This window comes from Melozone crissalis, unplaced genomic scaffold, assembly GCF_028551555.1.
Source record: "Melozone crissalis strain CALT ecotype California unplaced genomic scaffold, PUWL_Pcris_2 ptg000042l_1, whole genome shotgun sequence".
Classification (NCBI taxonomy): Eukaryota; Metazoa; Chordata; class Aves; order Passeriformes; family Passerellidae; genus Melozone; species Melozone crissalis.
Window position 1 is genome coordinate 17,717,328 of NW_026535820.1, and position 144,179 is coordinate 17,861,506.

At 40.1% G+C, this 144,179-nt stretch overlaps 2 protein-coding genes across 4 annotated transcripts in view; one reads left to right on the top strand and one right to left on the bottom strand.

Moving 5' to 3' along the window:
* Window positions 1–43,951: 43,951 nt before the first annotated feature.
* On the bottom strand, window positions 43,952–115,166 carry MIB1 (MIB E3 ubiquitin protein ligase 1). Of its 3 annotated transcripts, none has more exons than XM_054285057.1 (21): window positions 114,725–115,166; window positions 105,661–105,832; window positions 102,891–103,020; window positions 100,979–101,083; window positions 93,758–93,824; window positions 92,747–92,951; window positions 91,118–91,301; window positions 90,623–90,767; window positions 89,355–89,488; window positions 88,231–88,338; window positions 84,626–84,823; window positions 82,078–82,229; window positions 63,949–64,081; window positions 63,483–63,569; window positions 60,648–60,776; window positions 55,659–55,840; window positions 54,264–54,456; window positions 51,965–52,043; window positions 50,245–50,358; window positions 49,031–49,131; window positions 43,952–44,397 (listed from the first exon to the last, which is right to left on the bottom strand). In XM_054285057.1, the coding sequence occupies exons 1-21, from the start codon at window positions 114,951–114,953 to the stop codon at window positions 44,257–44,259; spliced, it is 2,988 nt and encodes a 995-aa protein (XP_054141032.1). In that variant the 5' UTR covers window positions 114,954–115,166; the 3' UTR covers window positions 43,952–44,256. The 3 variants fall into 3 exon arrangements, with proteins under 3 accessions (XP_054141032.1, XP_054141031.1, XP_054141030.1); XM_054285056.1 differs by having other exon boundaries at window positions 50,272–50,358; window positions 60,615–60,776; XM_054285055.1 differs by having other exon boundaries at window positions 60,615–60,776.
* An 11,483-nt stretch (window positions 115,167–126,649) lies between these two features.
* ABHD3 (abhydrolase domain containing 3, phospholipase) overlaps window positions 126,650–144,179 on the top strand; it is a 24,189-nt gene continuing 6,659 nt past the window's right edge. Inside the window, exons 1-8 of the mRNA XM_054284670.1 lie at window positions 126,650–126,867; window positions 128,410–128,573; window positions 131,214–131,396; window positions 133,101–133,146; window positions 135,973–136,085; window positions 139,510–139,683; window positions 140,320–140,368; window positions 140,453–140,618. Coding sequence (XP_054140645.1) covers window positions 126,721–126,867; window positions 128,410–128,573; window positions 131,214–131,396; window positions 133,101–133,146; window positions 135,973–136,085; window positions 139,510–139,683; window positions 140,320–140,368; window positions 140,453–140,618 — 1,042 coding nt within the window. The 5' untranslated portion in view covers window positions 126,650–126,720. The remainder of the gene's footprint in view (window positions 126,868–128,409; window positions 128,574–131,213; window positions 131,397–133,100; window positions 133,147–135,972; window positions 136,086–139,509; window positions 139,684–140,319; window positions 140,369–140,452; window positions 140,619–144,179) is intronic.

A 144,179-nucleotide genomic window follows, 5' to 3' on the forward strand; every position in this document is an offset into this window, starting at 1 on the left:
AGTTTGGCACCTCGAAAGCATCTTTATCCACTTACTTCAGTACACGTATAATTTTTCCCAGAGCAGACCACCCCCATCCACTTGCTAATGCCTTAGCTTTCCCAGATTGTTGCACTCCCAGATGCTAAACACTAATCACCAAGCAGGGAGGCGTGTGTAACCACCAGGAATAGATCTTTTACATCCCACGTTAGGTCATGACAAATGACTTGCCATTAATGAATTTCATTGGGACTAGCAGGGTGGGGGATGCAGGTGTGGCTTTCAGAAATCCCAGTGGCAGCTGTTCGAGGTGCAGCAGCCACAGAGGCATCAGCAGGAGTGCATGCAATGGTCAGACCTGAGAAGTGACTGTCCAAACCACGGAGATGTGAAGAGATGCAAGAGACAGAGGGGCCTGAGGTCAGCTTAGGCTGGTATTGCTTGAACAAATCCAGGCTGTACAAAAGACTTGATGATTTAGGTACCTTTTTTGCTTTTTCTGCTGTCATTTTTTAATGCCTCTGCATCCAGAACATGTCTTGTCCTTTGATTTTCCACATAGTTAGTTCCCCTTCCCACCCCTGGCCTATTATTTCTCGCTCCTCTGCTAACAAAGTAAACCTCGAGCAGAGGCAGCACCGGTGGGATCATTGCAAATCAGCCCTTCACAAAGTCATTTTGGGGCTGGCCCTGCATGTGCTGAGAGTGGGATGGGCTCACATCCCGGTGCTTTCAGTACCACCATCGATGACACCAGACTCACCTGGCTGGATGTCCTGCAGCTTGTCAGCCCAAGGGGCAGCGGCAGCAGCTTCCCCTTGCGTCTGCACAGAGCTGCTTGTTCCTTCAGTCCCTCCACCCACCCTCACCAAGAAACATCCTCCCTAGCCAGACATCCCATATTACGGCTAAGGCAGAAGGCCACAGGTTTAGTCAGTTTGTGTACAGTTTGCAATTATTCAGCTGTTTTAATGAGAAGAAAGACCTTGAGGCTCGTGATGTCAGAGATAAGAAAGTGTGGAAAGCAGCAGATGTGTGACCTTGCTGCTCTCCTATTGCTTTCTCCTTTGTTGTGTGTGCTGCAGCTCTTCAAGGTTTTAATGCCAGGAAGGGGTGAGGGGAAGGCAGAATGCAGGTTTCACTGTACCTCAAACCCCTGGTTCATGGAGCAACCCCTGGCTTTTAATGCAAGGCACTAGTGACAACCAAAACCCAGCAGCTGCATGCGAGCTGTGGTCTGGTAGGCTGTAGCACCTGGATATTTCTTCTCCTTGGTAAGTTGGGATAGAAATTCTTAGTATCCAGTATTTTCCCAGACAGAGAAGTTTTCCAAAAGAAAAATACCAGTTAATGAACACTGAGAGAACACTTTTTCAGCCAGAACACCATCTCCAAACATACAACCAGGATTGAGTGAAAGATTTCAGTTTGACATGCGTTTATGCCCTTTGGCCTTGCTGGGAGCTGCACTGAGAGAGCTGGAGCCAGCACATAGGCAGAGGTGCCTAAGCCAAACCTCAATGGCCCCAGGGGCACCTGAGTACAAGGTTTGGTGCTAAACTTCTCTGCTCAGGTGCCTTCAGACCTCTGGGATGTACCTGGCTTCTTAAAACATGGCCAAGCTGAGCAGCAAAACGCCTAAACCCCGCAGGTGTCTGTGCCAGGGTGTCCTCCCAGCTGTCTTGCCAGCAGCATCTTCTCTTCTGAGCACTGTCAGGGCACAGGGTTGGTGCTGTGCCTTCAGGTGTACCAGGAAAACTCAACTTCAATACAAAACTGGTCGGATAATGCAGCCCAAGGAGCAGCTGGTGGTGGTTGTTGTCAAAAAGGGGAGAGACACAGAGGGGTAGGTAGAGGAGGCTTGTACCCAGCTCTGCCTGGCATCATCTGTCAGAGCACAAGGGAACACAGACTGTGATGGTAAACCTGGCAGAGAGGATCAGAATTTAAAATCTTTAAAATGAGGATAAATGGGTGAAAGAGACATTGTTTTGACAATTTAGAGAAGGTGCATGACAAAATTCAGCAGAGCGGAGTGCGAGGAACTACAGTCAGGCAGAAATAACCAGGCAGAAATGGCTGGTTAAGAAGTAGTTCTGTGGAAAATACTCTAAATCACACAATTACCAAAACCAAAAACCAAAACAAACAAAGCAAATGTCATGTTGGAAAGAATACCAAGCAGTACTGCCTGTACAAAGAAATGACCCTTTTGTTCAGTGTGGATGAGCTATGCTACTGCTCTTATGGGGTGGCCAGTTTTGTGCAATGCATTTCAGGAAAGATGTTGGCATTTTAGGGACAATCCAGAAGTCTGGGAAATGTGTCCTGCAGAGGAGAGCTGAAAGAACTGGATGGCTTAGGTCAAAAACAAACAGGTGAGGGGGATGCAGTAATAATCCTCAGCTACATAAAACAGCTCAGAGATGAAGAAGGGAAATGTCTGCTCCCCCATTCTTAGTGAACAGGGAGAAGAACCTTTCTAATGGTAAGGGGGACCCTTAAGAATTATATAACACCTTTCACAACACAGTGCATGTATAGTTGGTCTCTTCTTGGGCAGAGACACACTTTTGGAGACCCCTTCCAATCCCTCCATCCATTTCTGTGTTCCAGGCATGGGATCCCTCACTTGCAGGTGGGCAGCCATCCATACATATCCAGCACCAATAAACATCCTCACCACCAGCCTTGAGGCACAGTTCCCTTTGAAATTATTCCACTTGGCACAGAAGGACTGTGGAGCCATTTGTCTGGAGTCGGAGATCACCCTTGCCTCGACCAGTCTGTGCAGGTGTGGCCAGAGTGGTGTGGATTGGAAGAGTTTGTCACAGCTGAGGGTCCCTGCCTGACCAGCCAGCTCTTCCCTGCGGCATCAAAAGGAAAGATAGGCCTATTTGAAGAGTATTTAGAGCATCTGTGTTACCCCTGAAAATACTTCCTGAGGGAATTTCTCTCCCCTCCTCAGCTGTAGAGGTAGCTAAGACGATCAGGAGGCTAGATAAGCAAACTTGGTGCATCAGCTTATATGATCTCTCCCTTCCCCAAAATGTCCTGTTTGCAAAAAGTGGCATTTTTGCATACATTTCAGAAGACATTTAATCACATTGCCATAATTTCTCTATGTAAGATCTGGACCCTTAACTGTGAGGGGGAAACTAAATATTAAAAAATATTAGCTGGACATGATATTTATTTTTCAAATAAATATCAGTTCTTTATTGATTGCAGCTGGAAGTCAACCCGGCAGGCCATTCCCACTTGCAAATACTTGGCCTGACACGTCAGGGAACAACAGCTCCCAGCAAGCTGTGCCAGCCACAGCCCTGGGACAAACAGTGCCTGCTCCCAGAGCTCACCCTGTGCCTGAGAGGGGGCCAGCACCTCGCCCTGAGCCACGGCACTCCCAAAGGGACAAAGCAGAAGAAAAGCAGCAACCCTAAGGCTATGATGCTGGAAGCTGTGCCTGTGCCCATCATTATGTGGCTGCTACATTCTCAAGGCAACTTTTTGGGACAAGATGCCGTGTGAACATCACCTGCAGAAACACGGCGGCCAGAAAATACAAAATTCCAGCTGTACAATGGCTGTCTTCCACTTATCTCCCATAGCTTTCCCAGCAACCCCTCCTTTTATACCTCTGGACATATTTAGAGGCCTGTGTGGGGTGCAGGCAGGGGCAGGGCGGGCTGGGGCAGCCCCACGGAGCAGGTAGGCAGCCCCAGGCCGGCCCCGCCCGCAGCCCCAGCGCACCATTGTTATCCTTATCGGCCTGAGGCACATTTTTTGCTCAAGGTGGCAAAACGCCCAGGACTGCCAGGCTGCCAAGCTTTCACTAAAAATACCCCTCAGACACATTTCAGACCGGGCTCATTGGAGAAAAGAAAGAGCGAGCGTGTTCTGGTTGGAATGGAAATGACGTGGAATGAGGCAGGGGAAGGGAGAAAGGGGAGACAGGGAAAAGGCTGGAGCGCTGCCCACGGCAAGTTAGAGCCAGGCTGAGCCTGAAGGGGGAGTTGGTCATCCCTGGGGGGGCTGAATGACATCACTGGTGTCCCATCCCACTGCAGAAAATGTTTGTCCTTGTCGAGCTTCCTGTGATGCCATGCTCCCTCTTTTCCAGCATGGCAGGAAAAGAGGGAGCACCCACTGGGATGTCCCCAGCAGTGCTCAGAGTAGGCAAGGACATGGCATAAGGGAGAGAGGGACCAGGGTGAGAGGGAAGGAGGCAGCCCAATAGACCAAAAGGAGCCTAGGCAGCCAGGATGAAGGCAGTCTGGTGTGGAAAAGGAGAGAAAGGAAAGAAAAAAGTTGTGTGAGAAGACGGTACAGAGTGTGGGGAAGGGCTAAAAGCAAAGGGTGGGTGGTGGTGGGTGGGTGACAGGAGAAAGGGAGAGGAAAAGATAAAAATTAAAAAGAGTTACAAAGAACAGGGTATGGTAAAGCACTCTTAGCATGAGGATCCTCTGGCCTCATTCTCTGTCAAGCTGTATGCCATTAGCTAGAAGATCCTTGGGCAGATCCCTATTTTGGGAGCCCTGCACAGTGACCAATAGGTCATTGACTTTCCTGGCCTTCAACAAAGCTGGCTTTCATTAAATATAGCTGATTGTGTTCTATCAATATTGCAAATGGAAGGAGCAGTTGCAGAGCAGGGAGCAGTAAGGAAGGGGCTTAGGTTTATGAGAGTCAGGACTGACTAACCCCTTTTGCTTTTCTTCTTTTTTTTTTAACATTTACCTCTGTGTTTAAACTGTATGAGAACTGACAAACCTTCACTAACACAGCCTGTGCTTCTCTCTGACCTTGCAGATAACCATGAACCAAAATGTGCAGCTCCCTAATTGCTGTTCCTGGTGGCGCTTTACAGGCTTGTGCTAAATTTAACGAGGAGGAGGAGGACCTGACTGAGAACCTTTCCAAATGTTTTTTTTTTTTTTTTTCCTGTGGCATGGGGAAGGATTGGAGATGCACGAGGACTGGAATCACTGTGTGCCTCCTGTGGCAGGGAACAAAAGTGCAGGAGATGCAGAAATATCCAGAGGGCACAACCTTACTGTGAGGCATTGATCCAACCAGAGACTGGAGCCTGCATGCACTTTTATCCATATTTATTTGTCCATATGGCCATAACAAACATAATCCCAGGGTTTTTTGTTGCTGGTCACAGCCCCGTGCTTCAGATCCTGCCACACATACCCATGAGGTTCATGTGAGAGTGGAGGACCTGAGGGACAGGGATCCCCTCCTTGGCCAGGGTTTCTTCTGCCCCACCAGCCTGGGGACACCCTGCATAGGGTAAGGACACAAGGCAGCAGCTGGGTCCAAAAGGTCCTCATGTGGCTGCTGGGAGGCTCAGTGCCAGCCAGGATGGCATTCCTGGAGCACAGACATGTCACCCTGGGCCAGCCTCAGGGCCAGGACATGGCACTGACACCCTGTAGCTGCTGAAGGGTATTTTCTTTTTCATTTTTCATTTTTCAAGATGCTTTTCTCTCCCAGTTCTGTCCCTTCTGGCCTGGTATGTTCCACGCTTGTGATATGTCAGAGGAAGCAGATGTTGCCCTGACCACAGAAATTGCCACAGTGTTTAATTTTATTAGTCTCTTGAGAAAAAGACTGTAGGCATCTTTCACAAGCTGCATATGCCAGCCTGAGAGCTGCAGATGACACCAGGCAAAAGCCATCCCTCAGGAGGATCACAGTGTGTCCAAAGAATGACCTTACAACAGGAGACATTAGATCAGCTTGAAATTACCTGCTTATTGAGTTAATGTTGCATTAAAAAAAAAGAGAAGAAAAAAGAAAAAGAAAAAGCAAAAAGAAACAAACATCAAACCCCAAAACAAAAAACCCCAATTTACCAGAAACGCGCAGAACAATATAAAAGTCATAAAGAACAGAATATTCACTGATCAAGTAAAAGGGACTGTAAAATTCAGTGGGTGACTTGGAGCCCTGAGGAGCCCTTCCTGAGCAGGAGCCTGGTTTCATTACTCCTTGTTCCAGCACCCATCTCCCCATGCCTCCTCTCCCTGCCACTGTCTTGTCTAACAGGACTGCAAGTTTCTCAGGCCAGGGACTATTTCTCCGTGGGGTTTTCACATTCCCAGGGCAGTTAAGTTGTCTGGTTGTTTCTCCCACTCCAAGCAGTGGCAGCAGGAGCAGCAACCAAAATCTTTGTACCTCATCAGAACCCAGGCTGGTGAGCCTTTTCCAATCGTGTTGTATTGTTTGGCTTTGGAAAAGAGGAGAAACACATGACTTGTAAGGATATGGGAGATTCTCCCATGGTCCCATTGCATATTCCAGTCAAGTAAAATTAACCTCTTCATGGGAGATGAAGATTCAGTGCAGGCAGGATTACAGTGAGTGTGGTGGATGCAGCAAGGACAAATAGAGAAGAAACAAATCAATTCACAAACAGAGGAAACAAAAAACTGCTGCAGATAATCCAATACAAAAAACAAAAACAAAACAAAAAAAAACTCAAAAAAACAAAAAAAACCCACAAAAAATGTGGGCCAGCTGCAGAGAGCTACCTGAGCTGGAAAAAAAGATGAAACAGCCTATGCAGTACATGAAAGAAGAAAATCCAAAAAGTTTGAAGGATTAGAGAACCACATCCTTCTAGGTGCATACAGCCAGTTGGTAGTGACTGCTAAGTACCACTTACCATGGCAAAGATAGAAGTCAATCTTCTCATTAAATATTTAAATGAAGACAATGTTTTCTAGTGTGTGAGGGGCAAGGGCGTGGAGGACATAGCAAGGGAAATGGCTGTGGATGAGCTGCACATGTGAGAGGAGCATTTAATAATACATGCTTGTGTTGCAAAGGGCCTGTTATCCATTTGTTTTTCCTGAAAGAGCACTCAGCCTTAAAATAGTGTAGGAAGCACCGACTGAGGCAAATGCCCACACTCCTGCAGTGCCAGGAGATGGGCTGTCAGCAGCTAGAGCACCTCCACTGGGTTTGCTCCCAAAGGTTGCTGTGTTAAACCATCCAGTTAAAAACCTAAACTTCTGCCCAGGTGTCCTGGGTGTTTTCCCACCTTCCCTGCCTGCCTGAGCGTGCCTGGGAGTGTGGCTGCCAGCTGGGTGCTGCAGCATGGGGAAAGGAGATCAGCAGGTGGCCCAGGACAGGGATCCCAAGGTGCTGCTGTAACTCATCAAGTATCCGACAGAATATCTGGATTCATGGTCAGCACTTTCCAGAACAAGAAACAGGAGGATGCAGGTCTAAAAGGCCCCACAGGTCTTTCCTGTCCCTAGCCATGTGTGGGTGTGCTGGGATGTGGTACCTGACAGAGCCTATATGAACGTCTGGCTTTATTTCTGCTGGAATCCAGGCAGTGCCTTCAGCCACCTCAGGTGGCAGACAGGGAAACAGCAATATTGGCAGTCTGACCAAAGCTGTGGCACAGCTCTTGACATATGCACATATTCCCTCCTCTCCTTGCCAGCCCTGGCTCCAAAGTCAAGTGCTATGTAAAGCTGAAGAAGGTCTAACTCTAGCACAAGTAGAGGTAGGGAATTTTTGTCCAGAATTAACTGGTTAATAACAACCCTTCCATTTTTTCCTAACTGCTGTGTTCCAGGACACTTGAATTAACAATTCACCGAGCCCGTTCACTTTGAATGACTGCATTGAAATCGGCACAAACTCAAACAGAAGCCCTATAAAAAGCCAGGGCTTTATCGTGTGCTCGGCGGTGGCAGCGAGGAGGCCTGTGGCAAGGAAACAATGCCCGTCTGAGTGGAGCGAGACTTTATCTGCCGGCCATCAGAACAGCCCAGCCGTGTTGTTTTTCCGTCCGTTCCCCGTGGAAGCCAGCCCCGGTGTACAGTACCAGCCTGAGCAGGAGCCCGCGGCCGGCTCCCTCTGTTTGTAGGGCTTGCTGACATAAGGTGGAGTTGAGGTTATTGTGGTGTGGGACGTTTCCTGCCCTGGCCTCTGATAACCGCAAATCCCAGCAGCCTCACAGGCTCCCTTTGTGTGAGCTGTGCACAGCCTTGCACACCGGGGCAGGCGCATCCCGGTGCCCGGGGATGCTCTGTCGCACGCTGATCGCTGCCCTGCAGGGCTGGCTGTAGAAAACCTTTCTGCACCGGGTCCAGATGAACTTTTTACCTCCGGGGGAAAAGGAGGAGGCTGAGGATGGGTCTGTGTGCAGCAGTCGCAGCCATCCAGCACACATTCCTTCACACCACAAGTAAAAGGATTAAATTGACTGCTAAAATCCGGCGTCATTTATACCGGCTGAGGTGTAAATGAAGACCTCGCTAGGAAAACAGCATTAAGTTCACTTTGCGTTGTCCATCTCGGTGCCAGTGTGGGTGGCGAAGGGTGACACCTTCCTGACAGTGTGTGTCCCCTGCCCCAGGAACCGTGTGGTGGTGCCAGCCAATGCATGTGAAGACATGACTCTGTGTGCGGCTCTCACGGGCAGAAAAGAAGTGCAGGGGATGTGTTTTCATAAAGAGGTGATGCAGGAGTAGGTGTGGACAGTCAGTCTGGAGAAGGATGAAGTGTGGGATGCAGGAGAGGGGAGCACAGGCACTGGAAGGGTTGAGCACCAGCTTCCAGGAGGCGGGCAGCACAGAGCTCTGCACCGCTCTGGGAAAGCGATGGAGCAGCAAAGGGGCCATGCACAGCACCGTACAAAACCAAAGGGGGTGGAGCCCCAAAGAGTTTTCCTGAAGCCAGAGCTCCCTTCCAGCCTACCTGCTGCAGGATCACCCCAGGGACCAAGTTGTGCAAGTGCCAAATGCAAGTTGCAGCAGAGAAGTGTAGTTACATCTCTCTAAGTGAATAAAATCCTGCAGGGATGTCCCCTGGTCTCACAGCCTGATAGCCCAGTGCAGCTCACTCACATGTGGCCAGTTAACATACCTCTAAAAACAGACCTGTCACAACTAACATGCTCGGTAGTCACAAACACCTGAAACACTCCAATCACAGAATCACAGAATTGTTAAGGATGGCCACACTGTTCCCAAAGCACCTCAGGATATCACTGGCCCTCCTGGGCACAAGGCACTGCCAGCTCATGGTCAACTTGTCATGCACTGAGACTCCCAGGTCCTCCTCTACAGATCTGCTCTCCAGCAGGTCACCCCCAGCCTGTGTTGGTATTTGGGGTTATTCCTCCCCAGGTGCAGGACCCTGCCCTTGTCCTTGTTGAACCTCATCAGGTTTCTTTCCGCCCAACCCTCCAGCCTACCAAGGAATGGCAGCAGAGCCTTCAGCTGTATCAGCCACTGCCCCCAGTTTTTTATCACCAGCAACCTTGCTGAGGGTACAGTCCAGTCCATAATTATTTATTTTCATCCAGGTAAATAATTATAAACAAGCAATTAACAAGTTGAATAAGACTGGGTCTTGATCCCTGGGGAATGCCACTGACCACAGGCCTCCAGCTTCAGCTCCACTGATCTCAGCCCTCTGGGCTCTGCCATTCAGCCAGGTCTTGATCCACCTCACTGCGCATTCATCCAACCCACATTTCCTGAGCTACCTACAAGGAGGTTCTGGGACACATGTCAAAAGCCTTGCTGAAGCTGAGGTAGACACCATATACTGCTCTCCTCTTATTGTCCCACCCTGTCACACCATCATAGTTGGGATGACCAATCCTCAGAATGATCAAGCATTATTTTCCCTTCACAATTCCATGCTGATTACTCCTGATTAACTTTACTTCTACATGCTTGGTGATGACCTCCAGAATGATCTGTTCTGACACCTTTCCAGGGATGGATCTGAGGCTGACTGTCCAGTAGTTTCATGCATCCTCCTTCTTGCCCTCTTTGAAGATGGGAGTAACACTGGCTTTTCTCTAATCACTGGGCGCCTCCCATGATTTTTCAAGGATGATGGGGAGTGACTTAGCAACCAAATCTCAGGGTGGTGGTAACTGGCATGGTCCAAGCTCATACTTGTGCTAACAATTCAGTTATACAGAACAGCTACATCCTGGACTAATTTAATTTATTGACATAGGTGTGGCCGATGGCTTGGAATCCTCTTTCCCTTTTGATTCTTTGTGTGTGGGCAACAGCCCAGACTGGAGGCTCCCTGAGCTGCCCTGTACTGATGCTTTCTGTGTCCAGAGTCACCAGCCAAAGCACCCAGACCTTCACTCCCACTCACACAGGCTCTGCTGCTGCCCTGGTCCCTCACTGCAGCAGCCATAGGAGGCAAGGTACTGGAAAGATCTGGCAAACTGCTCTGGTGCAAGGCAGAGGGCCAGAGTCCCTCCCATCAGCAGGGCATTGGGACATGCTGAGGGAGGAATTGGGCTCAAAGCCAGTAGAGGGGCAGCACTCACCCTTGAAGAAAGGCAACCCCCTGGTTCCAGGCCTGCTGCTGACACTTGGCAGGGAGGTGTTAGAAGGCATTAGTGTTTTACCTGGGCTCACAGGGAGCCTCAGCAGGCTGTGCCCTGTGGCTAAGCTGTGCTGCTGGGACAAATGGCAGTCTCCCTGAGCACCCCAGAGGGCTCACGAGGTGTCCCTGGTGACATCTGTTATCCCAGAATGGAGAATTCCTTCTCCCCACCCCACCTGGCGAGCAGACCTGCTCTGCATGGAGGGTAAAGCTGCACAACAGCACCCATGAAGAGGAAGACAAAAAAATTTCTGGCTCACTTACTTCAGTACTCTGACTGCTCACTGAAAATCTGGCTTTGGTGTGGGTCTGTGGATGGCAGAGCAAAGAGTGTGGTGGGAAAAATTAATTAAACCAGGGCTTGAGGGTCTTGGTGGCTAGACCTTACTTTGCATGAGGTACAATTCACTTCTTGCCTGCACAAGGAGCCCAGCAGCCCCTGTTACTGCTGGTATGGAGCTGCAAAGGGTGGGATGGTACATTCCTCTCACAGCAAGTCCAACTGATGCGCCCTCCAGCTGGGAAGGACTGAAGACTTTCACTTTTAGACTGTATTTGCTTTACTGCATTCACACCAGCTTGGGAGAAGAGCACTAACACCATCAGCTACCAGTGTCTGCCTCTAGTAATCAAATATCCTGCTCCCTGTGAAGCTCAGACACCAGGCACCCAACACTGCTGCTCCCTGAGGCTGCAAAGCAGGAAGATCCCCCGACTCCTGAGCAAACTCAAGTGAGAAAATAATCTGAATAATGTGTCCTACTCACCTCAATCTACAGCTGCAACGCCTCACGCTCACAGGTTACCCAGCCCTGGTAATCAGAGCAGATCCCATTTAACACAAATGTTAATTTATCAGGTGTTTCATCTCTCTTAAATGTTCATTTCTCTGTTGTTGGATCAGACAACATCCACATCTTTCATTCAGTTTGCTGTTTCCCCACCCTTTGGAATGCTCAGGGCTTTCATTCCTCCCTTCCTCTTTGTCAGCGAAAGAGCTCTCCCAGTCCAGGCACAGCCAGTCATGTCTGAGTCATGTCTGTACCCCTCGTGGGGACAGATTTCTGTGCCCAAGGATGATGCTGCACACATGGCAGGGAGTGTGGTGGCAGAGGCTGAAAAAGGCCTTGGGAAAAGGATGTGGCAAACACACCCAAGGTGGAGCTGCACATAGGTGAGGTCTGTAATGTTAATGGCATAGTGAGTCAGACCTCGGGGACTTCTCTTACTTCCCTTACCTGTCCCCTGAGCCATGTCAGAGCCAAGCTGTGGCATTCCCAAGGCCCTTCCACCAGCCAGAGGGATTCATTGAGTGCTCTGCTTGGAGGAGAGACCCTTTGATCCCCAGCTCAAAGGCAAATTCTTGGTGTTAACACACCAGAAAGGCAATGCCCTCCCCCAGCCGCATTTGGGCTGGAGCTCCAGCTCTGCAAGAGCCCAGCGAGCTCTTCTGACCAGGCGGCTGTGCTGGGCTGCACACCAACCACAGAAGGTACAAACCAGCCACAGAAGGTACAAACCAAGCCTCAGAACAGAGAGGGGAATAAACAGGCAGCACATGGAGGGCTGGGGATGCGCAGGCTGGCACTGGAGCAGATGATCCGCTGGCTGTGCATGGTTTGGCTGGGCTGTGCCAGCGCCAGGGAGCACAGGTTCAATTCTGCTGGAGGGACAGAGTGAGGGAGAAGCCTCGGATTCCATCCCTCTGGAAGGAGTGTGGGTACGATGAGCTGGAGCCAGGGTGACATGTCACTCAAGGCCCAGCACTCCATCCATCTCACTGTGCCAGTCACTGCCGGCAAATTTTCTCGCTGTGAATATTCCACCCGGCTCCCTCAACTCGCCCGGATAATGGCATTTCTGTTCCAGTTGTTTAAACTAACAGCAGCGCAATTCGCAGCCAGCGGCTTCAGCTCTTTGTGCTCATTTGCTCAATCAACATTCGCCCCCTGGTAAGTGACTTTCAGAGAAAAGTGTCACCGGCAGACAATGGGCTGGCAGTCAGCAGCAGCAGCTCTGTGTCTAAATGTTTGCAGACGCTCGGGTAAAATGTCTCAACCCAAATTTATAAGGACAGTGCGTGGGGCGGGAGAGGCAGCGGGGAGACGAGGGTGGCTTTCCTTCATCCCCGCCCCTGCCCTGGGATGGCCGAGGGAAGGCGTCTCCAGGCGGGAATCTAGGCCTCCCGCCCTGCCCGGGCCTGCGCCGGCAGGGAGCCCTTTCCCCGAAGGACGTGGCGCTGCTCCCAGCTCTGCTCCACAGCCGCCTGCCACCAGCAGCTCCCTGGCAGTGCCCCCAAACCCCAGAACTTCGTGAGAAGGGTTCGCCTCCCTTTCTGCGGCTCACGTAAAACATTTATTTCGACAATGAAAGCGATTATTAATTCCACCCGGTGATTTATTTTTCCTAAAAGCCCATTGTTATCCCCTAAATGTGCATGATAACTTGCCATTTGAGATACCAGCAAATGGCTTATAGTCTTGTCTACAAGGAAAAGCCATGTCAGTTTATAAACAGGCTGGGTAAGTGACTCCCTTATGGCAGTGTCCTTATTTTGCTTTGACAGTAAAGCTTGATAGGGCTTGAAGACAAACCATTACTTATGTAAATTGATATGATTTTCTCGTGCAGCTGAGACACCCCCTGGTTTTGATAATGCCATAGAAATCCTATGTATCAGCAGGTCATCTAGAAGTTAGATGACAGGTTCCTTCTCATCCTTCTGATAAGGAAACGGTCCTGAATTGTGAACTTTCCTGAAACTTTTATCAGAGTCTTTTAAACAAATAAGTCTACTTTCTTGCCTTAGGAAAAATAAAAAAGACATTTCTAGCGTTTCCGGCTGCACAGCAAACCTTGACAGACAGATCTTCCAAAGATTCAAAAGCCAGAAAGAGAAAAATGAAGAGTGTCTTGGGTTTTTCTGTCTCTTCAGGCTTACAAAAGTCTCCAGCTCCTCAAGCCAGACCTGACTGCAGCACGTGTGAGTCTCTGGCAGTGCAGTCTGCCAGCCTGCCAGGTGATGCAGATCCAGGTTTTACACAGCTTGACAAAACAGTGTCTGGTTTTTACCACCAGTGTTTCCCACACAGCACATGTTAAAATGAGTGCCAAGGGGCTGTGCTATAAATCACCCCGTGCACCTTCTGCCTGCTCACAGAGACTTTTCCTAGCCCAAGCCCTGTGGCCCTCCAGAGGCCCTCTCTCCATCACACCAGCAGGACCCTGCTCATGCCAGGGATGTCCCTGGCAGATTGATCCCAGCTCCAGGGCCCGGAGCAGCAGCCTTCCAGCGCACATGCATTTGGGGAAGGTAAATACACAACCAAAATATCCAAGCTGCGGGGCGGCGTGACCCTCGGGCGACCCTTAGCCTGACCTAACGCTGGTCACTCTCACCAGAAGATTTGTTTATCTTGGGACCTCGAACCTCCCAACCTGAGAGCACCGGGGTGACTCCCAGCTCCAAGGCCTGCCAGCGCTGGCTGCCAGCCCCCATGAGAGGCAGATTTCATTTTTAGTCCCATCCCCCAGGCTCAGGCCAGGCGAGTGGCCGCGATCGTGCTAGAAAAGGCCTGGCAAGCCAAGCTGGAGTGTGAGCCCCTTCCCCGGCCTGTGGAGCACCTGTGGGCATCCACTCAGGAAACAGCTCCGAGAGGGGCTTTTGCTTTCATCAAACTTTGAGGAAATTTTGCCCAAGGGTTTCCTCTCTTTTGCAGTGCGGACCGGAAAGCAGTCAGGGCAGCAGATGCAAAAGCAGGGGGAGATTTTCTCTCCCCATCAGAGAGCAGAATGCAGGGGGGCAGGGGCGGCAGCGGCACGCATCATTTCGGGAATGTCTGCTATCCCAGAAGTGAGTGGAAACAACCCATCTGAAATATGCAGAGCCATTATCAGGCCAGGGCTTAAATAAACTTTACTGTCCATTCAGTGATCAACCTCCCTGGGAGCCACTGGCTCCATTCATCACTGTCACCTTTTCAAAGTGACTGTGATGACAGTTCATGATCATTAACTAGTAATGGTGTGCTTTGCATTAACAGGAGGGCACATCAAACGGGCAGGCTCGCAGCTCGAAAGTTAACTAAATTATATAATAAACATTCTCCAGCTAACCATGTACAGATGGTGACAAAAGGTGGGACAAAGTGGCAGGCGGGAGAGGAGAAGGAGCACTTTGGTACCTACCGGGTGATTCGCCCCTCGGCTTGCTATTAATTAGAAATAGCACAACGTGGCTCACCAGCCAGAGGGACCAGAGCTGCTTGCTGAAGTTGCAGAAGTTTTTCTGTCAGAAAACTTGCCTTAAGATTTCACAGATCTGCCACGACCATGGGATTTTTTTCTGCATTTTGTCCTTATGTTTTGTTCCTCAAGTGGTATTCATTGCGGGCAAAGCTGAGGCACTCCAGGCACAATTCAGATGGGAAACATTGGAAACGGAAAAGAAGAGGAGGTGAGGAGAGAGATTTCAACTTGTCCTTCATCTCAGAGGGCTGGGATGGCTCGGTACCACTTCCTACTGGCACAGAGCACCAGGCTCCTGTGCAGCCTGGTGCATGCCCAGAGCCAGAAGTGCCCATGCTTGAGTGGGCCCACCAGCCCAGCCAGCTGAGGCAAAACAGTCTTGTTTAGAGAATAGCTTGGGAGCCAAGAACTCCTAGCACAATTCCCAGTACAATCCCTAGCGACTGAAAAACATTTTTTAAAAAATCTGATTTTTTCCATCTATTCACTAGCAAAAAAGGAAAAAAGCCATAAATGTATTTTATTACAATTTATTATATTATACTTGTAACCAGATCATTCACACAGAGAAAAATGGTGTCTAGAGTCAGGTTTTAAAGTCCATAATTCAGCACTTTAAGGAAATGGAAATATATTTTATGTGCGACTTCAGCGGTAGCTGCTGGATGTTCAGAACTTTTGCAAAAGTCCAGCAAAATTCCCCTAAATGCATGGCAGCAAAAGGCTCTTCTGCCACAGAATCCAGAAGCCTCTCTACATAAATGCTTAACTATGCATTTGAAGGGTTTCAGTTTCAGGCACCAATTTTTTAACCATTCGTTTTAATGTTTTAAATTAGTGCAGTCACGATCAGGAAAACATTTGTGTTCTCCATTACTTAGAAATTACAAAAATTTCACCAGTCAGTGACAGTTTGTCTTCCTTCACGTCGTCACACCTCAGCCCCTTCAGCAATCTCTCAGATGATGTACTTTTCCATTATTTACCCTTCTCTCATATCTATGTCTTCACAGAAAAACGTCCCAGAAAAGGTAATGCGGACTGAGCTTTTATCCTAACCTAAACAGACGCTGGAGGGGAGGAGAGGGAAAGAGGGTGGCCTGATTTTTGTAGCTTCTCTCCTAACAGTTCTTCAATCTGCACTCGAAGAGCTGGCATCCCTGCATGAAACATTTTTGGACATGTATTTTCAAAAACAGTCAATTTTTCAATGCTTAAGTTACCGTGGGTTGAAGGGATTGACTTTTCCTCTGCTGATGCACCCACCTGTTTTCAGGCACCACTGGGCAGGGTGGCTCTCCCACTGGTTCACTCTAACTGTGGGGAGTGTTGTTAGAATTGAGGTTTTTCAAAAGAGGCTTTTAAACCTGGGTCGTTCACCATTTGGGAGCATAATTTTGAAAGTGTTTGGCTTCAGCTCTCTGAGGTGCCCAGAGCTCCCACTTGTGTCAGGTCTGTGGGAATTCCACGGGCATAAGGTCACGAGTGCTTCCAAGGATGTGAGAGACCTGCAGTCAGAAGGTCCCCTCCGAGTATCTGAGCAGGTAAATTGCATTTCCGAGCACAATCATCTGCTGTTGCCGCCTCCCCTGTCCCGGAGTTTGCTGGGTTCCTGCAGCAGGACAGCAGCAGCAGAACAAGAGCTCTCCCGGCCCAGAGCATCCCCGCTGCTGACAAAAGGAGGCAGCTCCGATACAGCAGGCTGTGAGCTGCTCTGACCGGGATACAGCCCAGCCTCTGCCCCTGGGTGAGGAGGGTGGGGCAGACACCGCCGGCTGCCGTCTCTGCTGCTTGCCAACAATGTGAATGGGGAGGCGCAGCCGCGGCAGCACATCCCTTCAAGGCTAAGGACGTGAGAGAGGACCTTAACTTCTCCTAGAGCTGCTCTTTTCTCTTTTAAGCTGCAGGACAAGAAGTGCCAGTGTCCAAACTCTAGAAAGCCAGCTTGGACACCCACTGTCATTCACGCCCCCTCTCATGCTCTGCCAGAATCCCAGCTGGGCTCCGCCGCCTGCCCAGCACAGCATTTCTCCTCGGGAATATGTTGGGACACCAGGCGTACAGTGCCCTAGAAGGGAAGAAAGCCTTTCAGAAATCAGATAGAATGAAGAAGCTGCATTATTTTCTCAGGAGATTTATATTTCTTGTGGGATGTTGCTTAACAAATCTTTCTGTCTCTCTTCCTTGGTTCTAAAACAATGTTTCTGACAGAAAAGAAAAGCAGAGAACTACAACTGGTTTGTAATTTGTTCTTTCATGCATGCAGATGTTTCCCAAACATCTGTAAAATACCAATCCGCCCTGGGAACAGAGTGGGTGAGAGAGGCAGCACAGCCGAGGACTTCTGGGTCCTGTTCCTGGTCTCATCTGCTGTCAGCTGTGTCGTGTCACTGGAGTCACCTCGGGATTGCTTCGTGCCTCTCTTGCAAATGAGATGCTTTGTATTTCAGCATCGATGGAGTCTTTCAAGCAGCCCTTGAGGTGATATTGAATGGGAGCTGATGGACTCAGATGTACTCAAAGCAAAAACAAACAAACAAACAAACAAGAGCTAAGCCATTCTCTAATATTAACCATATGCCCCACACAGCAATGACAGAGGTTTTGCACTTACTCCTGAAGGTCTGTGCTGGGCTAAAGCTTACCATATGCCATAGGAATGTTCTGCAAACACCAGTGAGTGGCCATCAAAGCTGAAAATTGAAGTTACTGTACAGTCAGAGGTGGTTAATTGCAGCTTCTGCAGCCTGCTTGCCTAGGTCTACAGAGCATTCAACCTCTTGGTTACCAGGGAAGTCAGCTTTTCTGCTCACACATGACTGACTCATTTTCTACATACCATTCAAAAAAAAAATGCAAACAAAAGTGGTTTTCAAACAGAACATGATTTCTTCTCCAGCATGGCCTCTACAAATCTTTATGAGTTCTACAGTGACTGGTCAGGAAGAGAAGATCAAGATCCATAGCCAAGTGGCTTAGGAAGGAAAGGGAATGGAGTTCTCAGCAGGAAAATCAAACTCTGATTGCCAATAACTATTTTTTCTTATGCTGGAAGGTCTCCACGTATTTTGCAAGCAGTTAACTCCTTTCACACATCTCATGCATCAAGCCCCTGATGTGGGTAAGGGCATATGATAAAGCACATTTTATCCTAAATAAAGAGCAAGAATGGACATCAGGAACACGGATCCACAGGGCCTACATTTAAAGTGACAAGTGGTGACTGCCATTCTTCAAGGACTGTGAAGTCAGGGGGACTAGCAAAGTGGGGCAGGCAAGCACATCAGAAGCATGAATGAGATTGGGATTATCATAGTGTGCGATCCAGCTATGATCAATGGAAAGAAAATAGCTTGGTTTGCCAAGATCACCTGAGTGGAGCTGTGTTCACACTGAGTGATGGGTGATGGGTGTCCATCCCACAGGCATGGCTCAATCTGCAGAGGAAGATGTTCCTCTGCAGGACTGTGTCTCCTCATACACAGAAACTAGATGAAAGAGCATGCTGAGATGAGGAATGACAAGCTAAGACACAATAGGAAAGTGTCCCTGAGGCACATATTGGTCTTCCACTGTCACTGAAAGATATAAACTCACAAACATAAATTATAGAATATATGTGTAAAAAGCACCAGAAATCAGTCTGAGATGGAGGTGAATGCAGAGTGGGAATTAGGACATCCAACAGTATAATTCAACCATTCTCCTACAGTCTTCATTCAAAAGTAGGTGGTGATTCAGGTTCTTAATTTCACCAGAGCCCACTGAAGCACCTCTGCCCCCACCATGTATGCAGCTGAATAGTCTGTTGCAAAATCCCTGCCCTGGTCTCTTAGTAAAGATCTACTCCAGTCCACTGGCTTCTTTTGAAACATCTGCCCACACACACGGTTCCTTCTTTGAAAACAAAAAAATCCTAAAAAGCCAAGGAAACTAAAATTGACAAAGCCATTCTCACCTGGTAGAAGATATGAGAGACATCACTAGTAAAGTGACTTGAGCAGGAAAGCCTGCAAAAGTGATTTTATTAATCCAGACAGACTGGGAAAGACAGGGTGCAGGATTCTGATGCTGAGCTTTGGTCTGAAGGTATGACAAGTATAGGCAGCAAATGAGCAAAGGGGAAAACTGAGCAAACCTTATATATTGAAGAGTCAAAGGAAAGTGTTTCCTGACCTGCTCCATTGCAAATCAGACCCATGCAGCTGAATTCCTACTTCCCACTTTCAGGAAAAGCGCTCCAAACAGAGAAAATGGCAAGCTCAGCTCTGACTAGGAAGCAGGTCTGGTTGAAATTATGAAAGGAGCTAAATTTCCCTTCCCCCACCTCTTCAAGGGCCAGAGATTTGTGTGCAAAATAAGCTGAGTTTTCCCCCATGGTCAAAGACTGGTGTTTTATTTATTTGTGGTCAGTAATGCTGGACTCCTGTCATATTTTGCTGTGGTACTCCATTATTTAATAAAGTCCCAAGGAAACTGGCCAATGCCTTTGCTTGACAGGGACTACTTTCTGACACTGCACCTGGCCAACAAGATCACTTTTTATTGAGAAAGGAGAGGAATTAAAAGTACAACAAGAAATTGGTTTATAGCCTGAAGGAAGGGGAGCTGTCAACCCTGCAGTGGTTTGTGATTTTTTTTTAACACATTAGACCAATACTGCTGCTTATGCCACAGTGCACTTGTGTGTTTAGATCAAGCTGCTTTTAACTCCTTCTAAGCACCACAGGTCTTGGCAATTTCCCCCTGTGACCAAAACCTGAGTCTGCCCAGCCACTGCTTAAGAAAAGCCTTGGGTTTTATCTATTCTGAAAGCCAGGAGTGAGACCTCTCAAACAGCTCTTTATTCCCATGTCCCAGGAAAGGCAGCCGGGCTCCTGCAGTCCCTTGTGCTGATAGCCACCCACCGTAGTCAGATTTGAAAGCCTTTCCTCAAGGCAAGGAACATTACCACTGCTCAGCACCAGCCCAGAGCCTTTGGTACTGCCCTGCAGATCTGAATCCCGGACATGATGAGGCTTTTGGGATGGAGGCTCAATGCAGCAGCACTGTAATACCAAGCCCTGCAACTTTCACTCTGAAGACAGAGTGAAAACAGGGACCTCTCTGCCTCCTCAGTGAGAACATTTTGAGACAGCAGCTACTAGGCCTGGGAAAACAAACCAGGGGAACTAGACAAGAGAAAATTATAAACTGTTGAAGTCCTGGAGTACTTCCAGGTATTCAAGCAGGTAATAGATTTGTTTAAATAAGTGGAAATAGTTTCAAAACGTCAACTTTGCCACATTGTCTGGCTTCTCCTTTCTGGTTCAGCTCCAGTCTGGGAGGTTTGTTCATGCATGAGCTCAGAGAAAAAGTACCTACTGCAGAAATATAGAAAACCTACGGTGTTTCAGCAAGGGGAATTTCAGCTGGCACATGTCTAATGCTTTCATGGTTTCCTGTTGGACAGATAGCTCTGGGGAAACAGTTATGTGACCTACTGCCCAAGGAACTATGCACAGAAATAAATAAGCAAGCTTAGATAAATGTGACACTTGTTCCTCTCTTCCCTGCCAGAGTTCTAAAGGCTGTTGGATTCTTGATAATCCAAACATCTATTTTGGCCAAAACTTTATAGCTAATATCAATTAGGTAGGTGACACAATAGAGCGGTGCCTAATGACTTCCAAAGTCCATCAATATACAACCACATATATATATATATATATATACACTATATATATATCTATATATATCTATATCTATCTATCTATCTATACACAGTACCAATCAATAGGTTCATTAGAAATAAACCATAACAATATTTCATCCAGGATGTAGCACATAAGTCTATTTGCTTCTCACAGGAATGACGGCATTTCAAACCTGTGTGGACAGCCCATTAATCTCCACAAGTGCTACTTTAAGACTTTTTACCTTTTCAATATCCAACATTAATTTGTGGCAAATACCACTATCTGCATCTTTCCAAAGTTTTTCCTTTTTTCTGCAGCCCTGGCTAGAACAATAATAACACACTCATTAAGTACAACTTCTGCCTGAAGATATTTTATAGTACAGCCATTTCTGTAGATGCTGTCCTTGATTCAGAGTTACGGGACAACAAGGCAGACAATGATTATTGGATACTTACAAGAATTGTTGCTGGTATGAAGATGACACAGATGTCCCAATTTTCATTAATGTTCACACACTTCAAGACAATTCCCTTTATTTGTCTAAGTGATCACAAACTGGCTGCCAGATTTAAACCAGTTTGCATTTAGCTCAGCATCTTATGGAACCAAACCTTGGGCAAACCAAATTTCACAAACTGAACTTCAACAAAGCCTGAGAAAAATAGACAACTGCATAAAAGGGAAGAACAAGTGGGAGGGAAGGGGAGAGAGAGAGAGACCCAGAGAAAACAGCATGGCTCACAGCCGGAGCTCAGAGAATCTGCTCCAGTGAAAGCTGATGAAAATCTGATTCAGGTCCCTCCCTTAATCAGACAGAAACTTGTTCCTCCATATGCTCTGTAAAAAAACACTCCTCATGTCAGTAACATGTGGAGACAGCAAATAATTCTCAATTGTGAATGATTCATTGACTTAATAAGCATCTGGCCTAAACATCTGATATATATTTGAAATTCCATCTATTTCCTAAAAAATAGTCCTTTTTTATTTTGAGTGATCAAAACCAAACGATAACGGTAAAAAAGGCAATAGGGTAGTCTTTTTTGGATGCCATTTGTGATCAGGGGAGAAGCTGTTTACCATTGGTGTGGGCCAGATTGGGAGCAATTCCTGGCTAAAACCCTTCAGCTGCTCCTTTCTCAAGCAGAAGAGACTGAGCATGGTGAATCTGGGCAGTGAGGGACCAGTGGTGCTGCTGGGGTCTGCGTCAGGCAGGGCAGGTGATGACAGCATTCCTGTGCAGAGGGCTATCCCAAAGGCAGCTGGTGACTCAGCCTGCCAGGTGCACACCCACTGCAGGAGGACACAGCTCCTGGCTCCAGCTCCAGCCCACACCCTGCACCACTGGTCCCTATCAGTGACTTTTGCCACGCACGGAAACTGGCATCAATTACAGATCAATTTATCACTTTGGAGCTGGATCAAGCACCAGCCCTCTAGGCCACTGTGGCTCCAGCCACACATGAATCAACATTTAATATGGCATTAAAATTCTCTGGTGATTGCTTTTAACTTTTGCGCAGCGTGTACTTAGGGCTGCAGAGCCGGGGTTCTCCTGTGCAGCATTTTGTAGGCTGGTTTGAGCTGCGTGTCCAGAGTGACATTCCTCCTCTTCTGGATGATCCAGAACACCCTCTCCCTGCACCCATTTCCCCTCTCTCTTCTATATACTAACAAAGCAGCCTGAGCACAGGGATGCACAAAACATCCTTCTGTGGTGTGCAGTACAGCCAGGATATGAAGGACCATGACACAAGGGCAACTTGTTATCATTCACTTCTCCAGCATTTTAACTTCTTTTCCTTCCCCGTTTCTGCAGGATTAAGCTTTTCCAACATAACTGGGCTGACTCTGGGTGTCTGGGCTAGATTTAAAGTTCAGCGAGGTTCTTTATTTTCCAGGACACATTCTTCCTTCCTCTCCTTCCATGATTGTTCCCACAGGTTTTAGTTTGTCGTTTTGGGGATTTTTTTTTCTCCCTTTCTGGGTTTGACCTTTGTCCACTTGCTTTTTAAATAAGAGTCTTGAGGGTCTCACAGCAGGTTTCAACACAGTTGTGCTTCCAGTCTGAAAGGGGACTTAGATTGGAATTCTCAGAGCTGGAAGATCAGGCTCAAACACTGCTTGGTCCCCTTACTCCACACAGAGATTTACACTTCCCAACAGGGTGTTCAGGGGCTGCTGCTCTCATTAACTCAAAGAGCCCATTCCTGCCCCTGCTACCACAAGCAAGGATGGCTGCAAGAAATTTAAGGCAGCATACTGAAGCAGGAATACCCTCCTTTGAGGCTTTTCATGAAAACTACATATATGTCTGTGCAATATGTGTGGATAAAATAATATGGAAAGAATATAGAAAGAAAATCCATTGTCCTCCTTCATCCCTTCCCACATCCACCAGAATGAGTCTCTTCTCCACCACTAGGTTAAGAAGTTACCATCTACCAAAATTGAAGACATTTATCCTGAGATGCCTAATACCATTGTATTGGCAGAGAAGACAAGACCTAGGACAATGTTATTTGATCTAAAGCCTCTGCAACTTTTCTGTCTTTCCAGCATGGTTTGCTTGGCTGAGGTCTGTCCCTGCCCTTTCTTTCCTACAGATCCCTCACACTAGGCCAGTATTATAATGAATATTGCTCTCCCTGCTGCTGGCTTGATCATCTGTCTTTGCCAATCTAATAATGCCCATACTGAACACTTACACACTCACCAGGTTTTCGAAGCTGCCCATCTTAGAAGGCTCATCCAGAATCTCACAGCTCAAACTGTGGGAATCTCCTCTTAAACCTGCAGCCTATATTCTTAAATCTACACTCAACTGTTCTCTCTACTATTTTTTACTCACGTAGAACTCATGACTCTTATGACTCTTTATAGCCACTGTCCTTCAGTTCCAGTCCCTCTTCTTTGCACCTTTCCCATTCTGTAGCTTGTGAGTGAAGCTGGTTTGCCCTCTCACAAGACAAAGGTTTCCAGCCTCCTGGTTGATCTGCCAGCCCAGTACTTTTAGCATGGTCTGTTGCTTTTTTCCAGTTCTTCCTACAAAGGCAGCTGCCCAGAGCCATAGACAGCATTTCACACGAGGTCTCTCCTCAGTGCCTGGCTCAGCAGTACAGCTACAATGCTCCCCTCTTCCCTGGAAAGACCTGCACTGGCACTGCATCCAACTTACACTTCCTGTCACTCACTACAGCACCCTGGTTTTCACCTTCTCTGAACCCTCCGGCTCCAGCTCATTGCCAAAATGTTTATTATTTTTCCCTAAATACTATGAGATCTTATCTCCTGCAGCATTAAATTTCACACCTCTTCTGCTATGTGATTATTCCTTTCTCCTTGTGGAAATCTAAATTCCACTCTTTATGTAAAATGCTTCCCAAGTCCAGGTCATCAGCATAATCCTACACTGACACTTGGTGAAAATATTAATGCAACTTAGTAGCCAAATTTAATTTTATGAAACTATGCCAAGAAAACTCCCTTAAATCTATTATATATTTTTAACAGGTAAATCACTTCAATTTGTTGTCTGTTAACCACACATTGAATTCTCAATGGCAATAGTTTGAGTCAGAGTTCAAATAAAAATCATGACTGATAATTTACCATGTGAATTTTTCTTGGCTTTGTGGGACAGAAATGGAGATGAAAAAGCTTTTCCTGTAACTCTTCCATTGGTGTTACTTGGGCTAGCTCTCCCTTCTTAACCAAAGCAAAAGGAATGAGCACACCTAATTCAAGCTAAGTGTGGTAAAAATTCATATTTAAAAAATAATGAAAATTTTAGGTCTTCATGAACTACTGTGATTTAAGTTCCAATTCTCAATTTCCCACAGTCTTTAATTTAATCTGCTGCAGCAACTCTTACTTGGCTAGGTTCTCCTTGGAGCTGGTGTTGCATTAACATTCCTGTCCTGGCATGAGAAGACCTCAGGCCAGCAAAGTCAAACCAAGATTCTCCAAGTGTTCCACAGAACTTTTCTGGCATGTTTGGTCCATGACTGCATCTGCCTCCCTCTCGAAAGAATCCCTTAAATACAAGTGACATGAATTGCTTTGCCAGATGCCTGATACGATTTCTCTCAGGAAAAATGCATGTTGATGTTAATCTCACAAGACATTGGGAGATTATATTTTCTCCAGGGATAAAAAAATAGAAATCATCCTGATTTTCCTCTTCTGTGCTCACATAAATCTGTTACATGGAAGACAGAACTCCATAGGTCTCATCTACCACAATACTTTGTTCAATACTCATTCTGAATCAAATTGCCCTGAATTTGTGACTCTACAGCTATGAAATGTCCATGTTTCCTTCATTTCCAAACTCATCGGTTTGTAGAACCTTAGTGAACAAATACAGCAAGAAAAATACTTATTTCCATCTCTTTGTATCAGACCTTATGCTGGACACTATTATAGAAGAAAAGGGGGAAAAAACCAAACAAAAACCTAAGCGGTGGGAGAGGACAAGAAGCTGCAGCAGCTGAGGACAAAAGTCCAAGGCAGGGCTTATCCAACATGACAACAAGCAATTCTGTCAAACTTATAAAATCTGCATCAATGCCAGACACGACACACAACCTCTCAATCAACTCATTGGCACCACTCCCCCTCCCTGGTAACCCACCACACCACCCTCCCCCGTTTCCAGCTCCCAGTCCCCCATCACAGCAATGTGAGGGACCAAGGTGCTCAGACCCTTCTCCCTTCCAGCTGGTTTTCCATGATGGCCTCATCAGCCAGGAGCAGGCCACTGGAGATGGCACACACATTCCCTGATGCCACTATCCATTAACAAGGACCCAACATGCTTGAAAAGTGAGGAAAACTGGGGTCACTGAACGTCAGCGAGCTCAGCATCCTTTCTTGGGGGTGCCCAGTGCCTTTGAAGATCAGGCCCTCGGGTACTCTCTGTGTGAAGACATGAATAGACCTTTCTCTCTGCCCTCACTGCAGACACTGGCAGCATTGTTAGAGCACAAGCACAACCAAGTCTAAACTGGCTGAAAATTTGGCTGGCCTTTTTGCTTCAGCGTGATCAAATGGCAGCATTGCTCACCGAGTGTGAAGGGCATGAAAGGATTAGCCGCCCTCCCCCAGCAAGCAGGTGAGCTGAAACCCTTTCCAATTCACTACATGTCAGTTTACAAGTAAAACATAAGGTATAAATGCAGCTATTGTTAAGGTGAAGCAGCCATCCTGGCTGGGCAGTTAGATTAGCAATTTACCCTTTGTAAAAGGATTAGCACAGCCCTATTGTTTCAGTGTTTATTTATCAATTTGCATTTTTAAAAGGGGGCATATATCTGATGAGGGCCCACGTTCTCCATGTACCCCTGGCCACACCATTTCCTCCCAACTCCCCATTGACAGAACTTACCAGAGCATTTTATAGACCAGAAATCGAGGAGAAACCAAAACTTTGGCAGTGCTGCTGCTCACACAGCATTTTGTTGGGCCAGCAGGCATCCCTCCATCTTTCAGCTGAGAGCAACTGCTGGGTGCTGCCAGCCACGCAGATCAAACACCAGAACTGGCTTCCCGCTTTTCCTCAGAGACCTGAGCTGAATGCAAAGATATTTACAGCCCATTCACCACAGTTCCTAAGGACATGAAAACCTGTGCCAGGTTCTTCCTTCACACTGATTGCAGGCACCAAAGCAATGAAGCTCCTCCATAGAGGTGATTCCACACTTGTGGTCTTCAAAGCTCCTCAAATAATTCCTATAGCTTCCACTGGGCTCATGAAAGCCTGTTTTTTTACTGACAAGGGTAGTGAAGAAATTACTCGGTCCATTAAGCACAGAGGCTAGCATCAAACATAATTTCTTGGCATCCCAACATCTCCAATGGGCCCTCAACTTCAGTGGTGTTGGGCGCCTACGGAGTCTTCGGGAGCCTTTATTGCTGCAAGGGCTGGTTCGGTCTCCAGGTGCCGCAGGGACTCCTCGCTGGAGTTCAAGCTCAGGGAAGAGGTTTCACAGCGAGCCCTTCGCAGCGGGGAGAGCGGGAACGCTGCTCTCTAACCCAGCCAGCCCCGCCAGGAGCACGGGCTGGCCCTGGCCGTTTAGCAGGCAGCAGCTGCTCGCTCGGATTAGGTAAAAATTCCTTGGTCAGAGGGAACAGGAGTGCTCTGGAAGGTGAGTGAGAGAGTAGAATTTTTAATTAAATGACACCTTTGTGCTCTGGTGCAGCCCCACACTCTGCTTTTCCATGAGACGGCGATTTAGGAAGCTATTCTTTCAGACCATAAAAACAGTTTGGAAGACGAACAAGCATCCAGCTGTGCTAAATTATTTTCCTGCTCCCGCAGGACCCAGCAGCAAGCTACAGCATGTATTTTACAGGCCTATGATTTATTTATATGGACTAACATACAGGTATTGATTTTGACCCACAAACCCCTTCTGTGGCTGGGGGCCTTCACATCCCAAAGCCTTCTCCCAGCCCGGGCTCCACCACCACAGCTGTGCAGGAGCAGGATCCCCATCTGTGAGAGATGGAGAAGAAACCACAGGGTGTTCTCTGGCTTTTTGTTACTCCTTCCTCACATCCATTTCTTTTTCTTTTCCCAAACAATTCTAGTTTGTTGATCAAGCATCTCACACAGGCAATTCATTTTTCCTGGTCATGGGGGAAGTGAGGAGGCTCCAGTGGGAGCTGTTAAGATCTTAAAATATGCTCTGTGCTGCTGGCTTATTGCAGATACTCTGATTCATGGTGGAAAAGAGAGGCCATGAGTGGACTAGATTAAAGACATGAATTTAGGAATCATCAAGGAGCACGTAAGGCAAGCAACAGCTACTCTGCCCAGAGGATCATGTGCATACATAAAATAAAATGAAATTAAATTAAATACACAGAAAAGGAAGGGAGAGAATGTAAGGGACAGACCCTGTCCCACAGGGCTTACAATTTACATTTAGATTACCACAAGAAGCAGCAGCATTGCAGGGAAAGTGGGTGAGGGTTACAACAACAAAACTTGGTGGCTGGCCTGAATTGTAATTTCACTAATTAGAAATAATGAAGTTTCTAGTTAATAAATCAGTCCTATTGACTGATTTGAGGGAGGTACACAAATATCTGTGGGATACACTCTTTGATTGGATTTAGCCATTCTACTCTCTGGGTAAATGGTTTTAAATCATTTGCCTTTGAGGTCTGCTTTGAAGATAAATGAAATGTACCTCAAGAAGAAACAAGCCTATTTCCTAAACTTACATTTGCTGTATGTCCCTGAGTAATGCTGGTGGGCACAAAAGAACAAATCAGGTGATATTGTAAGCAATTGCTCCAGAATGACACATGGAGAGGATTTCTTACTCTTTTTACTCAACTGAGAAAATCAATTACCACATCCTCATGGACAGGGGCTGGCAATCTCCCAGTACATGGAACTGATCTCTCCATAGGAGCTGGATTAACCAGGCTGACTGCTGGTGAGCACTGGGGTGTCCATGAACACTGACCTACATACAGATGCCTCACCTTGAGAGCAAGTCTTCTCAACAGACCTGCAGAGGCCTCAAGTCATCTCTTAGAGTGGACTAGCGTGCCTGTTAGCAATAAATATCTAATCACAGCTCAGCACAGCACCAGCCCAGAGACATCCATCACTCCCCAGGTGCCATGGCTACGGCACAACACACGGCAGCAAGGCCATGGCACCACTGGCACCACCGCCGCCCTTTATCGGCGCCGCACGCTCTGCCGCCCTTCACAAGGCAGCAGCGTGCTCTGGGGAGGGGTGGCACTGGCAAACACCATTATTCATGGCTCTTTTCATAGCAGGGCCCTCTCCTGCTCCTGAGTTACCACAATTCCCGTCTCAGCATGGAAGCAGAGAAGTGACTGTGACTCTGGTACTTCTTGACCCTACTCCAAAGGCTGGTCATAGCAGCCTAAGATCTGTGAAGAAAACTGCTGATGCCAAGAACTGTACTCAAGTGTAGTTTTTGTTCAGCTCAATGTCTAAGGTTGGATAGTACAGGTGAACTACCACAGGCTGAAACAACCCCTGTGTGGATACAATTGAATATATTGGCTCATCCAAACAAGACTAGAAGGGAAAAGCCAATTACTCTGTACTGAGAGCGCTTTCCCCTTCAGCTGGCTAGAAACAGACCAGGGATCTCTTGGTATTGTTAATATTTGAACCACTTTATTTTTTTATACCAAATTATCCTCAGATTTTCAGCCTAATATTCCGTTGTTATGAGCCTTCTGGATTTAAATGAGGAAACAGAAATCAATATACATATGAAGCCAGACAAGCTTTTGGATGGCAACCATGTTCTGGCAATTTAGCGTGTTAGCACACGTGTCTGGGGTGAGACTTCAGCTTCCAAAGGTACCTTTCATTGCCATGCTCCAGATTCCCCTTCCTCACCCTGCCCAAAGTGCTCACTGAGTGAAGGTGGTTTCCTGAACCCAGCGACTGGCTGCAATCACAACACTTTCTACCTTAGCTCCAGGAGCATCAGAAGGCAAATAAATTACTATTTTACACTGCCCACAGTCAACTGTTTGAAGTCAAACAAAGGTTTAACAACACATTCTAATTTCAAGGCAAGCTTCAAAAAATACTGTATTACTGGATGACCACAGAGTATTCCATGGTCAAGGCTAAATGGACATCACTGTACCAGGCAAATATTCTACAGAATACCGTGACTACTGTTTAAAGGCAAACAGATAGAGTGAATTGATAAGGCAGAGGTCAACAAGTGGTTCTGATATAAAACATTTTAAAAAAAAGCAGACCCAGATCATGGTACAGTAACTTTTATTGCAGAGATCAGTAGGCCAGCACAGCTATTCATAAGTACTGTACATACACGAGTGCCTCGTGCTTATGCCAGCCTGCACAGGGCTAAAATGGAAGCATATAACCAATTAGTGTTAATAGGCAAACAATCATTAGAAGTGTTAACAAGTGATGCTGGAGAGGCTGTTTTTCATTTTATTACTGATCTCTAGTAAGTATTATTATCCTCATAGAATAACATTCTATTATGAAATGCACATGCACAGCATTAAAGCCTTTGATAGTCCAATGCTTGCCAGCAGCAGCAAAACTGTAAACAAAGTGAAAGAATCATTTCTGAAATGCCAACAGCCAATTAGTATTCACAAAGTTGGGAGGATGCAGAGAGCCAATATGCTAAAGTGTAAATAACAGGAATGTACTATGACCTGGGGATCTATGGAATAAATTGAGTATTCAGTTTCTTCCCATTTTTTAAAAGAGCCTGAACATACATGCTTAATCTCAATTGATTTGTGCCTGAACTAAGGTCTTGAGTCTGTTACATATTTTCAAATCTTTTTAGCCAACAGATTCCCCTAACATTTTTCTCTTTTATAACAAAGCAAGCAGCTGCAACTAATCATATTTCATTATGGTTTTGTATATGTTTTGTTTTAAAACAAATTTTACTTAACCAACAAAAATGCAACTGAGCAACTTCTTACTGTAGAAATTTTTCTGAAGACTGGCAGAATTGGACATGACATCAGATACAATTAAGACAATGTATTTGTTTTAAATTTTAGCAAGGGGGACATGGGTTGAGGGGAAAAAAAAACCACCCTGAAATGAAGGACAAGACAGACTTAATCTTTGCCTATTTTCTATTACTGTTGACAGACAGATGACTTGAAAATTACAGATGCATTTTATATGACTACCTATTTATTGCAACCATTTCCTCAGCTCTGACATACAACCAGAACAATAAGTGAACAAGGTTTAGATTTCTGTGTTGGAAATATGCAGTCTCCATCCATTAGGAAAAGCCTCAATGGGAACTCAACCTACAACATCCTGTGTCATAACTGAGTAACACCAAGCCCCTCCCAAGCCACCTTCAGCACCAACACCACAGAGCAGGGAAGTGCACACAAGTCACTTTACTGCCCTGCATAGGCTACATTTAGGAAACTTTACTGAACTATTAAATAAGCAATTGTGACAATATAAGATATTAAATACAGATAGAGTAGTGTCAACCAAGCTACTAAATTCAGGCTTTGGGCTTTCCCACAGAAATATTAGGGGCATTCAGGTAAGCACTATTCCTTTCCTTCCAACACAGACCTCTTTATTCTGAAGACACCTAAAATTCAGTGAAGAAATAAAAAAAAAGAAAAACATAACACAGCAAAGTCCTACTGGAGAATAGGGTTTTAATGAACACACAAAGCAACTAGGTGACATCTTTATCAGCCCTCATAAACCTTGATTGAATACACAGTGATAAGGCCTGTTTAAACTGTCATCCTCACGATAACACAGGCAGACAACGCGGGCCTTAGCAACGACCTGTGCGAGGGAGGCCCCTCCCGAAGGGGCCACCCTTCCTTCCCACTGCTGGGCGATGCCTGTGCTCTGAGCAGTGCCCAGCCTGCACGGCTGCCTGGGCTGTGCCATGCTGGGGCTGCCTGGCATGGTACAACCATGCCTTCTCCCAGCAGCTGCTTGGAAGCGCATCTGAAACAGCGCATCTGGCTTTGGGGATGGCCAGTTCTCCGGGGAAGATGGGGGCTTGGAGTCAGAGTGACCTTTAGCACTCAGATCTGCAAACAGCAAGAATTCCATATAAGTGGCTTTAAAGAATTCAAGGAAAGGCTTTTGGGGGTTCTTTGGTGTTTGTTTTTGGCTGTTTTGCTGTTGGGGCTTTTTTAAACCACCATCATCTCTGAGGCACATAGCATTCAGCACTAGGAAGCAAGGCAGCATTTGGGGCCAGCATGGCTGTGGAAGTGGCTAGTGGCATGACTTCTGTCAGAAGATTGGCCTTGGCCATCTAGGATACTTAATTTTTTTTTCTTTTTTAATAAGTATTTCAGACCTTTAAGCATCTCCAAGAAACACCTATTCAAATTGCTAGGTTAGTAACTTAGGATTTAATTGTTGTTCTACAATTATTTCTAACTTTAAAAAAATACAGCATACATTTGAACTTTTATTCTTTCTCCCCAAAATCGTTCTTCCCTCACTGCAATGCTTGTAGTGACACCCACTGGCTGTGGGAGGTGGAGTTGCAGAGAGCACTTATTAAAATACTTCAGTGCACTGACTAGATCACAGAGACAGAACCTCAGAGAAATGTTACCACCCAAAAGCTGGCATTTTGTCAGTTCACTTAGTTATAATTCAATATCTGTATTGAATACAGTCCTTTCCCATTAACAGATTTAATAAGGAAATAATGATCAACAGTTACTAGTTAAGTATAATAAAATACACATTGGTATATAATTACTAGTTAATTAATAACTCCCATTGCTTGGGTGGTGGAAGGTATTAGTTCATTTTATGCCTATTTGCTCTGTGGCAAGATTGAAGTAGCACTAGTACCTGGTTTCAGTTTTTCATCAGGAAAACACCGAACTGAGCTGGTAGACCACAGTGTGACTGGCTGGCAGGGGAGGCATCTTATCTACTCAGGAACTCATTACAGCTGTTGTAGAAGTCTGTGCATACACCAGCAGAAATTTCTCATTTCACACTTAAAAAAGACAGGAAACACAAAACTAAGTGACTCGTGTAAAGACTCACAGAAAACCACGGAAACCAAACGTAACAAATCACAATCTAATGGCTTCAGAGGATAACTTGTTTCTTCAACTGTACTAGAGAAACTTCTTTATATTATATACACATAGGCTCTTAATGTTTAAACAAAATTATCCAAGTTTAAGCTGAAACACAAACAAATCACTCCTGTTACACAAGGTATTTACCAGAAGAAAAGGCTGAGTTTTAATTTAACTACAACATGATGGCTTGGAACGGATCAAGGGAAATTTCAGAAATACTTAGAATAAAAAAATAAGAAAAAAAAGAGACCTATTTTTCGCCTGCTTCATGGCATAAGCCAAGAGCAAATGGCTCCTGGCTGTGAGCACACAAGGTATGTTTGCTGACTTACTCAGATTAAAAATATTTTAGTCACCCTTGTGTTATTTCCCGCGTACACGGCACTAATGTTCTCTCCAGAGAGTCAGAAGCAGAACTATTACATTCATGGAAAACACATTTATACAGGACTTCCCGCAGAGCTGAGAAAAAAAAGTTATCCAATGCCTTCCCAGCCAAACTTCCTCCTGAAGTGAAAAATCCTTCCCTTTGATAAGAAAGCTGTGTCAGACCACATTTCTGTCCCTGACAAAAGAACAGCGCTCCCTTGGCTTGCTCCAGTTCTGGCAGCTGTGCTCAGCAGAACCAGGCTGCTCTTCCCAGCCAGTCACCATGCTTAGCAGAGACACCACTTTATCTTCCCTGAACAATAAAACAAAAATGAACTATGCACAAGCAAGCAGTAACTGTGGGTAACACTGCCCACAGCTCCCAGGCAGGCAGTTCTCTGGGTTAGAAATTCCATCAATAATGTAACACATCATTAAAGACCTCTCTGTCCTCCCCCCTCTCCCTTTTTTTTCCCTTTGCCTGTCCACATTCAAAGCTATCTAAGGAGATGTTCAATGCTGCATATACACAGTTCACAGCAAAACAAGCTAGGCTTGTTAGCTTCCTGTGTTCTTTCCATATCAGGAGGAACCAAATTAATAAAGCACAGGGAAGGACACTTTTCACGCAAACATGGAAAGCTGGTGCCTTACAGACCCTCTTGTTTCTAATTCACTGACAGCCAATCCAGATACACAAGCAAACTTGTTCTAGAGTTTTGGGCTGCAAGTACCAAGCACCACTCAGTGCTCTATCTCCAGGTTCCCTAGGGTACCTACTGAGCTCATCTCAGGCTACCTACCCTTTCAGAAAAGCCAGACGTACCAACTCATGAAAAATATTATGTTTTCATGGATGCAGTGCCCTTCCCTCACTGCTAGCTCCTATGGACACAGCACTGTGCCATGAAGATGTCTTAATCTCTATCTACCCTTCAGACACTGCAGGTCACACAGCATTTAGCACTCTGCAGTGACAGGGAGGAGCTTAACCTAGGATGTGCTAAGCCCTTCCTTATCTTCCCCAGAAAAACCTGCCAGCTCCAGGCCATCTCTATTAATATTCCTATGAGCAGTGCTGGCTAGCTTAGTGTTTAAATACCTGTACCTCGTAAAACAACCACTCTTAGGCCAACAGGTCTAATTTTTGTAGGAAAGGACAGGCCAAACCAAAGAACTCCAGACATAGCAACGATGCTCCCATTGACTTCCTCTCAAAATCAAATGACACATGAAAAAAAAGGCATCTCAACATTTGATAATTGAAGATGGTCAGAAAGAAAAAGATCAGACCAAATGAACATTAAATTCCTTTCCTTGTCCTGGAAAGTTACAGAGGATAACACTAGTTCTCCTATAACTCCACAAGCACACACACACACCCTTGGAAGGATGTTCTGGAGAGAGGTAGTATGATGGTCAGGAATAGCTAGGACAGACATATAGGACATACGTTTGATCTTGGCAAACCCAGATGTCAAGTAGCAGATATGGCACCATTTTTGGCTAAATGAAAATTGGCAAGAGAAATGAAAAACCAGGCACAGTTGCCATCCAGTAGAGGGTGAGAACAAAAAAACCAAAACAAACCAAAGGCCAACCAACCAAAAAAACCAAACTTTCTTCTGAAACACTCTTGCTAGCTAGTTGGTTTTTTTCTTTCCTGAGGACTATTTGACTACGTCCTCAAAGTTGAGAAACTCCTACAAAAGCCCATGAGTAACCTTTCCTGGAGTGCTCAACAACCGCTTGCCAAATCTTGGCATCACTGCTAGATTCAGCACAGCAGATAAAGCCTAAAATTAAATGTCTGGTATCCCAATCTTGTTAATGAAGATATGCTTTTCAAATCTATTTCATTTCCATGCCACTTACCAATAAAGCAATGTCAGCTCAGGATAAGTAGATGCCCAGAGGGCTTGGCCCACTCAACCCTACTTGGCTGCAGCACTTTAAAAGCTTAAGTGGCTCCCAACTTCTGCTTGCTGCAGGGCAAGCACCTCACACAGCTCATTACTGAGCAGTTGATTTGCAGCAGCTCCTTTATGCTGCTGCCTGGGTGCAGACAGCCACAGCACACAGAAAATCCAAGTCAAGATCACTTACTCCTTTACATCCTCAGTGTGTGCCATGGGAAGAAAGCTGTGTTAAGTAAAACATCAAATCCACAACTTTTGCACCAGGGACTGGCTCGTAACTCTCATGCCTTCCTTCTCCATGGGTGAAACAGTTTTCAGTATAATTACAAGATGTATTCCTCCAGGGAGATTTGGTGTGGAGGGACTTATCCAGGGTGGTGGGACATGCAGGACATGCTAGAGTTCCAGCAGGACTCAATGTATCCATGTTACAGGCTCCCCAAAGAGGGTACAGAGGAATTTAAAACTCAGTTTTAGTAAACCACTCTTCTCTCTGTCAAATTTGCATCTGAGTTTCTCAGCTCATAAATGCCACAAGAACTAGGTCTATGACTGCATTTTAGCTTTAGGTTTCCCTATTCCCTTACTCTAGCCCACTTTTCTATCTCAACAAAATAGTATGGTGCTTCCAGGCTCTATGTCCTCTACATGAAGTGGTGGGAGAAGGCAGTTTCAGCAGACAACAATATCAAGATTTCCTCAGGCTTACACAGAATCAGAATCACCTGAACAAAACCCAATATCAATATAAATTACGTGCCTTAAGTGCCATGTGCTATAAATCAGAAAAACAGACAAAAAACTTGAATATGTTGTATGGCTGTACCATAAACAGCTTAACTAGGGCTCTGTGTTAGGAAAAGCCACCTTATCTGGATAGACCTGAAGTGATCTTTATTTTTATCTTTTACAGGTCTCATCACAGAAGAAGAAAAGAGGAAGAATAATAGTATTGTATTTCAAAGCCAACAATCTGTGGCCATTGGGAAATAGATGTTATATAACTGGCATTTAGTTTATATAGCTTTCATACAGAATCTCATGCTACCTTACAACTGTAGAGTATATACACAGTAGGGGTTATAAAGTTTTACTTTATTCAAAGAGATGGAATTATTTTCCTAATTCTTTATGGAGTCAGCAAGAAGTCAAAAACCAGACCCCTTCTCTTTGCAAGCAATCCTGCCTGAACTTCCTCCAGGCCACGTAAGTGCACAAGACACTCTAGATGGAAGCTTTTCTCTTCTAGTTGCTTGTGAGTTTCTTTGAGAAGTAACCCTTAGGCTGCCACCAAAAACCAAATCCAGGATACATTAAGAATGAAAATTACAGGTGGCCTATAGGACAAAAAGACATCACCAAAGCCAAACAACCTTGAAACCCTTACTTGTTTCTGCATTTCCTCATATGGTTGAGATCAGAAGTGGCCCTATCCTTTCCTCAGGGGTAGACAAAAACTTTTTCTTACGCCACCAATGGGGAGAAATAAGGGATGTCAATAAATTACGGTGAAATTATGCCAAGACCAAATTCAGGAATTCCTCCTGCCAGTACAGAAATTCACAGTGGAGTCAGGGACACAAGGACAAGGGTCCTTAAATAAACATAAATGCTTATGCCAACCTCAAGTGTAAAAGAACACAGGAGGACATTCAGAAGGGACACACCAAGAAGGAAGGGACACGGTTCTACTATCAAAAATACAGACAAAGAAAGAATTGAGATGGAGGATTTCAGTAGTGGGGACAGAAGCACTGAGGACATGAAATACAAACCCCACAACAGTTGTGACAGAGAGAATAACAAGAGTTGCAAACATGGAGGTAAGGAAGGCCCCTTGTTAAATTCAACACGCATAAGAACCTGTGCCTGAATGACACTGAGCATCTCAAGATTCCTATTTGTGAAAAATGACTTTGCTACAGGGGATGGAAATTTTTGTTGAAGGAACAGCTCTCTGGTCTGTTCAGCCTCTTGGGAGAAAGATTATGAGTTACTTCAACTTCAAACTTCTGGCCTTCAAGTAACTTGCATACTCAGAAAAGCCTTGAGAAGCTGGACATTCCTTCCACTGAGCAGCCTGATAGGCTTCAAAGCATGTTTAACTGTAAGCTGTGTTACTATAGAGTGGAAAATATTAATCAGCTCTAGCCATCTAGGGAGACTGTGGTTATCATTAAGAATATGTGGGACACTCTTACAAGAATTCTTTTCCCCTGCCTGCTGGACAAGCTCTTTCATATAGTTTATCTGCTCCAACTGCATGCTTTTGAAAAAAAGCTTGACTAAATGAATACTTTCAACTAGAGCTAAAGGCAAACACTCCACTGGAACTTTGCCCTAATCAATAGTAGCAATGTTCATGTCACATGAGAGTCAGAGGATAGAATATGGTGCTTACTGAAGTCAGCAAATAACCTAATTATACTTAGCCTGCTTGAAGAAGGAGACAAGTTAGGTCTGGTCCACCCACATATTAATGCAATCATCATTATCCTTATCCCATGTTTGCTTTCTGCTTATATTGTAATAAAAAGTGGTGCCAAATGGAGGGTGCTACTGACCCCTTGTGGGAGAAATACTCACACATTTTAGGATGCAGACACATCAATGGGGAAATCGGCTCAGAATTAAGTTTGTCTCCTTACCTCTCACGGATTTATTTCTAAGGAAAATTCAGTGAAACAGTGTTAGTTTTGCAAGAGGTCACTATAGTCTCACAAGTGTATTTAAAAAATTTTAGAACTTAGGTTTATTAGCTTCTCTAGGGCAGTCACATAAGCATCAATAAATCCTAACTGTAGTAGATACTGCAATGACTTTCCCACAACTTAAAGCCTTGCATTGTTGAAGACTAAAATTTATACATTGCCAGGTGGCACAGTTCTTGGTTTTTAATATAAACTATTTTAATCCATCATAGCATCACCTCTAAAGACTGCAAAAAACCCCTACCTTACTATCTCCTGGAAAGCAAGGACATACTACTCTGCTGAAAAGGAAACAAACCATTTAAAATCCTGAAATTTTTTTCAGCCAAAACCTTCTTTTAAGTATCAAGAAAAGTTGGGATGATTCATTCTTGAAAGCAAAAGTTTTCCAATGCATGTCATCATCATGAGCAGGGCTGCACAAAGCACAAGAACTTCAACAATTTTATTTCTGACAACTTATATTTCCTTTCCTTATGGTGGAAAACTAAGTCTGAAAAGGAAGGCTAATGTTTTTTTATTCCAATACTACCACTAATCTTTACTCCCTAAAGGAAACAGAGTACATCCATGAAGAACTCTGCGTTTGATTAATGTCAAATCCAAAGGAAATCTCCATGCACTTTAACCACTCCCATCAAAAACAGACTGCACATGGGATATAGCTGGAATAACTTAGAACAGCCAAGTGCACTATACAGAAATTAACTGCATTACACAGCACTTATATTATAAAATTATTATTTATACAGTACAGTAGGAAACAGTCTTCTCAAAATCTAAACCCATCAATACCAAACACTATTAAAACCTGCAGCTTCCACTGCAATCAACAGCAGGGGCTGAAACCCTTGAGACCACAAAGATGAAGTCTTCAACCAATGCCAGCCCTGCTCCCATCACATTCAATGAACACATAAGGAGAAATATGTGAACAGCTCATAAATCCCAAAGCAAAGAACAAGAGGCTACTTCAAATGTATTTCAACCATTTGCATAAATTATTTTAAAATAAAGTTTTTTCAAAAGTATTTGACAACACTTTTTTCATACAGACCTGTCATATAAACCAAGGCTGAAGAAACTTGAAAAATGAAAAGAAACTGAGAAAGAGAGCAACAAACTTTTTATTCTGTCAGTTCCTTTTTCCACCTGTACACTAGGACAAATAAAAACAATAAGCCATATAAGTCTGGTTGGTTTTGTTGCCTTTGATTATATAGGCTTTTTTTTTTTTACAAATGCATCCATTAAATTGAATCCTAAAAGTACAAACCATGATGCAGCATCCGTTGTCTCAGAATATGGAAGTTACTGTATCTGGCAGGAGATGTTTAAATGATCACATTCACGTAGCCAGATCTGTAAAGGCCATTCAATTACAAGTAAACACAGAGTCTAACAAACACTTAACAGCAACTTGGGTCAGTAGAACAGTACTATGAACTGCATATTTACAGAAAAATTTGCACATAATCCAGAGATAATTTTAAATCAACCTTTCTGTTGTTACAACTTAATCCACCCTTCGAACTTCTATGTGCTGCTTTAACAATGTTTGAGTACCTTGGAGATTCAAAGGCACATAGCACTTCTGATGCTTCCACAAACTCATTCTTCAGGAACATATTATAAAAGAAACAGTTTTTTTAAGAACTTTGGACTGCAAAATTTCTCAATAAAGTCTGGTGCTCTTTTAAACATTGTATGCCAACAAGTAACCAAGTTTGCAAATACCTTTTCAGGTATCAAATTTTCAAATTCCATGGTGACATCTAACATCATTACAACTCAGGAGGAAGACATTTGAGCCACCACCCCCTTTCCAATGTTGTGTGCAAAATATCAGTGTTAATTCAGCCCAACTATACTTTTAAATCAAAGCTCTTCAAAAAGTCAGTATACATCTTATATGACAAGTTTTACTAACCATACAGTACATCAGCATTTCCTTTGAAAAGCTTAGACCTTGCTAAGCAGTTTTAAAGTAAGCAATTATATAATGCTATCTGCATACAGAAATACACTACATTCACACAGGCAACCTTAAATTTCTCCAATAAACAGTCATGTCAAAATCTACAGTTTACAGAAAATACAAAGTTAGTTTTAACAAAAGCAAAAATGCTTGTTGTGATTCAGTAAAAACTGTTTCCTAACATGAACAGTTTGCATTCATACAGACACTAAGGCTGGGACAAATTAAGTATTTCTAGAAGCTCAAAATGACACAAAGTTTTCTAACTATGAAATGGCATGCAAACATACTGATTTGTCATTGGTTACTTCTCTCTTGCTTACAGAAGATTTACCAGATCAGAGTAAAGCAGGTACTTTTACATGTTATACAATTACCTCTTCCTCACACTAAAAATGTCACATACAGAAAATTTTCTCAGCTGTCTTTGACACAAAAGCTGCTTCTTTAAATTTGAATATTATGCCCTTCAGATCCTCATGACCAGTGCAACAATTAAACAGCTTTCAGAAAGCTTAACAATATCTAAATTTGCCAATTTTCCTTTACAGAAAATATATACAAGTTTATAAATCCATGGCGAGGGCATTACAACTACATTAACATCAACTCACTAACTGGATTGAAAAGATACTTGCATTCTTGTGAAGACCCTATGGCTGCTGCCCATTCAATAGTTCTATCAAGGCACTGTACAGTCATTAAATCTCTAGTATTCTCCAAGATGTGCTGAAGAATATTGTGAATGTGTTTAAGTTGTTAAAAAGCCCTGAGTCAGAACTTGCGTATTTACCACAGGCTGAGCTATAAAAATGGCACACGCTAAAGCTTCTGCAGACAACAGTTTAGCTTTGTCAACACAAACAAAGTATGAAATGCACAGAAAGACAACAGTATGAATTCCAGGAACTTATGCACAGGTATACAATGTACTTTGTGGCAAATCACACACTGCTATTGTACGCAATTTACACAGTAATTTTCTAAAGTAAAAAAACCTCTGCAATGTATTCAGACATCAAAACTGATGAAGCAAAAGAAAACTGATGCATTCCCCACCCCTTCCCAAAGACAACGAACAGCTAGAGAAGAATTCAGCACTTTGACAGAAAGGAGGTAGCACTGCTAAAGGTTAGACTGTAGTGTTGTTGGGGTTTGGTTTTTTAAAGTGAAAACTTGACCCATGCAGCACAAAGAACAGGATAGGCTCTTCGGTTCACCAGCTGCTACTGGAAGAGTAAAATTAAATTTCTCACAATTAGTTTTGTAGAGGAAGCTCAGATCACTAGCTGAAAGCAGCTTCTTCAAACAATTTAGTGTTTACACTAACTGCAATTAATACTGCTAAAGATAATTACACGTACATAAACCTTCATCTCTAGAAAATATCTACACAATAAGTACTCAATTATTTTTAAAAGACCATTTCAGGTCTTTAAAAGAAGCTAAAATACCAATTATAAGATTATGCTAAAAAGGCACAAGTACTTGTGCAAATCTGCTATATTCTCACCCAGTCCAAGTTAAGAATACCACCTTCTAATCAAACCTCCACATTTAGAAAGGAACTTGTTTGCTATCTCACCAGTCTAGTTTTTATTATCCACTTCAGGAAAAAGGGATTTCTCCAAATCCCAAAGTACAAATACACAGTAATCAAACAAATGGAAAGTAGGCAATAGCAGCCCAGATTTTGAGAATTGCCATATAAGCCTGGGCCACAATAAGTGATGATACAAGTTTTGAGGGGAAAAAAAGTCAAAGGTAGTTATACAAAAGTTAACAATCTACAACTATTTAGTTTATTCTGTAACCTCCTAGGTTGTCTTTGCACTTTAAATCACTGCATAGTGATATGACTGCCTATGTCCCTTAATGAATGCAAAAGAAAGTATTTTACTTAAACATCTGAGCATACCTCACACTGAACAATACATATTTTTAGGTGTCTTGTTACTTGTTTCAAGAAACAAATGGAGATATTTCATTCCATTTAATTTCAAAATTGTTATTAAATGCTGGGGAATAGACATAACAAACCTTACAACCCTTACATTCTACGACTTTACAATAAATAAGGAGATAAATGCCTAACTGATTTTTCTAATTTTCACTTTGCTCAGGTGAAATTTAGACTTTAATCTTTTGCTGAAGACAGAAGTACAGTGATATTTCCTTAACTCTACTACTTGTTATTATCCCCTTTGGCATTCAAGTGAACTTCTCATCCTTAAAATATGTGCTATCCAATTAAACATTCACACTCTGTGCACAGATAACCACAAAATAAAGCAAATGAGCTTACGGGGATCCTCAACAACACTGGCTCACCTTCTACACCTGAATGAAAAGAGAGAGTCTGAATATAAATATTTATTTCCATAAATGATACTGGATTTGCAAGCATTTTTCCTCTTTAAGTTTTTTGAAACACAAACTGTATCGCCATCTCCAGACGTGATACAGCCCTTCCTCCTGTCAATAAAAGACCTATATAAATAAATCAAGCATCTTGGTTAGCTTTCCTAGTTTTTATAATTCAGTTGTTTTTCTTGGCACTAAAATAGTTGTTTTTGTGTGCCACCATCAAACTGACACAGTTCAGTCTCAACTGGCACACAACATTGCTGAATGAGTCCAATCACAAACTCCTATGCAGTCACATCCATCTGCCTTGAGCGCAGTATAGGATACTAAAGCTGCTCCTACAGCAACACCTTCAGTCGTTGTCTCCCTTTCCATAGTTCGGTGATTCAAGCACTGAGGGTGTTAAGCAGTAACTTAGATCTTACATCCAGTTTCCTACCCAGGATGCTTCAGATCTGTTCTAACTCAGCTGAATTATTAAGCTGATGCTAAGTTGGAATACTTTCAAGTAATTCTGGCTTGTTCCAGCAACTAAGAGTCAGGAAAATGTGAACTGCTATACTGAGGTTTCAATTTTGAGTTGTTATCAAGAAGAGATCCACCCTGCATCTGCATAGCCAAGTTTGCAGAGGTTCCCTTAAAGAATGAAGAGGACAAAATATGTCTGCCAGAGACAAAGGAAATCAAGGTACAAATCTGATGGACAACAGGCTGAAACTCAGAATGCATCATCAAATGGCACATCTATTATAGAAGTATTTCCAGGGGGAGCCTGACAAGAAACAGAAGCCTACTACAGAAAGTTCAGCTGTAAAACATGCTACCAAAAACCCCCAAAAAACTAACAAAAAAACCAAACCAAAAACCTTAGTAACATGCATATTGTGCAAATGAAAATTGCAATGAACACTCAGATGCACACAGAGTTCAAGTGGAGATACCCAAAATGCTGAACTGAAAAAAGGTCTTACATCAAAAACTTTCCAAAACCCCTTAAAATTTTGGTATTTTTGAATAGGAATTGAGAAGCTAAAAAAGGGAAGCCTGCTTCATTTGGTCAAGAATACAATTATCTGAGACCAGATGACTACTATTATACAAAATAAACCAGACTACTACAGTGACTCCAGATTGTGACTGTGTCCAATGACAGAACGCTGAAAATAATGAGGAACATTTGGAATGCTGGAGGAAGATTAAAGATGGCTATTGTAAGGCTGTGTATTACACCACTTCATGGTGTTAAAAGCCCCTCTACATACACTTTTCCAATATGTCACTGTACTTGTTTCCTGGAAAACTTTATTCAGTGTTTAAATCTTATTGCTTAAAGGTTTGTCTATCTTTACAGTTTATTACTAACAGTCTTCTGAGACATTTGCCAATATTTGCACAGTTCAGGTATATCAACATCAGTTTCAGAAGACAGATTAATTTATCTGCAAAGACCACAATTACAACATTATCCTTACTTGGATCTTTCCCTGAACTATCCTTTTATCCACATTTTAGACATATGCAATGAGAATTCAATGATAAATTTATCTTAGCTGCAAGTAAGGCACCTAAGTGACTCCAGCACGAATTTCTTTAATGTTCTGCAAGAGCACATCCAAATGAAGACTGCACAATGGCAATGGGCTACATGAACTGTGCACTCAGAAAGCAGTCAAATCACTTAGGAGCAAGCACAGATTCCTTTTAGCTACAAGAGATCCTTAAATCAGTGTATTTTCTACCACTAAAAAGGATGAAAGGATACATTTGTTTTCAAAATGTTAATAGTTTGCAGTCTCTAACAGTAGCATTTTGGAGGTCAGGAGGAACAGCTTTTTATCATATCAGGGACAAGAAACTCCTTCAGCAAAATTCAGCTCAACTAGGCACAGCTCACAAAATTCACTGTTCTGTCAGCAATATCTTCATTTGCAGTATTATTCAGTAATGCTCACAGATAAGTTCTGGTGTTAACACCCCACTTAGATGAATAATCAATATTAAATATTCTCTTTTGCTGTTGACACTGTTTGACTGGAGACAATAAAACTCACTTAAAAAGAAAGGACATTTTGCAAAATCTCTTTTTTCTGAATTCACAGACCCACAATTTCTAAATGGCTCTGCATGTATGTGTTTCTACACAATGGATCAAATTCACTCATCTAAAAGGGGTAACTGACCCACTGTTCAAATGTTCTCCTTTCCACTCAAGCTAAAAGCAATTCCATACAAAGTAAAGTAATTAGCAGAATTATGAAGTTCGCTATTTAAGTTACTTAGCTTGAACCTGTTAGCTCAAAGTGTGGTTTTGGAAACATAATGCTTCTAAGACAGATTTTTCTTGTTATTGTTCCCTACACAACCCATCCTCAGGAACAAAGGGCATGATGAAGTCAGAATTACCCCTACCATTGCATTCTGAGGCATGACTTTATGGGAATAGTATATCTATTATTACTGTGTATATATTTTGTATTGATTTTTCATGACTGTGTATTTCAAGACAGAAATTAATTGTGAATCAGAACTGTCACAGGAAATGTCGACACTCTCCAGAAAGCACAAAGCAAAAAAAAAAAAAAATTCTAAATATTTATGTTTCGTAGTAACTGACAGTATAAAAAAAAATTCCCTTACATCACTTGACATCTGATACATACATGATACACATGAACAAAACCAAAAATAAGATTGTTCCTTTAAACTTTAAGGGGAAGAAGAAGACAGAAACAAACTGAAAAAAAGACTGCCTTAAATTAGCGTTAGGTTTAGATGTTTTTTAAGAGTAAAGCTACAAGCTGACTGTTCAAATACTGTTTCTTTTATTTGGTGTGTTCACAGTCTTTAAACAATTACTATGTAACAAACCTGTGCTACAGTATTAGAAATGTTTTCATCAGAACCCTTTACTACCTTTCAAACTAACAGAGGCTTAAAAGCATCAACATGTCCTTACTCTTTGACAACCTAGTAAAAAAGACCCTGGCCCCTGCTCAGTACAAAAGGATCCTCCGTTCGATGGCCTTGCGGCAAATGGGGCACTCGCTCATCCGGTCTCCGCACAGCTGGCACGTCCCGTGGCCACACAGGAAGATCATGTTCTTCAGCCGGTCCAAACACACGGGACACATCGTCTGCAAAAGATTCGCACAGGTTACCTACTCAGTGGCAGCAGTTATACAGCACTGAGTGTGCAACTGCTGAAATTCAACAACAAATATGTCATCATAAGCATAGCAGATAATTGCCACAGCCAATTGTGGGGGTTTTTTAAAATCCCATTTTTATTCCACATGGACTTAAAATATATGGGCTTTTCCTACTCCATCATGACACAATCACGTAGATTTTTTAAAAATATGATTTCTTTAATTAAGGTAATCCAGTAGTAGGTTGACATATTTTCAATATAATTATGCAGATTTGCAACATTAAAACACTCTTCAGAAACATTCTACTTTATATCATATAATCTTCCAGGGAACAAAACATCAACAGCTTGATGTATGCAATGCCTGGGTAATGATTTACAAATTTCTTCTCAGGCAAGCTAGCCATTCATAAACTTACCTGTAAACACCAAGCACTCAACACCCACAGCAGGAATAAAAATGTTACATAATCAATATGATATGTAAAATTTAGTACTTTGTGGAAGTTATCCAGATTTTCAACCAAAAGAACACCTCAAGTTTCAAATTAAGAACAGTTTAGTAAATCTGTAACCTTCACTCATAACAGCAGCACAGCAAACTTTTAAAATCAGTTTTAATTGCTGAACGTGAAGTGATGGTCAATGCCCAAAGTTCTTCAACAGCAAAATTCGTTTTGCACCAAGCCACTAAGGAACAATGTCCTTCACCTTTTGTCATGTGCAGAAATTAAAGTTTTCATAAGGCATGTTCCTTCACCATAAATATATTGCACCCATATTAGGATTTCATTTATAACAGTTTATCAAATGTTAGTAAATGAATAGATGTTACAAAAGATGAAAATTCTTAAGACCATTCTATAGAACAAATCAAATCTAAGATTCCTCTTATCTGAGACATACTACAAATATCTAACAATTATAAATATTGATCTCATACATAAAATGAAATACTGACAATGCTTGTATTTCAAATACAAATTCATTTTATCACCACCTTGCACCTGTGATTTACTTCTGTATTCATCACTGGGGCTTCACTTCAATTTGTTCATTGCATGAGAGAAAATCCATACCAAGGTACCCTGTTCAGAAAAATCCTAAAGCACATTTTCTATGAAATCATAGATATTACTTCCTAGGGTAGATAGCGTAACTGAAGAACAAAAGAATTCACCAAAATTCTGCTTAAGAGTTTAAATTGGCATGGAACCTGGCCAAATCACTATTTTAATCTTCAGGGTACTAGTATAACGGACTAGCAGGAAAATAAAACTTCCAGGTAAAACCTTAAGCCATTTTATACTTTAAAAAAGCCCTGAAGGGGAATGTGCTCCAGCTTTGCCAGAATTTTCACAATACTGTAACAAAACATTGTCAAACTAAGAATTTACAGAAGACTGTCTGTCAATCAGTCCTGCTCATTTTTGCATTCACATGAAGTCATCACCTTCACATCCTACACATCAATGGGACCTTTAGAGTATTCCTCCTCCAGTAACTCACAGACTTCAGGTATCAGTGAAACAGCTATTTCCAATGCAATGAATACACAGCTGTGTGACACGTGTCTGTAACTTGGCAGCGCTGGCGTGATGATCATTCACAAAGGACTGACAAAGCAAACACTCATCCTATCTTTGGGAAAATCCCCCATGTGTAGCATTTACTGTATGTTTTGGCTAATTATTTGCTTTTGTGTCTAAATATAATATCAGAATTATTGAAGTTACAAGGGTCTGTTTCTCTCCAAATGCTACACCATCATTTAAAAATGAAAGCATCTATTAAGGAACACAATAAAAAAATCAAATCTGTTGAAACATCATTACTTTGAACTGTTTCATTCACTCAAGGACAGAAATCCCCATATTATCATTTTATAGATATGCAGTATTAGAAGATTGCCCTACTTCTCCTGCTTAGTACAGAAGCACAGTATATAAAATATGTTAGCTGTTTAATTTCTTAACATGATGCTATCTTAACACTTAAGTTACTTCACACAGTAGGAGGACTCAGCTGGCAGAATAACAAGCTTCCTCTTTGCTACACAATTCTCTTCTGACAGGCTTTTCTCAATTAGTTCAGCAGTTTCCCAGTGGGGTATAAGCCCAGATAACTGAGTTTTATCCAAATGTGAAGGAGAATTCCTTATTTAACCACCATCTTATACTTGTACAGTGAAAGAAAGTTCACAGCAAGCCTTATGCCCCCTTTGGGCAGCAAAAAATAAGGAGTGAAAAATAAGCACCTGTAACTATTACATTATTTGTTAGAACATCCTCTGCATGAAATCCCATTTTTTATCTGCCTGCAACATTTGACTCCCATCTTTTGAACGAAAACAAATAGTATAAAAAGGCACTATGCCTGTTCTATATGAGAATTACTTCTTCAGGTAAGTACTCTGGGAAAGTGCCCATTGCACCTTAAGTGTAACTGGGTTTGCAACTCAAATTATTTTTCTTTCACTAACAAGGTGTTTTAAACTGCTTGAAGTATGAATTCCTCACTACTAAAAACAGTTTTTACAACAATATACAGGTGCACAGTGACAAAATAAATTTATTTTTTAAGGAAGAAGAAAGTGATGTAAGTATGGTGAAGGAACATACATAAGATATTAGATGGATGATGATGATGATGATTATGTATGAAATGGAGTGAAGGTATTGCAATTACAGTCAAAAGGGTTCACATTCAGGGAATCCCTGACGAATGGTGTGGTCATCAGATGTGGGAGATTCTGTTGACATCAGCATCACTTCTGCTTGGCACCAGAAATAGTTTTAAAAGCTTGCTGCACTAACATATTAGATTATCATTGAAGGTATGAGTTGAAACAAAGGCTTATACCTGCTGAAAGAGAACAAATTAACTTTAAGTAGAAAAATATCAATTGAACACGAAGACTGAACTATTACAGCACAAAACAAAAGAATAGACAATTATTCTGGAATGCTGTGCAAAACTTCAAGCACAAATTTAAAAGATGAGATGATCAATTTTAGTCAAATCTGAGTTGCTACACACAAGTACGATACAACTTGCCCTGTCACAAGACTAAGCACAAAAGACACTGAAAACACAAGTCTCAAGCCAAGAGGCACACAAGGAATAGTCAGAACCATCTCTTTCTAGTCAGAGGCACTGAACAATTCTGGTAGCTGGCTAGCAAAATCCCAAAGGTTAGATAAAATCAGAGAGAATAAAATAGCACCTAAGGAAAACTGACAAAAAACCCCTGAGATCACATCTAATCAAGAAGAAAAACTGTAACAAAGTAGTTTTCTTTTCACGTGCCTATACATAAGAATATCAGCATTGGCAAACAGAACTCTGATCTTCTATAACTCCTAAAGTACCCTGAAAAAACTCATCTGAAGAAAACAGATTACTTGCATTTAATCATGCATCTGGCATCTTGTGCATGCACCATTTCAAATGGCAAAAGAAAAACCTTATTCTTTCCATTCAATGCTAAAAAGTAAAGCAGAAGCTATATAGTGGATGCAAGCCATCAGAGATGACAGTAACATCTGGAGGTTCCAGATAAGACAGACATGCATTTTCAAATTACAATTTTCAATCTTGCATGTTCTTTATAGATAAAAACTACACAGGAAAGAGTTATGAAATTCTGTGACTGGGGTGCTGGCCCAGTCACCATATGACAGGAAAAGCTCCTCACAGACATTCAGTTAAGCATATCAGCTCTCAAATTTAAGGCATTTTGAAACACAGGCCTAAAGCTGGCAATCTAAATGTTCTAGCCCTGGCTTTCATGCACATGAACGGCTGAATCCAACAACTACCAGGACTAGATGTGATGCTGCCATCACTGAAGTATTATGGACTGCTTAAGCCTACTACAGGAAAAGGCAAGCTAGAACACCTCAGTTTCCTGTATCCATGAAAAGTTTCTTCCAGTTGTGTTATACACATGGAAACAAAAAGTCACATTATCAGGTTTCTAAGAGAGTAACCTCATTCAGTAGTCAAATGCTCCAGATCCCTTACTGCTGAAAGATCTGCAAACACTACACCTAATTACAAAGATAAACCTTAACATTTAAATTCCAAATATTTGAATTACATGTATAACATTTTCAAAGTTTTAACCTTGCAGCCACACAGTTTTTTGAAGAGTGTGTTCACTATACCCTTCATAAGACAGATAACTTGTCAGCTATTGTTCCAAGGCAGTTAATGAACAGACAAGTCAACATTAAGGTAGATACAGAATGATGAAGATGATCTACTTTTATCACTGTTCTGTGAAAACAGTTTCTTCTGTATCAACACATCCAGGTCAGCTTAACAGTCAGAGAATGTACTGTCTGGGAAGAGCGTCCTTTTTCAGTCACATCAACACACACGCTCTAATAGATGGATTATCAAACACAGCCACTTGATTTTTTCTTTTAATCCCATACATAAAGGACATACAAGTCACATCCCACAAAAAATATTGGTCTTCCAACTACAGTTCAAGACCTGATGCACTTCAACATGTCATTTTGCTTTAAATAATAAAGGATGCATTGCCTTTTTCAGTCAAGTGGTTCTTGCACTTAATGGGTCTTACAACTTTTATCCAGCACTTTTACCTGTTCCTTGATGTCTTGCAACTGTTGCTGCAGCTTCTGTACATCTGCATTGACATTAGTGTTGTCTTTGTCCTTCTGCAAAACTGGAATGTTTCCACTTGCTGTAGCATTAAAAGAAAATAAAGATATGTGATTATGCAGCAATCTAATGAACCAGGAATAATTATTTCCAGTGTCACAGCTATAATTTTTCAATTATCTGAAAAAAATGTTAGTCAACCATCTTTGATAATCTAATTAAATTCACTACACCCTCACCGCAGCTCAACAAAGAATTTCTTTGAGTTTAGCAGCAATACTTCTTTGACAAGTATTTCCATAATAATGATGCTTGTAGTCCATTAATGTTCTCAGAATTCTTATTTGTCAGCGAAGTTCCTGACATGAATATTTTTTGCATATGTTTAAGGGAAAAAAAAAGCCAAATTCCGTCACACTGAAATGACTTTTTTATCTACAGAGATGATTCTATTTGGTGCTCAAAATTGCACAAGTGTCTTAGAAGCAGTTCATTCAAAATTTGAACAAGCTCAGATTAATAGTCCTCTATTTGACTGATCTGGGAAGCAATGAAAGAAAGAATTGTCAAGTCTTTAATTTCCAGTGAGTACTGAAAATCTGATTTTAATGACTATTCTTATATTTATCTATATCAGAACCTTATAACAAGAATGAACTGATATCCCATTCTCATAAACTCAACAGAAACACAGTGTGCCACATATACACACACAGAGCAAATACAAATAATTCATAGAAATTACTCAAATAAGTCGCAAGAAGTTTAAAAACGAGTCAAAGGAGGAGATGTAAAACTAGACATTCTCTCAGGAAAGTTGCTTGTACCTAAATACAAAATACTCACCATTACTTCAGAGTACCAGAGGTAAAAAAAAAAAAATTTTTGCTTATTTGCACAGTCACAGAAAATCTTCAGCTTTTATTTCTTAGGGCATTCGTAAGTGGCCAAGTCATCACACGTTTTGGATTCTACTCTGAATGCCAGAAGCAACTCTTCAGTGTAATGACTGGTGGTGTTACCACATTTGCTGCTGCTGATGCAGAAAGTAGTGCAAGCAGCAAAGGGATACCTGGGTTAGCACTGTTTTCATTAAACTTTTCTTCAGAAAGGAGAGAAATATTTAGATCATTTGAGAGAACAAGAATAGGTTGGTGGAGGAACAGGAAAGAATATGGGCTCTGGAGTCACTCACAAATATCATCACTGGTATCTTCTGTACCTTTCCCTCCGCAGCACATTATGAAAGGCACTCTTCGCTCAACCACTGCCCGACACTGTACACATTTCTTCATCAAGCTTGCACAATCTGAGGGAACAGAAAAATAAATCAACTCTGAATCTTCCCACTTTGTTTTTCTTTTTTCCTATACATGAGTTTGTTTATTCAGAGTAACTAAACAGCAATGACTTAACAGATGCTTATAACATGAAGAACTACTTGAGTTTATCTCCACATAATTTTCTGCAAATCACACCCAAACAATGTCCTTTTTGGTGCTGAAAGTAAACCTATTCTCTATCTCCTTTTAAGGTATTTCAAGTGAACATGTTCCTCTTTCTTCAGATAGATGTCTAGTCCACAAGAATTTCAGATGTTAAAAGGTAATCACACATTTGAGACCAGAACTTTCAAGAATGTAATGACTATCTGGCTATCTTTTTCTTTAGAACAAAGGATCTCACTAACTGTCCTAATGCTCCAGGGGCAAAGAGTTGCAGCTCTTTACCCTTAAGAGTAAACCTACATATTTTGATATAATCCTAGAAAGGGGGCTGTAATTTTTCTACTAAAGGCAAGTTATTGTCTTATAAATGCTAAAATGTTACTGTGAATCAAGAGAGTGGGTCCTACAAAATACACAAACTTGAAGACTCTCTCATCCTGCTTGAACAAGATGGCCAGAAAAAAATCTGGAAAGAAATAATCTACAACTGTTAAACCTTCTGCTGTCCTTGTTACAGCTTAGACTTGGTGACGTGTACTGCGCTGCTGAAATCCTTCACCACAGTCATCAATCTTTTTGTTGTCTTCTTTCCTGGGAAACGATTCAAAAAAACTTCTCTCATCATCTTTCAACTGCAGACAGTGAAAGAGGCCAGATCAGGCTAACTATAGCCAGTGGTTTGATGTCAGCTGCCTCAGCCAGAACAGAGGAGGAAACCAGACCTCTTCAGCAAGTCCAAGTAAGCAGTTACTCATGGGAACAATTACCTTCCCTCTTGCGTAGATCCTCATCAATAAGGACTGCTATTCTCTAGGGAAATGACCCTTCAACAAAACCCTGAAATGTCTGGAGACAAGGTGATAGCTGCATTCTCATCCACTTCTACTCAAAACCAAAAAATTTCTAGAGCTCACCTACCTATTTTACCATTACACAAGATAAATCAAAATGAACCACAACTGATGTTCTTTGCAAAGATACATGATGTGACTTTTGGGGCAAAATACAGCCCTTGTGCAAATCTGTAGATTAATAATGAAGCATACTAAGTATTTATTGACAATGTATTTTAAAAGACCATTTGCACATCTGAATGCCTTCAAAAAGCTGCAACAAAACAACACAATTAATTCTAATTACTACCAAAGTGTTAATGATATGCAGTAGGCTTCTATTATGTGAGAAAGCCTACTCACAGTTAAATTATTCAGATGACAGAGCACACACTTTCTAAATATTTGAAAATCTCCACTTTGTCCTCCAATTATTACCAGCATGACAAATAATGTCAAAATTCTGACGATCACACCAGACTACCAAAGTAAATTGAACCTGAAATCAGATTACTAATTGTCACTGTTGAGACGGACACATGACATACACACACTTGCTAATGGTTTTAGCAATCTGATTAAAAACATTCTGTCTCACAATTTTCTCCAAAAGAATTTTTGTAGAGTTACTTACTCTCACAGGCACACATATGACCACAAGGCTGGAAGAGCACTGCTGCCTTTTTGTCTGAACATACTACGCATTCTTCAATCTGTAAAGAACAACACACTCGTGAGCAAAGTGCATCTCCTGCTCTCCACATTAATTTGCAAGGCACATGGGCCTCAAGAATCTCCATCTAGTGGGGTTTTTAACACATTCAGCATCTCAAAGTGCATCTTAAGTTATCACATTAACTTCTAAGAACAGGTATTTGCTGGCAATTTTTACACATTCAGTACAATGACAGGCACAGAGAAGCATTTAGAACACCATATTTTTATTTTTCTTTTCTCCTTCTTTATTCCATCAAGGATACTTAAATCAGGGTTGATCAGACTGGAGAAGAGAGTCTCCACAAAGATGTTATTACAGCATTTCTGTACTCAAAGGGGACTTATAAGAAAGATGGGAAAAAACTTTTTTGCTGGGCCTGTTGCAGTAGTACAGGGGGTAATAGTTTTAGACTAAAAGAAAGCCAATTTGGTATAAGAACCAAATTTTTTATGATGAGGGTCATGAAACACTGAAACAGGTTACCCAGAATGGTGGCAGATGATCCAACCCTGGAAACACTGAAGGTCAAGCTGGACAGGGCTCTGAGCAACATGATCTCGTTGAAGATGTTCCAGCTCATCGCACAGTATCAGATGTCAGTCACATTACTGATTTTAAAGGCCCCTTCCAACATTCTATGATCCTATGAAATTTAACTTAAAAAGTACTTTTACAGAAATGTTTTAATATTCTGGGCCAGGCTTTCTCAAGTCCTTTTGTGAGAGAGCTGTATATATCATGGAATCATCAAATGGTTTGGGTTGGAAAGGACCTTATAGATACTCCAGTTCCAACCCCTGCCATGGGCAGGGACATCATCTACTAGACCAGGTTACTCAGGGCCCCATCCAACCTGGCCTTGAACACTGCCAGGGATGGGGCATATGCAGTATGATCATAGACATCACATACAATTCCATTTATACTGGCCTGCACCATCTCTTTCAGTTCATAGAACTGTTGTCCTGATTCATTCATTTCTTGGCCTTGCAGTTTTTATACAGAAAAGTACAAGAGAAGTATTGACCAGATATTCCAATCTCTCAAACTAATTCAGCAAAAGAAATCAAAGGAAGGCTATCTATAAAGCTTAGCTTTCACCTGGGAAAGCTGATTTCCATAGAGTACCTTCTTTAGATCAATGAGTAGGGGCAGAATCCTCATACTCCAAATTACCCAGTGGCAGACCCTTTCACTGACTGTAAAGAAAGTCTTAGAGAAAAGGAGCTCCCACTATGTTAACATTTGGCTTTTGAACATACGCAATGCAGAACAGCAAATAGTATAAGAAGAATAAGAGAATGAGTAGTAAAAACAGTGCAACACTATATTTACAATTCTTATATTTACTCTGAAATGGAGGAAAAAACAACATACTACAGAAGCAGACTAATCAAATATATTTGGAAAAGGCAAAAAAAAAAAAAACCAACCCAAAAAAACCAAACAGTTTGGTTTCCAAAAAAAACCCCAAACAAAGAAAAAAAACCCCAAAGCCAATCTAAAAATCAAACATAAATCCAAATGCAGAACAGGATTTCTTTTTTTTTAGCAGCTAAAAAAAACAGGACAAGACTTGGTGATTACAAGGAATAAAAGAATACTCAAACAGAAAAGCAATGGGGAGGTATCCATATAGTCAAAACTACTTGTGAATAACCATTTGAGAAACCTTGGTCTCGAAAATAGGGCATGACTGATTGATTCTCTGAAGGAAAAAGACAGTGTAATGAAACTCATGTTTCCAAAGAAAAAGAAGGTGAATATTGAAAGTAATTATTAACTACAGAAACAAGCACATATTAACTCAGTTTACAGGCAAATCATCCTTCAAGTAGCCCTAAGGAATAGAAGAACTCAATATTACTGAGGGAAATTATATTTCAGAAGAAGCAGCAATTTATCTTAATATGAAGAAAAGATACCATGGCAGGGGGAAAATAGTCTATTTCAATAAAGCATCCTCAGGTGACTGTATTAGGAACTCTGAGGACCTGAACAATGAAGACATTGTGAGGCAGGGAGAGGTAGGTATGACAGGCAAACAGAAAAGGACAAGATATGATTATGATGCAAAATTAACTATCCAGTGAGACATGTTGGGCATAATACTACATAAAATATGTATATTTCTTTGACTTCTTTTTTACTTTTTTTTTTTTTTTATATTTCCATTATAAAAGTAAGAGAACCAATAAATTTCAGAGGTTTTTACCTTTGTCCTAGACTGAACTTGTTCTTTACAGATGAGGCATTTTTTCACCCGTGGTGAGCACAAGGAACACGTGGCAATGTGGCCACATGGGCCAAACAGAGTGTCTCTCTTCATGTCTGAACACACCATACATTCTTCTAAGGTTTCAGAATCATTGTTGATCATAGATGGACTTCGGGAACCAACCTGGCCACTACAAAGAAACCTGGCAGTCAAACTTTTAATAATTAAAAAAACCCACTCAAATTAAAATGCACATCAACTGGCTGCTTCTATACTCCTATGCACTTGGGCATCAATGTATGATCATACAGTGATTTGAACTGCCTTTTCCCAGAAGTACAGCTGACACTGCAGTGCAAGGTTACACACTCGGATAAGGCATTGTACAGAAACAGGACACACATGTTAGGATATCGTGTTGTGAACGTAAAACGTCGCTTTCTCTCATCCTAAGAGCTTGCTTTACTAACAGAGACGTGCCCTGCGGCGGGCAGCCCCCGAGCCTCGCCCATCCATCCGCACGCCCGGCAGTGCCGGACCCGGGGCCGGAGCTCCGCGCCGCGCTGGCCCGCAGAGGGCGCCCGTGCCCAACTCCCGCCATGGGATGGGGCCGGACACACGGACACGCGCACGGACACGGACTCCGAAAGGAAATAAGAACCTTACTCTTTACCAGGCAACGCCAATAAAAACAGCGCCTCTTTTTCACATTTTAAGAATACAGGGTTTTTTTCCATACGGGAATTAAAGATGAGAATCGTTTGCGGCAATGGGTGGAATGTAACTAGGACAAGGTGAATCCTCGGGTACTGCATGGACCTGGTAACATGGTACTTCACTGAAATTGTGATTCCTAGAGACATCAGACCTACCCCCTTGTTCTCTTTTCACAGAATCATACAGTTGTTCAGATTAACAGGCACTCAGTAGGTGACCTTCTCAAAGCAGCAACAACAGTGAACTCATATCAGTTTATACAAGGCTTTGCCTATTTCAGTCATTAAAAGTTGTATGGACAGAGATTTCACAACTTTCCAGGCCAACCTGTTTGCAATGCTTAGTTATTCTTCCAGGGATTTCCCCCTGACTGCCTAGTGAAGTTCTACCAATTCCTCCCCTGAAGACTGTCACCTTCCCATTCTCACCTTTCCCATACTAATATACATGAAAGCTTGGGTAAGTTTCAAGTAATGTATTTCTGAATAGCATTCAGTGTACCATAAAAACCTAAAGAATTAAAAGTAAAAAAAAATTGCCACGCACAAAAACCTCCACCAAACTCCCAAATTTGTATGTTTTAATTAGCTATTGCTAATTTCAACATTTTAAAAAAATCAGTGAATCTGTGGAAAGCAGACATCTGGAAACAGTGTATTTTATGGATATACAAACCTGACTTTTTCTTTGTGACATTTAGCCAATGCTTTGCAGAGACTTGGATCAGGGCAGAGGTCGAGAGGGGACTGACCCTTCTTGTTACGAATGCCGAGGTCAGCCCCGTTGGCTGCCAGGAAGCAGGCAATAGATGCAGCACTCTTCTTCTCTGCTCCTTGAGTGCCAAGTCCCATAATTAACTGAAAGAAAACAAATATGTAAGCAAGAAAGACTCTCTAAACAGTTAAGAATCATCTGGCTAAAGGAAAGCTACTTGACATGCACACATGCACGTATATACGTAAATGTGTAAGGCAAAGGAAGCATCTCTAGAACTAAAATCAAAACAATTGCTTCATTCTGAGTCAGCTATATTCAGCTTTCTTTTAGAAACTAAAATTCAGCAAGGAATAGTTCTACCGAAGCACTCAATCTCCTGTACACCTATACTCACGTGTGAAGTGGCTGTCCTTCTATGTAAGCACTGTAAAGGGCAAAGTTCCAGTGGGTATATTGAGAACACACTTCAGTATATAGTCAAATTGCTCAGTTCAGACAAAATGCTACCACTGCACTTGGACTGAAATCACAGTTGAGCATAGAAATGAATGCACATCTACTTTTAGTTCAGTCAGAAAAGTACCTGCCCAAGAGAGACTGAAATTCAGTTACTTTCCCAGCCTGGATGGATTAAAACCCACACACTGTCCCTATCTAATCACATAATGCTACTCTGCCCTTTCACAGCTGTTACTGTATCCTTGTGTAACTGCTTCACAGGGTCAGCTAGAAACACTAAGAAGGCTCACTACCACAGACCAGCAAGGAGTGGATTCCCCAAAGCATTCTGGGCTCCCAACACCTTTTTGTATTAAAGCTCAATCAGATGAAGTGCATTAAGTATAATATAGACTCCAGAACTGCTGGCATCACTAAGAGTCCCTCAACAAACTACACTACACTGTATTCAAAGGAAGAGCTTTGGCAAAGCTAGGGCAGCTCCAACTCAAGGAAACCCAGTTGCTCAAGGAAGCATTTTTTAAACCTCAGTCTATATGTTGTTCTTTTTTTAAATTAGAAGTTCTTATATCAATACATGTCACTGAGGCTACAAGACTCTTGAAGGTCTCTTTATGAATTCAGATACTCCTCCTGCATTCTTCCTCGTGATTAGGTAAGAACAGTACAGCTCCAAAGGCTTTATACCAGGAAAATCAGTAAGTTATGGAAACAATTATTATTTTTGTGGTGTTCAGATAACAGAAAATTTTCATTTATCAATTGAGACTGTTTTTCTGCACTTCAATTGCAGAACTGGCTGAAGCAAAGCAGAGATGTGATCCAGCTTCAGTCCTGGTACTTTGGACCGCATTATTAATCCAGCCAAGGCAGCACAACACCCAGTGAAACTGATTTGCTCCAAGGTTGGCAGAGTCATTGTGGAACAGTCATCTACATTAGTCACAAAAACCCTAGGTGCTAAAATGCCTCTGCATGCTGTACAACTTGAAAACACCAGGGCAATGTTGCATCCCAAGACATTTCTCAGGAAGCCTGCAACTTTTCAGGCACAAAGAATGAGAACACCACAAAAGAACCCATGCACAAAATACTCTCCATTTTGTCTCAGTGCCCAGTAAGGCTGCAGTATACCTCTGGAGGGGGCTACCCCTGAAATGCATCAACACAGGCAAACCCAGCCAATGCACCAGTGAGGGAGAAGTCTCAGTGCAATCCACAAAAACTGTACAAATATCATCCAAGTAATTGTACCTTTGAAGCAGTAAACACTTTCCATTAGCTTCTTTCTTTTAAGTTAGGATTTAGGCGGTGGCATCACTTAAAAGCATTTTAAGAGTCAGAAATACACCTTAAAGACACTTGTATATTAAAATAAATAACACAAAATGACCCTGGGAATAATACAGTTGTTTAGGATAAAAAGTACTCTAGGCTAGAACAGTGCATCTGTAATAAGGCAATTCAAATGACTTTTTTGTGGTAGTGGAGACTATACTTCAGAAAATTTCTCCTCCTCCCAGCTGTAGTCACCACAATATGCTGGATGAAAAACTTAAAAATTACTTAAAGAAATGGGGTTCACTGCTCATAGCAGTTGAGCACAGTAATATTTTTCAGAATGGTACCTAAAATGAGTAGGGCTTTGTGTACTATCAAGATTGCTCACTACATGCATGAATGTAAGCATTTAAACAGTCTACCAAAAAATCAGCTGAAGAAACCTGACAAAAATTGTTTCATGTATAACATAAAATATCCTGAGTTGGAAGGAATTCTCAGGATCATTAGGTTCAGCTCCTGCCCCTGCACAGGACAGCCCCAAGAATTGCACCAGGTGCCTGAGATCATTGTCCAAAGGCTTCTTGAACTCCAGCAGGCTTGGTGCTGTGACCGCTTCCCTGGGGAGCCTGCTCCAACGGGCATAATGTTGGCATTCAGAAGGAACTACTAAAAAAAAAATCATTGTTAAAGAATTCATTCAATTTAGTTCCATTTATGAAATAAGTGAATGATAATCAGTAAAAAGTATTGTTTCTTTTAACAGTGGTCAAAGTAAAAAGTAACAAATCATACAATTTCAATGAGTTGCTGTCTAACCAACTTGATCAAGTATGAAAAAACTCTAAAATCCTGCAAGTGAGATTTTTCTTTTCAGTTTATTCAACTGAAACAAAAATAGAAATAATTATTTCTATTAAGTATGTATGTGCTACAAAGAGGCGCCATACAGGCCTCAGTAGGTTGGAATCTCCAAAACAGCAGTGCAAAATTAATTAAAATTTAGCCAAGCAAAAATGAGCTCTAAAAGCTAAATATTTACAGAGATGTGTTGCTATCACATTGCCTAATGAAATCTGACACATTTTGCAACCTTTAAAGGAATTAATGAAGAAAAAAAAATCTCTCAAAACAACCCTCAATTTAAGTCAAAACATTTACAAAAAGAAAACCTTACTGATTCCCAGGCAAAATTATTAATCCTCTTTATCATCTATTATCCATCACCTGTATTTGCAATTCCACACAAAACAAATAACCAATGTGTCCTTGGATAGCTTTAAATGTCCAAATGCCTGCACATATTTTTACAGCTTCAATTCCATCTTTGTTGATACTCAATTTTGGAGAAAAGGCAGCTTAATATTTAGAACTGTTTAATGGTAAAACCTAGTTTATAGAATTTTTACCTTACTGTTATTTAAATAAAGGTAGATAGGTACAGGTATTGTTCTCATTTCCTGTTTTTCACAAAACATTTTCAAGATAATTTGATTTGCTGATCATCTTAAAGCATTTTCAGATATATTTACTCCACCTTTTACATTTCACATAAAATAAAAACAAGCAAGTTTTCGTCTCTTCTCTGCCAGAACTTATCTTCTCCACACCGCTTAAACCTCCCAAATTTGTTAGTTTGGCAAAAATTTTCTCTGCAGCTAAACAAAGTGCAAAGAAATGACCAGTAGTTTGATCATGCTAATAAAGGAGAGGAGGTATTGGTTGATCATGATTTTTTAAAACTTTAAAACATTTTTAGGTGATCAGAGACACAATGATGAGAGAATTTTTTTGTTTCTCATATCTTTTGCCTTATCTTTGTCTTATTACCTCAATAGAAATGTGAAAAAATTACACTTTTGTTTTAAACCAAGAATACTTCTCAAATGAAACTAGAGATAAAACTTTATTATTTAAAATATAAATTCCCCCCTCACAAAGAGAAGTTTAAAAGGTGATGGACAAAAACCCCGCTTCGGTTAAAATCCTCAAAACTCAACGCACAACTCTAGTTTCATTGTGAAAGCCATTAATAAGACTGAGCAGAGAAACCAATTTATGAAATGCCAAATCTGAGAAAAAAAATTCCCTTTCATTCATTTCACAGTTAAACACAAAATATTCTAGACAGCTCTCATAGAGTCCATTTCAGATCACAGAAACAACTGAGCTGTCACTGCTCTTCTTGTCTCATTTAAAAGGACACACACATTTTCTTACACATTAGCCATATTTCAAATCTCTTTCAAGGCTTATTCCAGTGTATTTTAGTGAGATTCAGTAACCAATTTGAAAAAAAAATTGTACAGTGTAATTATTGTTTTGAACAAAGACTTTTCATAAAGTTGGTGTATTTGTTTTTTCTTAATGAAATGCAAAAGCAACAACAAAAAAATTTCTAATTTTAACCCTCAATTAAAATCAGAAAAAACATTATACTAACAACTAACGGTTCGGTAGTTCTGATACACTGATACACTATTATTTTGTGCATCTTTAATATCTAAAGAAAAAAAAAAATGTTTCTTTTTCTCAATCTGAATTGCTCCATAATTTTATTCCTCCTTTGTCAGGTAAACTACAAACTTCACCTCTATATATGGGGTTCACACAGCTTCTTGGGTGTGAGAGTTTCTTTTTTCCAGTAAAACATTTTGACTTTTACAAACTGGAGGCTTTTTGACTATTCCCTTACTACAGCACAATTTCTGAAATGAACTCCGTCAAAAATATACATCTCAATAAACATACTAAATGAAGAATGCCTTGTTCTAACAGAAAATACTTTCAGAAAGTTAGAGAAGCAACTAAGCAACTAAAGTTATAAAGACAAGATGCTGAATCACAGAAAACTATTTCAATCTTATTCTGTACTGTAATACTGTTGAATTCTCTTTCCAAAAATGCTACTTTGATTTTTTGGCAGCCATATATGTTCACTACAGAAGATAAATTCATAGAAATATTTTTGAGCTACATAACCCTCTTTCTTCAAAAAAGGTAATGACTTCATGTGGAAAGCCACATAGAACAATATGATTTCTGCCTACACTGCAGTTTAATGCAGAATGTCTACATAAAGTAATGCTGCCAAAACCCAGTTCAACAGTACAGAAGTAGACCAAGAGACAAATATACAGGGAAAAAAAGAATAAATAAATGTGTTTTATTTACTGTGTTCTTTGATGGCTCCCAAGCAGTATCTACCTTGCCCACATCTTGCATGTCTTGGAGTTGGCGGAGCTGTGACAGGGTGTGGTGTCTCAGGGCTTCATGCAGGGGAGTATCTCCATCTTTATCCTGAATATCCAATTTAGCACCTGCACGAACTAAGAGCTGAAAAGAGAGAGAAACAAATTAAAAAAAACCAAAAAAGCTCCCTTTTTAGAACTAATTTAGTTCTAAAAAAATTTATGGTTTAGGATTCTCTAGGAGGTTCAAAAGGGCTACTCCTATCTTGCTACAATTCACCGTTTAATTAATTTAAATTCATTTTCCTTACCTGGAGCTCAGCCCTCAACCAACACATTTATCTGTCTCAAATATCAAGCTTATTTCAGCAGAAGGCTAATGCTTGCCTGTGCTCTGAATGCTACAAAAGACATAATTTAAGAGGATCCTTTCTACTTCCTTAGACTTTAATTCTTATAAGACAGCCTACAAACAATGTAATTTATTACAGCAATATGTACAATACTTGAGATAGGTATATATTCTTTACTATTCGTTTTCAATTATCTCAAAAATCATCATTTTCACACCATACTAAACTTTACAACTTAATTTACAGTGTCCTCACATTAGCAAAGTAGTTAAGCATGTACTTTGGTTAACCCTAATTCAGGAGAAGACATAAAAACCAATGACACCATTAAAAAGTCTCTCAGAACACTTTGGAAAGTAATGAACTGTAAGACTTGTCTCTAAGCTAATTTTAGACACCCATTCCTATTCACATGACACAAAACAAGCACAAGGCTGCATAGGCCCTCCTATTCCTATGGCCTTTGCATACAGCCCTTCCATAATTCGGTCCACCAGAACTTTCTTAAATACACTGTTGAACAAAACAGAGCAACACATGCTGACAAAAAAATACCAACTGTCCCTAAAAATTAAACTCCATCACTGTCGCCGTTCAGAAGCCTGTAGGCAGCAGCTGAGGTTTTAACTTCAGTTTTTGAGCTTCTGCTACTCTGCAAAATTGGGATTAGCAGTAGAGACAAAAGGCATAATCCATAACCAAGAATATACAAAGAGGGATCTCCCTCTTTGGAACCCACATGCTTGCAAGGAGTTTCAGTTTCTCAGAACCAAAGAACCTCAAACTTCAGAACAGGCTAAAAGGAATTGAAAGCCTAATTTTCAAGGAAGTATCTGCCTGCAATTATTTGCAGCTTACAATTTTCCCCAACCTTCTCTTCCCCAAGTGAAATCAAGAATACCAGCTAATAGCTGACACAGTCTAGTCTCAACTTCTTACACTCTCTAAATGGATTTCCTCTGGACCAATTTCTTTTCTCATATTCATATCTTGCGTCTACCACTAGCTCTTTACTGCTTTGAGTTTCTCCTGGAATCCTTGACTACCACAGATTTTCAGAGTCTTTGCAGAAGTTTAAAAAAAAATGATTAAAAAAAAAAGGCAAACCATTGCCCTTTGTCATGGCAGTAGGACTTTTAAAAGAACCGTGCTACCTTTGACCACTATTCCACAAATGCCTGAGGGTACAAACCCAGCCCTGGAAGCTATCCAATAGGAATTAGTTTTGGAATATGGAGCCAACATGTTCTTTGCATGGCTACATGAGCTATTTTAGGACTTCTTAAAAGTTAATCCAATTCTGAAAAACGGATACTCTACAGGGTCATTCACTTAAACATTCTCAGATATAAGCATGTCAGTGAAACACACATGCTAGTTGTTCTACGTGCCTACCCTCCTCTCATCTGCTACATTAATATTGTATTCCCAGGTACTCTGTAAATTCCAGAAGGGCACAAGAGTTCACCAAACACAGCTGCCAAATAGCTTACAGGATGCAAGTGGCACTGACTCTAGGAAACCATTCTTCTGGTAGCAAGCAGTTCCAGATATAGGGCCATATCACATGTTTCACTGTAACGGGATCACACCCATCAGCCCGCAGAGAGGGAGAACCTTATGGCTAAATAACACTTAACAGAATGCAGGTCTGCCTAGGGGAACAATTCTGTGTAGGCCTGAATAAGAGACAGTTTTCCATACAAGATGACTGCATAAAAAAAAAAAAAATGCATCAAAGGCCAAGGCCAGGTTGATGTATTCACTCTGAGAGCAGTGAGTGCTCTCTCTGAGCCTCAAAATCCCACAGTAGCAAGGCAAACAGTCACACAGGTCCTGTATGACAGTGCACACAGGCCAGAAACAGCAAGCTATGCCAGACTCATCGCACTTCCTGTGCTAGCAACAAAGCTTTGTTAAGTTGAAGCATTCACTTTTGCAATCATGCAAGCAAAAAACCAGGATAGCATTCCTTTCACCAATAGGGCACTACTGTTCACTGCTTATAGGTCTCCCAAGCTAAAAGCATGGAATGTCAAACACTCAGAGACTGAAAAGGAGTTAAGGTCCTAAAAGATGTTTCGTGTTATAATTTGCAAAAGCTATGAGCAAGAACAATTACTCATACAGCAGGAGGCATCAGAAATGCTATTTGAAGATCCCCTTACAGCACCACAAGATTCAGACAAGTAACAGCTGAACATATTCTTCCTTACTAAACAAGAAGGGATGCTGGAATTGGCAACCACAGAGAGGAAACCATAATGTACATGTACAAAAATTTAGCATGCTTCAAGCAGCGTTCATATTGCTGACTGACCTTCTGTGCAAGTTGGCAGGCTTCTGAATGAAACAAAATCCAATCAAACAAACATGCAGTGACTATATGTTGTCAAATAATTTTCTGAACGTTCATGAAGTATTCATACTTTAACAGCCACCATCAGCTTTAGCCAAATGCCATTAACCATATGGCTTACTGCAAATAAGATACTTACCCTAACAATTTGTGTATGCTGTCGTTCAACAGCAAGATGAAGAGCAGTTTGCTGGTTAACATTCTGGATATCCAGGTTAGCATTGCCCTGCAAGATATTCAAAACATTAGAGCTTTATCACCCCAGCAACTCATCCACAGGCAAGGCAGTCCATTAGGACACTGACTATGACCCTGAATACAATTCCTAGTTATGGGATTTGAGAACAAAAGTGATTGAAAACTTCATTTATTCACTGTACAGATGTTGATCTGTTGAATGAAACTAGGTATCCAATTTTTCAGTCCCTCTGCACCATTAGGCCATTGTAACAATCTGAAAGGCAAATCTGACCTTTAGAGCTCAACACGTCCTTCCCTCCTCCACTGCTTCTGCATTGCGACTGCAGGCGTAAAGCAGCCAACTATTTTCACATCAGATGGTTAACCAAAGCATGACATTTAAATCCTCCTGAGAAAAGTCCTACCTGATGCACCAAAAGTTCAGCCACTTCCACATGATTATTAAGAGCTGCCAGATGTAAGGCTGTGTAACCATCATCTTTTTTCTCATCAACAATCCACGGTCGTGGTAACTTGGACAACAACACGCGCATTGCGCTGAAAAACATAAGCAGAGATGGCATAAACACCCCTACAACGTATGCTGAGTGACAACAGTAGAACAACATTAATTCTCAGAGCTATGTACTAGTGGCTAAAATAATTTTAATCTTTTTTCAAACAGAGAGAGTGGGTGAAAAGCTATACCAACAGTTTCAAAGCAGAATAATTTCATGTTCATTTCCCTCTCATTAAAGTACACAAACAAACCATACAATGCCTGGAACAGTGTGAGGATCAGGTTTGTTTTTTAGAAGAATGCCATCTAGCAGTAAAAATTACATTAAAGAAGCATTCAAACAATCTCTGAAATGTAGAGAAAATAATCTTCTCCCTCAAAATCCTTATAGCATCCTTTACTTCAGTATTTAATGACCAAGTTCCACTACATTAGATTTCTTTAAAATCATCACTTTATAAACTGATGCCATGGGCTGTAACAGTTAAAACTCAGTTTCTAGGAGAGAAAATGGAGGAAGATCTCTTAAGCACAGACAAAATAAATGCTGAAACTGTTAAGTGAGAACTAATGGGATATTTTCTTAACATATAATGGTTGACTATAACATACCATGGCAGTGTCTGGGAGTCAGGGAATAGGGTGGGGAAAAGCAACTTGACTACTATAAGTATTAAAGCAGACTAAAATCCATAAAATCCAAAGTTAACCTTCAGTTAAGGGTATTAACAACATAGTGCTAGATAAACAAACTGCTCAATCTTGTATTCACTGAGAAATAAGGTTTTCGTAAGCTTACATGTCTTCACTTAGCTTTTGGAATACATAAGTTACCAAACTTAAACCCCTTATTGTCTTATCTTTATAAACAGCATATGCAGCTCCCTTATGACAGTTCCTTAAAGACAAACACAAAACCAGAAACTGCTACAATCCTGTGCCAAGAAACCTCTTCTGTCATCTGATGTTTCCCTACTGTTGAAGGAACATGATATCTACAGGAGAAACACGGCTTCTGCACAAAATTCAAATTTTTAAAATCCAAGTAATCCTTGCTAATGCAAGTGGAAGCACTAGTCACACAGTGCATTGCAAGGCAGACAATGTATCTAAATTACAGAGTTCTTCAAGAGGTCTGGTATCAAAAATGTGGGATCTCAATAACCCTTAGTAAAAGCCTCATGATTGAACCTCAGCTTTTACTTAAAAATACCCTCATAAGGTATGAATGACTGCCCCATCAAGTACGAACTGAGCTCCCAGTTCATTCCAATCATATGTTTCCTTGAACATCCACACTGAGGTGAAGCAGTATTCATTCCTAAGCTGTCTTTTAGAACAAGCCAATGAGTTCCCTATAAAAAAACCCTAAAAGTTGTGTCTGGGCACAGATCACCCTAATAGGCCTTCCTTGAAAGCAGAGAAGTCTGTGAAGTAACAGTAAGGAAGTGCATTCCTTCCTACTCTCTGCTCAGATGCTCCCATAAAAGACTCTGCTTAACAAGCATCTCCATGCTCTCCTGCTACTGAGTGCACAACATAAACCTCTGGTTTCACACCTATGCTGCAGCTGCCAGAATGGCATATTAAGTGACACGTTTTTGTCCCCAGAATCGGAGTGTCTATAGGAATCCCAACTAACCAACTGCATTTTCAAGCCACAAGGTCATACAAACCCACAGAAAACCACCTGCTACATGAAGCATCCATAGCCAGGCTCTGGATGTTTGTCCTCCTCAGAGTGGACAGAAGCCATTCTCAACCTCTTAGGATTATTTGTTTTCCTGGCAGATTGCTTCTCACTTCCTCACAGTCCAAACCACTTATAACACAGCAATATGAGACAGCAACACTTAACAGACTGTACATGGCTCATTGTGAGCCATTGCTCAGTTTCTATTCATAACACCTTCTACAGCTCTCTCATGTGCTAGGAAGACTAGAATACTTCAGAAAAAAAAACAAACAATGGCAACATCAATTCTTTGGGAGATTCACTTATGCAGGATTTTTCAAAATTAGCGATACAATTTAATAAAACTCAAGTTACCAAAGCTTTATGAAATGTGGCAAAACTAACCAGTATAAAGTTGCACTGATAAACATAGTCTATTTTGTAATGCAAAGATGCCATATCTTCAAATCTTGGCACCATCAGAACTGTGTTTAGCTGCTTTAGGGGAGCATGCCTGGGGCACTATGGTTTGCTTGGTATCTGGGCACGCCACCACACCAGCTCTTCAGAATGCTGGGCTGATTCAAAGCACCCAGTCCCAACAGCACAACAAATGGCTTCCCACAGGGCATCATGTCATGTAAGCTCTTTATCTTCACCTGCCAGGCTCAGTGCTTCTAAAGACTCCATAAAGCTCTTATCTACTGTGGATAGTCTAAAAACACAATAAAAAATTCCTGAAAATTCCCTATGACTGACAGAAGCAATATAACTGTGAGCAATGAGAAAAAGGTGGGGCAACAATAACCTAACAAAACAAAGATACAAAAAAGACCAACAAGAAATTTTTCTTAAAACTGCAACTACAACTTGAGGAACACTGTGGAAGGGCATCAACACCAATTACATCCAGCATGTCTCCAAAGTAGCTCCAGTCACTAAACAACAAACTGTCTTAATCAACTCAATGATATTTTATATCCTTTTTTTTCAGTAAGGAAATAAGAAAATTGCCAATTCTACAGATGAACAAAATTTGAAGTCCATTGACACACTTTATCAGATTTCTCAATATGTAAATATACTTCAGAATACCACTGACATTTCTTTAATACATCTCATCTTTGAAACAAAAATAAGAAACCAACTGACTCAGCATTTTGTGTGCTGTGAAGAAAAATCACTCATCTTAATATGTGAATGCTATCCTTACCAGATCCTCTTTGAAATCTTTAGTTTGCTGTCTTACACCAGAAAAATTTTCATCTGAAGTTTGACTGAAAAATATTTGGAGATATCTTGCTTTCAGAGAAATGAGATGCCTGCTACATTTCTGAATGCTTTTAAGATACATTGGTCTTACTGGAAAAGCAGAAGCACCACCAAAACAAATAGCGTCTGTATGGAATACATTTTTATCTTACTGTTCACAGCAAATCACTGAAGGGTCAGGACCCACTACTCAGTTGTTTCTTTTTATTCAGAAAAAGACTACATCTCTCTTTCAGACCATGCTATATTACAGGACAGCAGGCTAGAAGGACTGTTTCCAGGAATGACACCTTAAAATTGTGCAAGATATTAATATGCTACAATGGTAAATTCAGCTCAGTGGCTGCATCCTCCTCCTCATTAGATGAGAGGTAGTTTCTTTCAATTTTTATAAGATTTTCTAGAGCTCCTGCCAAAATTTTGACAGCTAAGTGGCTACCATTCAAAGCAGCACTCACTGGAACAGGCATACATCATAAAAAGTCAAATTAGAGAATTCATGTTGCCGATTACACATAATTCATGGTTCACTCTCCCCCATGAAGTATTACAGAAGAAGCTGGGTTGTCTTGCTCTGTTTTGAAGACCACAACATAGATGTGAAAACTGGCTTTTATCTTGTATATATTGAACAAACCACAGACTGCTTTCACTGTAGTTGCACTGCAAAGATCAAGAAATAATCTATTAGTAACCCTGATCATGAAAACACCTGAAGAAAACTTTGCAAGCTATCATCTTCAGTGTATTCAACTGTAACAGATTATATGGCTGGCTGAGGAGCTGCAAAGACTACTGATGAAATGCTTAAAACTCTTAATTGAAACACTGAACTTATACCATCACTGTGCTATTATTTTTTATTATTTTTATTATTTTATTATTACTAAAGCATCTCCAATAAAACATTTTCTAATAGGCAAGCTTTGGTATTTGTTGGTCTGCAGTATTTTCAGCTTAGTGGGAAGCTCATAAAAAGATTTTGGGCCTTTTTTTACCTGGATGCCCATTTGCAACTTCTGAACCTTTCTAATGGAACAAGAAGATAAAAACTCCAGTGAGAATTGTTGAGGGAGTTACCTGCAAAGCTTTAATAGGGATAAGTAAACTATTGCTTCTTCTCTAGGTGCTAAACACGTGCTCAGTCAAAAAGGACAGAGAAAGCTCATGTGTGCATAGGGGGCTGAGAGAGAGGTATCTGCTGCTCTCCCAGGTATAGCTGCTGGGGATACACTGCCTTATACTGCCCAATTCATCCCCATAAAATGACAGTCCAGACTCTAATAGTTACAAGTGATTTGGTCAAAGGAACATCCACTAATATGGTGCTACATTTAATTTGAGATGCAGAAGAGTAACAGCAAATGCTGCTGTTGCATGCATCTAGATTTCATCTTGCCACATGAGTAGTACTTTTTTTTTTTTTTCTTCCCAGGTTTTTAGAGAGTCTGGAACCACAGCTTAACATATATAGGACCACAGAATCACTTGGATTAGAAGAGACCTTACAGATCATCTCATTCCAGCCCTTGCCATGGAAATTCAGCAGTATGAACTGTGTATTTGCAATATAAGATATGGCACAGATCTGAACAATACACTAATTAACTTTCAGCCACACAGAGCACTTGTTTCAACACCAGTTACCAACATTAGACATACAAAAAAATTTATTCTTATGATGAAAAGTTAGCATATGGTGTATTATTCATTACCAACCTACATATAAAATGTTGGGTTTTATGCAGTACTTTGCTCACAGAATTCTTGCAGATGCTCATCAGTACTATCTGAGAATGCAACATACAATAGCAGATCTATTTGGAAAATCTACAAGATAAAAGTACTTGTAAACAAGATGAGGCCAACGCCTCATTGTATAAAAAAATTCCAGATTTAGCAGTCTTAACTGCAAAAACATCCTTGCACCCTGTTTTAAAAAAACATGAACAAAAACTAGAGAAGATTCTCTGCCAACAACTGCAATTTGACTGCAGAATTAGGCAAATGAAGAAGGTTGAAGGCTTGTGGGATAGTGGTAAGGTGGATTTGTTTGTTTAGCCTTTCAGAGTTTGTTTGTTAAGGATTTATAGAAACAAATACTTAGGCAGAAAAAATTAGAAAGGCTACTCCACAATCTGCATAAGCACATTTAACTTAAATTGCTACAATCCCACTTTTTTTCCCTGCACTTCAGTTCCTGCATTATGTTGGCTGTACAGCCACATCATTTTCTAGCAACTGAAACAACCTGCCAGACTCCTGATTTGGCAAGTTTGCTTTCAGACAGATCAATGAGATAATCCAACCTACCCTGCAACTTCATGATCACTAGAAGCAATAGGAGTAAGGGAATGACAAAGCCAGAGCTGCAGGGAGGGCAAACCGCCCTTTCCAGAAGCAAAGTCTTAGATCAGCATAAACTTATCAGCAATCCTATCACCAGAGGTTGTAATGATTCACTGCACTTTCTATTACAGATTTTTCTACTTTCATGCCATTCTCCTCCCTCAACTCAGGTTTTCACTGTCTCAGTATGACATGGTTTCATAATGTATTTTACAGTAATCCTGGCTTGAAGTATTCTCCACATAGACACACACCACCTCCACCTCCACATACTCCTCTCCAGACTCCTAACCCTGGCTCAGCTAAACCCATTCACCTGTCTCCTGTTAGAGCCTCCAATAGTTGAAGGAACAATTCAGATTTAAATATAGCTTCCATGGCAAAGTTTTCTTTCAAGACTGAGTAGTCTGACATTTTACAACATAACTGAAGAAAAAACACATTTTACTAAATCCCTTTCTTGTCCTGTTGACTACCACTTCTGCTCAAAAAAAGCTCCCACAAAAAGTGGTCCCAACACAGCATCTGAAAGGTCATCCCTTTCTGCTGGATTATTTCTCATAGGGAAGCCTGCTCACTGTGAAGCCAAAGAAACATTTGTACCAACATAGTGCAAGAAGTAACACAGGAGCAGGACAGCACTATTTTTGGCAACCATAAGATCATAAGTGCACGTCAGCACACAACTTCAAGCCAAATCAGCTCCCTGATCTGATTCACAGCATACTCACTGTGCAGTACAGAGAACCACTGGAAGAATGAAGAAGGAAGTTTCTATCTCTCAGGAACAAGCAACAGGAAGAGATTATTACCTTAGACTGGTACTACTGAGCACATTGTACCTTGAAATGAGAGTTGCAGATAGAATTCCTATCTGACCAATGGTCTAGTTAGTAAAAGTTTAAGAAGGCAGGCTGTTTCCTTCTTTTTGCTTCTCAGATTTTCAAGCATCTCTTGCTTTTGAAAAATCAGTTTCAATATACATGTAAACAAAGAAACAATGAGGTATACACATTTACATGGAATTCACAAGAATATATTGCACAACACTTTGTCTTCAGTGTATAATTATGAAAACAAAGAGAAAAGCAAAAATGTGACTTCAACCAGAAAGCAACAGAAGTCACAGGGTAAGCAGTAACCAAGTACAGGATAAAATCAACACAAAAAGAAGCACCAAGGGAAGTATAAATCCAATATACTGGTCTGCTCAGGACTTCGCAATTCATTCTCTACCCTACCATAGTTAACTTTGTAACTACTAATTACATCAATATTAATTGAATGGTATCTTGATTTAATAAGATTGTTTCATTTTAGATTGACATATTTTCACCTTTTTCATCCTTCTTGCTCCCAAGCAAAGATTTTGTCTGCAAAACACAAAGTCTTGAAGTATTTGGGTTCCCAACTGTTGTATTTAAATGCTAAATTTCAGTTATTCATTTTAAAGAAAACATTGCATATACTCCCCATGAATATGAATATCTCTCTTCATATTTTGAATGTGTAGTTATTAGTCTTGCCATGAGCCAATTTTGTAAACATGAAAGACTAATGCAATGAGCTGTTCCCTTGTTTTTTTTCTTTTCTTCTAAAATGATTCAGTTTTTTTAAAGAACAGTAGCACCTAATTTATACATGCATTTATTTTATTTAGATGCAATTCTATGGATAAGCATTAGGAACAAAATACTATGGCATTATTAAACGTAATGGTATGGAACGATATGAATTTACTAATTAAACTTTTTAAAAATAATTTCTAACTTGATTTGAATATGGAAATGCAGGGCTACAAATGGGCACTGACTTCTTATTTATAAAATAACTGTATGATTTGCAATCGAAAACTTGGACTGAGGCTGCTCAGACCTTGGGTTAATCGACACGTTAGTCCCGGAATTTTTCGGTGATCAAGAAACCAGGTTACACAACCTGCCATGGCAGCGCAGGATATTTATTGTTCTATATCTGCGTGAAGTCCCTGCCTTGTTACTAGCAGGGCTGCCTTTTTTTTTCCCTCTCCCACTCCTCCCCCCCCTCCCGCCCCAAACGTTTCTAAGTATAGTGACAACCTCATCAGGGTTTACTAGTAGCAGCGCAAGCTCAGTGAAAACCTGGGAAATCTAACTGGAAACATGAGAGAGAGCTTTATTTGGCAGTGCTAAAAAAACCTGGGGACAAATGGCTAAGCGGCGGTGGAAGTGCAGGCTGCACAATCAATAGGCAGAGAGCCGGATAGAGGCTCCCTTCGCTGCCGGATCGACAATCGACAGCTGAGAGACTATTTTTTGCAATGGTTGACTAAATATGGTCAGGGAAGAGAGAGGCACAAGAGAGCCTGTTTGCCTGGGAGTGCATGTTTCAAATGCTTAGCTGCCTATAAAGCCGTAACAGTTTTGCTCGTGCCCTCTAAGTGGGAAATACGGTTGGTGACTTCTGTAGTGTGTGTGCGGGAGCCCTGACCTCGCGAGCAGACTTGACCTCTGAAGATGGAAAGTAGCTTCAACACAGACCTGCCTACAGTTAAGCCTGGAAACATAACCTCAAGCAAGAAAAGATGCAGTGCAATATCTAAGGAACTAGAAGAAACCAATATTTGCCGGGGGAGGGGGGAGACGATCGCTATTTTTTTGGTGCCTTTTTCTAATTTTTTTTTTTTGGAAGCAACTCCAACTTTTGGGGGCTTGGTTTTGGTCTTTTGTTGGGTTTTTATTTTTCTTTTTGCCTGTGATTATCTTCATCTGACAGTGGGCTAAGTTCACCTTCCCTTGGCTTCCTAGCATCTGTCCTTGGAGTCTTAACTCTCAGTCCAGCAGACATAAGGTATAATTTCTATACAACATCATCCATATTTTGCATTCAAAAGAAAGGAAGAAGGTGCCAATTAGGCACTCATATTCATGCCTTTTTTTTTCTTTTAAGTTTTATCTATTTAAGGTGGTGAGGTACTGTATGCACCGACATTCGCCCCCCCTTGCCTCCCCCTCCCATGTAACGAAGAGCTGATTCAGCGAATAGAGTGAGAGCACTCAGGATGAGATGGCTGCTGCTGATGTGTCTCTAGGTCATTACCTCTCTTCCAACTGCAAATGCTGCATGATACTAAGCTTACAGGTAACAGAACATCAGGAGACCTGCATTATTCTGCACGTTTAAAGGATGCCTATGACTTTCTGCATGTATATCTTATTTACTAGACTGTTTTTTAAATTGTTTTATTAATCCCTCTACTCTGGGAACAGCTTAATTTTGAGTGTGCTAAAGTACCAAGCATTTGTAGTGTAAAGAGCAGGTTGAAAAAAAACAACTGCTAGTCCAAATTTCATAGCAAAAAAAAAAAGGAAAAAAAAGGAAGAAACCAAAAAAAAACGAAATCCCAACTTGCTTAGTAGGTAGAATTCTTTTTAAAGAATATAAACTAGTAAATTGCAATGCCATTAACTGGTTGTTCATTTCAGTGAGATATATTCTTATCTTCCTATGCACAACTAAAAATGTACAAACTTGAAAAAGACAACCTAATAAACAGTGTGGTAGTGCAATGCTGAGTTCTCAAATAGGTCTCGGCAAAATTTTCAAGGTGCTTTATATCAGACGTACATGAAAACAGCCTACTTAAAAACTAGGATGTGACTGCTGTGATTCTAATGCTGCATTGCTGATTCTCCTTGTACTACTGTGCTAGCTACTGCTACACTCTGATTTGCTCTCTATCAGCTGCACTAGGTTTTTGTCATGAGCTGCAGAAATTCTTACTTCCTCTGCCCTCAGCTTTCCTTACAACTATTACAGTTACTAATTGTTCAGCTAATTTCAAATTCACCTTATAATGCTATACAGACAAAGCTTACTCATTACTGTAACCCAAACCAACTCCTGAAATACAAATTAAGCAACCATAAGCTATATCTTACAGTCCTTCAGAAGTCAAAGCTGTACTGCACATCAAATATTTAACCACTGCTCCAAACCAAGTCGCACAAAATCTTACAAAACAGGGTTAAACTTTGGCTTTGTTTCTATGAGGCTTTTTTGTTTGGTTTGGATTAATTTTTTAGTTAATGATTTTAGCTGTCATAAATATTTCAAGGGTGGACAAGACTTTGACTGAAGCAGGTGAGTGCCAGTTTTAAAAAACGAGAAAAGCTGCTTGCAGAAGTGTTGAATAAGTATTAGCTTTCACATGTGACCTTCGGCCTAACAACCCAAATCCTGTCACAGCAGTTAGAGGTTGTTTTCTTAATTCAATGTCATCATCTTTAGGATAAGCAGGATCACTGGTGACATGTGCTTTTGTGTTTGGGTTGGGCTTTTTGTGGGTTTTTTGTTTGTTTTGCTTTATTTTTTGTTTTGTTTTTTAAATCACTCTGAAATACAGTGTAAATAAGGATAAAGCTGCAAAGAGTTTGCAGAATAATGGATGGGATACAAAAAGCATAGAAGTGGGATTTGGGGTAAGAAAATAAGTTTATAACTGCTATTTTATATCAGCCTATGTTTCCCTTCAGGACACCAGATGCAAACTGTACCCCAACATGAAAATTTGCTAAAAGACCTGGGAGGAAGCTGAAGTTTTTACAGTGGACTACAACTACGAATTCTAAGAAAAGACATTGCAAACCTATCAGCAATTCAACTCTCTACTTAAACACGGTCACTTAGAAGAGAAGAGGCTGCAAAAATATTGAAAAGCACTTCTAACATCAGTGCCATCCCAAAATAATGAACTATGCCCAGCTTTAAGACACTGTGCAGGTAAATTGCATTACAAAGTTCAGTTAGCAGAGTAAGTTTATTTTCTACCATCAGTTTATCAGAACTGTTGTCCTTCCAAAGAACTGTTAGCCAGTTTTACCTAATGACAGCAAGAAAACGCAGCAAAATACTTTTTAGGTTCATCTGGCAGGCAGTCAAGCAACTCTGTGTGTACCTGCTCAGAGCACATACTTCTTTATGTACCCATATGAACATACAATGCTATGGAATGTAAAGAAGTATGTATTTTTGGCAGGCAAGGAACGACCAGTAAGAGGAAACTAAACAGCTGCTGGAAGAAACAGGTTCAAACTCTTGTTTGAATGACATTCATGTGACAAATTGGCTTGCTAAGGGTCAGCTGGTATTGCCAAAATAACTCATACTTGTTAGTAACAAATCACAAAACATTAAATTAAGTGACTATAAAAGTGGGTAGGAAGAATTGTTAACAGCTGATAAACAGAATATTAGTTGCAAACAGAATTCAAAGCAGGGCTGGAAATGAAACCTTGAAATGCACCAATTAAGACTGCAGCATAACTGCAAAATTCATCATTACCAGTACTCCCCACTTCATAGATCTTAAACTAAACTTAAAAGCCTAGTTATCAAAATGCATCTCATAAAAACAAGCCACTGTTACAGCAATCACAGCCTGTTCTGTGTACTTCAGATGGTAGTATTTAAATTTACATCTACCATAGAACATTAAATCTACAGGTTGCAACTGAGACAAGTATTAACAGCTAAGAAATTACAGTGTAATCTACAAAAAATGACAGCCAAAATAATTGAGTATAACTTCTGCAATTTAATAAGACTTAAGTTAACATTTTCTCCAAATCAGCACTTATTATGCTCACTGAGCTCTTCGATACAAAGTGCAGTGTCAGGTTTATGCACAGAAAGTGACAATACAGAGATTTCTAGGCCAGAGTTGCTAGTCAGCGGATTAAAGCTATTGACAGATTCCTAAATGAAAACACAAATGACAACTACAGCCTAAAAGGTAAGGTATCTTAAATACTCTTTTCAAATTAGCTGAATTTATTTTAAATCCAAATTTAAGAAAATTTGCCATAAAAAATATTTTAAGAACTACATGAGAAATAGTTCCACAATAGTTTCAAATTCTAAAAGTGATATTAATTAAAATACACTGATGCATACTATCCCTAGGTAAAGATACTCAACATCAAATTCAGGAACAAGGGGAAAATGCGAGGAAAGAACTCCCCACTCATCAATTCAGCCATTTCTATTCATGACAGCAGCCTTCTAAAAGCAGTTATTAAATAGGATATGTCCATGATAAATACGCACATTTGGCCCAGATTAAAGATTTTAACTGTAGCCCTTTGCTTACTAAAATGTCTGTGAGGAAAAAAACTCCAACCAAAACAAACAAGAAAAATAAACAAAAGCAACACACAATTTTTAGATGGAGAACTAATTTTTAAATACATAATTCTCAAACAGCTAACAATATCCGAGCCTGATATTTTTAACACCTGAGACTACATATTAATATATATATATGCAAGCAGAAATATTACCTTACCTGCTTAAGAAAGCAAAGTTTCAGTACTTTTTTTAAACCTTTTTCTCTTACGAGCAGATATTTTGACACGAAGGCTACAGTATCTTAACATCTAAATTAAAACCTGGTTTATAGTGGGAAACAAATCAAATTGCAGTAGCTTTTCTGAATAAAACAAGGCCACTAAACTCAGTCATGCTCACAGAAGCAGTTTGGTATAACTAGCAGTTTCACTGAGGGGTTAATTGCTAAGCATTTTCCTCTTTTCCTGATGAGTTCCTGCGCTCAGCACCAATTGATTTAGCTTCTTCTATAAAATGGGACAGATTTTTTTAACAGCTTTAATTTATCCAATTACCAAGAGGTTTTTGGTAACAATTTATTATACTGTGTTCTCCCTTGCATAACATTGCAATGTTATTCTGACACAAAATGACAGTTCAGAGTGATACAAAAGTTAAAATTATATGTTGACATTGCTTCCTGCTAGTTCATGTTAGCATATCTCTAAGAATACATACCCAGTCACTCTAAAATGTCACATCCATCACTTAGATCAGCTGTTCAATTTTAACCGAGCACACGTTGAACTTTGGGCATCTGCTGACACAGTTGTAACTCAAACATTTCAACTGTGTGACTGACAGGGATAACAGATGCTGACATTATCAAATGCTACACGGCTTTTTTTCCACAGCCGTTTTTTGTCCCGATATGGCCAGTACATGAAACTGTATTGCCATCCAAAAGCGCACTTGAGCAGCTGTATCTGTAAAACAGTTCCTCTATAACTGGTAAAAATAGAAACTCATTTTATAGCCATCTTGATGCTTAAGTCCAAGTGACACACCTGCTACATTTCTATTAGGATACACAGTGTTGGGGAATATATTAACATAGATCTTCTCACCATCATCAGACTATGCAACAAACACACATCGACTATCCTTGACATACTCATTACTAGAGAAGGGTTTGAACTAAGATTGTCCCCTAATTTCCACTGCAGTCAAAGCTCAGAAAGAATTCTGTATGATATAAAAAAAAAGCTATGTGAGCTCACACAATTTTGTATTAAGGACCTTAGTTGAGAAGAAATGCAACCCCAGATAAATCTTTTAAAGCTGTCTTTTTCTGGCATTAAACATTTTTACATATGTTATCTAGGTAAAAAATATTAAATTTATCCTGCTATATTATATAATCATTCCTAAAAAGTTAATACTAACCAGAGATATAGCAATGGAATTGAAAGCACTTGGCAGTTATATTTGTGCTAACCAACTACAGCATAAAAGCAGCTGCAAAAGGGAACCTGCCAGAAAATGAATGAGGAGAAGGGGGGGAGGAGGGTGACAAGGAAACTGAAATGTTCTTCCCCAGTAAAATTTAACATAAAGAAGTAAGGGAGCTCTATCTATTTCTGATAGAAACTTTAAGACTACAGTTTCTAACCTATTCTAAAATCTGACTACACTAGACAGGACAAAGTTTAAACTGTAACTATGATTTGATTTAAGACTCATCCAAATATCCTCAAGGAAATACACAAGGACAGAACAAATCTGTACAGGCCTTTCCGGTGTACAGCTTTTAATTATACCATCTCCAAATTAGGAAAGAGTTAAAAATTTGCATTGACAAGAGACAAATTGTGTAACACAGAAGAAAGCCACGTGTTCTTTGTGCACTGCTCATGTGTTTTAAAATGTGTTAGTGAATTATAAGCTCCCTGCACTCCAATGCTTTGCTAAAGCTGGTAAAATGGAACCAAATCACCTCTTCAATGGATTTGGTCCCCTTCAACCAGCTGTAGCTATGCATTGATCACTACAGGATTTCTGATGTTGTTAAAACTGCTCATGAAACCTGCTCAGAGCAATTATGTAGTCCTCTCTTCAGTCCAGCTGAACTTCTAGGCAGCCTGAAGATGGAAGGTAACCAGGAGTGTAGCAAATTCTGTATTCCAAAATTTCAAGTTTGTATTTGTAAATAAATAGCTACTGGTGTTTAACATTTTGTCCATATGCAGTAAAAACCATCTCTTACAATATTTATAAAGAAGATAGGTAAGCAGTGAAATAAACACTTCCTAATGATTTATTGTCCCTTGTATTCTTCCTCAAGTCTGGTACCCTTTCTAGCAGAACTTACCAAAAAAGTCCAAAACCCAAAAAGAAACAATCATGAACAGTATTGGCAGGGCAGGTTTACTTTCTGGACATTCCTCTCCCCATTTTTATGTTGTACAAGGAAGGAAATTCCCCAGGGCAGGAACTGTATTTGCCATTTTGTATCTGTCGGGCACATTATTTACTACTTAAAGATAATAAATTTGTTACTGACCTCAACAACTACAGGCTAATCTGCCACCTAATAACAGTCTGCTCATGAAGATTATACTCTTCCTCCAAACCAACTTGAACAAAAGTATTCTTCCAAAGCATTTTCTAACATAATACTTTAATAAGAGGTTTTAAAAACAGACTCTCTTTGCACTTAGAGCTTAACCTACATTTACTGTCAGGAACTGCAAATACAAAAGCAAAAAACCACTTTGACTGGTTTAGAAAATAATTGTACCACTCTCATTTCCTCAGAACTTGTCTCTCTGAGACCTCCATGACAACACAGCCCGTGAGTCCTGCAGACACTTCCTGAAGACACTCATTAACACTACGTAGAAGTGAGAAACCCCACCTCTCAATTAAATTGCTACAGTTAGAAATCTCACTGCCAACCCGTTCAAACCATCTGCAAATCTAAAAAAAAAAATTGAGATCGCCCAAATAATAAGAAAACCATGGGGAAAAGTTACAATTCTATTTTAAACCACAATCTCCTGCTTGCCAGTTTAGGAACATAAAGATGACATACTTCTTGCTATTGGAGAGCAATACCTAAGATCTGTATCTCACTCCAAGACTTTAATTTTTTGATTTAAAGTCCAGCAGAATTTATTGCCCTGAAGAACTAATCATGCACGTGTGTGAAGTCAGGTCAGCTCCAAGAGCAGCCTCTATTTAAGATGCTAGCTGCAGAGTGAATAAAGCTCTCTTCACAAGATACAATGCAAATCTAAAACTAACTGGGGCAACGGATATAAAATACGCCTACACTTCACAGTCATGTCTTCAGCTCAAAATCTGAAGTCACAGGTATGCGAATAGATCAAACACAAGCAAGAGATGATAGCGTGGCAAAAATAACCAATCTGTACAGTATTTTCAAATTTTACTCTCCTTTTTTCTGTCTGAAAAAAATAATCTCATTAACACTGAAGAGGCAAAGTCTGCCAAGCTCTGAGGCTCACAGTACTTTGAAAAAAGTCCAAAATAAATGCACTTTTAATATGACTGACTCAGTTAAAAATCACGAACAAGAAACCATGTATTAAATAAAAGTTTAACTTTCCCATACTTAATTTAAAATTTCTTTTTAGTTCTATCTCCCATGCACAAGTTTAAAGCTACCTACAGCATTAACTAACATTCATTCTACATTTCAATATTATACATCAGCACAAAAACCAAAAGTTCCTTCTGTACCAATTCACAAGGTACAAAGAGAAGCAAAACATGAAAAGGAGAAATATTCTTCTAAGAATAGGATGCTCTCTGAAACACACTGTACCTTGACTTGTGGAAAACACAGCCAAACTGCCATGGAAGATAAAGTGCTGAGAAAATCTCAGCAGTATTTGACATAAATCGCTATCTTTCTTATATTATTTATCCAATATTCAAACATTTAAAATAGAATGTATTTGTTTTCATATGAAAAATTAAAAACTTTGGCATGTTCTTCTCAGCATAACTTGTAGGCTTTGTCTTGGGACATTTATCTCCCTATTATTTATAAAGGTCAGAACTCAAGAAACAAGAAATTTTGCTCTGAAAATGAAATTGGTTCCAAATACCTATTTGACATCAACCAGAAAAAATACTACAGAAATCCACCTCCATTTATTGTGATACTCATGCACTTAACACATATATTTATTTTATTATCCTCAACAAGGATGGTGCATGTGAACTTCATTAATTCTTGCATACATAGCACATTTTTAATTTTTAGAATTATAGCTATGCACACAAATGCCTACACATTTATATATATATTTGAATACGTGTTTAACTTTTATAAAATAATACAGAAATTACATAATATATCTATATATTTGAATATAAGGAGAATTTAATGCATTGTATTAATATAAGGCACCACATCCTGAAGCCACAAAAATTTCAGTTTAGGTGGAGCAGGGAAGCTTAGATGAGGAAAGATAGGTCTCAAAGTAAGGTTTCAAGCAGAACCTATTACATACTGTCTGTGACCCACAGTAGTAATAAGCTAAAGATGAGGGGGTTATTTTTAACAGTGTTTTAAATAGCTTGTGCTTAGTGCATTTAACAGACCAGTAATAGCCGTTGCTGTATATCAGATTAGAAAAACAAAGTGGTAAAAACAAAAACTTTGGTTTCATTCAGAAACAGGCAAGTGGCAGAACTACAAAATCAGCAATGAAACAAAGGAGTATCACTGATGTCTTGAGGAATATAAAACTCAACTCCTAGATGAATGAAAATATTATGACAACTTTTGGCTAGGGGGAGAAATCAAAATAGATTTATTTTGGTTTCATTTTCAATTATTTCTTCCCAGGCTGATGGGTAAAATATCTAATGCTGTGAGCATTAGATATTTTGGATTAAACTACTCCTTCCATGATGGGAGACAAAATTCTTTTTCCACATGCTTGAGCAGTGCTCAGATGGAACTGCAACCAAGAAAGAATATTAAATATCTGTTTTAGATACTAGTGAAACCCCTTGTATGGAGGGAACCCACACAGCATTCAAATCACCAATACTGGAAACATTTTCCAATACTTCCAATGAAAACTTTTGTAAAGGAGGAAGGATTCTGGTTAAAATTGCACTATACTTCACATTCTACCAACCATCAAACTGATACAGTCTGAACTACAACTTGGATCCCTCCATTAAATGAATGGTCTGTCACTGCTAAAATACTCACCCACAGAAAAATCTCCAGCACATGCCTATGAAAAACATTTTTTCCCCCATACACTTTCCCTACATCTCATCTTGAGATTATGGTTACACAAACCAACTACCACAAGAGCTGAGGAAAAGCATTGCAGGGAAAAAAAATAAATATACCCCACCAGGGTAACTGAGACAGGAAACAGTGCTCTGGGCTAATGCTGTTATATAAGTAGGAAGAACTCACTTTAGAGGAAGAAGTTACCAAATTACCAAATGAGACTTGGAAGAATTGTCTTCTGAATGCCAAAAATAAGCTCCCTTCCCTTGGTCCTTGACATGTTCTCATAAAGACCTTTTATGAGTACTGTAGAAAATGGTAAACATTTATTCGTCCTATCAACACTTCCAGCCACTACTTTTACCTCATTAAATTATTCCATTCCACAAACATAGATAATAATTATGTTTACTTTTTAACTATCAATCTTGATAGCTGTGTTCTAAGAGACTAACCTAGATTTTAATCCCATATATTAATAATGGGTGGAATTTATACAAATTTACAGCATTATTTCTCCAACTCCTCTCAACTGAAAAGCCAAATTTTGTAAGGAAACATGCACATTTCTTCTTTTGTGTAAACTATATTAAATACTCCACCCAAGGATAAAGTATTATTGAAGTCTTGTTGGCATGACAGCTTTGAAAAATACTATTTATCCACAGTGTAATAAGGAATCAGCAACACAACTTTTCTTTAAAGTTCTATCTATGAAGGATTTTTCAAGAGCTACCTTAACTGAAAATTGAATATAGACATATAGAATGCAGTAAGCATAAAACAAACTATGCTTTAAAATGAATTTTTTCAGTTGAGCTGCTATATAAAAGCTAAAACACAAAATTCCTTCTAGATATACTGCTATGAAAATATAATTAACTGTTTCAAATACTGACAAATATAATTTAATGCAATAATCCTGAGTGCTTTAGAAGTGTACGGTTTACTTAATAATTATCCACAAGTAAGTATTTCTAAAAACCTCAAATTCCTTTATCAATTCCAATACTCAAGAAGGGAAACAGCAGTATTTACTATTTTTATCCTATATCACGATTTCATCTTCAAGCTCTTACTAACTTATTTATCAAAACTTTTATTGGCAAAATTTTATAGCCATGACAGGAGATTTCTCAGGAATTTGGAGTTATCTGGATACAGGCATTAAACTGAGCAGACTCCTAGCTTCATTCTAGTAAGGGCTTCCAAACATTAGAAAGATAGCTAAGCAACATCAACATTTAAGAAATACATCTACATGCAGATATAAGGACCTTCTGAAAGAATACCATAGTTCTACCCTCACCTGTACTTGTTTTCCTTTTACATACAATAAAAAATAATTAAAAAGAAATCTGTACCTAGGGTTTCCTCTTAGTGCAGCATGATGAAGAGCATTAAACCCATTGTTGTTGGTGATAGTAACATCTGCTCCAGCTTCTAAGAGTACAGCAAGGATATCATCACGCTTTTTACTTATTGCATCATGAAGTGGAGTGTCTCCCTCAGAATCCTAAAACCAGAAACAGTTTATGTCAATTTTTGCATGCATCCACATTAAAAAGATGCTAAAATATCACTAGGAAAACTGACTGCATAAACACAAAACAGCTCTTCCAGACCTGAGTGCTGCTATATTGCACAGTTCAGAGCAAGCTGCCTCTCATCTTGCTCCAGTTTTGCAAATGCTTCAGTGGGAAGCCCCACCCTGAGCTCCACCATTGTACAGACACATTACTGCCAGAACCACGCTTTGTACCCCATAGTGCTGAAGACACTGGGGAAGATAATGACTTCTCTATGCTGCTCATCCAGATGGAGTTGGATGCCCAAATTAAAATTTATAAATAACAGGACAGCAACAAAAACTAATGTGACAGAGGGAAGACTAGACAGGCAAAAGGAGGCATGGAATTTTGAGTAATAAATGCTAAGTTTAGCCAGCAATTAACCATGTAGAAGACAATACCAAAATGACAGTATGAAATTAAAGCATAGACAAATCAAAATAAAATGCAGTCCAGGTACTAAAAGTAGGCATATCTGTTGTTTTAACTGAAGCATATAACTTTCCATGAAGCAAAAGCCAATGTCAGAATGCAATATTAAGCTTTTAACTTGTTTTGGCAAGATTATATTACACAAGGCACATGATAATACTTGACAGCACAATTGAACAAGCAAAGAATTTATACTTGTAGTTTAATGCTTTATTTTTTAAGTATCCCAAATAAGGAAAAAATACTTGTTACTCCTAGAAGCATTTTGTACATTACTTATTCAAGGACTCAAATGGTTGGATTGAAGAGAAATGCCCTAGACTAACAGCGAGAAAACACATCCATTTAAGCTTACTTCCAGCTACATAGGCAAAATCTCCAGATTGATGCTTCCAGTAAAATTGTTGCACCATTTAAGTCAGGAAGTCTCTTGCCACCAACACTGACTCAACTGCAAGCTAACACAGAAACTGAACATTTTAGCAATTCACTAGTACAAAAACAGATCTCTACAGTGAGAATCAAAACCTGCCAAACGAAAAGTGCCAGAATATGGCACTTGAACCAGTGTGAACCAATTTGCCAGAACCAAATCACGTAGCTTTTACTTGGTTTAAATGCTCGTATTTAATTAATATATGTTTACAGAGTGAGTGGCCACAGTAGTAGAGTGCTGGCCAGTTAAATTCCAGTCATGCCTCAGTCTCGCTCCCCTGTGTTTTCATTGACAAAATCAATCACCTACTCACATTTGCACATTGCAGTTCCTCAGCACACATGCTGAATCTGAAAGTTCATTTTTTTCAATAGCCAATTATATTTTCCAGATGCAGCATCCTTGCACCATTCCACTGACTTTTTCAACTGAAACAAAATTCTGTAATTTAGACTTGGGTAAATCCACTTTGGCTACCCATAGTTCCTATGTGAGTTACAATCACCCTTCACTGGTCTCAGCACATGAAGCTCCTTATTATACCTACTGTTCAACAAATACTAAACAGGATCTGGATGGATAGAACAGCTCAATCCCAGCAAGATCAAGACAGTACCTTAAGAGTGACACAGAAGGAGATAAATAAACAATCACTATGCACATTAATTTCAAAAAAGTTTTTGCTCATCTTCTTTTATGTGGATATACAGCCCCAAAAAAATCTGATTATTGACACGGCAAAACAAGGAGGTAATGTCTTGTTACTGAATGTCTTGATTTGCCCAGGCCACTACAGCTTTTTCTGATGCCAATCTCTTCAAACTTAGCCATTCTCATTTGTTTTACTAATCCAGTTCATGCAGCTGCATTCAGCAGTGGGATACCTGCTTATCTGATGGCACATTTCCATTCTACCTGCTAAATAGGACATTGCACTTATGCTACTGCTTCCATCACCTTCATTACAGATGAAATTCCCTATGAAATTATGGTACTTGAGATCCTACACGAGTGCTTTCTAGATAAAAAGATATTTGAAAGTGAATCCGACTAAAGAGTTCTATCAATGATAAGTCTATTTTGGGGAAAAAATAAAAGGTTTCTTTTAACAAAACTTTCCACAGTCTTGTCGGCCTGCTAAACTGTAGCTTGCAGAAGGAGCACAGAGCTGTGGGTTCGATACAGGAGTAATTAATCAGGAAGGAAAGTTAACAATTAGAAATAACTACAGACTGTGAAAATAGCAATTAGTATCAACTATAGAATAAACCAGGTGTCAATCTAGCTGTCAAGAAAACAAACAGGCTGAACAGCATTTTTGTTACAGTTGATCACATGGTGGGGTAGAGGTTGAGACAGAGAACTTTACCATCTCTGTTCCTTTCAATGCCATTTACCATAATTTTTCTATCACCTACTTGCAGTGAATCACACAGTTCAGTAGCTGAAAAGTGACTCTCCATTAAAATTTACCTGGAGACTGGGGTGGCAGCCAAAGTCCAGTAAAGTCTTGACAACTTGCAGATGACCTTTGTTGACAGCAATATGGAGCGGAGTCTGCCTGCGCTTGTTGCGAGCATTGAGATCTGCGCTGCCGCGGTGCAAAACCTCAATCACAGCACCCTCGTCACCAAAGGCTGCATGATGGACAGCCCTGTCTCCATCCTTGTCCTGAAGTGGAAACAATTTGTTGTAATAAGAAAAATGAGACTTCCATGACACCATTAAAATACCCAATTAAATAATTGCTCAAACTGCAGCAATAGAGGATGAAGAATCACTTCATATATAAATACATATGCTCTAAAACATGTGACAATCCACAGCATATATAACTATTGCCCTGAATCTCTGTGTGGTTTGTTCATCAAACTCAAATGGGTTTCATTTGGGTTCCTACTACAAAACAATCACTGTCAAGAAAATATCCAAAACAAAAGAACCAAAAACCCCACAGACTAAATCCAATGACCAAACAGTATTACACTTAATATCCCAGGGTAGTTCTTCCTGTAATCTGGGAAGTGTTACAGATTCCAAACCATAGTGCAAGACACGAGTATTTTCTTGTTCATGTAATTAGGTTAGTATTTATTAGGATTTATTATGTGTCTTGGTTTTCACTTAAAAAAAACTTTTTCCAAAGGAAATTTGTGACTGATGCTGACATTAACTAGAAGTTTTGATTCTGTGTTGATGATTCACAGTGTTAAAACTCTGATTCAGTTTGTTTCAGTTTCACACAAATTGAGAATCAAAATGTGAAAGTCAAATTTGTCAGTTTGGGCAATTTTAACCTTCATAGAAGTTGACTGTACAACATGAAACATTTTAAAATATCAATCAAGTGATTTCAGCATTAATGACAGTATAGAAAAGATAGAAGTAAAATGGAAGTTTACATGATTAAATAACTTCCATAAGCTAGTTTCTAGCTAGGTATTTCTGCACAGTTTAATGTAACCATGCATTTGTAGGATTCAATTTTGAAAACAGAGAAACACTGAAAATTGTAAAATAAAATCATGACTGATCAATGGCTCACTGCCTCTCCTGAGTGAGCTCAGGTTTCTCATCAATTTGCTTCTTCAGCAACATCTTTCTAAGTACTTTTTATTATATATTGCACATTTCTAAAACATTGTAAACCTATGCAAAAATTAGTAGCTCTTAGCACAAACTCTATTTGCACAATGAGACTAGTTACAGCATTTACAATGGTGGAAGAAGACTTATCACCTAATTATCAAATGTATCTTTTTGAAAACATGGATATGGCTTTCAAGATATGGCACTACATAGCAGCTTCTACAGCTTTTTGAAAAGATACTTTGTTTCCTTCCAAGTCAACTCACACTACCAAAATGCCTTCTCAGATTGCAGGATTACTTCTCAGGCTCATCTAACAAGAACCAACAGTCCAAAAAAGCCAAAGTTTGCCCATTTGGAAGGGAAAATGATCAGAAAGGGGACCTACTCTATATTTTTCATCTGGTTATAAGGATCATTATGAGGCAATCTTTATCAAGAGTGTGCCAGTCCTAAACTGCTACAAGACTTGTATTTACAGAGCACTTGGTTTCACAGAGGCATGGTAATTTGTCTCTTCATGTTTGCAGTCTGAAAAGTGCACCAAGATATTTATGGATGAAACCCCGTATAATTATTGACTGTTTTAGTTTTACCATATTTCAATCCTGAGACACAACCGCCTGATTTTATTAAGTCTTAATGTACAGAATTCCTACTTTAATAAGCAGAGGTCCAGTATCATGTGGTCCTTTTTTTAGCTCAGCATCAAAGCGAATCATCTCGGAAACTAAATCCTACCCAATAGCAATAATTCATCTAGAAAAAGCTAGCAGCTAGTAAACCATCTGTCCTTAGGACTTACGTTTACATTTAGATATAAATCTAAATATTAAAAGCACTACATTTCTATCCATGCCAACAGTATAATATAATACTCTTCATATAATAACTGACAACCATTAATGCCTTCAGCCTAGAAGGTTACATATTCTTAATATTCAATATCTACATTGGGTTTTTGAGCTACACCAATAACCAACTGTTCTCTGACTAAACAGAGGCCACTTGTAGAGTACATTAAGACATCAGAGAAAAACAGAGGAGAAAACAATGACGATATTCCCAGAAAATGTAATCATGAATGGATATACTCTGAAGTAATGACTATAAGTGTAAAAATATCCAACTTAGCTACAAAGCAAGGAAAGTAAGGATTTTTATCCATTGCTTCCATGCCTCAGACCATAACAGTGAAGTAAATGGACGACATTTTTGCTCTCTGCTTAATGGGACAGCTCTGCTGACCTTTGCATTTCGTAAACAATTATGTTTATAAACATTATATATACGTATAAAATATTGATAAAACAGCTTACATTTTTAAAGTTTGAAAGATGTAACTACAAATCTAATAGTATTATGAATATTATTACTATTATAATAACCAAGGCAATTATATAATCAAGTGGGAAAACCATCCTCACTTCAGCAACACAGTTATGTGAAGATGGCTTTAAAAGTCAAGTAAAATCCCTGACAATTTTTTTATGCTAGTGTAATGGTGCTTCTATAGCCTGAGCAAACATGAAACTCTTCACAATTCTAGTGCTAGTAGATTACCAGGTGGATTGTCTTCAAACTGTTTAAGTAGTGCTTCTACCTATCTCTTTAACGCTTCTAACCGCCCCTTCAGTCCACCACTTGATTAACATGGCAGCTCTGAACACCAGAGTACAGACAAGAAGCAGTTTAGCCTAATTTTACCAGTATTTGCTTTATACTGCAGTGAAAGCACTACTTCTATCATGAAGTTATTTCACAGAAATCAGACCACAGCAAGTATGTATTGCATCAATTTAAGCCAGCATGAAAGCTTTATAAATTAATGGTGTGTCTGTAAAAATAAAATAATTTTAATTCCAAGAATTACATTGTCTCATTAATGTCTTAATATTCTTTAACTTCTGTATATCAAACACAATATAATGCTAGATGCTCAAGCATGTGAAGTTATTTTTCTGTTATGCAAACAACAACTGGGTGCACAATTAATTTCTCAGCATCCCACTAGTCTTCAGTTTTTATTATTAATAAATCAAATTTGACAGATCCTTCTTGTGCTTCTTGCCTTGTGCAAAACAAGAAATGGTTGCAATATCAGAGTGCATTCTGTGCAAATAATTGAGTAAAAATCAATTCAAAATGCAAATATCAGAGTATGCTGATAGATAATTCTCACGCAGAGTTCCCATTGTATTCTACTGTTGAAATGAAACCAAAGGAAAGAAAGAAGGGCATGGTGGCTTACATAGCTCTATCATGTTAGTTGTTTTATTTCATTTAATAAGAAGTGGTAAGGAATTAGATATTGACCCTTCATAATACTGTTAGTAGGAGTTTCATTTAGTAGGAGTAGGAGTCACAATCACAGTTATAAAAGCAGTTTTTCACTCTGGCATTTAAAAAGAAGGCAAGTTGAGTACAATTGTTATGCATGTAACAAAGTTTAAGAACACACAAAGCATATTTTGAAATTTTTAGGTTACCTCTGCTTCTACATCCACGTTCTGTTTCAGAAGCAACTTCAAAATGTCAACATGGCCGTTCTGGCTTGCAGCTTGCATAGCTGTGTGTCCAGCACATTGCCCATTCACCTGGAATGCCAACACTTGCGGGTGAGTTCCAAGACAAACACACACACCTCTGCAAGGCTGTTCAGCAGGAGAAAACTCAAAGCAACAGCATACATAACAGAATCAAATGAACAATTTTAAGATGCCTTCTTAGCATATATGGATCACCTAGAGCTTCTCTATTTCATTTCTATATTAGCTAGATTGAAGGAAAGAAGAAGAAATGGATTTATAACAAACATTAATGATGCTTGAATTAAAAATATTCATCTTTGGGTGACTCCTGTAAAGGCAAGATTTTTGAGAACAAGTCTCAGATGTATACCTGTCCTCTGCTCTATGGTACAACTTCCTTGCCAAATTTATGGCAACAACAGGAGAGAGTCTGAACAAAAAGCCATGTTTTGTCAAATCTTAAGATAAAAATCAGTGCTCAGAACCGAAGTTCAGACTCTTATCTCCAAGCATTACTACTACTGTAGTGAGGAGGACTGTAACTTTAAAATATGTTCTATAAATGGAATCCTATAATTACTAAGCATTTTATTTTAGACTTTTCAGTATTAGACAAGTCGGTAAAGAAATTTGACAGAGAACAGATTAGATTATCTACCTTGTGAGTTTTAACAAAACAAAACAAAACAAAACAAAACAAACTCACAACAGCAAAAATATCTTGAAAAATCTACCCTCCTTCCTTCTATGCCCCTTGAAAAAAAAAGAATTTGAATATCCTTCAGTAATTGCGAATGTTTGGTTCTCTGCAGCAACCCTGGCAGTCAGAGGCTGAAAAGTATCTTAATTTACGGCAGATAAAAGACTACAAAATCTGTCCAGCAAGAAAGTATGTACAGCTCTGTGTTCACACAGCCCACACACATTTCACAGGACAACAAATGAGAGAAGAGATACTGGAACTAGCCGTATTACTTCTAAGGAAGACACACTACCTACTGGCAAGGAGTATTCAGAAGAGCTGCCCTTCCTTTAGCACTAGAGGCCCCCCAAAGGAGATATTCCCAAAACAGAACACTCACATCCACGTCTGGCCTCTTTAGCAAGTCTTCCACTTTAGCAACGTCTCCATTGGCAGCAGCTTTAACCAATTCTTCATTGAGATCTCCAGACTCTTGGGTTTCAAATAATTTTTTCAATAGCTGGGACAATCTCTCTGTAATTGTTAACCAAACGACAACTAAGATTACAATTCTAATTACACAAGAACAGAAAAAAAACCCAGCTACATTTGTTTTGTTTCTAAGGCCATGTACATAGTAATACACAGACTACCATAAAATAGCAGCTGTAAAATGACTGAGTTTGAAATAAGAGCTGCACCCTAGTACCCTTTAGACAGTGGAGACTGCACATTAGACACTTCAAAACAAAGATGGTTGAACCATAAATAGCTTTTCTCCTGCAAAACACAAAAGGGTGGGACAAGGTAAAACCATGATCTTATGTATTGCTATTACAGACTTTCTAACATTGGGTATAGCCTGTCTTCTGTGATTTGAAACACTAAGTTGTATTGCTCTTCTAGATAGTTTTATGGCCACTGTACTCGGTTCTTTATTGAGAAAACTCATGACATCTATGCCTCCTTAGGAAAAAATCTAGAAAACTATGTAGAAAGTTTTCTTGGCATTAAAGCAAATATGTGAAGAGGAAAGAATAACTAGCTATGACTAAAAAAAGGAAAAATTCTAGTTTCAATTGAAAAGTGCCAACAAAACACAAAACATGCTGGACAGTTTTTCTGCCTTGTTATTATATGAATGACAGCATATTCAACAAAACTGAAGTGTGATTACATAGACACCAAAAAATCCCACTGTAATTAGTCACAGGATGTCTGACTAAATTTTAAGATAGAAATTTTAAGGAAATAAATATCCTGAGTTATAATAAATAACCACCTGCAACAGATCCCTTGCCTGTGCCTGCTAACTTAACCACCTATTAAAAAAGGAGGCTGCTTGTTACTGCCAGTGACACCCTCTGCATGCCTCAGTCCCTATTTCAATCTGACGTCCCTTCCAACTATTTTGAAGTCTTTAGAGTGGACGTCCAAAGACACACCTGCACTGCGACCAAACAGAAGCACCTGATCAATATAACAACATCTCCATATTGACTGCAAGCTTTTTTCCTGTCTTTCTCACATAAAACTTCAATTACTCAACTCCAAGGCTATTATTAATATTTTCATACAAAGAGTGTATAAATACCTATTAACAATTTTTAATTAACACAATTACTTGCCATACATATGGCAATATTACTAGTTATTCTTCAAACTTACCACCAGATGCATTACTTATAGCAGATCCTGCTGATGCCACCTTTGAGACAGCTGCTGGATTATAGGTCCAAGATGTCCCACAAACTTCTACCTTTAAGTCACTGTCTGAATAAATCTGCTGGACCCGACCAACTTTACCTAAAGTCTGAATTAAAGAAAACAACAAATGAAAGTGAAACATTCAGATATCTAAATATTTTATTTTTAATATTATATAAATTTTATGAAGTCCATTGTTTAACAGTACAATCACTACTACTTTTATATAGGTTTCATTAGGTAAGCAGATTGCTGCACCTGATCAACTATTACACTGAGTTTGACCAAAACTTAAAAGAAAATCCCTTTTAGACTGCTGCAGCCTCCAGGTACATTACAATACTGTCCAGGTACAATACAATAAAACACAGGTACATACCAATAATGTACAGGTACATTACTAGAAATACTACACAAGCCTGACCATTCTGTGAATGCAAACACACAGCAACTCACTGGAAGCATTGCCTCAGCCCACTCTCCGTGACCTCTCTGGAGAAGCTTGATTCGCTCCAGGTCATAACACACTTGCACAAGGTCTCCCACTTGGAACTGAGAGGTTCCTCCTTCTGCACCTTGAGCAGCATCTCCACTTCGGACAACGTTGGCCTTGGTAAGAACAGCTGGATTAAATGTCCACCTAAACAAATAAACATTTAAAGAAGATCTTAAACACACAAATTGAAACATATGTTTTAAAATCATCTGTTGTGTAATTTTCTGCTTGTATGCCTACAAACTTTCTGTGACTGGATACTATAGATACTATATTTGCTGTTATCCATTTTTTGTCCATAAACTTGCCTCATTGGTTCATTAATTGTGGCTCATTAATTAATTTCAAGGATAAGCTTCAGAGATATACATTTGTAAAGGCAATTAAGAAATATCCTGCCTATGGGGAAGCAAGCTGATAGCAATGTAAAAGTCCTGAAAGTAGCTATACTGTTACTTTATTTTTACAGGGATAAGAAATAATTGGTTGAAAAGCAGCAGATCCAAGTTGTCTCACAAGGACTGAAGTGTCAGGAAACAACATAAGAAGAACACAGAATTTTGGCCCTTCCCCCCAGGTCAAAAGATGCAACATTAAGTTATAATAATACTTTTCAATTAAATGGATGTCCCAGATATACCTCAATTTTCAATCTAACTATTGTATTGGAAGTTTAAATTGCACTGATTTAGAGGCATTACACTGTTTCGTCAGGGAGGAGACCACAAGACAGAGTAGCTCCTGTCACTGACTCTGCTGACATGACTGCCAGAAGAAAAGCCACTTGCATCCCTTTAGCTGGGAAAACAGCTTTGTTCTGCATTACTTTACAATATTAGCAAACAGTATCCTGAATGAACAGTACACTGTTAATTCTTTCTGAACAAACTGAACAGGTCAAACTCCATATACAACTGAAATGATATTCCATTCACCTGCTACTTTTTAAAGATAAGCCCAATACTTGAGAGCAAGAGAACAGAAAACCATGTGGCCATATTAGATTCAAACCCCGCTGTACAGCTGGCTTTGAGTCTTATTAACATGGACGCAGCTAAGCAAAATTCAAACCTAAATTGCTTGCAGGGAGTAGTTTTGGCTTCCCCAATACCTCCTCTTCTTGGTCTGTATTTACATAAACTAACATTTCTTTGAATAATAAAAGGCTAGATATGGACCATGCCAAGGTGACTCTAGTTTAGACAAGATCCCCCCTGAAGTTTGTCACCTGTCCTTTTAAACTATTTTCCTGAAAACCCACAATGAATTGCTATTACCTTGCCTCTTGAAACCATGCGATAAGATAGTTTTTAATTAAAAAGGAAGCTACTGCTTAAAACACTGCATTTTGCAAATAGGATAGTCTAGAATGTAATTTCTTATTGTGAACATAAATTTTTACAAGTGAGAGGCACAGCAAAATTCCTTTTCCCACTAAAGCATCCTCAAAGTGAATTCCTCATTACACATCTAGAAGGAAATCTTAACATACACAAAAGGAGAAGAGAAAGCTTCTGGCACCAAGTAATCACAATCACTGAAGGCAAGGGAAGTTTCTGAGAAGCAATGATAAAGGCTATAGAACAAACCTGTTGCCACTTGGATATTGTACTACAATGTCATGGTCCTCATCGATGCCACAAACCGTTCCAGTTGTTGTTAAAGTCTCAAACATGCCATCAGTCCATCCTCCATGACCATGCTGCAAAGACTGCACAATTTCCAAGTCAAGGTCAATGTTTACAAGGTCACCTATTTGCAGCCCGCCAGGGTTTCTGTTACCATTTTGCTCACCTGAAAGGGAGTAAGAAAAAAAAAGTTTACACCAGCATACTAATTTTCCAAGCAACTTAAAGAGCAGAATTTAATTTCTGAGACTCATAGAATTAAGGTTGGAAAAAACCTTTGATATTTTCAAGTCCAACCACCAACCAAGCACCACCACCATGTTCACCATTGAACCCTGTTCCAAGTACCCCACCAACATGTTTTCCACACTTCCAGAGATGGTGACTCCACACCAATGTCTCTGCAACCATAGTGGCCAAGAGGTAAAAAAAACTTCGGAACCTCTGGCAACAGAACTGTGTGCTGTGTGCTTCTTGTTGAGTTTTCAAAGCAAATAGCAGTGACACTGGCAAATGCTAAATACTTGCGACAAGTTCCACTACAGACTCTAACTGGGATCTTAAAAGCTATCATGTGGTATTAGACCTCTGGACACATAAAAGCTCTGGTGTCAATAAAACAACAGTGCTTTTGTGCAAGGAGTTAGATTTATTACATCTCTTAGTATTTAAGCCAGTTCTGTAAGAATGAACAGCTATGTTTGGCTTTTTAGAAATACACTGCACAGGACACACAACACAATTTATGACTTAATGAACGCTTAAAAGCTCCCTTGCCATCCCCTTGGCACACTGATACCAAATACTATTTAGAAAAGCATGACAATTTATCATTAGTACATAGAAATGTTACTATTTACACTTCACTAGTTGTTGCATCAGGACAGTACTTTGGGATGACATTTAGAAAAGAAAGGGAAATCCAGAGTGAGTATAATTAATACTAATCAACATGAATTTACTTCAGCTTACCTAACACAGGACAATGGTCTCTGTAGAAAGAGCCTCCTTTTGCATCTTGAACACATTTCAGGTCAGACTACGGAGAGAGATTGAGAAAACTTTAGTCCTCAGTGACCGAGTCTCCAGGTCAGTGAAACTAGAACTGAAATATTTAATTGAGAAAGGCTGAAAATTATGTGCACAAAAAACATGTCCCATGATGCACATAATCTCAAATACTTTCCAATCTATCAGCCTTGACATTCATAAGACTTTAATAACCTTTAAAAATAGAAGAGGCTACAAAGGATGTGAAATTTTTAGTTCAAAGTCAGGAATTAACACAAAGCACCTTTGATTGTTTTATTTAGTTATTTTTCCTTTTAAAAATAATTCTGTGAACACAAGCAAGGAAACATCATTTAATGCCTGCCAGTGCTGCCCACTTTTCCCAACACTTTTTGACAGATCCATGTTTAACTTGGAAGAAAACTTGCCACTCAGACTCTATAAAATGAAAACTTCTTAATTAAGACTATGAGGAAGGGTATTACTTCAAAAAAGCCTACAAAATACTACACAGAGCTAAACATGTTCTTTTTAAAGAGAAAAGTTTTAAAGCTCATCCTTCATAAAACTGTTTCATATTATGAGAAAGAGATGCTTCAAGTGTGGTAACCAACTCCTACTCATAAAGCCAGCGGATTTTCTATAATTCTCCTTTCCTTAATGTGTAATGCTTAATTCCAAATCGCTATTATCTGCCATTGTTCCTTATGAAACAATTCTCACTAAATGAAGGACATTTTGTGTGCAAAATAAGTTGGGAAGGAGATCAGAAACTGCAAAATGTGTCAGAATATTCAATGGCATGGGGGAGGAAGTAGGGGACAGGTGGTGGTAATGATATCATTAACCACAACTAAACATACTTGAACAATTCTTTTACCCCTGCCCGAGATTTACTGACAGACAGTCCTCCTGCAAAAGGATTAAAACGCAAACTCTGAACTCTTCCAAATCATCAAGGCTCTGATGAGCACAATACCACCCTTGGCAACCGGTAAGCAGAAACAATACAAAATTCAGTGTATGTCCTGATCTATGAAGAATGCACCGTCACTTTGGAAAAACGATGAAGACAACCAGAGGAAAACAATGAGCTTTTAGCCGCTCTTCAAATCCCCCGAGGGTGCAGAGAAAGCTCGCTCGGCACAGCAGCAGCAGGCCTGCGGCAGGATGCTGCCACCCGGTGGGCAGGTGCTGGGCTAAGCCCGGCCGCAGACAAAGGGGCTGCACGGCCCATCCCAGATGGCAAAACTTCATTCACTGCCCGGAACCAGGCAGACTGAACGTGCCCGGGAGCACTGCGTCTCACCCACTGAATACAAGCCCTCCGTGTCAGGCACAAGCAGCTGTCTGTGAAGGAGACAAGGAGGAGTGCACATGCAAGAGCTGCTGTCACATTCTTCAGAACACTAAGAATAGAGCGCAGCAGAGTCCAAAGGCTCTCCTCGCTGCCAGGCAAAATCAGGGTGAAAGACTGCTTGTGTTACAGCAAGTGTTAGTGCACTGAGCAGACTGATGGCTAAAACCTAGCAGAAGAAACAAAATGTTCATTAAAAGGCCAATTACTATTTTGCAGCTGACATTACTAGGAAGCCTGTTATGGTATCCTAAATTTTCTAGGAAAAAAAAACCCCAAAACTCAGAAACCTGCACTTGAATTTTACCCTGCCCGCACTGTGACCTGCACAGTTTATTTCTGCAGTATAATGATATGCTTGGTTGAAAGACTAAGTGGTAGATTGGTGTCCAACCTCAGCTTCACAACTGTCTTTCTTTCTCTTACATGATGTAGTCAATGTTACATTGCTAAAGAATAAAACAAGAGTCTGATCTAACTATAGCAGAAAAGCAAGGGAACATGGCATTTTTTTTTTTCTTTCCCAGAAGCCTTCAACAAAATAATGGAGGACCCAAAACACACAAAAAGATAAGACACTGACAGATACTAAGGTAGCACAAAACAAGCTTATATACTGTATATATCAGACTGCCTTTGGCAATGTGGCAAACAGCACTACTAAGAAAAGTACTATCAACATGATAAAGGCCTGCAAATACCTTAAAATATAACCAAACTCAAACAAGATTCTGGAGTTTTCAGACGGAAAACTGTAGTTAATTGTATTTCAGTGCCACAAAAGCTGGGTAAGCAACTAGAATTTTCCTTCTAGCACTCAGCTGTTATACTTCTCAGAGAAGCAAAATAAGCTTTCTCCTGCCCAAATAATTTAAGTAAAAAATCAGGGATGATGGTAAGCTCCTCATCACGCTACTCTGAAGACTGCATGGCAAGAGGCCCCCCTAGTGCACATGGAGAAAAAATACACATGGATGGAGCCTGGATGCACCAGACTTTGCACTTCAGAGAATCTCACTGGGATTTCTAAAAGCAATGAGTCACCCTGAGACTTCAAAGTCAATCAAAATAGCAGATTGTTCGGAGATGATACGTACAAGTGTAAAAGGGAAAGTACCAAAACAAGGGATGTTAGAATACAAGTTTTAGACTCACAGTGACACCACCAGAAAAAGAACTAACAACTGTGAGGCTGGGTATAATGTACATACATGGTGGAGATGAACAAATCAGCTTTTCTATAATGACTTGATGGAGAAATCATTTGATAAACCCCAAGTAGGATTCTTTCAGGAAACAGAAAAATAAGCTAAAGATCTTGTCGAATTTGTGTATGATTAGAGACAGAAAGTCCAGTTAAGCAGGCAATCAATCAGAACTCAAGGAAAAGCATGCAAATCAAACATTGCACTGTACAACTTGCAGGTCAGTTGATGCACATGAGCAATGGGCAATAACAGTCTTTGCCTACAAAGGAGAACTTTGGTTTTCTAGCGCCCACACTTTAACTTCTTAAAATCTGCATTCTAGCAGTATGTGGTTCTATTACACAGAGATCACGACTTGCCCAGTAAAACAGGAAATATAGTAAATGCACTTTGACATATCAACCAATCATATCAATGGAAACAAACAGCAGCAATTTCATCTTCATAAAACTTCAGAGAATGAGAAAATGTAGAGCAAAGTCAGCAGCGCTGCCAGATGGTGTAAAAGCACCATTATCCCTGACCTTGAGGAGGAAAACAAAGCTGAAGGAGCAGCTGACTACAGAAATAACTTTTAAGTTATTCCAATCAATATGGAATGCCATCCATCAATACCAGGGAGGAAGGATCTACAGACTTGGTAAGAAAACGAGCTGTGCTGCTGAGAAAACGAGGAATGTTTGATCCAGATGCACTGATGCAGCATCTAACATCAGCAGCAAATATTAGGGGAGAAATTAATACTGATCTTACAGATACACCAGCAGGAATACTGCCACAGCTGCAGTTGTTCAAGGTAGCACTGAACACACACAGTAAAGGTCACTTTAAGTCTTTAAACTCACAACAGCTTTTGGCAAGGAAACCAGCCCTTTGGAGGCAAATGGAAAAAGTTCAGCGCATGCTGCTTTGTCATCAGATTAAGGCAACAAGAGACTGGAATAATCCGTATGTTTTAGCTAAAGGTTTATAAGAAGTGCCGTGTTTCAAAGTTCATGAAATCAAATCTCAGTTTCAAGAAGCTGGGAAAAGTGAAGCAATAAATGGAGAAGCTATAAGATGGTAGAGAAAGTCACTGAAATGACAAAAAGGTGTGAGGCATAGAAACAATAATAACAGTTTCTTAAAGAGGAAACCAAACCTCAGGCAAGTACTGGGTGAATGGTTTGTAACCTTACTATTTATTATAGACACTTATAAAAGCTTTGCATGTGCAACATTTTTTTTAAGGAAGACACAGTCTTCCTTGTCAGTTAATACTATAAATAAAATTGGAAAATGATCAGTAAATACATTTCCCCTTAATGGAAATATTTTTCTTTGCAACACAGAAAGATGAAAAACTTGACTTGGTTGAGACTACAGGAGAAATGTGACTACATCAAAAAGAAGCAAAACAAAGTCTGCTGACAAATGCAAATAAATGCACATGATAAATGACCAGAGAACTGGAGATCTGAATGACATTACAGACCTGGCAGTTTTAACTACAGTGGAAGGTGTATATTTTGTAACACTCACATACAATGCCTAGTATACCAAGATATTTACCTTGCTTTTATTTAAAAAAAGGAAGTGGTAAGAAGAAATTCTTAATATCCTCTAGAGCATTTTCAAATAGTAACTTCACAGGTAATCCAAATAAAAGTTGATGAACAGACATTAATTATCAATCACCAAGAGGCAGGCAATCTCAACTTCCCTTATGCACTCACTATTTGGAATTTGTGGAAAAAAGTACACAAGCACAGATGGCTTACATATCACAGTGACAATGATGGATGATAACTACAGATACTTCTTTCAGAGGCTACGCAGATGAAAGCACAATCCTCCAAAATGAGAAACTAGGAGAGGCTATTCACAGCAAAAAAAAGGCAAGTGGTACAGAGAAAAGAAATTCTGAAAGAAACAGACTCCTAAATGATGAAATTGATTTAGGACACTCCTGTAGCTGGAACTATTTTCCAGTGAAAACCAACGGATGTCAACATCCTCAGCTCACATGCTATGAAGAAATAAAATCCAGCCACAAGTCCCAAAAGCAAAATCACAATCTTCCCATTAACTTTTTAATTCCATATGACCTCTCTTGCAAAAGGATATGTTCACACATTTTTGGAAACGAAAAAATGCCCAAAGCAGGTTACTTGGTTGACAGCTCAGTTTGGCTCAGGACTCTGAATACATATAGGTAAGAAATGTGAGCAGCATAACAAACCATATAAGCCAACAGTAGTTCATTCTTACTGAGGATGTAGCAAACATTTTATCTGACCTAACAGCATCATAAACACAGATTTCAATTCGGGAATTTGTGACTTGTGGCAACAGAAACTCCCAGACTTAAATGTCAGACTTTACCAAAAAAACAAACAAAAACAAAAAAACAGAGGCAAGATGCACTTCTCAGCCACTTCACATGTAAACACAGCAAACACAAATAAAACCTCCAAGTATCTGACCAGAAATAAATGCATGTTTTCAGTCAGCACCTGCTGCCCCACCAGGCAAACCTCATCTCTCCAAAGCTAGCAGGCCACATAGATTAATTTTGAGGACCAGATGCAGCCTATAAGCTATCAAACAAGAACACTGACTTACAATAATGAGCTGTGTTTCTTTAATCAGCTCCATTAGCATGAGTCAAGTGTTACCCATTTGCAAGTCAGGGTCTCTTCCCAGCTGTATTTACATGGCTACACACTCTTGAGTATTGTTGATTCCACATTCTCTGGACGTTTTAAACCAATTTCCAAGTACCAAAACAAGTTTGCCCCAACTTTATATGAACTTTCTGACAGTCTCAGCTTTATATAACTGCACATAAATAGTAGTAAACAATAATAATGAATTGTACACTTAATAAATTATTAACCAGTTATAAAATTAAGCATTACATTCAAATGACTCTCATAGATATTCAAGAATCCATTCTGTCTGAAGTGAAAATTGCATTTTTTGAAAACACCAAAGATACAATTAGTGTAGGATTGGATTACATTCAGGTAAGCACTACTTACACAGCCTCCAATTATCCTTTCTGTACATCCACGTGTACATATTTTTTTCTCTATTATCCTAAAAATAACGTCTACATACATAGTCTCACACACAGCTTAACAGGCTTTTTTTTTAATTAAGCAAATATTTGTATTTCTACAAAACTTGTGTGAAGGGCCACCATTCACACAAGTTTTGTGTGAATTTACAGCTGCACTACTTAATGGAGTTTTCTAGAAATATTTAACATTTTCAAAGGTGGCAAATTTGGGAAACAGTATAGTTGACTTAAAAATAATAACTTTTTTTTTAAATTAAGGGAATAACTATTTCAAAGCAGAATGTAACTTATCTCAAATGTACTTTTTTCATGAAACCAGAAGGAATCTTCAATGATTCCACAGCACTTTTATTATGTAGTCCAAAAATTTTTAACATAGCAACTGAAGTCATAACAACTACAACAACAAAAAAATCAGTTGATCTCATTCTATCTAGATTTTGTAACCATTACCTTTCCATGTATCACAAAAGAGAAGACACCAAACATTTATTTAATGTTATACTACAAAACACAACACACATTCATTTTTGCCAGTATATAAAGAATTTTCTTTAGAACTGGGGGACACCATGAAGCATATAATTTAATACTGACTCATATTTTGCCCCTGGGATCTCAATGCATCAGAAAAGCTGACCTACACTACACTACTTTACTCTTTTTAAATGTAACACTAAAATATGTATGTACTGCAAAAGTGGTATTTATTTTTATTTTAAGTATTAAAATTAGCTGTAATTGACGCTGTAAGGTCAAATAGTTTACATTCAAAAAAGTAACTGGCCATTGTTTAACATTTTATTACTGTTTCACATCTGACAAGATGACACTTCAATGTTAAATTAACATGGTTTTCCCCTTCACAATCAAACAAAAATCATGCAGAGAAAATGCTAATTAAGATGTTTTAAGCAGCTGATAATCAAAGTAACCTTTCCTTGACCCACATTAGGATAAGAAAACCCAGCAACAGAAGGCACTTAGGCTAGAGTCTGACCCATTTTCTTTCTAAAGCTGAAGAAGTTGCTGGAGAAGCTTCAAAAGGAAACAGAAAAATTTAGCGCCAAGCAAATTAAGGTTGTAATTTAACTCAACACCTTTCCATTTGCAAAAATTAAATTGCTCTCAATAGCATTCCAAGTACTGAAGTAATTTAAAAACTGCAAATCTTGCAGTAATCACACCAAAATTTGAAGTCAACGGAACAGTTCAGGAGTTGAAAAACAGGGTTTTAAAAAAAGTTTTTAACTATGCTTGCCTTCATTCTTTTCTGAATTTTAATCTAAACACAACAGTAGCACAGAAAGATAAATGTGTGTGAGGCAAATATTTAGTGTGCCAGAAAGCAGCTCTTAACTTGTAGTTATCCACATTTAGTAAATTCCCAGATCAGACTTCCTTACTAATACATATGCATGACCCTTATAGCTGGATTCACAATGACCTGACAACCAGCATGCAAACTGACAAAGCATATCACAAAAGCACAAGTTATTCTTACTGCCCTTCCCCCACCATGCATTTTACCCTTTGTGTTCCTTTATACTTACCATGCCCTCAAAGCCAACTCTGTAAAGGTTTTTAGCACCATTGTCCCAAAGAACATATGCTGCGCTATGTGGACTCGACGCGCTCCAATCTTGGATTTCAGTCACCTATTCAGTTGTGAAAATAAGAAACTGGTTTCTAGAGCAAAGACTCAGAAGTACAATTTGAACTTCAAAATTTACTCATCTCTTCAAAATAATTAATGACATTGTAGTTTTACTAAACCTGATAAAATTTCTTCTGAAGCTGTTTTCTGCTTGATGCAGGTGTTCCCTGGGTGTGTTAAGACAGCAGTCTGATTGTATACTTTGTAGGCCCATTTTTCTTTTGTATATTTGGAGGTTATCTAACTACACAAGCAGAGAACAAAATCTGAACAGCTCTGATATGCTCCTACCAGAAGTATCATTAACTAAGAGAAACAGGATGAAAACTATTCTAATTGCTTTAATATGTCTGGTTTAACTTGCATTAGCCTGGTGGCTATGCACTATGTTAAGAGACAGTTTTATTTCCAGAGCCAGTATGTTTAACAACAGTACAAAAGGAGAGTGAAAATGTCTTTCCCTGACATTTCTGAAATCAGGAGGCCATGCATCAAATTCTGAAAACATTTCCATTATTTAAAAACACAGAAAAAAAATCAGTTTACAGATTTTGCTTTCACTCTTACTTATATTTATTTAAACAATGTTTCTGCTAGCTACGACCTACCTTTCCACATTTAAAAACATTTATATGCATTTATATATTTCTTCAGATATGCAGGTAAACAATCTCTCTAATACAAATTTAGTACACAAAGCAGACTGTGCAGGATAAGACTCTTATTTTGCAAAGTTTCAGAGATTTCAATGTATTTTGACATGGAAAGGAGTAAATAATCAACATGAAAAAAGCTGCATTTAAATATCTCTTGTCTTAAAAGATTTAGACTTACTATTTCATTTCAGTAAAACTCAAAATGAAATCCCCAAAAGTCCTAAGGCTTCCATAAATGTCTAGTATATAAAATAAGCTAAACAAGAATATAAAATAGGCTAAATATCATGGTCAGGAACTTTTCACTCTCCTTTAACTGCTGTTTAAGTGTATTAAAAATAAATTCAACAAAAAACCACCAGGTCGCAAAAGATACAAGGGCAGTTAAATCCGATTCTCAGATTTGGTGATAAAAGTCATAGTGTATTTTACACTGCCTGTTTAAAGTTCATACTTATACCAAACCTTCATCAGTTCTCAAGGTAAATGGAAGTTGTTAAAGTAAAATATGCAAATGTTATGATTAGTAACTTATCATTCCATACAATTTGCAATAAATACAAATATTTTTCTATAGCACTGCATAAAAAGCACTCCAAGACTGTCCTAAGCCAGTAACGTAATAGCCACACCCAAAACTTGCAAAGCTTTTTGATTTTAAACTGGAGAAATCCCATTAATCATTATGTGAAAAACAAAACCCTAGGGTGCCAGCACTGAAAACCAAGAGCAAGAGATACACTAACGTGCTGGCCCACAAGCAGTAAGATTAAAGAACACAGTGATGACTAGAAAGGGCTACTCTTGATAGCTCTGTCTTTATACCAGCCCTCTAGTAACGCTGAAATATGCTCAAGATCTTAACGTTGCTACAAATCTTAAACAAACAATGACAAAAAATTAAGAATTAAAAAAATTCTGTGCTGATATTGTAAAAAATGCAAATTAAAATGTAAAAGCACTGGCTACGGTGTACACATCCTCCGCTTCCAAAATGCTTAAATATTTCCAAAAAAAGATTAAAAAGTGCCCAGACAACTAAAATACAAGCTTTCATGATTGTATTTTTGCTCTACAATTAAAAAGGCCACTGAGGCCATTACATGAGCAAAAAGAGGTGCAGTTTCTTATTTAAACCAGTTTTATTTTTACCTTTCCTCTACGCCCATTGCCACCATCTTGATCTTCCCACTGCCAGTCAACTCCTCGCACCACCCTGGCACCTGCAAAGATTCCTCTTGCTGTAATTTTCTTTGATTTACGTCGAGACTCCAACAATACCCTGAAGTTATTAAAAGAAGAACCCACAAATGTCAAAATAATAAAGGAAGTCCAAAACAAATCTTTGGGGATGGGAAGGAGAGCATCTTAAAACAAAAATAATCCACAACTGCAGATTTCAGCGCATGAATCACACAAGCAGTACACAAGATAAAACCCCAGGAATTTCCAAAATCTGATTCATTGAATGTTTATGATTAGTTTTTCAAATTCTAACATTTTTTCTCCAGACTTCCTACTACCAGCATTCATCTTGTAAATGCTTGCATATAGATTTGTACTTATATTATTGAAATCATTAAAGTATGTGCAAAGCCATATAAACACATCTCTGTTTCTCTTAGATGTGCTCTAAGCCAATACTTCTGTCCCACAACTGCTCTGTCACTTTTATTCAGAATTATGCTAAGAGCATTTCTTCTCCCTCCTCTCAGTTCTTCTACATTTTTTTTATAGCATCTCTGAGCAAATTAAGTCAATATAGTAGCATCCATTTCTTCAGTCATATAATGTGTTTTTTTCAAAGCAAACCTCTTCTATTCCTTCTGACTTCAGCAGAACTGAAGTAGACAAGCCTAAACAGAATGGTTCATGATTATTTAACTAGAAATAATAATCTCAAAAGCCACCAATTTTCATGTAACAAGGCTTCTTGCTTCATACCAGGAACATGTCGCCAGACAAGAGAATTTTTCAGCTGACATACAGAATGTTTCCTGACCACTTCAGGAAATTTCTCAGCATCCTGCTAACTTTTAACATCCAGCAGATGGCACACAAGGAAAGAGTTCAACTGTTACAGTCAATGCAAAGAGCACATGAAAATATTGGCCATTTTTTCCTAAGAAAAATAAAAGTTACCAAAAACACAAAGTAATCTCGTTTAGAGAAGTTTCTTAACCTATAAAACTGAGACAAAAACCTACATTCATTACTTCATTATGCCACCCGTACAATATCCCAGACCCAAAAATAAAACATTAAGAGCTTATGCTTCCCTTCATCAAAACGTTCTTACATGTCTCTTGCCATTTTTCCTGTGAGACATCCCTCAAATTCAACAGCACTGTTTTGCCCTTTTCTCCTCCCCAAAATAGTTAGCTTCCATCATTTGTTCTCAGCTAAGCTTGATCCAATAGAAACAGCTCCTTAGCAGAAGAAGCTGCTTTCTAGATAAGAGCTCAGTGAGAGTAAACAAAGAAAGGAAGAAAGTGACAAGATGCAAAAAATTTCCAGCAATATTTTACACAGTGTACAATCTATCTTCAAAACTAAAACTTGTACTGTATTCACCATAACCAGCCTCGTAAAACTACAAGGGAAACCTCAGCTTAAGAAAGAAAAAGAGTCTGGCAAGCTTTCTCAAAAGCAAGAAGATTTCAAAAAAACCAAATAAATAGAAAACATACTTATTTTGCCACCTATTCTCCTTTAACTAAATTAAGAGAGCATCTCAAAGTCCAACTTCTAAGTCTTGTTCTGCATTCAACATTGCAATTGAGAGTAAGTTTATGATACCCGTTTATTTGGTACCTAAAGCTACTGGTGTGAGCCTCCAAAAAACAGCCAACAAAAAGTTCTTATGTTTTGATTAAGTCACTGACTTGGACATCTGAGCCACGGTTAAAACCTTTAAGCAAGCACTTGAGAATGTAAACACAGACCATGTAAGACATAATTTGAGACCTCAGGCTGTGTGCTCCAGCCACTTCCCTTAACTGTACAAGAACTGATTAAAGCACACCACTCATTTCCAGCATACTTGTAAATCTAACTTCTCCAAGAAGATATAAATGCTGTCTTACACGTCACATTCAAATGAGTACCATATCTAAAAAAAAACATAAATAAATATTTTGATGATTTAATGAAAGACCATAGAGGAAACATCACAGAGGTGACACCACAGTGTGCAGCCTTTACACAGTGTTTTTCCATAGCTCTCCAAGTATTCAGCAGCAGGCAAATATCACTGTTCCCACTTAACTGGTACATAAATCATGACAAAGAGGGGCTTTGGACTGAGACAAGTTATTTAAAGTCAAGAACACCTATAAAAGGACACACTAAATGCAATTTTGTTCTGAGTTCTCCACTGAGAGATGATAATAGATGCTTAAGAACATGAAAACCAAGGCAAGAGCAGAACAACCCTTCATAGCATCTTTTCTCTGCTTCCTGTAGTGAGCAGTTTAAGCAGTTCAATTCCAAGTCCAGATCATCCTGTTTTCCATAACCTTCAAGGAGGGTATTTCCCCTCAGTCTGTCCACATCATTACTGAACTTAATTTAACCTTCAAATTCAGAATTCATTGACAAAACTTTTTGTGATTACGCACAGTATCAAGGTAATTGCCTTTGTTTTAAAGCTGCTATATGAGAACATAAAAAATAGGAAAGCCTCAAGCAAAACTGAATGATCATATCCTAACATTTTTCTGTACTCTGTTCTTACTAAAATTTCCATGTTTTCCAAGATCCAAAGACTTATCCTAGCTATCTGTCTCCCAGAAATAGAATCTAACCTCAAGCCTCTTACTCTCTTACCTAATCCAAATTTCAGTAACCAAATGTTCAGTTTCAAAGTTAACCACAAATACCTGTTTCTACTTGATTTTCCGAGGAAAAAGTTAGGTTTTACCTTTCACTTCCCGGTGTGGTGATTCTGTAAAAACGATGCCTCAAGTGATGCTTGTCCCCATGATAGCAAACTGTGCACAAGTCATAATTTGTGCATTCAGCACACTTCCATCGGATGCCAATGATGGGCTGCTGCCGACAAGTATCACACATAGTCCCATCATGTTTGATACCTGTGGAAGGAAAAGAAAAAAGAAAAAAACCTAAAAACTTTGCTGCATCACTACAGACTTCTGTTGCACATCATTATAATTTGACACTATATAGTAGAAATTTAACAATAAAGAAAGGCTGCTGCTTATACCCTATCAGCCTGAACCACTGAGGGGAAAAGATAGCGGACTTTGCCTCCTATCTCCAGTTGGCAGTCTGTTCCTGAAATATTCTATCTTCTCTCAGCTTAAAAAGCTGAGAAGGCTATGTTTGCTTCCTTCCATCTATACAAAGGAGAGAAAGAAAATGAGAAATCTTTTAACTACAAGTCAAAGGGTCAGAAATGGGTTTATCAAAGCACACCGGGAAATCTAGAATTTTATCTCTGGAGTACAGCTATCAACACACGTTATATCACAAAGGCCACTGTGCTCAACTGTGTGAGGCAGCCTAAAAATTACTGCTTTGACTTACACATTTGTACACTGGAAAATTAAAGTGCTTGTCTCTATTCTTTTTTATACAGGAAAAAAATTAAGCTCTCTTGGATAGATGCCATGAGCTTCATGAAAATCTGTTACCATTTTTGAAGCATTTTACGCTTATTCTGGTTTTGTTTCTAAAACGAAGGTGCCAGAGACAGACCAGATGTAACCCACTAGCATGAGCTCTGCCAAACCTTCCACAAAAACTGATCCCAAGTCTTTAGCCTTACAACTCTGCCAAGATACAGCAGAGTGAAAATGATCAGTCATAGAGTTCCCATCCACCCATTCTAAATACAGGGAACAGCCACAAGTTTATTAAAAAAAAAATCAAATTCTACTGTTTGGAAAAAATTGAGCAATAGAAGAGAGAAGCACTAGCATTCAGTCTGTAGCACTAGACAGAAATGAGCACTAAGAGTAACACAGAATTTTCCCCATCACTTCCCCTGAAAAAAATCCCAGATCAATTTGAAACTAAGTGAGGAAAAAGAATGGATTTTGCCTCCTCCAGGAGGGATGCTTTCAGAAATGAATGCCAAATTCACTATAAAGCTATTAGTCACTTACACCCAACAGCTGAGCCATCTGTAGCAAAGAAAAGTCAACAGTTGGAAAGGCAAAACTGAAGGAAATGCCTTCTTGTTTGATCATTTCACAGAAAAACGTAATAGCTGAGGTTGGAAGCAACATTTGGAAATTGTCTTTTCCAACAACCACTGCTCAAAGCAGGGTAAACTAGAGCTGGCTGCCCAGGACCATATCCATTCAAGGTTTTGAGTACCACCAAGAACATACTCCACAACACAGCATATGCAACCATCCCTAGAAAACAACTGTTTCCTCTGTTTCAGTGGAAATTCCTGTATTTCAGTTTGTGCCCATTGTCTCTTGCCTTGTCATGTGGCACCACTGCTAAGAGCCTGGCTCCATCCTCTTTACAACATTCATCAGGCATTTATATACACTCTTAAGATCTCCCTGAGCCTCCTCTTCTCCAGACTAAGCACCACCAGATCCCTCATTCTCTTCCTGTACCAGACACCCTTAAGATTCTTTGCGACACACTTGCAGCCCTTCACTTGAATCTCAGTATGACCACATCCCTCTTGCTCTGGAGACTATACTGAAGCATTTTACTATTCTTCTGGTTTCCAAGCTAAAGTCTACAAGAGTGGATGCACTAAAAGCACTGAGACAGCTTGTTTGTGGTTTTGTCACCTTGTTTAAAAAGACTAACTAGTTACAGTGCTTGGGGTTGAGAGGTAGTATTTGTTTTGGTGTTATTTCTAACTGATTGCTAAATTTGTATTTCACATAGAAACAGAAGTTATACATCTCTTGATTATATTCTTTAATGCCTGCTGAACTTTTGGGAAGGCATTTGGCCAAGAAATACATTTCTTCTGGATGTGAAGGAACTAAGGAATTGGGTGCTGTAGGATTCTTCCACTTGACCAAACAGCAGGAAGAAACAGCAAAAGAGCAGTATAATCAGGAATCATGTGATACAGAATAGGTCATCTCACTGTAAACTTAAATAAAAACTAAACACTTCTTGACAGTGAGGCAAAAGCAGCTATGCAAAACTCAGCAAAATTTGTTTAGGAAAGATCAAGAAAAAAAAAATCGTACTAAGATATTTGACTCAAGTCATTTCACTGACCACAGTGTCTGGGACTTAAAAAAAGAACAGTGCAAGTCTGTACTTGAAGTATCTGATCTAAAGGGACGTTTCTGTATCTCACAGATCCCTAAACACCATCCTGATAGATATGGCCTTTCTTCATCCATTCCCTGACACATGATTCCAGCAGCAACACCCACTTCAGCACATGCCTCACCTGACCACGCTGCTCCATTCTTTCCATTATGTGAGCAAACGGTTTTTGCAGAGCTGGGATGCAAACTGCATCAAGAAACACACCAGGCTGGAAAACAGCCAGGAGGAAAAATATTCAGCTGAACTGGTTTCCCAATCCCATTCTTTGAGGTGCTGCACAACACTACTGCCATGAGAAACAAAGAACTGCAGGGCAGGAGCAGGCAAGTAATCCTGCTACAGAATGTCTAACCACTGCACCAGAGATCTGGGGGGAGAAGCAGATTTGTATGCTTCTGGTGACAGTGGACTAAGACACCTTGAACTTCATCTGCTAAAAAAAGGATAAAACAAGGTGCTACTACTGATCACATAGTGTGATACTAAACTCTTATTCATGGTCATAATACAAACAAAATTACTTAGATCAAAAATATGTGTTAAAGAAGATTGAAAGAAATTAAGTTCAATTAGATATTATAGGTACACCAAGGGTAGTAGGTTGACCTTGCCTGGCCGTCAGGTGTCAACCCAACCAGTCTCTCACTCTACCTCCTCAACAGGACAAAGAGTGAAAACAAAATGAAACAGCTTAGGTCAAGCTAAAAGTGAAATTATTTACCAATCATCATCACAGGCAAAAGATATTTGACTTGGAGAAAATTTATAGCTAATTTAAAAAAAAAAAAGAGGATGGTGAGAAAAACAAAAACTAAAACACCTTCTCCCAATACTTCACCGTCTTTGCAGAGACAACTGCATTCCTTCGTTCCAAATGCCTCTATCTCCCTGCTTCTTCCCAGGGTAGATTAAAACTACAGAATCTTTTGGTTGGAAAAGGCCCTGAAGACCATAGAGTCCAGCCACTAACTTAACACCACCAAGATCACCACAAACCACATCCCTAAGCACCATAGCTACACATCTTCTAAATACTTGCAGGGATGGTTATTCAACCACTCCTCTGGGCAGCCTGCTCCAGTGCCTGACAACCCTTTTGGTGCAGATGGGGAACGGAGGTCAGTCCATAGCAGCTCCTCACACTTTTCCCCTGCCCCATCATGGGTTCTCTCCACAGGCTTTATTGCTTCAGGAAAACACTCTTTGAGCATGGGCTCCCCCATGCGCTGCAGTGAGGGTCCCCGCTCCACTGTGGCCCTCCCTGGGTGGCACAAGGACAGCCTGCATCACTGAGGTGTCCATCTGCTGGCTCACCATCCACACACCAAAACTCAGCACTGAGGATCTGACAGTGCCACTACAGACACTCAGGGGGAAGAAAGGACACATTATGTCCAGAGTTTCACACTAGCTTGGTTCTACCCCAGTAGACTGAAGGCTCATCAGCACTGAGATAATTTCAATTTACTTTCACCAAAAAGCAAAGTAGTTTATGTACTCCCAAACCATCCATCATGTAAATCAAAGCACAGTATGTAAGAATGACCAGGAGACTGCATCAAGTGTAGGCTCTGGAGCCAAACTAAAATCCTGACCCAAATGCAAAATCTGCCACATAAACTCTTCCCCTCTTCAAGGCTGTTTAAGAAAGCTTGAGAAACACAAATATTACAAAGTTTATATTAGGAAAGAAAGCCTTCATTAAACTACTGGAATAAATTGAAGTGCCATAAAAACTTCAAAGTTCAAACAGCAGCCTACAGCTGACTAGCTGTGCACCAAAAGGGGACTCTAGCTCTCTAAACCGAGTTAGAGCACTTTAGCTCTCTAAACTGAGATCATGAAAAAATTAACCTTCTAAATATTCTTCAAAATTTCCTAGAACATTCCTATTTCAAAATGAAACAGGCTTTGTGTCATATAACTATAAAAACCAAAACAAACCAGGTAATTAGAATGGTACTTTCACTATGCCTAGTTACTTTCATATAACTGTCATTTCCTTATGTCCCTTCACCTTTAGTACATCATAAAATCCAATATTCCTGATGTCCACTTGTCATTAATGCTTTCTACTATTTGAAATTAATATTAGTTTTCTACCTTAATGCCATACCTTAATTTCACTTTTCTCATCTCTTCCCAAATCCTCCCTGGATTACCTAGTCCACCATTCCTCTGTCATCACTCATTTATACATCAATTTCACAGCCCTTCACAAGTTTTTGAAACCCATGCTCACTCTTACAGCTGTCAAAGGAAATAAAAGCAGTGTTGCTCAAATTGCTATTTGAATTTGTTACAAATAGGTTTTTTGTACTGAAGATAATTAGATGGCAATATACAGCTGTCCAGGATTTTAACAGTAAAATCAGATGTACAGGGGGTATCCACATTCACTCACTGTTAAACAGAAGACACCAGTAGTGATTTCACTTCTCAGAACAAACAAAATCTGGTTTCCAATGGAGTCATTACTCTCCACAGAACTGTAATGAACTCAAGTCCCTTCATACCATAATGACAATACCACCATCAGGTAAGGGATACCATAAACAACTTTAAAATTATTTATATACATCCCAATTTAAAAAGCAGTAACAATGTTTTGTTCTTCCTATTCCTTCACCCCAGACCAGTTTTACATTAGGGCCAGAATTCAGGTAAATTGAAAACAAAAAATTCTTAGAGATAACCAGTTAGATTCTGAAAAACTGCATGAAAACTCCAATGAGTGTTCCCACAAAAATAACTCCTCCACTAAATACACCATCTGGAAGTAGCCAGCTGACCAATTATTATTGCAGATACAAAATGCCAGACTTGCTAAAAAACGTGTCCTATCTGGTAAGGGAATCACAAGATACACAGGAAGGGAGAGGATTATCGTGTAGGAGACATGGGGGAAGGGCAGGGAGAACAAAGAACACGTTTATTTAAAAAAACAGGTCTCCCAAGTACCGCTACTCAGGAAGCTATTAATTTTTTTAATTTGTGAAGATATTTCTTCACAAATATCCTGTAGATATTTACAAGTAGCCACTAAAAAAATCTTGACTAAGACAACTTGCTGTAAATTACATTAGATGTTCTAAAAGCAAGAACAAACAAACAAATACACAGGATAAATCATGGGTGCTCTGTCTTTTAAAATGCTTTGACATTTTTGACTTAATGATCAATTATGCCCCTTTTCAGGTATAAAAACCTATTAATACAACACAGAAAGCCACTCATCTCCTGCAGATAACATCCAGATTTTCAGTATTACCAGAATACAGCACATTATGCTTTCCACATTGCACTGATGCACGCTCCAGCTGGGGGATAATTCTGTATCAAGGTTTCCATTTCCTGACTCCAGCCCCTCCGCCACCTCCCCTTATTCAAACACAACTCAGTAAATTCTTTCAGCAGGAAAATAATATTGTTACTTTGAACCAACTGTATAAAAAAAGGAAATGAATGACAAATGAATTCTGCTCTATAGAAAGCAAATCTTCAGAAGGAGAATAAACAGAAAAAGTTTCTGTATTGCTCATGGCTATTATGTGAACATAGCCAGATGTGCTCTCTACAAACGTGGTACTTGTCTGGCCTTTAGCTCAGGCAAAAGGCTGCCTTCCTTTCTAAATAAAAAGCTTGGATTTATAACTTTCTTGCTTCTCTTCAGCAACTCAGAAAACAACTCCTGTTTCTTTTCCAGAACACTGTCAAAAAAGGGGGACACTCAAGACTCGTAGATCCTGGCAAAAGTCTACTTCATAGAAAAAACAGGAATTTTCTGCGAGTAATTGAACAAGCACACTGCACTACTGATGTATCACATCTGACCACTTTCTCCATTGAGGAGCCAGCTATGCAGGATCTACCTGAAGTGTTACTTCCATGTGAAATTTTGATTCTTTTTAAATCCCTGGTTTACCAATCCCTCTCAAGTGCTCTGTCGCGCTTAAAGCAATGTGGGCAATGTAAATATGACCACACCAAAGGGCAGCTAACACAGCAAGCCTGGTAGACACAACCAAAACAACCCCAAACTTTGTATCACAAGTCCCTCATGACCCAGATGAGTACATCTGGAGCAAAGAGTTTATAAGACATTCTTCATGTAAATGAGTTTTTATTTTAAGAAGACCATCCTAGAATCTTAATAGCACTAAGGCTATTAAAGTTTTCTAAGATGTTAACATAGTGTCACAATGCTGGTAATAGCCTACAACCACTGAAAGACAAGAACAGTTTCTCTTTTAAGTCTATGAAGCATAGTTCTGGCATATATAAGCACAAACATTAATCAAACTCAACTTGCCTTTTTTTTTTTTAATAGAACAACCTTCAAACATTACTTTTATAACACTCTAAGTTCCTGATGCACCCCTACTGTTCTTGGCTGCACAGGCCTCAAACTTAAAGCAGCAATTCCAGCTGCAAGCACCACTTCTAAGAACTTACCATCAAGACTAGTTTTGAATACATAATAGAAAGAACTCCCAGCAATAACTGATTTTTATTTTTACTATTTTACTTTTATATTTATTTTCCTTATAAACTTACATTGTAATTGTAAATTCATGAACCAGAGAATTTTTTTTCATTTTAAACTATAAGAGCCATGACACACACTCCACTAAGTATCATCAAACAAAAAGCCACCCCATGCTTTATAACATTTCCTTGCCCAACATCATCATTAATACTACCACAAGAAATTCCTGTTACCTAATCCCACTTACATTAATGTCCCTAGAGAAGTATCAAACTATATCATCCAAAGTCAGTCACTTACTCTAAACAATGGACAGTCACCACCATGGAGAAAAAATAAATCATTACCAAAAGGTGAAGAAGGAAAGTGACTTAGACAAGACTACAAAGTGAATCAGCAGTAAACAGAGGACTTCAGTCCAAACTGACAGCACCTTAACTCTATTAACTTGGCCCTTTTGTTACAACTACTTTACAGAATTCTACTCTTCCTACCTCCAGGGAATAAAGCCCTCAAAAGTAACTCCCTCTTGCAAAAAGCAACCCTGGGTACCCATACACAACAGTTCCATGAGGATGAGGATGATGCTCACCAGAAACCTCAGGAAGAGAAATACCATTTTGCTACGCCTGACAACAGCAATGTGTGTGACACAATATACACAGTTTTATCTGAAACAGAACTTAGAATTCTAAGACAAAATATAAACAGAAATTAAAATCAGAAGGAATAAAGCAAAAAACGGAAATAAAAACATGACAGTTTTAAAACTGAATATTAAGTCTAGGCTTCCAGATAGTTAAGAGGACACCATCTGCTTGCAAATATGTCAGGCAGGGCTAGAACAATGAGCATTCGAGGCTCATATGCAACATTTATGCATATGCTTCAGTTCTAAGCAGAAGCAGTCCCACTGGTTTCTACAGGACATCAAACACAGGTAAAAGTTCCTAAGCATAAACATCCGCAAGACAAGGACTGACAACTTGAAAGACTCCTCTTTCTTGTTCTAAAGTCCATTGCAAAAGGATTTTCAAAAAAAACCATAATCATGCCAGCAGAGAGGAAGATACCCAGTCACTGAAAAATTAAATCCATCTCAAAGGGTAACCATGCAATATTTGGGGTTCTTTCCTTAGCAAGGTTTTTTGTAATCAGTTAGAATGAATTCCATGATTCTGTCTCCTCAAAAGTCTTTTAGCTTTAAGCATTGCTATAATTCTCCTTGCTGTAACACTACACGTAGCTGGCACAAAGATGGTCTCTCCATCACGTCCTAAATGAAAGACATATTACAAAAGAGTACAGCTCAAGTGCCTCAATAAATCAGTGCAAACACTTCATTACTGAGGCCCTGACCAGCCCACAAGTCACTTCACAATATTTCTGATAAAACTTAACAATATCTACATCTTTCTGCGTGAGCTTTCACTGTAAAAACAGGTGCTAAAATGAACATTTCCCTGCAGTGTTTGCAACACTAACACTGCCGCATAATGTCAGTGCAGATCAAATTCCATTGTCCAAAATGACAGGATTTAAAGCATAAATATCAAGCGGCTAAGTCATTAAAAGAATCAACTCATGCACTTCTTTTCCTCCCAGTACCTTTACTATTTTACAGCAACTCTGGCAATACAGATAAAAGGCAACGTGCAGATTACAGGCACAAATCCACAGTATTTCAACCACTTAGTGTAACTTTTACAAAAAAGGCAGTACACATCTCTTCTGCAATTATCCCTATACTTGACTCAAGGATGACTGCCAGTATTTTACAAAACTGCTCCGAAATAGAAATTCAAGAAGTGGGGATCTGGGCGTGAAAGCAAACCCAAACCTTGATGTATCACCCTCTCTCCACCTCCTCCCCAGCCCAACAGGAGCCTGCTGTCTGTGGCAGATCACTTTTGCTTTGTTTCCAATTTAGCAGTCCCGGGACAACTTCTGTCCCCGCGGCCCCGCGCTGTAGCTTGTCCCAAGTTTCCGTGTACACACACACACAGACACACGGGCGAGCACAGACAGACACCCACGCCCGGGGAGGGGGAGGGTGCAGACTCCCCCCGCCCAAGCCCAAGGCAAAGGCGAACCTCTAAAAGGGGAAGAAGGAGGGGCGCAATCCGCTCCCCAGGACGGGACCCCGAGCACCCCGGGTGCTGCCCCCCGACCCAGCGCCCTGGGGGCGGAGGTGCCTCCATTCCCCGCCGCTCACCGGTGGGCGCGCTGTCCAGGATGCGGAGGTCGTAGGCCCCGGAGCAGCGGTAGTTGGCGGCGGTGCCGTTGTCCCACACCACGACCACCTCCTCGGGGCTCTCGAAGCTGCGCACGGTGCCCACATGGCCCTCGCCGCCATCCTGCTTCCCCCACTTCCAGTCCGGGCCGCGGACCACCCGGGCCCCAACTCCTTCCACCATCACCCGGTTGTTCCGCGAGCTGCTCATCCCGGCGGCGGAGCCCTGGGGCGGATGGAAGGGGCGCGCAGCCCGCAGGCGGCGGAGGGGGACCCCGATGGGGGCGGCTACCTCGGGCGCCGGGCGGGAATCTCCGTCCGGCTCTTCTCCTTGCTTGCTTGCTCGCTCGCTTCTTGCTCGCTCGCTCCCCTCCTCCCTTCCTTCCTCGCTCCCTACGCGCCCATTCCCCGGCCCCAGCGGCGTCCCCCGCCCGCTCCCACCGCCAGCCCCGCTCCCGCCGCTACATCCGGGACCTGCGGCCGCGACGGCGCCGGCTCCAGGGAGACCGGCGCGCCCGCCCCCGCCCCGCCGTGCTGCGCATGCGCGGGCGCGGCGGCGGCGGGCGCGTCGCTCGGGCGCCCCCTGCGGAGCCGCGGCGGGCACTGCCGCGCTGGCCCTGCCCCGGCCCGGCCCCGGGGCTGTGCCCGAGGGAAGGGCCGGGAGCCGAGGAGCCAACCGGGGCTGCTCATGCCTGCCGGAGGCTTCACCAGGTCCCCAGCCCGGCCATTCCTTCTGGAATCGCGGCGTCCTGCCGCCGAGGGCTGTGGCGCCGCCCCGCCCGGCCCTGAGGTGATGGTGCCGTGGCTGAATCGGCCGCCTCCTTCTCCATGCGCAAGGTGCTCCTATCGCCTATGCTTCCGTGGCAGAGGGATTATCAATTCAATTGTATCAACTAAGTCATGAGCCATCTACCTTGGGTAAACCATAGAATTATTGAATGGTTTTGGGTTGAAAAGGTCTTTGATGGTCATCTGGTTCCAACACTCCTGCCATGGGCAGGGACACCTTCCAATAGAGCTGGTTACTCAAATCCCCATCCAATGCAACCTTGAACACTTCCAATGATGGGGCATTTTATGAGTCTATAATTCTATGATTCTAAACTTGTGTACTGGTTTTCTCATTTTCAATTCACTTTTGTGTCCTCACATCCCAAACTGTGGATGCGAGGCTTGTGCACTACCGAGGTGAGGTTGGTGGGGCCATACTTTGGTACGCAGGAGCATTTTCAGCTGGTGTTCAGGTGCTCCAGTCTGCCAAGGGAGGAATCAGTACCTCCACCTGCCCTTCCCACCTCGGAGGATCCTTCACAGGGGATCTATCTGCTCAAACTCTGAGCCTATACCTGCAATGCAATTCTTTATAAACTCCCCTCTTTTTTAACACTCTCATCACACTCAAGGATTTCCTTTAACGCCACACAACCTTGCTAATCTTTTATAGAATATAATTCTTCCTTTCAAAAATGGTCCTCGATTACTTTTGTCTCTCCTTTTTTATAATGTCACCTTTTTAAAAGCATCTAACCTAAAGGACAGACAAGTCTGAAACAGACAAAAGAAAACTGTTTCTTAGTCAACAGGGACATGGCTGAAAAAAGGCAGCCCAGCTACCTTGTGTTCAGGGTATTTTTACTGTTTCTGTGCTTTCTTCCCCCTCTGTGCTTATTAATACAGCTAGAAGAGTCTACGAGGTCATCTCCTGACTTCTTTTGTGCATTATTTTACAGAAGGTATAACACAGCAGAATAGTATGAACATGTAACCACCAGGCCTCCACATTCCTCACATAATTTATTCCTTCTTAAACTCTGCTAAGGCTTAAGAATGATATCTCAAACATGATGATGTGTCCTGACAACAGGTAGTCCCAAGCAGTGTCTGATTTCTGCTCGTGCAGTGGAAACCTTGAAGCCCAACAGATACCACACAGTTGCCAGGCAGTGTGGGTTTTATGGCAGGTGCTTCTACTTGTACAAAAGCTACCCACAGCTTGTACTAGCTTATTACATTGGTACATGGCAGAATTTCCCAGAAATTCTGGAGGTTTCTTGATGTTTTAAAGGATGTAGCTGGGCTTTTGTGGGGAAAATTTGCCTATCTGCCTCATTCTACTTTTCCATGCTTTGATAGTTATGGACAAGTAAAAATTTCACACATGCCTAAGGATAACCCAGAGCATGTTTTTCTATTACTCTCTGGTACAGTTAGATAAAAAAGGCTTTTTGTAATCAGGAAAGGTATGCCACAAATAACTAATAAAGTCTGAGATCAGAATTAGTTCTCCTGGAGAGAATCTGAGAAGTTCATCCCTTACATTAATTTTTCCACAAAGGCTATATCCTAAATTACAGACCTTAAGAGAATCTGCTGCTGCTGCTGCAGTTCAGCAGCAATGCATGTGGGTAGATATTATCCTGGAGCTTCTTCTCTCCCAATCATCCTTCTGACAACTCATGCTCTATCATGGAACACACACATGTAACCCAGTATCTATTGGACTGAATGAGACTGCTCCCTCAATAGCTGACAGGGACTTCTTTCCCAGCTCAAAATACAGAGCCTTGTACTACTTTTATTTGAGTGGTAGAAAATAAAGGCTGGATAGACTGGGTTGATGCATTCACACATGCCAATAAGTACATGACTAATTTTTGCACTCTAATCCCCTGCCATTTCTACTCCTATATGGCTACAAAGTTGTGAAAGGTGCAAAATTGTCATTGGCTACATGAATTGGTTTTCCAGAATCCCAAATATTTTATTGTATTATCTCTTTGAATCATACTTTATATTCCATATTCTGTGCATCTGTTTCACCAACTAGTAAAGAAAAAAAAATATATTTAGCTCTTAAATATTTTATTTTAATTAGCCTTCAAAATAAGAAGTAAATACTGTTTTCAGATGGAGATTTAAAAAGTTACAGTAGGGCACAGAAAAAGGATATAGCTTTGGGGAAAGATTTTCAAGTTAAGTTGGACAGTTTGTGGTTCTATCTTGATATTTTTCTGGTATCATTCGCAAGAATATACAACAGCATTAGTGCTAGAATTATAAGCAAGAGAAGTTAATTCTAGGTAAGGACCAGAAGACTATTGGAGACTCACAGAAAGGTGTAAATAGAAGAATCAGAATGTAATAGCAAGAGGAAGAAGAGAGCTTTGAGTTTTGAAAATAAGCTGAACTAAGATAAGAAATAAAACAAGCAAAAGTATAAACAAGATAGAGATTCTATAGGAAGTTGGATCCAATTAACATATTGTGACAAGAAAAGTGACAGGCACCACATTTTCAGATATGTGGCAGCATTTTCTTTAGAAACTGGGAAACTAGCCACCGTAACACCTTAAGGAAAGAACTCATATTCATTCTTCAGCTGAAAAAACCCTTGTAGGCTTAAGGCCTTTTGTGAGGCAGGAGTTAGCTCCTTAGTCGGCTGGTTGTACACAGAATAAATGCACACAGATTTGTAGTTGTCTCTAACAAGTCTCTGGTCCCTCAATAGAACTGTTTTCTTCTCCTGATGTATGCTGAGAACTTCTCATATCTCCTGAACTTGCATTTGCTCCTTATTGCACAGAACAGCTATTTTACAGGAAAGAAGAGAAAGAAGAAGGAAAGTGAAAGAGGGAAGAAGAGAAGAGAAGAGAAGGGAAGAGAAGAGAAGAGAAGAGAAGAGAAGAGAAGAGAAGAGAAGAGAAGAGAAGAGAAGAGAAGAGGATTGAGCCCTGAGGAGCACTTCTGCTGACCAGTAACCAGCCAGATGTGACCTCATTCACCACAACCACATGAGCCCTATCCCTCAGCCAGTTCTTCACCCAGTGCATTGTGAACCAGCTCATCCGATGTTTGGATAACTTGTCCAAAATGATGATGTGAAGGACAATATCAAAAGCCTTACTAAAATCCTGAAAAACTGCATTCACTCTCTTCCCTTCAGCCAATGGATGTGTGACTGTATCATAACCAAATTGATTAAACAGGACTGTCCCTTGTGAATCCATGTGCTCACACTGTAGGTAATTTAATCTATCAGTCCTCAGACTGTGGGGAAAAATGCCATCTAAACCATCAGTACTAGATCTGGCAGATAATTTATTTCTTTGCTTTTCAAGTCTACAAAATTACACTCATAACCCCCCTCCAACCTAGGACCAGTAGAAGAATGGGAGTATGGGGTTTTTTCTACTATTCAGACTGGCAGAGCAGTAATGCCTTAAGCTGCTGTATCATGAGCAAGCAAGGCTTATCTGTGAAAGGCTTATTTACAGTGTTGCTGGCCCTGTGAGACAGTGCTTGCTTTGAACACCTCAGGTAGTCATGGCAGAGCAGTTGAATCAGAAGCTGGAGGAAGGGAATCCACAGTGCTGTAGGCAAACTCTCTCTAATTGCAAGGACTCATTCATATTCATCCAGTGCAGGAGTTTGGATGTGCAATATGAACTAGTGAACAAATTCTCTTCTGGCTACCCAAAATTATGTATATTGCTGAGTCAGTCCTCCAGCTGGTGGTTATGGTCTTCCTCACCACTTTCTGCCATATTGGAGCAATCCAGTAAGGGGCCAAGAGAGAAGATCTCTGGTTTGTGCAGAATTCAGTGCTGTGCATACCCTGTAGCCTCCTTGGTTTTGTTGGAAAGCAAACACTTTTGTAAGAGTGACTTTCTGTAAGAGCAGCTGCCACCTTTCTGAAGGGTAGGGCAACTCTCAAGACAGCTCTCACAGAGTCACAGAAAACAGGACTTTGGAGAACATCCAGCCCATGCTCCTGCCCATCAAAGCCATAGAGAAAGCTGCTTGTCCAAACTCTGCCTGGCTGCCTTTCAGATCTGCAAAATGTCATGCTCCAGCAGGAAATTCTAATATAAGTATTTGCCTGGATTGAAGAGAGGCTTTGATTGAGGTTTTTCTGGACTGTCTTGTTTGATTAAAGCTGAACTTGCAGTGTAGTATCTGGAACACATAATGGAAACAGACCACAGAAAGGAAACTGTGCTATCTGGAGCAGAGAAAAGGGACTGTGCCTTTTGCAGGAAAGAATTCTATAGGAAAGTCTTGCTTTTATACATTTCAGAAGAAAAAAAAATCTCAACTTCTTGGAAAGATATTTTTTAACTTGTAGAGTTGCAAGGTTTTGTTTACTATCTAGCACAAATCCTGAGTTCTTAGAATTTGTCATATGAAGGATATATATATAAATAGCTGCCTATGAGTTGAGAAAGAACATCTAGTTTGGATACAATGAGCAGATTGCAGTTTTCTTTATAAATTACTGAGATAGAGTTTATTACTCTATACTGATCTGAGTCAAAAAATTCTGCTTCCTTAGTTCAAGACTCTATTTTAGAATAAGCATGTTTTTGTAGTCCTCCTCCTGAAAACTGACAGTATTATAGATTTTAATTTTCTGGTTTTGCCCAAAAGGGATTTTATACCACAGTTCTTTCCTGAGGACTAAAGTACTAGGAAAAAAAATGAGGGAAAAGGAAGTAACTGTCTTGCTTTTATTGAAGTTATCTATTCTTCATGTAACTAACTCGAGTAACTGAGGAAGACAGACAGAAATATTGGCAAATGAGATAAAAAATACTGTCTTACTGAAAAAAAGATTGCCCCAAAAGTTGTTTTGGTTGTTTTTTTTTTTTGTAATGAAAAGTATGTAGCCCCACTCCACAGAAACTTCTGGTCTGATAAACATGCCACTTCTTTAAGTGCAAATGTATACAATGTATATTTTCTGGAACCCGAAGTACCAGTTAGGAACTGCAGGGCATATCCTGTTTTTCCGTGGTTTAGCGTTAAAAACAACCCTGATTCTGCAGCCTCTGCTGCCATCGCGTGGCCGTGAACCATCTCTCACTAATGCTAAAACTCGCCCGTCGTCTGCACTTGTCGCACTCTTATTTCCTCTGCTTTATTTACCAGTATCATTACCCCGGCACAATCCAATTTTCTTCCTCAATTTTCAGAAATGTCATGAATAATTGGCATTGATTTTTTCCCCTAGTTTCTGCAGATTAAAATATTTTTAATGTCAGGCAGTGAGCAAGTTGTCATGCACCAGAGCAAATTGCTTCGGTGGGTTTGTTTTTCACTATCCTCTGTGAAACTGTTAATTAGAACAGATGTATTAATCCACAATGTCTATGACACTGGATTTTTTTTTTCTAATGAGTTTTATCTCCTTTTCTAGAAAAGAAAAACAGCTTAGCAGAGAACAGAATAAAAAGACATAATTTCATTTTTCTGCTGCGAAACAAGCACTCTTATGGAGATCTGCTAAAAAAGAAAGTTTGAGGAGTTTTTTGTTGGGGTTTGATTTTGTTTTGTTTTGGTTTTTGTTTTTTTTTAATGTAGCTAAAAGCCTCAACATGTTGAAAAAAAGTGGTTTATGATAACAATAATAATGAGCATCCTGGAATCTTCTTTCTTGGTTAAGGTTTTAAGTTTTACTGTGCTGAACTCTTTTGAGTGGAGAGAAAACCAGAAACCTGTGCAGTCAATCCTGAAGTTTTAAATATCCAAAAATAAAATAAAATAAAATAATATAAAATTATGTAGCAATCTAGGGCATACACACTACAATACCACATACTGATGTTTGCACATCTATACAAATTCTACTTTAGCACACCTTAGAGGATTCAAAAACGTATACTTATCTGATATTTCCAATGGTTTAGCCAAATATTGTTGTTTAATTTATAGATGATTTTTAAATTAGGTGATGCATTGCAAGGAGGGATTAATTTCTTCCTGGTATTACATTTCCTGATTGCAAAGATTGTAAAGAAAGTACTTACTTGAAATTCTAAGATGTAATCAGAACCAGCTAGGTCATATTTTTAGACTGATAGGAAAATAAACCATCTCCACAAGTCATCAAAATATTTTAAGGATGTTCCTACTTTATGTGCATGATAATTTTTGTTGCAATCAATGGGGCCAATCATGTGCATAGAGTGTCCTGTGTCAAGTACAGGATAGTCTTGTACGACAAAGGCATTCAATATGCACCAAGTAATGCCTGAAAGATGACTTCAGTACCAAAAAATACCTCTCTTTAATTTTAACAATCCTCCAAAATAGTAACAAACATTGAGCAACTCAAGCAGAATCTAAATTTTCTCTGTTTTGTCATAAGAAAATTGTTCCAGTCACAACATTATGTAATCCTAAATTCTAAGAAGTAATGTTTGCAGTACACTGTGACAGACTTGTTGAAATCTGTATTTATCTAAAACATAGCCAGAAATTTTTTAAAAATTAAAAATTACACTTGTATACAATTCTTAGAAATAATCTTCACTCTTAACAAGCTAAAGAAAATCTAAGAAATTGCCTAAAGGAAGAAGATTCATTGAGCTTATTTCTGACTCCACTGAATTCAGCTGGTGCCATACTGCTGATGTACATAGAAAAAGAGTTTACCAAATGTATAAGGAAGATGCTTCATTTTGGAGGGGGGTGTTACATGATTATAAAGCATTCTAAGATATTTTGGTCTTTTGTGTGAAATGCAACTATTTATCCTTTTGTTATAATCACTTCTTCGAAGTGATGATGAAGGAATGAAAACAGGTAAATAAAACTGAGAAGGCTTTACTGCAATAAATCTTCCTTGAAGACAGGAAAAAATTTAACGTGGATTCAACATCCAGTTCTACTGTGCTCTTACAAAAATTCTCTAAGTTCTGTAGCAGCTTCTGTTAATATTTTTAATGAAAAAATTGATGAGACAAATATCCTCAATATAGTTACTCACTTTCAATGGTCCTCTATTAACCATGATTTTGTATTTAGCAGTTTGCCAGCTGTAGTCAAAGGCAGGGAGCTGACTTCATGCAAATCAGATCCTGCAAGAGTCATCCCAAGGGAGACAAATATTGAGCGGTCTTCCTGTTGCAGCAGCTGTTGAAGGAATCTTCAGTCACCCAAACAGAAAGTAAAACAATACCTGCTATGCCTGATAAATTGAAATATATTTAATAATATATTTATTATTGAGGGAAACATAGTTAAGGGAAGAAGATAAATTATAATAGAATCATAGAATGGTCTGGGTTGGAAGGGATCATAAATATCATCTAGTTCCAACGCCCCTGCCATAGGCTGGGACACCTTCCACTAGACCAGGTTGTTCAAAGCCTCACCCACTCTGGCCTTGAATACCTCCAGAGAGGGCACATCTGCAACTTCTCTGAAATCTCTGAATCTTCCCTCATCCAGTTTAAAGCCATTCTCCCTTGTCCTACCACTACAAACCCTTGTAAAAAGTCCTTCTCCAGCTCTGTTGTAGCCCTCCATTAAGTACTCAAAGGCTGCTTTAGGTGTCCCCAGAGCCTTCTCTTCTGCAGGATGAACAACTCCTGTTCTCTCACTCTGTCTTTAAAGGTCCTCCATGCCTCTGATAATTTTTGTGGCCCTCCAACAGGTTCACATATTCCCTGTGCTAAGGACTCCAGAGCTGGATGCAACACTCCAGGTGGGTTCTCACAAGGAAAAATTAGAGGGGGAGAATCACCTCCCTTCCCTGCTGGCAACACTCTTTTGATACTGTCCGGGATGCGGTTGGCCTTCTGGGCTGCAAGCAATTGCCAGGTCAAGTTGAGTTTCTCATCCACCAACATGTCCCAAAAAGTTCTTTTTGAATCCTTTGTTCCTTCCAATTTTACCATCATGGAGGGCTGAGAAATACTCCTTGATGGAGTGAAGAAAAGAACCATGGAAGAAAAATACATGGATGCATGGGAATATGAAGATAATAGTAAAAGTAGCAAAGCTTAAGAAAGGGACACAGAAGCAGCCCTTCCTAATGCCACAATCATTGATTTTTTCATGAGCACCGAGAGTATAAACACAAACACAGCCTGGCTTTTTCCATCTGAAATTTGAAGAGCCTCCAACACAGCATTTTCACTGACTTCATTCATATTTTAAGGAAAGACAAATAAATAATATGCATGAGGAAGTCTTGAGAAATGCTGAATTGAATTTTTCAAATGCACTTTTTTTCTCCCATTCCCTTGCTGATAATAAATATCACCAACACTGGATGCCTTTTCCTTAATGGAAAAAAAACTTTTCAGATGTTTTACGCATGGACTTTGCACTTTTTAAGTATCCCAAGATAGTTTATGCTGACACAAAGGTATTTATCCCAGTTTGTTAGATGAATACTAAAGTTAAACAAACATTAAAAAAATATAATCAAACAGAACCTTGAATTTAGAGCTCTGAGGTTAAAAGTCACTTTGCCCCTCCTCAGAGGTACTGCACTGAAATCCATTCCAAAGAACTGCAGTGGGGTCAACTTGCAACTGTCCATTGGAACGTCAGTAAGAACATGATGATTCTGCCCCAAACCCCAGATGATCATAGAACCATCTCCCTAAACAAAAGATAACATAAACATAGTGCAGACTTCTAGTGATAAAAGCAAATCAGACTGTGACTCTTCAATTGCTTCTGTCAATTATTATCTATTGCTTAAGCAAGATAAATTGGGAGACAATATGAAAGAACAGTCCTATGCCCTTTCATTTCTGCTTAATCTATAATCCATTAGTACTGGGTTGAGGCAATCGTTTTATGAAGCACTTGGAAAGAAGAGAGCATACTGCAAACAGGAACTCTCTCTGGGAACGCGGACTCTCCTTCTCTGAAAAAGAAAAATGCAGTGAGTGTTCAAAACACCGTAGGGACCACCTCGTTTTTTCACACATGCACAATTTGCAATGACTCAATCACTTGGAAGTGGTTGTAGCATGAGCATAATACAGCCTTTTCTTTATCAGCTCTGCAAAATGTATTGTAGGCCAAAGTACAACCTTTTAAAGACTTAGAAAGCCCAGCACCAGAACCGGAGGATCTGATGGGAATTGCTTGAAGCAGAAGGAAGTTATTAACATTTCTGCTGTTGTCAACATAGCAACATGTTTACACAGTAAAAAACCCAAACCCCTCAGCCCTTCTCAGTACTTGTCATTTGTTTCAGTTTGCCAGCAGCATGTCACATGTGCCTGACCTTGTTGATATTCCCATGAGTGCCTGACCTTGTTGATATTCCCATGAGTAACCAACACAGGGTAGGTGGAAGTCCAAGACCAGATAAACGTCATCAACCTTTGTGTCCGGATGTTTTTTCAGACATTCAATCTCTCTTGATTGTTGATCAAATCATTAAACTACTGGATTTGTATGACTCAAAGGCTTTCTCTAACCATCAACAGCCACACCTTACACTTTTCAGTCAAATGAGTGGATATGCATTTAGAAGCCTTCTAGACCCAAGGACACAGGCTGTGTCCTCTTCTTTCTCAGACATCTGGGATTTTTCTTTCCTCTAGATTTTGGGTGACTCAAGGATTTTTCAGCTTAATGAGGATAGGACTCAGATACAGAACAGTCTGCTGCAAGCAAAACTAGGTCCCCCTTCAGATGTAGCAGGTTCCTCTGCAACCTAAAATCTAGTTGTCAGTTCAGCCAAATTATTGTCTCTGAAGATTCCTAAGTTCACACTGCAGATGAAGCCTACATGTTCTCAAACTGAGCTGTCTACTCCAGCTCTCCCAGCAGAGTGTCCCTTCATGATAAATCCTTTTATCTGGGGTGTACAGCATACACTCCCAGCAAGTCAGGACCAAAACCTGGGTATGGTTATTCTCCATCATCAGAGGAAGGGCAGCATTGATGACAGTAGTTTTCCATCCATTCGATTTCCTGTTTCTGTAACAGCTCTGGGGAAAAAAACCAAACCCCAGACCATCCCTGCCTCTGCTTATCAACTCACATACTCTTTACAACTTTGGACAGCTGACTGTATAGGAAGAACAGGTATTTTAAAATTTCTTCAGATCTCTGCAATAGACTCTTATTAATCTTTCCATGGTGAACAAGAACATTTTGGACCGAGATGCTTTACATCAGTGCAGAATCTCTCTGGTAAACTCTGTCTTAATTAGGAGGAGTAAGTGGAAAACGCCACATCTCCTTTTCTGCGGTTACATTTTTTTCTTCTTTTTTCTATTTTGTAAATTTTGAAATTTGGATAGAGTTGGAAAACACAGATAAGGCAAGAAGTGAAGAATCTCACTGAGCAACGTCTGTCTTCTCTCAGCAGTTCATGGAGCTGGGCCATAAAAGAAGGTGAGGGAAAGTACTTCTGTGTACTGTGGTGCATGGATGCATCTCAAATAGCAGATGCTCAGCTCCAGGATCTTCGTGTTATCAGCGGTGCTCCTAGGATTTTGCCAAGGAAAAGACGCAGATACTGAGAGTCTTTTTATGAAGCTGAAGGGGGGAGCATCTGACTTAGCAAACACGAGGGCCTCCAAGCAACAATCCATACAGCTGAAAAGGGAGCTAGCCGAAATTCTCTGGGGAATTGGAGATACCTCTACTGTTCTCTGATCTTCAGTAATGCCTTGTAGCAGCAGTGATAAGTGGAAGAGCAGTAGCACACTTCTGTCTCACGTAAAATATTTAGAGATTGCTGATTAACCACTGCTGCATTTGGAAGCCCATGTCCCCTCTTCCCTGCCCGTCAGTGACTGAGTTTCCACACGCCTGCATCAGCTGCTCCTTACGGTTTGGGACGGGTCCCTTTCTTATCTCACCCCCACACGCCCTCCCCGCCCTCCTGGCAAAGCGACGGGGCAAGGTGACACCGAAGGAGCCCCGATATGTCACCTGCCGTTGGGCGGCCGATGGCGGCAGCACCGCCGCGGAGGAGCCGGGCTCAGGACTGCGTCCCCTGCGGCCCCGGCCCCTGAGAACCGGCCCCAGGCCCCGGTGGCCGCGGCGGGGGCGGTCCCGGGGCGGCGCTGCAGCGCGGAGCGGGCCGCGGGCAGCGGCGGCGGGAGGCGGGCGCCAGCTCCTCCTTCTCCCGCTCCTCCTCCTCCTCCCTCGGCGCCGGGGTGGGCTCGCCCGCGGCAGCCGGGGTGTGGTGTCCTGCCGTGCCGTCCCCGTGTGCGATGGACTGGCAGGTGCTGACCAGGGAGCTCTCCCTCTACCTGGAGAGCCAGGTCCGCGTGGGCTTCTTCGGCTCCGGCGTGGGCTTGTCCCTGGTACTGGGTTTCGGTGTCGCCTACGCCTGCTACTACCTCAACAGCATCGCCAAGGTGAGCGGGAGGGCGGCGGGGCGGGCGGGCTCCGCAGGTGTCCCGCCGATGGGGACAGCCCCGAAGGTCACCGCGACCCACCGCCCGCAGGCGAGGGGATCGCGCCTGAAATGGCTGGGGGAGAGAGCAGGGCTCTGCGGCCGCACTGTCCTCCTCAAATCCTCGTCCGTCCCCTGGAGGTGCCGGCCCGGGGTCCCGGCCGGCCGAAACCCCACTCGAAGCCCACACGGGCCCGGCAGCGCAGCCTCCCCGGCCGCCGGGGCTGCGTCTTCCGCGGGGGCCGCCGGTAACCCCCGGAGGCCGCCGGCCTGCGGTGAGGGAGGGCTCCCCTGGTCCTGCTCCGTCTGGCAGGGGAAGGGGCTCCGGTCTCGGCAGTCCCCAAAATGCATTTGTACCAGTTGGAGAGCTTGGCCGGGTGCCATGCTTTGGAAAGGGAGGTTAGGAGACTGCCCTGCACAACACAAACCCGACCTACTTGGTTCACTAGCAGGGCAAGCGATCAAGTAGTTTTGCTGCCCTTGTGTCCCCGCCGGTACCATCCTAAGTACCTGTGGGGGCACCATGGCAGCGTTCTGGGGGCTGGAGCACTCTTGGGCATCTCCTCATCAGCAGTAGTTTCACAGATGAATTAGGCAATCGCAAATTACTTGGATACAGTGAGCCTGACGAGATCTGAAGTGGCCCCCTGGTGAGAGCGCCTCGTTGAATGCGTAATCAATTGAAAATACGCATATCAAAAGGGTTTTGACCGTCGAGGACCTGAGCGTTGCCACAGTCCTTCAGAGAACCGCTGGGAACATAGCCTTCCTCTTCATAGAGAAGAGAGTACTTGATTTTGGTGAGAGGAGAAAAACGAAGGGAGGATGTGCCATTACAGCTGTTTATGTGGAATGGTTTTTCTCAAAGCAAGTGTTATTGTCCTATTAATGCTTGTATGTTGAGGAGTCATTGTGACAGAGAGGTATAAGAAATATAGTTGGTAAAACATGAGCTGTTTGGAATACAGGGACTTTTCCATGTTAATTGGTAAACAAATGGAAACTGTAAGCAAATTGTCTACATGCAGAGCATTATTAGAGAGGAGGACCCGATGCACTTGTGTACTGTAGAATGAGATGGGAGAAGAAGCATCCTACCAGGTTAAAAAAGGTACTGCGGTCAAAGTGCATGCATGAATTAAATGTCATTTTGTGTGGTCCAAGAAAACATCCTTGGTAAAACCTTTCTTGTTTACTAAGAAACAGCATGATTTTAATATGTCAGTGAAGATACAATGCTGGTAAAATTAGAGATAGATCAGTATGTTATTAGAAATGGGTAAGGAATCCATTATGCTTAATGGGTTTCACTTTTTGCTTGGGCATTTTGGCATTTTGTTTGGTTTTCATTTACTTCTCTCTGTACCATTAAAGGTAAGAGCATTGCAAATGATTATATGAAATAAATTAGTTCACTGAGAGAGGATTTAAATAAGCTTTATTTCTTTGGTTTTTAATTTGTTTTAGAAGAATGTCCATGTCTGACTGTAGTCTCTTTTCCTAGAAACCCCAGCTGGTGGCAAGCAATGACCGTTTCTGCCGCTTTCTCGAGGAATATTGCCCTGTTGTGACAGAAACTTACTATCCCACGATTTGGTGCTGGGAAGGTCGGGTGCAGACACTCCTGCGCCCCTTTATCACATCTAGACCCCAAGTACAGTACAGGAAGTAAGTGCCTTCATTCTGGAAAGTGATTGATTTGATATCCAGCTTTTCTCTTACTGTGTCACACCCACTGTCTTTGCTCAAGTTCGTGCCTGGTTTTTTTTGCTTTATGCCCACCTTTACAACTTTGTCATAGACTTGGAACTACCTTTATCGTGGATTCAATATGAAGTAGGTTTGAAAGGTCAGTGTTCCCAAATGGCCCTATTTTAGTTCAGAGTTTTGTAGCACTGAAATATGGGTGACAATATAGGAACTGATGTGGTTATATGTGCACAGGTTTATACAGTGGATGACGTGTTAAAAGACCTCTGGAGGTCAGCTATTCCAGCTGCCCTGCCTTAGCAGGGTCACCCAGAGCCAGTTGCCCCAGATCACGTCAAAATAGCTTTTGGATTTCCAGAAGGATAGTGACTGCATGATACCCCTGGGCAAATTGTGCCAGTGCTCGGTGGCACACTCTCACATTGAAAATTTATTTCCTGATATTCAGAGGCCACTTCCCATGCTTCAGGTTGGGCCCATTGCCTCTTGTTCTGTCAATGGGCAACACTGAAAGGAGCCTGGCTCCATCCTCTTTGCACCCTCCCTTCAGGTATGTAAACACATTGCTAAGTTCCCCTTGAGCCTTTTCTTCATGCTGAGCAGTCCCAGTTGTCCCAGCCTTTCCTTATAGGAGATTCCGCCAGTTTGTTCATCATCTTTGGGGTCCTTTGTTGGATTATCTCCAGTATGTTCATGTCTGCCTTGGACAGAGTTGGACTCAGTACCCCAGATGTGGCCTCACCAGTGCTCCATAGTGGGGCAGGATCATATCCCTCAATCTGCTGGCTATAGTTCCTCCTAAGCCTCCACAGCCTCCAGACTTTTGGCCATCTTTGCTGCAGAGGCACATTACTGGCTCGTGTTCAACATGGTGTCCACCAGGAGCACCCTCAGGTCCTTTTCTGCCAAGCTGTTTTCCAGATGGGCAGCCTCTCCTGGTACATGGGGTTGTTCCTTCCCAGGCCCAGGACTTTGCACTTCCCCTCACTGAACTTTGTGAAATTCCTGTCAATCCATTTCTGCAGCCTGTAGAGGCCCTTCTGAATGGCAGCACAGTTACTTGACTTATCAAATATTCTGCTGTTGGAATGCCATAATTCTGCAAAGGTCATGCAGTCACTGTATCTGTCCATTAAACCAATACATTGTACCTTAACCGTAGCATGGCCACATTCAGCCTTGTTTTGAATATACAGAACGTCTGGGATTTCCAGAGTAACTTTTACCTGTGGAGTTTTTGTGTTGTGTTCTTTCATGCCTAAGAGGCATGCCTAAAGAGGCAACATTTCCCTCATTCTAAGAGGGGAAAAATCCCTTATATTTATTTTTTGTCCTCAGCTGATCTCTTTCACACAGAAATGAGACTTAGCCTGGCAAATGAGGCATTTGGCACAAGACCTAAGGAGAGGGACTTTTATGCGCCGGAACCTGGATGCAACACAAGTTGTTTCAGCTCCGCTTGCATGGTAGAATAGATTTAGCATTTAGCAGCTTCCCTTAGTTTTAGTAACTAGGAAACATTTCAGTGGTATGGCCATGTCTACTTCTTCTAGTCCTTCTTGTACACTTTTATTTCAAGGGTTTTGAGAAAAGAAACATAGTTCCATGGAGCAGTGCTTGTTTTGCACGATTTTAGATTGTGTTGGCAGTACTAGCAGTGCATCTACTTCCCATTACTGAAAAAGGGCAAAGCTGAGCTAATGAGTCCGACAAGGCTGGTCACCTTTGAAATCTGCAGTAGTCACTACCAAGAATTTCAAAAGAAAAATCAAATGCCAGGTAGGCTTATATTTCAGCACTTTCCACACCAACTCCCTCGAACCGTTCAAATATGAATATATTAGCTTTTATCTACGTTTGGCCATCTCTTCTCTATTTGGATAACTACTTTTCTAAATTATGAAGGTAAAGTAGCACTTCAACTGTTCAAATTTCCAGGAAGTGAGAAGATTTGTATGTTTCTAAAAAAAAGAACAAAACTTTTTTGTCATTGTTTAATGCATACATATGTTCCAGAGATATTACAGTATTTGTTGCATTATTAAGATATATGCTATAAGAGTGCATTCTAGCACAGTTTGTAGTGATACAGGGTGAAAGATGCCATAGTGTGTGTCTGTGTTCTGCATGTTTAAAACATAACCATCCATTATACGTTCTACTTCTTTGGATGAAGAGGGAAAAAAATTGTGATAAATGCTTACAACATTACCCAGTGTGCTATCAAAAGATTCTTAGATGATTCAAAGGAAATCTGCACTACACAAAAATGCCTGTATAAAACTCAAGGCAGTGCCAAAAATCCATTAGTTACAAGCTTCCAGTACATCAGCAGCAATTTATGAAAGGCCATGTCTTCATTTACTGACTTCATTTACTGAACAGGAATTACCCTGCAAATTGACTGTTCTATCTCTTGTCAGCTGTAGGTGTAACTCTTTCTGACTCCAGACATGCCTAGTCAGATGGCACTTTGAGTATTACAACATAATGAAAAATGCAGAATTCATACCTCTTAATCTGTAAACTGCAAGTACTCTTAATAGCATGTATGTATTTTTCAATCTGATCAGTGTTGTCTTAAAATGTACCTTTCAGTGAGCTCATTAAAACAGCAGATGGAGGACAGATTTCGTTGGATTGGTTTGATAATAATGACAGCTCATACTATCCCGATGCCAGCACAAGACCCACTGTCCTGTTATTGCCTGGCCTGACAGGAACAAGCAAGGAATCCTACATTCTTCATATGATCCATCAAAGCGAAACACTGGGATATAGGTACTGTTGTTTTTCATTGCTGCTCATTTTGCTGCCTCTGGTAGGATCCAGTATCAGTATGTACATGTATCAGATGCTTTCCTAAGGCAAATGAGATCTGAATACAGTAGTTTATGTAAGAAAGTGTTATTAGTAATAATAATCATAGTGGAATTATATAACAGGCAGTACATTTGGAAGGGCTGTTTTAGTATCTACAGATGTGCCCCAGAGATTGCAGTGAATGCCAGCTAAGTCTGCACAGGGCTTTGCTGCTGCTTCTATAGTTATTATATCATATTAGGTGGTAACCTTTACACTTTCTAGAGAAAGGGTTTGTATTCAGCTCCAAGAAGACTTGTGTGGATGGGTTGCTGGCAGTAGGCCTTGGAGGAGGTCAGCTTCTGAATGCCAAAATTGCTTGATTCAGCAGCCTTAAATTCCTGGGTGCAGAAAGGAGAGCTGGCCTACTGTTACTGATGGCTTTTGAGGGGGTCTGTCACCTCTTCATTGTCACTGTGTAATTTAGTTTCATTCTTAAGGATTCTGGTCAGATTTGGGTAAAATAAGTGGATTAGTCGATGAGTAGACTCCTTTATGTAACCATAATGCTGCTGCTGAGCATTAAAATAAGTTGTCATTGTTCCAGGATCTGTATTTGGAATATTAGATTTTGTCTTTGCAGATTGGCTTCTGGTGCTGACTGCAGTAAGTTCTTCAAATATGTATATATTAGCTTTTATCTACATGTTTGGCTATCTCTTCTCTATTTAGATAACTACTTTACTAAATTATGAAAGTATTTAATAGTTCAAAGTACTTTTTAAATCACCTTAAAACTTAGCAGTAAAAAATATCAGAGGAAAACCCTGAAATCAGCAACTTGTTACTATTAATTTTTAAACTGGAAGTTTTATATGCATGTCATCCCCTAAAGGAAGAAGGTAGAATATTATAAAGTGGAGCTTTATGTCAGATTTCAAGAGAATGCTCTAATTTTGTTTTTAAATAGCAACATTTGATAAAAACATAAAAATAAATATTCTTTCATGCCTTTAACCTATCTAAGTATTTATATTATTTAATAAAATTATTTCAGTGAGATGGTAGAAGAGCAATAGAAAAGTAATATTTATTGAGAAAGTATGGATTCTGAAATCATGGTAATACTGCTAGAAGATTCAGAGACTCCCACCAAGAGAGAGAGACCAGAAACTTCTGCTGTACCAGATTAAAAAAAAAAACATTCCCAAGAACCTGCAACTTAGATCCAGCTGTCATTATAATTTTGACTTGGCTCATTTCTTCCAATTTAGTAGAATTATGTAGCTTTGGGGGATGTCTACACACGGATCTCTGACATTCTTTTTTCAGAGCACAGCTTTAGGCTGGGCCCTGCACTGTCAGAGCTCATTGCAGAGTGCAGGCAGGACATGTCTGTACCACCTTCAGCTAAGCCTTGGGGTTCTCACCCTGCAATCTGACCTGGACAAATGACAGAGCTCTGGTAGTCCCACTGACCTCAGCGAACTCCATTTTGGTATAAAGCTTGTTCCACATAGGTCAGCCTCTAGGATCTGTAGGTCTGTAAATATTTATGTGCTGAACTTGTTCATAGATGAGGCTCATTTTCCTTTATGCGCTTTCATTTTTTTGTGTGCTTAAGTTATCTCTTCTGGTGAAATTAACAATGTGCACAATTGAATTTACTGTCTCAATTTTTAGATGCGTGGTTTTTAACAATCGGGGAATTGCTGGCGAGGAGCTTTTGGTAAGGATGACTTCTAAGATAAACATCTCTCACTTATAAGTGGTAATTATGAAATCATTTGTGCCTATTTGTACAGTTGGATTTAAATGAGAGAAACTCAGAGCATGGGTTGAAAATGCAGAGAAGATAATTCAGCCATCTGGTAGATCAATCATGTGCCAATATTAATTTTTTATTTTGAGACCCTAGAGGGTCAGCTGGTCAACACACAATTTTTTCTGAAGATTTCATTTTAGGAAATTATTCAATTAATAATATCTGTAACACTGAAATGAACAATCCTTACATTTTCTTTACAAAAATAGTACAGTATCTAAAATGTGCACAACTCTGCTCAATCATTGCAATTTTCTCCCCTTGATTTAACATACATATCCAGATTTAATCCGCTGTAATTTCTTTCCCAGTTTAAACTATATTTTTGATATGGTTAAAAAGATGTGCCATTAAAATTGATCCATACTACATGTTAGTAAATTAATAAACCAGCTTTACATGGATAGAAGTAGCCTGAAAGTTAAATGCGTTCTTGCATTTTTCTCAGCAATCATGACACAAACTCAGCTACAGAGGACATTTTTTTTGGGGACAGAAACATCATGTTGGCTTAGAAATAACTGGCCATTCCTCAGATGAAAAAACCTTGAAGCTAAACGTTTTTTGCAGCTAGGGACAAGGCATGATGAAATATTGCTGAATAAGCTTTGTTTTTTCATATGCGTTCTGTTGACAATTCTGCAGCTGGAATGAATGTGCATAATACTCAGTATTGTTTAGCATTTTTTTAATCCCCTGGTTTCAAACTTTAAAAAGCTCAGAATGTTTTTCCATAATCAGATAAAGCATTTCAATGCAAATATTGCCATGTTAAGAGTAGTTTTCTGCATACTTTTAGAGATGGATCTACAAAGCAGTTTTGTGACGCACAAAGTCCTTATTGATGAATTTCTGAAACATTTAGAGAAAAGATCCCTTGTTTGGATACATTGTGTGTATTTTACTGTAATCGGATTTACATCTTTAAGCTTTATAAGTTCTTGTGGTGCAGCAAACCAGCTAAAATTATCACATTTTCTGCAAAGAGGTTTCAACACTTTAGTATAAAATCCCTACTTAATGAGTCTGAAGCATAGTTAAGCACCACAGTAGAAGTTAGTTATGTAAGCAGTTCTTTTTCTAGTCACTTTAAAGATAGATTCAAATTTGAAACAAATAATAGTTACTTAAAGAATACTGTACTCATTGATTCTTGAAAGCTATTGTGAATTATTGCTCTGGAATAATCAAATATCATATTGACCACAGCCACTGTGAGCTAAGATGGTATTTTAAAATATCTTCATACAAAGTGTAAATAGCTAAACATTAAACTGTCTGGAATTACTTAAATTTAAAACGGATGCTATATCTTTAGTGTTATAAATTTTAACCAAATACACTTTCACTTAAAATATATTAGATGCTACTTACCAAAAATAATTTATTTTTCCTTGTAAGGTTGACAATTTAATTAAAATAAAACACATTCACACTGTTTATAATTAATAGGATGTTAAACAGTGAGGAGTGATTAATGTGGATGAGAAATGGAAATGCAACATAAATGGAAATTAAAAATGTGTTTAGTTTTAATTATCTAGATTTAGCTTTTCTTTCCATTTCCTCATCTTTGACGTCAACATTTCAATATTCTTGTTAAATGTGTTCTAAGTAATTAGTTTAGTGTTGTTAAAATCACCCACAAATAGCCAGGCAATTTAACTGAAAACAATTTTAAAAAACACCCTTGAAATCCATTGTTCCTTCAGGCAACAGAAAAGTTCCATTCACTTATAGTTATGTATTTTTATATTTAGTGTTAATGTCTCACTGAATTTTGGCAGTTCAGCCAGTACCTTTAGTTAAGTCCAGGTCACTAACATGTTCCTAGCAGCTCTAAAGTTAAAAACATTATTTCTCTGTAGATGAGGTCTGGACAACACCATTAGAAAAAACCTCATGTCACTGATTCTTATGGTGCCTAAATGGACTTGTCTCCCTCAAACTGCCCCAGATAGTCCCTCAGGTTGGACTGTTCCTGGTGTCTGTGCAGGGGAAGCCCAAAAGTTGTGCTTCTCCTTCAATAGCAGGGAAGTGGTTAACTAAATCTTACCCAAGGGGTTACCCGACCTGATGCCAGCAGAAGTCATTCCAAGTCTCAGTTCAGGATTTAAAGAGACACTAATGATGGATAAAGAACAGATAATATATGTTTCATTGCTTTAGTTAATTGAATAATTTGCTAAATTAAGTAAACCACACTGGAGAATTTATTGACCTGTTTATTTGGTTGTGTTGTACATAAAATCTAAATATGGGTTAGTTTTCAAATGCTGGCTGACAGAACTTGAAATCTAATGCTCTCTTTTGCATTTGAATGTGGGTGAATATAGTAAAATTGTTGTTATAATTTCATTTTCTGTAAACTACAGCCTTTATAATTTCTATTTCCTTGGGGTATTTTAAAAATATCAGTGTCTATCTAGTTCTGATCTAGTTCTGTCTAGTTTAGCACGTTGTTCTCTCTTCAGATTTTGTCTGATGACCTGGAGGTTGCAGATACTGAAGATACCTGTCACTGCTTTTACTTTGTAATGATAACAAGTATAACTCCTTCCTTCACCTTCTCGTGAAACGTTCTGGATTTCTATTTGCCATTTAGTGAAGCTTCACAATAAATGCTAAATTTATCTTCTTATATAATGATCCACTGTTCAGTTTGCTTTGTCCTTAAAGGATAATACAAAAGCTTATGATGGCATTTTTTTCCCTCTTGACTCCTTACAGACACCAAGGACTTACTGTGCAGCTAACACAGAGGACTTAGAGACTGTTATTCATCATGTGCACAGCTTGCACCCCTCAGCTCCACTTATGGCAGCAGGTGTTTCTATGGGAGGGTAAGGTTGTGTAACACAAGCCTCAGCTTAACTGTGATCATAAGACTGGTGTAGCCTGATTGTAAATTATTACTCTGGAATACTTGCATTGCTTATTGACCTGCAAGCAAGTTGGGTTTCTCTCCAACAGTTAATACGCAGAAGACTTTGAGAAACTTTGTATCATTGAGGCTTTGCCTATGTGTCAGGGAAGGTTGAAATTGTCTAACATTTAAAAACTGGGGGGAGAGGGGTGGAGAAAGACAGGAAACAATGACAGGCAGATTGACAGCCAAACAGGCAATACAGTCTTCGGAAACTAGGGAGGCTGTCTTCAGAACAGAGGGATATAAAATAGGATCTTGAGCTAATACACCATGTTTCATAGCAACCTCTGGCAATAAGATTTTTCTTCACTCTGTATTCTGCAGTGTGTGGGTAGGTTAGGCTGGAAGAGGTGTGGATATCTGCTCTGTCTGGCTCAGAAGCAAGAAGCAGTATTGTTGTTCAAACTGATATGGATTGGTAGAGCATGTGGTGTTAAGACTTGCTGTGTCCTGGCTTCTCTCCAGAAAGCACAGTGAGAACAATGATAGCACAGTTTCTTAGGAAAAAAACCAGTGCTAGAAGCTAGCAGAAATATTCCAGCAGCCTCTTTAACAAAAATCGTAGCAGAGGAGACTTTTCCTTAGGAATACTGCAGACACAGTGGTAACTTCCTGAGACTTCCCTTTTCTCTGATAAATTTTGTGGGAGATGGGCAGATACAGCCAACATACATTGATATTAATATAGATTACTATATATTGACATTAATCTATCAATGACTTGTAGGAGCTTTGAGATAAATACATATTTGTTCAAGACTGGTATTTTTTGCTTTTTCATAAATCTTTAGTCACTAGGTTCCCTGTTCTGTTGAACAGTGGTTCCAGGAGGGAAAAAGGCTAGTCAGCCTAACTTCAGTTCTGAAGGATCCTCTGGGAGCCATTTCCAGGCATATGGGGAATAATGGTGACTGTTTTCATCAAGGACAAAACATGGCCAGGTGATCTGATCGCATTCTATGAGGAGATGACTGGCTTCACTGATGAGAGGAAAGAAGACAATGTTGTTTGTTCTGAGGATGTTGTTTGTTCTGAGTCATCTTTTGTACCAAAAGACTTACAGAAGCTGTTCTTGCTGCAGAAACCTTTCCCTTGTTGTCTTCCACATCCCTTGCTTGTTTCAGCTCCAGCTGAACTTCATTTTTCCTAACTGCATCCCTGCATGCTTGGGCAATGACTGTTTTCCCAGGTCGATGACCTGTCTTCCACCTTAAGGATACTTCCTCCTTGAAATTGGTCAGAAGGGTTTTTTTCCTCCTTGTGGTCTTCTGCTACTCTTGCTCAACTTCTTGCACATCAGAATGTATCACACTTCTGCTTTATGTTTGGTTATCCTTAAAGTTCCCTTTGCTCATCAGGGCCATCTAATGCAAGATCTTGCCAACCAGATCCCTGGGTAAATGAAAGCCAACTCTCTCCAGTATTATAATTCTGCTGCTTACTTTACCCACTTACTTCTCATCTTAAAAATCCACTATCAAATAATCTCAGTGGCCAAGACTGTTCTCTACCTGACCAGTTCTTCCTTTCATATGAATAGCAGATCCAAAGAATATTTTTCCTATTTAGATCCTTGATTATATATAAAAATATTGTCTTCAACACTCTCCAGAAATCTGGCCTGCTTGTGCCTTGCTGTGGCAGTTGATGCTGGGATAGCTACAATTCCCTGTGCCTGGCAATTATGAAGGGCTGAAAGTGTGGTAGAAGCTGGCGGTTCTGAGACTGGTACAATAGGCCACATCAGCCCTTAGTGTCATTTCTGTCCTTAGCTTATCCAAAATACTGGCAAAGTCTGTTACAATGGCACAGGGAATCTGTGTTGTGTACCTGGTTTATATGTAACCAGCATCACTGGGCAATTTTAGGCAAGGTGTTCCATCTCCCCCCTCCAATATGTTTTTAAAATCCTGAACCAAAACCAGAAAGCATATGCTTAATTGTACAGAACACTGGAATAGTCTATAATCATCTACATGAGAACTGTTTCCTTGCTTCAAAATTAATTGGAGCATTGCACATTTAAAATTAAGCAGGAGCAAAGATCTCAACAGGGATGTACTGCAAAAATCATCTACTTGTCTTAAGCTTACAGGAATTTTTTATCATCTATTGCTTTTCAGAATTTTCTGAATAGTCAGATAATCTATATAAGACAGATTTGCCCCAGTTAAGAATTAAAATAGATGCTCACTTCACAGACATATATAAATGTAAATGAAAGACCACCCGTTCTACTATCTTCTGTAGGTATTATTGTGGAAAAGGACTTCATTTTGTAACATAAAGATTCCTATGCCTTCTCTCTACCACATATTCTCTGTGAATTCTGGTAGGGAAGTGCTGCTTCTGCTACTGCAACTTTTTTGGTTGGTTTACTGGACTGCCATCCTATGATGTGGGAGGTAGTGCAGAGGGATAAAGTCTCTGTGATGGAAGACTGGTTCATCATGTCTTTGCTAAAGGTTGCTGTCTCTGGAAGTACAGTAGAGCCAAGGTACAGAGTGTGGCAATCCAGGGAGATATCTTAATGTTACTAATCAACTGCAGTTGTTTGTGTTGAAGATCTGGAATTAAAATGCTTGTTGGAAACTTTATGGTCTCAGGCAATAAAGTAAGACTTAGAGCTTTTCCTCCAGTATTTTTGTTTTACTCTCTTTGTGCTGTTTTATTTTTTCTACACTTGAAGGGTAGATACTTGTGAACTCCCCCCATTTTCAACTCAAGTGAACATTAGCAGTAGAGACTGTAAGTTGCAACTGGTCAGAAAGACAAGACCTGAGCCATTTATTTGGGTCATGATTTTGTTTATCCAGTTTTTTTCATTAGCCAAGACTTCACATATTTTGTGTTAAAGAAGAGCTATGTTCTTTCTTATGTGTGAGGTGAGGGAATGGCACTACCTTAATCTCAGAAGACTTCTTCATAGTGAGGCAGGTGTGCCAGGGCCAGCTTGCATTTGTCATCAGGTTTATCACATCAGGGAGACCAGGAGCTTGTAAGATGATAAAACTTACTAACACTTGGGAATACTTGTTCCATGAGTTAGAATCATTTGACTTTTCCCTCCCTTTAGTGATTTAAGTAAGACTAGTAACTACATTTCTATTTCTAAATGCACTCCTACTCACACCCTCCCCTGTTCCTCTCTGATAGTGGAGAAAGTAAACTTCATGAGTCATATGTTGATTAGGTGACTGCCTTCTAGGTGTACTAGGCACAACTGTAGGACTCATACAAGAAACTACAGAAAAACAGACAAAAACATGGCTGTCACATTTACTCTAAATTGAAGCAAACAGTTTGATAGTATGTATGTTTCTGTTTTTCATTTGTAGCATGCTTCTTTTAAATTACCTGGGAAAAACTGGCAGAGACACTCCTTTAATGGCAGCTGCAATTTTCTCTGCGGGTTGGAATGTTTTTGAATCTATAGAGTCTCTGGAGAAGCCACTAAACTGGCTTCTTTTCAACTATTACTTGACCACTTGTCTACAATCCTCTATCAGCAGGTGAGTTGCCTTCTGAACTATTTAGCAAGGTGGAAGGATTTTAACATGAGATGGAAAGGAGGTAAAAAAAATTGGCAAAATTAATGCTGTAAGAATTCTAGTTTGTGCATTATTTGGTAAGTTTTGAAATCAAAAGTTCTTTTCAAGAAAGTTTGTCATCAATGTGACTGAATTTATATGCTGCTCAAGGGACTCACAACAAGCCCAATTTACTTCTGTATCCATAGATGAAGTAAATGGATTTTTAAAATTTTTAGACTTGTACATATTCACTTTGAGTAGATTTGCATATATAATAATTTTTTAAGTTGGTATTGGCTGCAAAAGCACAGAAAGACCTAGTTCATCATTGGCTTTATAAAACCAGGGTGTATTTTGTATTCCCAAATATTAAGTTCTCTTATCTTTGGCATCTTTCTCGTGGCTTATGCAGATTTTTACTATGTTGCTGGATGTACCTACATATGGATGAAGAATTATTCTGGTCTTGGATTCCACATTATTCATATGATAGAAAATTAAAAACAAGCAAGTTACACAGTTACTTCTGTAAATGTATCTGTAAAGCAGAGAACTTCTACATTTGTTTATATAACAAAAATACAAGCCCTCAAATTTTTACATTCTTCTTTTTAGGCATCGACAAATGTTGGAGAAATTATTTGATATGGATCTTGTGATGAAGGTATGTGAAATTGTTACTTCTGCTTGAGCTGGATGCTGTTTTCCAAATGCTGACATAGTTCCCTATTTGAATTCTGTACTTCAGGCTAGAACTATTAGAGAATTTGATAAGCAGTTCACTTCAGTCATGTTTGGCTACCGTTCAATTGATGATTACTATGAAGATGCTAGCCCATGTCGCAAGCTGAAGTCAGTAGGAATTCCAGTGTTATGTCTAAACTCTGTGGATGATGTTTTCTCACCAGGTCATGGTAAGTTTAGGCTTTTTAAAATATATTTATCTGTATATGCAGTCATTAAGACAAAGCACATAGGTTTGAGAATAAACTCAGACCTATGTGTAGAAGTGTATTTAAATGTTACTTGCATGTAGGATCAAAACTTCCATGGAGGGCTCAGTCTTGCACATATAAAACAGATGATGATGGAGAGACTTGATTAGTACAGAAGTATATGGGATGGCCTCATTAGTCATTAGTGAAGTTTTTACAGTCAAAAGAAAGAAAGAGGCACATTTAGGATGTGAGTTTTCTCACTGTAAGAAAGATACCAGATGTAGTGCCCTCTCAGAAGCGCCTGTTTCTGTTACCAAGTAGGAGGAGAACCCATAAAAAAGGAACTTGGATTCTGATGTCATTCTGTCTGGATGTAGACATTCAGAATTCAAACTGTAAACAAGTGGGTTTTTTTAATTACCATTCTTTGAGTTCCCTACAAAGAATGTGTGGGAGTTTCTTATGTTTGAGATGATGTGAAATCCTCATCTGTTGATCTCAGAGTTGCCTCCCATGCCTGTAAATTAAAAGTAAAAAAAAAAACCAGCTAAATTAGATTAGTTACATTTAATCTTGTAGGCCAAAATCTAGGGTAAGGAAAAAGATGCACACAAGGTGAGCTCCTAGATGGAGGCAGGTTGAAATGAACAAAAACCATCAATATCAGCTAAGCAACAGGCTGAAAACTCCATTTTCCATTTTCTTTCTGTTTCATGGCAAACATGTGGTCATTATGAACATTTTTCTTTTCCTCTGAAAATCAAAACCCTGTTGCTAACTACTCTGAAAATATATGCTTGTTCCTGTGGTCTGTGTATTGGTTATAGCTTCTGAGAAGAGAAGGAGAACAAAAGCTAATGTAGGAGAAAACCACTAAAATGAACAGCTGTTTGAGGCAACAGTCTTCAGCAATGAGCACCTGACACCTTTAAAATGTAGTTTGTACAGCTGATTTATTTCAGGGAAGTTTTCTTCTGCCACCACAAGTGGAGTGAGATTGTTGCAGAATGAGTCATGAAACCAAAGTGAGCAGGCAAACAGATCAGAACAACAAGCAGAAATTAAAGAACTGGAAGAGACTCTTTGTGTGTACTGTTTATCTGTGTGCAGATGTACAACGCATGCAAAAACATGCACACATGTTACTATTTATGGTTTGAAGACCGGTTAGAAACAAATGTTAGAGACATGAAAAGGGCTGCTCCAGTAGATTGCACTAGAAAAAGTCTGATTTTTTCTTCTCTAGAACAAAAAGCATCCATGCTTTGCATGAACAATGTAAAGAGGTGACAGACACCTAGTATGAGGGGAAAAAATGGTGACTCTAGATTAACCAAACTACCTATCCTTTACATTGGCCAAAACAGAGGCTTAAAAAAAAGTAAGGTCTGGGTAAACATAGCAGTATTAAAGTGGAATACTGTATGTGACTTAAAAAAATTGCAGTTCAAAGGCTTTCTGAAACAGAGTTATTCCCTTTGTATTTATTTTCTCTGTGGAATTTCTTTTCCTTGAAATCAGACAGTTGCTTGTTCTCTCATAAGCTTATAATGGCCTGAAAATGAGAATGGATGGGCTGTGACCCTAAAATCTATGTCCAAATATAAAATCTGGCTAGTGATTCTGAAGATAATTTTTATAGGTCTTAGGACTCTGGACATGACTTTCCCCATAGCACTGCAGGGAGTTCATCTGCTGTGCCTTGTTTCTTTCACAGAGTATCTGAGAGAGGGAGCAATGGCTTCACCACTTTGTTTAGCATTAGCTTAGTTTGTGGTTTCTGCCTGAAGTTAAGTAATAACTGTGGCAGGGTTTACCTAGTTGGCATAATGACAGCAGCAGTAAACCAGTCACTGTGCCTCAATTCCTGAAAAAATTTGTTAACCTTTCCCAGCTCATTATGACTGGGACAGGGACATTTGTTGCCTAGATAAAAAACAGTGCAGATACTCCATCCCCTTTTTATCTCCAGCTCTCAAGAGCCAGCTATTGATCTGGCCCTATGACATTCAATCTGAACACCAGAAAACACTTTTTTACTGTGAGAGTGGTCAAATGCTGGCATAGTTTGTGTGGTCTCCATCTATTGAGATACTCACAACCTTATGGGACACAGCCCTAGAAAAGCTGCTGTTGGTAACCCTGCTTGAGCAGGGGGTTAGACTAGACGATCTCAAGAGGTCTCTTACAGCCTCAGCAGTTCTGTGATGTGTAGTTTGAGTTCTCAAAGATTGAGTCCCCTTAGAGTACAGCTGTAGTAAATCTCTCAATCCTTGAAGCTCTTTTGTTAAACTAACAAGTCTTGGTGAACAGTGGTATGGTTGTTTGTGTAAAATTAGGTATCTAAACTATTGTGAGGATACCTTAGAAGTCTTGAAGTGTAGAGGGGGGTGAGGTAGAATGCCAATACTTCTGAAACAAGAAGTGATAAGAGTCTATTGTAATGACTGTCCATCTTCTCTTAAAACTGACGGTAACCAGCCTTTCTCCATGAAGATATTTGGGTGGTTAGGCATTCATTTATTCCTTGTCCAGAGAGTTAATGCTCTTAGCTGTAAACCCTTGTACTTGTGGAGGCAAGTTTACCTCAGAAAGGCCACCAGGACGGTGCTGATTTCCTGCTAATAGCATGACTCTGTTGTTTCTGTCTGTCCTTGGCTCCCTTTTCGTTTGTGCTGTGTACCCTCAGTAGGAGTCGTTGTGCTGGCAGGAGACACAGAGCACCCCAGTTAGCAGCCTGGGATTTATGTCTGCTACCATTAGTTAATGGAGTTTGTTGATCTTGACATCTTCTGTGAGCTGTTTTAAGTTAGCAAACATAAAGGGTTGGTGTTACTCTTGGAGGTGACTTTATTCTGGCAACTGGCATTTTTTTTCTAACTTAAAAACTTCTATGTGGGGACACACAGAAGCCTGTGGCAACCAAAGGCAGTTTCCACTCACAACTGTATCATGGATTCAAAGCCACAAAATTCATACTCATCCAAACCCCAGCCTTTTGTTACCTTTGGGGACTGGTTATTTCATGCCTCATTTCTCCCAGTAATACTTACCAGCTTTTAAGCTACCTTCCAGTTCTCTTGTAGATAGCTGTAATTTCCAAGAGCTGGGAAACTGGCCTAGAAAACTCACCAGGGAGAAAGCTGTGCCAGAATTCTTTTGTATTTAAATAGTTTCCATAAAGCTAGGCACATCTATCTTCCAGTAACAGAGCTTGAGGGATACTAACCTAAGTCTGCTTTGTCACTACATATTGTGGACCTAAAGAGACACTTCCCTTAAAAAGTGCAGATGCTGCCTCAGTTGCTTGTTACTACCTGATCATTTCTTCTCATGTGCTTTTTGGTACACTTTGTACTTCCCAGCAGTTATTTTTAAATATATTGTGAAAATGTGCCATTTGACCTCAATCCAGTATTATGAAGAAGCAATCAATTTGCAGTCCTTCCTAAATGTTGCTGTTTAAAGTTCACAGAGCTTGGCAGCTGATGTATCTGTAGTTTAATTCTGGAATGCAATTCTCATATTGCATAATAC

What these genes read in the sequence shown, in the direction of transcription:
- MIB1 (XM_054285055.1), bottom strand. Translation starts at nt 114,953, where the DNA reads ATGAGCAGCTCGCGGAACAACCGGGTGATGGTGGAAGGAGTTGGGGCC. An exon ending in GAGTTGGCTTTGAGGGCATG is followed by an intron (nt 93,825 to 100,978) that starts GTAAGTATAAAG and finishes CTCTCTCCGTAG; the next exon opens with TCTGACCTGAAATGTGTTCA. An exon ending in ACGTGGATGTAGAAGCAGAG is followed by an intron (nt 84,824 to 88,230) that starts GTAACCTAAAAA and finishes TTTCCACTTCAG; the next exon opens with GACAAGGATGGAGACAGGGC.